The sequence below is a fragment of the Trichoplusia ni genome, chromosome 9, assembly GCF_003590095.1.
Source record: "Trichoplusia ni isolate ovarian cell line Hi5 chromosome 9, tn1, whole genome shotgun sequence".
NCBI classification, from domain to species: Eukaryota; Metazoa; Arthropoda; class Insecta; order Lepidoptera; family Noctuidae; genus Trichoplusia; species Trichoplusia ni.
Window position 1 is genome coordinate 4,147,232 of NC_039486.1, and position 144,179 is coordinate 4,291,410.

The 144,179-nt window shown below is 34.5% G+C and overlaps 7 protein-coding genes across 13 annotated transcripts; 3 read left to right on the forward strand and 4 right to left on the reverse strand.

The window, feature by feature from the left end:
* The first annotated feature begins 11,986 nt into the window (after window positions 1-11,986).
* Window positions 11,987-13,441, forward strand: LOC113497752. Its single transcript, XM_026877451.1, has one exon. The coding sequence runs from the start codon at window positions 12,015-12,017 to the stop codon at window positions 13,125-13,127; it is 1,113 nt and encodes a 370-aa protein (XP_026733252.1). The 5' UTR covers window positions 11,987-12,014; the 3' UTR covers window positions 13,128-13,441.
* Window positions 13,442-18,629: 5,188 nt separating this feature from the next.
* LOC113497267 (muscle-specific protein 20-like) lies at window positions 18,630-44,396 on the forward strand. Its single transcript, XM_026876740.1, has 4 exons — window positions 18,630-18,772; window positions 42,707-42,915; window positions 43,332-43,452; window positions 43,813-44,396. The coding sequence occupies exons 1-4, from the start codon at window positions 18,749-18,751 to the stop codon at window positions 44,002-44,004; spliced, it is 546 nt and encodes a 181-aa protein (XP_026732541.1). The 5' UTR covers window positions 18,630-18,748; the 3' UTR covers window positions 44,005-44,396.
* Window positions 19,407-25,542, reverse strand: LOC113497264 (circadian clock-controlled protein-like). 2 transcript variants are annotated; one of them, XM_026876736.1, is made up of 6 exons: window positions 24,756-25,542; window positions 22,284-22,376; window positions 20,859-21,006; window positions 20,505-20,638; window positions 20,267-20,416; window positions 19,407-19,733 (listed from the first exon to the last, which is right to left on the reverse strand). In XM_026876736.1, the coding sequence occupies exons 1-6, from the start codon at window positions 24,838-24,840 to the stop codon at window positions 19,540-19,542; spliced, it is 804 nt and encodes a 267-aa protein (XP_026732537.1). In that variant the 5' UTR covers window positions 24,841-25,542; the 3' UTR covers window positions 19,407-19,539. The 2 variants fall into 2 exon arrangements, with proteins under 2 accessions (XP_026732537.1, XP_026732538.1); XM_026876737.1 differs by lacking the exons at window positions 22,284-22,376; window positions 24,756-25,542 and adding an exon at window positions 21,189-21,453.
* Window positions 32,742-41,986, reverse strand: LOC113497266 (myophilin). Of its 2 annotated transcripts, none has more exons than XM_026876738.1 (4): window positions 41,775-41,986; window positions 33,415-33,614; window positions 33,123-33,243; window positions 32,742-33,039 (listed from the first exon to the last, which is right to left on the reverse strand). In XM_026876738.1, exons 1-4 carry the CDS (start codon window positions 41,946-41,948, stop codon window positions 32,857-32,859), a joined length of 678 nt encoding a protein of 225 aa, XP_026732539.1. In that variant the 5' UTR covers window positions 41,949-41,986; the 3' UTR covers window positions 32,742-32,856. The 2 variants fall into 2 exon arrangements, with proteins under 2 accessions (XP_026732539.1, XP_026732540.1); XM_026876739.1 differs by lacking the exon at window positions 41,775-41,986 and adding an exon at window positions 34,313-34,417.
* A 2,820-nt stretch (window positions 44,397-47,216) lies between the features above and the next one.
* On the forward strand, window positions 47,217-72,101 carry LOC113497144 (mitogen-activated protein kinase kinase kinase 15). Of its 5 annotated transcripts, none has more exons than XM_026876538.1 (25): window positions 47,217-47,407; window positions 47,490-47,695; window positions 48,881-49,075; window positions 52,345-52,514; window positions 52,993-53,271; window positions 53,975-54,145; window positions 54,967-55,079; window positions 56,214-56,415; window positions 56,967-57,087; window positions 57,608-57,777; window positions 58,231-58,411; window positions 59,009-59,209; window positions 59,604-59,754; window positions 60,137-60,351; window positions 60,855-60,950; window positions 61,028-61,167; window positions 62,123-62,272; window positions 63,382-63,477; window positions 64,973-65,066; window positions 65,784-65,969; window positions 66,390-66,654; window positions 67,408-67,549; window positions 67,976-68,092; window positions 68,966-69,196; window positions 69,715-72,101. In XM_026876538.1, the coding sequence occupies exons 1-25, from the start codon at window positions 47,359-47,361 to the stop codon at window positions 69,983-69,985; spliced, it is 4,212 nt and encodes a 1,403-aa protein (XP_026732339.1). In that variant the 5' UTR covers window positions 47,217-47,358; the 3' UTR covers window positions 69,986-72,101. The 5 variants fall into 5 exon arrangements, with proteins under 5 accessions (XP_026732339.1, XP_026732340.1, XP_026732343.1 ...); XM_026876539.1 differs by having other exon boundaries at window positions 56,979-57,087; XM_026876542.1 differs by lacking the exon at window positions 65,784-65,969.
* Window positions 72,102-85,558: 13,457 nt separating this feature from the next.
* Window positions 85,559-91,067, reverse strand: LOC113497483. Its single transcript, XM_026877047.1, has one exon. The coding sequence runs from the start codon at window positions 90,266-90,268 to the stop codon at window positions 89,075-89,077; it is 1,194 nt and encodes a 397-aa protein (XP_026732848.1). The 5' UTR covers window positions 90,269-91,067; the 3' UTR covers window positions 85,559-89,074.
* A 3,725-nt stretch (window positions 91,068-94,792) lies between these two features.
* LOC113497484 (zinc finger CCHC domain-containing protein 24-like) lies at window positions 94,793-97,731 on the reverse strand. Its single transcript, XM_026877048.1, has 3 exons — window positions 97,623-97,731; window positions 96,126-96,266; window positions 94,793-95,504 (listed from the first exon to the last, which is right to left on the reverse strand). The coding sequence occupies exons 1-3, from the start codon at window positions 97,626-97,628 to the stop codon at window positions 95,388-95,390; spliced, it is 264 nt and encodes an 87-aa protein (XP_026732849.1). The 5' UTR covers window positions 97,629-97,731; the 3' UTR covers window positions 94,793-95,387.
* Window positions 97,732-144,179: the final 46,448 nt, after the last annotated feature.

The window sequence follows — 144,179 nt, forward strand, 5'->3', positions numbered from 1 at the left end:
TTGTCAAAGTGAATATGATAAACAGTAACAGTGCAATGGCCACTTCCTTCAATATACCGCTTGAGCACTTTTTGTCCCGAACTATAAAAAATAAAGCCGTAATATCGTTAAATGTTCCTTTGGGGAGTGACTGGACAATCGGAGAACATTCGGACCTCGTTAGGGCTGCCTAACAACTTTTAATCCCGGATAAGCATGGTAAAAAGTGGAGAGGTAAAATATTTTCGACCTTATTAACAGAAACATTTTTTTCTAAATCTTGTTCTGAAGCTTTGATTATGCTTTGCTTTACAATGAAATCCAAAATATTGTCAATAATACCGTCTTATTTTTTATGGTTGGGACACATGTAAATACAAAACAACTTATTATGACCGCTTAATTTTCAAATCAATTGTCTCAATTTTCAAACGTTCATATAAAATACAAGTAAAACCAATAAGAAGAAAAAATATAATTAAAAAAGAAGAATATTTCGATGCTTTTTTATTTCGGTTCAGCCCTATAAAATTGAAAGGGCAACTGCGGACAATTTATATAGCAATAATCCGCACGGACATTACGGCGGCGAGCGAAGTCGCGTCGAATGCCGATATTATCGGAGGTAAAAAGCGTTTCCACTGTTACTAGTTTGAGGACAAAAAATGAGCAGTCATTTATAGCAGTCGGCACTTTGCTGGTCAGGGCCACCCCAAACCTATCCATTACTCGGCATCGCTTCAGGCTTATGGCGTTTATTATGTTTCCTTGTTTAGCACTGATGAGTTTCTATCAAGTTTTTCGTTTAAAACCGTTTTTGTTATCCAATTAGAATTATGAAGCTGAATAATTATTTAGTCAAGGTGTAGACGAAGTGAAATATAACTTAGGTTAACTTAACAAGTAACCTCCTTAGGTCCAGTTTCACCATACTCTGTTAAATATTTAACGGTCTGTTAAGACAGATAACGGACTGTTAAAGTTATCGAGTGTCCCACCACGACTAAACGTCTGTTAACTTCGCTTAACAAGGCATTAAATCTAATCACCGGTCAAGACGTCTGTTAGACACTAACAGATTGTCAAAGTCACGTCAAAATGGACGCTGCATATAATTTTATTTTTGCAAATAACATTTTAGAAAATTTAGATTGGATCCAAAGATCCAAAGTTGGGCCAAGTAACATTTCCACTTGTCCTTGAAGTGGTCCTGGTGGTGGAATGTCAGGCTTGCCTCCTCCTGCAAAGAAACACAATACTTAGCACGACTTCTCGGAATAAATCTATACACTTTTCTTTTTAAAAACGACTATTGCTCTAAGGAATTTAATCCCTGTGTCGTTGGGTTTCACAAACATACAATTCACATGCAAAAAGACACCCAGACTCAGAACAAGCATTTGTGAATCACTCAAAATAATGCTTGTACTACGCGGGAATCGAACCCACGACACGCGGCGCACAGTGGGTTTGGCGTGATGACCTTAACCACTCGGCTATACCGTACAAGCATTGGATGTGCCTAGCTGTAGCATATTGTGTTCTTCTTGTTTTCAGGCCTAGCTAGTTCATGTTTTAAAACAAATAGCTGTGTCACCTACCAGTTAAAAAAATATTTTTTTTGGCAGCGGCTTTGTCTTTCCGTGTGGTGCGTTTGATGTTGTCCCAGCAGGTTTTTAATTGCTCAACGTGACGCACGTGAAAAGAACTTAAACAATTAAATTCTTCTGCCAGTTTCTTCCACCCTTCATTTTTCGTTGCACTGGTCACGGCATCCGTTTTTTTATTTTCCACGATATCCTTATGCCGTGAAATTAATTCTATCAGGAGTTCTTTTTCGTGTGTGGTAAAATTCGGTCCACGTGTCTTCTTCGACATTTTTTTATTTCAAAAAATCGCGAAAAAATTACACCGCAACAAACCGAACACAACTAATCAAAACGTAAACAACACCTAGATACCTTGACATTTCATTTCAAACGACGTATTATACGACTATGTAAAATGTCGTCCAATTCCATATAAATACACGTCGGAAGCGAGCACTTCAATCTGGTTGCTTAAAATAAGAGCGAATGACTTGCCCGTCATTCAGTTAAATGGCAGATTTACTAATGCCTTGTTAAATTTTTGCCGTGGGACACATGACGACATAACAGACCGTTAACTATTAACAATCCATTAGTAAATGACCGATTATGATTTAACAAACAGAGTATGGTGAAACTGGACCTTAACCTCTTTAATCGCGTTGTACTTTTTGCTTACTTAAATTGTACAAGATAGCCATATAACGAGACAAACATATAGTAATTTTATGTCACAATAGTCTACCTAGAATTAATTTTTTTAATTTTGTAAACAGTGCTGGATGTTGTTCGACAGGTACTTCGTTAGCCACCCGTAAAAGCTAGTGTAAACTCGAAAAGAGACAAAAGACGACATCAAACGTCAGCATACAATGTTATTTATTCGACAGGTTTTATTAGTCGCGTGCGTCAACACTGAACGGTTGCATTGTGATGTAATTGAAAAATCGCTACTACGAACTACGAACGTTCGGGGGATACATTATTCAGATGACAATCACGTGAAATTCCGAAAAACGAATCGCAAAACGGTCGCCTGTTGTTTCACGACGATGCGACGTTAAAAAATTCAAGGAGTTAATCGCTACGGCGGCCAAACAAACGCGAATTCGATGAATTGATAAGGTAAATCGACAAATAGTTCGCAATTTGTCTCGTTGAGAACTCGTTAAGTTGCTTTCGATCCAATTAAATGGTGATTATTCATGTCGAGAGATTGTTTAAACTTTTTTACTTGTAATTGGTTATCAATTTAAACCTTTTAGTGGTTAAAAGTTTGTATTTACTGATGTCTAACGCAATTAGATCTATAGTATGTCGTGTGTTACCATGCCATGAATATTTATTTTTGTTGTTTTTGTGACTAGGATAGACTAGTATTATGACAACTTAACACTGTAAAACTTTGAGCTAAAAGTCCTAAATAGAAACTCAAAAAAAACTCCTTTTTGCAGAGTTATGTGCAGTCTTTAAGAAAAATTCAATGTACAATTAAATTCAACTTCATCCTCGAAATTTTATACCTTAAAAATTCTGGTTATTTTTCTCAACAGCATATGCGGGCTGAAGCAGTGCACCGCTGCTTCCCCGAGTGGGGGAGAAATGGCTGACTCATCAAAACAATAAACAAAGTATCGGGGCCCTATTTTATTATATTATTATGCACGCCGCCCTATGATTTAACGCTGCATAGATCGCCGCGACGACAGCTAAGCAGACAGTTATTTTGTTTACATGAATTACGAGGAATCGAAAATATACATGTTGAAGAACATGTTATAACACTAACTTTTTAATTTGAAGTAATTATGTATGAGCAGCTAGTGCCAATTACATTTTCAAGGCTCAAATGGTTTTAATCATTTTATTATATACCTACTTAACTTGTTTACAAGAAAAAAATATGAATATTTAAAGTGGCTACCGGTCTCCACTTGTGTGACTTAGGTGGGAATAATTGCAATTTCAGTTTAATATTCCACAATAGAATATTCTACATATTTCAGTTTCAGTATATTTATAAGTTGAACAAAAAAGGCTTCTTTTGACCACGATAAATGATATTCACGCAGGTGGAGCAGCGGGTAAAAGCTTGTATGATTTAACTCTACGAATGGACGTTGAACTTTAATTTTCTTTACCGACGGACCCGTTGACGGCCAAAATCCTCGGGCAGAGTTCCCAATGCTTTCAGTCGTAGTCGACTGACTAGTCGAGCTAAATGTACTGTAGAAAAATTTAACATCCAACTCGAAGTAGTCAGAAGCTGTTTTCTTCTTCACATATTATTATTATAAAAGCCAAACCCACTGTCCGCGACGTGACTTGTCCCTGGTTCTTCTCTGGTATCGTAGGACAGTGGTTTGTGCGATCCATGATTGCTTGTTCTGAGTCTGGGTGTCTTTGAACATGTGTCTTGAATGATTGTGACACTCTTCGCGATATAAGGATTAAATTCCTTAGAGCGGAGTCTTAAAAAAGTATCGCTTACTTTTGTTGCATACTTTGAATTCTACTTGGTTAGGCTGTTCTAAATATTCTCATCATAATCATCATCATCTCAGCCATAGGACATCCACAGCTGGTCTAGCAGTGATCACCATAAAGATCAGTTATAAATGGCTCTCCTCCGACGCATAATTAAGGACTTTATAAGAACTTCTAGATACGCTGTATTTGTTCTATTTTATAGGCAATGTTACTTAACTTAATGTTACGATCAATATAATACAATATAATATAATAGGTATATCCTGGGACAACTCACACACGGTTATCTGATCCAAAGCTAAGCAGAGCTTGTGTTATGGTAACCAGACAACTGATAAACTTACTTATATATTTTTAAATACATACATATTATAGATAAATTACACCCAGACACCAGAACAAATGTTCTGGTCTTGTGAACAATAATTTTAAACATTCTATTCAGTAATCAATCGAACCAACATTTACTAAATGCCCGTAGAATGTAATCCTCCTAAAACAGTAACAGAATAGAAAAACATGTTTTTCAACTAAAGCTTTAAGCTAGGTGATTGTGCAATCATTAATCAGCCAATAATATGCACTCCCTTAGAAAAACATTACCGGCGAACGTGAGAATATGATGGATATGACATTACAGCGTATTCATTACTACTTTCAATGAAATGTAGATTCTTTAAAAAAGAAATGTGAAACTCTGCTCTTCTTAATGGCTAATCTTCAAAAATATTTTGCTTTTATTTTAAAGTCACAATCATCGGCCTAGCCTTTTCCCAACTATGTCGGGATCGGCTACCAGTCCAACCGGTTTCAGCTAAGTACCAGTGTTTTACAAGGAGCGACTGACTATCTGACCTCCTCAACCCAGTTACCTGGGCAACACGACATCCCTTGGTTAGACTGGCTGTCAGACTTTCAAGCTTCTGACTACCTGTAACCACTGTCAAAGATGTAGGAATAACAGCCGGGACCCTCAATTTAACGTGCCTTCCGAAACACGACCAACCGCGACCAACCACGTCAAGCATAGCTTAACCCGTGATCGAATCACTTATGCGGTTATAGCTTAGCCACGAGCTCCTCATTCCTAATCCTCATTTTAAAGTCACAACTAAGATAATAATTTATAGTAATTTGCAGTACTTCGAATGTTATTACTATTTATCCAGACAAAACGCAATACAAGCTTCTACGCTCTGCTCTGCACTTTTTTAAGCGTGGAACGCTTAATAGTATGTCCACTGTCAAAGGCCTTAGTCTTGCCTAGTCATAGGTCATAGGTGCAAATCCCGACACGCAAACCAATGTGTTTAAAAATCCATTTGCAATGGAACGAGAACACCTGAGCATATTTCAAGTGTGCATTTAAAAGAACGTCAGACAAGCAAGATACAACAAGCTTCAAAAACTCTTTTACCACGTTCTATATCAAAAAAACGAAAAGAAGGAGTTCGGTAAAAGTTCTCAATTCAAAATATTATTTTTTTCTACAAATGCAATTATCTATCTATCTATACTTAACCTTCAACTCAGGCAGTCCACACTAACCCAACGCCTAATTTTTCTTGACATAATGATGATAAAAATATGATGTTGAGCCACCCTCGGGATATCCGGTGGATATTGTGTTATCCGGCGTCACAATAAGAAGCTCGTGATAAATTTGTACCGGGAAATGCTACTTGATTGATAATGCCTTCATATCTGTGAGAGAAACAGGGAAGCTGTAAACAGTTTTGTATGGTTTGTGGTGAAGTGTGGGTTTTTGGTAATGTTTTATTAGCGTAAAATAAGGAAGAGACGGGTACGGTGCAGACGATGTAGGCGATGGTGGAACGTACTGGACGGTCTTCTTGGGAATTGACAGGAGAAAGCGAAAGATCAGAACTACGGGAAAAAGAAGAGGTAAGTTGTAGGTCGATTCAGGCAAAAAACAATAAATTAATTTGTAAGAAATAAAATAATGAAAATAAAAAAAGCATACCTTTATTTTATAAAATACCTCCTAACTACTCCTAAGACCTACTTATAAGGTAAAAATAAAACATTTAAGATGCACGTTTGCATCCTTGTCTGCAGTGACCATAAGGTGGATCAATTTCTTAAACTAACTGATCTGATCTGTTCTTGCACAACTCACTCAGTTGCAGAACTCTGCAGTGCTCGCAAATCATGTACATATTCGTAATTTTTTCCATATTCCGAAAGGTACATTAATTTCTTGGCCTGCCTGTCATTTATACATCTTAAACGGTCATAATATAACAACTTGTCATGCTAGGATTGCAGTCTCATTCGCCCAACTGGCTTTATTAGAATATTAATAATTAGAGGAAGTCTGAGAGGCAGGTGATCTCATGACATACTAACACTTTACTGCATCTGAATATAATGGTGACCGACCACAACTTTGTTGGGTAAATGCTTGACAGATGGGGATTAATTGATGATTTTGTCGGTTAAAATACTATTTGAATCGGTTCGAAAATTTTTGAACCCTTTTTATCAGCTGACAAACCAAATCGTAGCTTGACTAGCAAATATTTGCATTTCAATCTGTACCGTATGCGAACACTGTTATATTTCAACTACAAATAAAATTGTTTATTATTTACTTCTTAGTTTTTGATCATAATTAAGGGGCGAGTAATAAGAATATTTTACAAGGTATATGCTGAGGTTTATCATCCAGTAATTCCTTCATAATTTAAAAGTTGTAAAGTCCCCGGTTGTTTAAAATCAACTTGGCATATCAGCGGTACATTTATACAACCAAAGAATCACTTAATATTTCATAAAGTATTCATTATTTTCATTATGGTCCACCTTTTACAGTATCAGCTCTCACAACGATATTCAAACCATTTTAACATAATACATAATTCTTACTTAGGCATGAAATCAATAGTCTAGAAAGTTCGTGCGATCGATCCGAATCACCAGTTTATAACGCGATCAAATTCAGATGTACCGTTTTTTAATACAATTCCTTTAAACATTCGTATCCGTATATTAGCAGGATTATAAAGGACTTTGTCTCAGCTGAAAAGAGTAAGCGTTTCAGGCTGTTCGAAGGCGGTAGGCGTGGCGTTATAAACCACGCCTATTATGTGGGCGTGCCAAATAGGACATTTAAATTCGTTATCTATACGTATTGTGAGAAAGGTCTAGCTATAGAATAGTCTAATGTACGAGGATTTGATAAAGCAGGTTATTTGAAACGGACGCCGCAAAAAATATGACATGGTTTTAGAAAATCATACCAACAGATAACTCCAGGAAAAAAACTATTATTATAACTATTTCTTTAGTAAGCTTATTATTAATATTAACATTAAGCTTACTAAAGAAACAAAATGTACATATTTATTAAAAGTTGCTACATGCTTCTTTGCTAAGAAGCTGCAAATATTATGCCATCATTTTATTTATATTTTGCTGAATGCAATAGTATATACTAGTATAAAGTTTCAATCAAACGGTGTTCATAGTCTTCTGAAAATAAGTAAAAAAACACAATAAAAAATATTTTAATTTAAAAATGAAACACTTACCGTCGGCACCGCGAATTTGAGAATCAATAATTCCTATTTCATGAAGAAACTAAGTAGGTCCAAACAATTAGTGATGAGTATAAGAGATAAATTAACACTACATCGTCTATTGTAAAATACAAATTTATAAAAAAATTAAAAGAAACATGCTACGGCTACGCCACGACAATGGCTACGTTGTAGATCCCATTGGCTACGTAAAGGCGGAGCTTCCAACGACGTCACACGACATTTTCCGATCGGTACGACGACACACAAGTAAAGTTCGTAGCACCAAAAACCAGTAACAATGATCTTTACTATTCCTTACTTCTTCACCGCTACTGTAGGAGATGTAGAGCTTTGCGGGACGCGGGGTAGGTCAGCGTAGAGTGGTTGGTCTTGGGAAATCATAGGGGGTTGAGAAAAGGGATTCGCCAGGATACCAGTTACGTAACGTCACTTGAGCGACGGCAGCGCTCGAGGGTGCACGTCCCTACGGCTGTTGTGTCCGGTAAACATAAACAACAACAACGTGTTTATTGACGTAAACAACTGAAAACTTTCGCGAAGGACTTTGTTGCTGTGTTATTTCGAAGGTGAGTTGATTTTTTATTATCGTTTATTAATAAATATGTGTTCTTGTTGTTATTTTTTATATGGTTTGATGGAAGTTTTATGCGACGATTGCTTTTCTAAAAACAGTAACTTAGTTAAACAGACTCATACTTCAAACGAGCTTACGTCTTGGTTAAATCATAAACGTTCCGTTAATTCCGACGGGATTTAGTATTCTGGGTCGGGACTACTTAATCATTTATTTGGTATTATTATAATCATTTATAAAATTAATATTTAAGAGAGACATTTTTTTTCCAATCTACACACAAAAAGGCGTTGTAAGTATGAGAATAATAAAAATATTATTGCCATTGGACGTAGTCATTATTAAAGGATGAAATTAGACGAGTAATTCAGTTTTCAACTCTTATTGCTAAAATTAAATACGTCCAATTCAAATATATGCGATATTCAGAATTCCTAATATGGTCATCATCGTATTATTTAATGTGTTCTTTGTAGCATTCGAATAAATACCGTCACGTATGGTTTTAGCAAGTCGCTCTATACAGTATGTATTTAGAAACCTGTACAATGAATTAAGTGGTTGTAGTAAAAAGGAAAAGCAAATCAAGTAATTTTTTTGAAAAAAAAATCTCATTTTTTCTATGCACTAAAAATAAATTTCCCAAAATGCAGTGTAACATTTATCGATAATGCTGTGCTAAAGAAATATATTCAGACGTTGTAATGAAGACCTAGATTTTTTTCTAATATTTTAAGCGTGTCTTCCAAGTCACTTCTATGTCCTTCAAGGATCCTACAGAGTTTAACATACATACTGTATAATATTTCAGACATTTTCATAAAAGTAAACAAACAATAATTATGTACAACCGAACTCTATTTCCGTGATCTTTAGTCTCACTGTGTGCAGTACCCTTGCTCTATCCCATCGCTGTATACCCCATGAGTTCTAACAGGCACCCTTCCTTCATTGCCCCTTATACTTGACACATTTACTCTGTAAAACGTTTACCATTTTAAATTTGGTTACTTTTTAGGGGCGCTAAGACGTATTTAAATATCACTGCTTTTTAATATCTTGGGTTTTTTTTTATTATTAGGTTTTGGAGTATGTCATAAATAGGAGTTTAATTACAAATCTATTTGCTCTGCTCTTTGGTGCTTCTGTGACGCGAATTTTAAATTCACAAAATAATTTTACTATGCCCAGATATTTTTGAAAATTCAGCTCCACATTCTACGAACTCGCTCTATATTTTATATTCGATTCAAACCAACCACCACTTATTATATTTATTTAGTACATGTTGTTCTTTTTATAATAAAACTTTTGTCCTTGTCCTTTATTACTTAAAAACGGTTAACTCACGCATATTACGGATTCTTTAATCATAACCTGACACGTCGTGAGATTAGCGAGTTGACCCTTAAGTCCTTACGAAGTTCTAACATGGCTACAACAGTCAAATATTTATTTCGTTTCTTTTCATTAAGAACAACTAACAACATTTTCACCTAAAAATTGACCACATTAACAAATATGACAAGAAATACTTCGCAATACTAATCCAACAACATCTGAATATTAAATTGTCTGCTTGAGGGTAACATGGCTACGTATTGTGTTAATAATTCAAAGATTTAACAATTGAATCCGCCGCGATACCTGTTATTAAATATGTAAATTAGTTATTTATTCAAGTCGAAGGGGAGCTCTTTATACTAAGTTTTGGTGTAATTTGCAACCTGACTGTCACACCAATGTTGGTTTGAAATTATTTGGAATTTTCGGACTGATTTCTTATTCGTGAAATGCGTTGGTAATTAGACTTTACGTGTCATAAAGTTCTTTACATTAGGTTAATTACAATTAGAAGCGAATTGGTGGTAAATTAATTTGATTAAGTTACTCTTTTAATTTTGATTGTATTTTTGTTGTATTGCACTTTTTTGTGGCGGATTTGTCTATTTAATATCGGTTTCCTTATGCGTATTTAGGACCGACCTTATGCGTATTTCGGAAAGAAGTGAACTAAAGATGATGGCTTCATTTTAATTTTATTGCTATGTTGGTAGATGATGTCTTGATTTTATCCTGTTACAGTAATAGGTATAACAACGTATTAATACGTATGAATCTTCTTCTTCGATAGGATAATAAAAATATAAAAGTATCGAATCGAAAGTATTGGAAGTAATTGAATACTTTGCTATACCCTAGTAAAACGCCTTTCCTAATTTGTAAATTTTTTGGGGTTCGGCACATTAAGGGTAAACCGAAACCCTATTATGAACTCCACTGTCCGTTCGCCTGTTGCCAATCTGTATTCCATGAACAGTATTAGATTAAGAGATCACTTTTTGACAGTTTCACATGGAAAAAGAAACATTAAGGTTATAAAATACCTATATTTCATGTATGACCATTTTTATTTGTAGGTAGCTTCCGTGTCGTGACTCCCATTTGCACTAGACCGGTGTGATATTTATTTCAACAAAAGCAAATAAGACAGTTCATAATCATAATTTTATATTAACAATAAATACAAATTTATAAACTTTTAGGCAAATCATTATCCAAAGTAAACACTGCCGACCGAAAACCTAACAAAATCTTCAATTACATTCACAAAGAAAACCAAAACAGCATAACTGATCAAAATTATTAATTGAAGAATATAAAACAATACCGCAATACTGGTCTGATCCCTTGAGAATCGTTTAATTTAGATTATTTATTACAAAGCGAGCGGGCACTGGCGGCGACGCTAGCTAATTTACAAAATAAATATTAGCTCAATCAAACCGAGTCTTATGTTGTTTTCACTAATTGTTATTTCGTCTTGAGAAGAAATATATTTTTGGGGACAATATTATGATTTTGGGAGAAAGAGAAGCAAAAAGTTGAAGTCACGTTGCGAAATTATTTAGATCTATCGCTCGTAGACGAAACCAACCATACAAAAACATAACCAACTAGTTCTACATGTCAATTTTGTAATCTATTCAACGTTTATAAATCTTAACGTGGCTATAGTCAGGTAGGTAGGACTTGCGATGACAACTGACAACGGCTGCTTACGTTTTGATTTAGCTGTAAACTTCTGGAAGTTAACTGACCACATAGACCGTCATAAAAAATGTTCTTCATTTCTTTATATTTCATAACTTTATTACAAACATAGGACACATGTTGTAGCTACCGTGTAGAGCTATATTGAGATACAGCCCTTGCATTCAAAACCTCAGCAGTCGTCACAAACTTTATTATATAGAGGCATTCGCCTCATACTCATTTTTAGCCCAAGCAATGAGGCGCATAACAACTGTTATTCCACAAGTAACGCAAGCAAGTAGCAACAAACGGACAAGACACGACTCCATCTCCGTAGCATTGTTTTCAATAAATTAAACGTAGGACAAGAGGCCGGGACACTGCACAAACAGCCCGGAGCCTCCGTCAACACAATTATTATACTCGGACAGCCACCCTCGTGTCGATAAACACCCTCTAAATAAATTAACTGGACTCTATCCAAAACATTTGTACGATGCCTCGGGAACAAAAAACGTGTAATTAATTTAAGTCTTAACATCGAGGTCGATAGTCTGTTGATTGTTTTGTTAATTTAAAACGTTTTGTCAAGTATTATTGACACTGAAATTCCGAATTTAGATTATTATTATTCTTTTATTTACTTCAATTATATTGAATTTATTAGTAAAAATTCATAATTTGTATTGAAATAATATTTTTGCTGTTACACTAATTATTTAAATATTAAATCATCAACATTTTCTATAAAAATATTTTTGATTTGTTTCAGTTTACACTATGGCTACTCGACCAGCGGCCACTGTAACTCGTACGAAGAAACAGAACCACGCCAACATTCCATGCCCCATAGAAAACTGCGCTCGCTTCACATACGGCAAGCTTCCCGACCATCTTACTAAAATCCATGGTCTTACCGGAGCGGAGAGAGACGCGCTCAACGAACAACAACGGAAACGCTTCTTCAACGGCGAACTGTGCCAGGTACGGTACCTCAAAGAATCCGCCATCCGAGACCTCTGGGGAACCGACTATGAAGACCCACGTATCCGAGCGAAAATTCACCAAAGCTACGGTCTAGTCAAAATTCGAATAATACCCCTAGCTGCAACACAACGCGCTCGTCCGCTCACCGAACAAGATGCAAATGTACTGACTGCTTACAATGCCAGGACGGCACCAAGACCAGCACGAGTACAGAAAACTCGTACCCGACCTCGGCCCTACCCAGCACCTCAGGCAAGTCCAGTGGAATGCCGGGCTTCAAGCGAGTCCAGTGAAGAGGAAAATACTCGCAACCCTCTACCACCGTCACCCCCTCCATCTTCGCCGTCCCTCCCACCTTCGCCAGCTCCATACGAACTGCAGCCAGTAGAAACTCGATTACGCGACATATTCGATTCAAAAATCGATGCTGGATACAAAGCTGTCATCGATGACATGAAGAAATCGATGACTATGGGAAGGACGCTGGGAGCGAGGAAGCGTAAAGTGTACCGAACATACCGCCGCTATGCAAAGAGATTGATCGCATTCCTGCATCGACAACATTCGCCATTAGCCTACGACGTCGACGTGCTTCTATGCAGTGATAGTCAAGTCTGCGCCTTTTTGGAAAGAATCAGTGCTGAACATAAAACAAAAACCTTAAGGAACTACATCGTGGCTGCGATCAAGTTGCTGGATTCGCGACTTTTCGCCATCGAAAGAGACCCATCATGCAAAGAGAAGGTGGCTTCGATGACTCGTGTTTACGATGTATTGCACGGTCGTCTGACTGAATGTGATAGACTGTTGGCACAAAAAGACTCAGAAAGCGAAAAGAAGTCACTGCCTTCCTTTGATAATGTCATGGAGGAGAGTTTCAATGATTCTTATGACGAGCTTGAATAAGATACTGACCGAACTTAGCTTTTTGACTTCACCTTTATTTTATCCCTGCTTCGGAAGTAGTCTGCTAATGAGAATTTAGAACTAGAATTAATGATATGATGTAAATACGTAAACCCATGCAATTAGGAACATGTAATTATTATTTTTCCGTAGTTTTATAATGTATCACGTTTAATTTATGTGAAGAAAAAACGTCTGTAAATATGTCCAATCTACGTGTCTAAAGCAATAAGCTGAATCATGAATGTTAGTAGATAAATTTGCCCTCTTATTAAAAATGTAGGTATGTGACACAATTTACGGTAAATGAGATCTTTTGTCTCTGTCGTTCCCATTGCGTTAATATAAAGAATGTAAAGGACAAAAATCTGCTTATCTTAAACATTGCCTATATTTTTTTATAAGTGTCGGGGTATGTCTGTGTTAAAACGCTGAAAGTTATACTTTCGTTAGTGTGCAATAATATGCCAAATGTAGAATTAAATTATATTTTAAGCATTTATTTTTAAGACACTGTAAACTTTCATGTAATGGATGGATCTCATTAAATTATTTGTCAAGTAAATGTCTAACATACGTACGTTTATTTATTGTGTAAATATTTTTTCTGCTAGTTAAATATTCCCAAAGAATTTGTTGTTTTATTTGTATTCCTTACATTCCTCAGAAACCATCTGATAAGCAACGGAAATTAGTAATCATAACAATTACCGCGTATTTTTTTATCTCTACGAGTATATTGCTGATTCAATTTAATACATTAAAAAATTTGTTTGCAGTAAATAAAAATAGAACGTGTGTGTAAAGGCGTTTTCTAAACGAACCTTGCTTTAGATCAGTATGAGGACAACTCGCTTAATTTAATATTGACACGACGAGCTATTCTCGTTGCACTGACCCAATATTATTGGGAACAGAGCGAAATAACCATTATTATGACTAAATAATTAGGCAGTTAACATGAATAAGATAAATAGACTCTTTAAGAAAATATTTAGATTCGTTAGCAACACGTCAGCAACATACCTACTTAGAAATGGAACAAAATTTGTAAGAAGAAACGATCAAAACGTCGCTAAAGGCGCTAGCGTCTTCGTAATATCATTTACCACACCGCCATCTCTTGTTGAATAATAAAATTACCAAAACAGTCTACCGTAACATTTTACGCTATCTCCCACCAGAGAGCGCTGACCGCCACCAACAAGCTACGCGATACTCCTACTACTTGATGTGGCCCTAGTACATGGCGATCGTAACTGCCTGCTCCAGATTCTCCACCTACGTTCCAAACGTTCCACATTCTTGGCGCCCCACCCGTCTTGTCATACTTGATAGCTGACCTCTTTAATAGCCAAGGACTATCCAACTAGTAATTCAGAACGCTATTTTATTTTACTTGAATAGTTATTTTGTTTCTATTAAGCCTGCACTTTGTGGTAAAGTTAAATTTTCCGTAGAATGGTTCGCATTCCATTTTCGAACAACTCGGTTATCTGTACCGCGCAATACGTCATTTGTATCTATAGAATATCGGCTTGTTCTTGACAATTTATTTTCGTTATTTTTTAGCAGCAAAATATTACTATTTGCGACGATTTTTTATTCTACTTATTTAATATCCTTTTTTATTGCTAGGTATATAATGAAACATAAACATACTTCATTGCTTTTACATGCGAGATACCTGCCATGCCAGTGACATTGTCTTGAACTTCTAAAAATATGTACCTGCTACCTACTAATAATTTTATCGTCTTTGAAATAGAAACGAATGGATTAACAAAAATTGTTTTAACTCTGTTAACATTTTTTTAAATTTCGTTGGCAAACACATTTCCACCTCTGCCAAGTCGGTGATACATAATAACTTTTACAAAATTATTCACTGGCTCAGAATAGAATATTTTACGTCCATACAACCTACACACCGACAAACCTACAACATATTATGTAAAATAGAATTTTCTAGAAAACTTATTTGATTTTAAATAATTTTTGCCTTGATTCGCTTCAATTTAATTTCAAATACAGTTATAAAATTGAAACAAATTCCGGACGTCTACTGGACACATTTGGAAACAATAAATACCTAAAATAAAACAGAATCGTTAAATACACAAACAGAAAGTCAAAATTTAAATCAAATTTATATTAATTGAGGTAAGTTCTTGTATTTTATAGACAAAGGCTGTGATGACCTAAAACCATAAAAAAATCTGTTGATGGACGGGCGACGCCGGCGGACGGCGTGTGTATGTCGAAATTATTTTCAGCCGCTTACTCACTGGCTATTCCTGTGCCATATACTACCTTGAACCGCTACGAAGTGCGACCTATTTCGGTTTACTGACTAAACGAACGTTCTCGTTCAGAATATTTGAATGTTTTCGATAATAACCGCCAAAGGATGTTAAAGCAAACACGTCAATCTTTCATCTCAATGCTAGAAATATCTGAATTGAAACACGTGCATCGTCGTAAAACACGATATTGTTTTGTTTTTCGTAGAGTAATAAATCTTAAATGCATCAGCGATGATGCAAGAGTTAAAAAAATAGGGTGACCTTATTATTCGCCGGATATCATGTACATATTTTCATTTATATTAATCTTAACATTTTAAATTGAATTAATCAAATTAGTTCACTGATTTTATTGCCATAAATCCTTCTTCAAGTTTCTTTAAGTTTTTCATGATAAAAAAATATATTTTTATTTCATATTTATTTCAATTCGAAATGTATTAGTCAAACCTCGCGTGCTAACCACCGAATGACAACAGCGCCGCTAAATGAATGATTACATTACAAAATTGCAATGCAGTGGTAAACAATGCCGCACGAACCGGATGACGTCACGCGCATTCGGTGCAAAGTGCATGTATGCAGCAGCTTAACCTTCTTGCGTTCATGTTGCCCTGGTGTCCGTTCCTTTTGTGAGCGACACCAAAGGGGCCCTATCCCCTTCGAGCACCCTTCTCTGGGTCAATGCGTGTGTTCATCTCTCGGTCATTCACCGGACCGACCTTCATCTCGTTTTGTGTTTATGCGTATAGATGTCATTCGACTCACGCGCAGTGCACGCATGTTTGTAGTGTATGGTCCTTTAATGTATGAATATTTTGCTCTCCAGCGCTACTTTCACAGGATCTTCGCTATTTAAATTTTAATATTTAGTTGTGAATAGAGATTTTGTTTTGTAATACAGGGTGTGTTGACTTTTCATAAGGATACTACACATATTTTTGATCTCAAGGTTTAATGACCCTTTTCCGAAATTTACATAATATACACTTTTTCATTTCTTTTTCATCTTTTTTCACGGATTATTTTTAACTGTCATAGTTCTCTGCTAAATGCTTTGGGTCTAAGCATCCTTTATTTACTGCTAAGACTAACTCCACTTTTTAAGAGTGATGAAGTATTTTTATTTGCAAAGTAACTTCTTCAATTTCTTATTCAAAATCTAGAGAGCGATACAAGAAATTTAAGATGATAAAACAACATTAACACAAAGCGTTCTTCTTTCTATGGTCATTATTCGGATTATGTTGCAAGAAGCTGCAACAAAATATCTTACCAGGAACTCATTGTACAAGGAATTCAGAACAAAGAAGTAGTTCGATGCATAAAACCGCATTAAACGTTCGTACAACTGCATCGATGACTGATATAACGAGTCTGCACACTGGCGCAGTTAAAATGATTACACATTACTCACACATTGCCAGTTCGACGCGCTACCTGACAGGGTCAGGATTATGAAGTTTTTGTCAGGTAACCGTTGCTAAGGTTACTAAGGAGGTTTTTTTACAGAATATTATTATTAATTTGTTTTTCTTTTTTTTTATAAATCCTTTTGTGTAAATGTAGAAAATGTTTCTAAATCATGGCTCAACATTAACTTTTTGCTCTGAGTTTTCGAGATATTCAGTACGTTAATCTTATAAAGAGTATTATGTATAAGTATCAAGTTTTTTCCTATTAATTCTTGCAACTTTTTTGTAGTTGGCTTATGATATATGTTTTTGCATCAAAGTTTTTTATTCCAATAAGTGAGAAGGAGAGAAATGGGCGTAACGCACTCTATCTTTTCCTTTATAATGTGGAATACAAACAATTTGTACGGTACCTTGTTTTTTTAAACTTTTCTTCCTTGGACACTGTGTCTTTGTCTTGGCTATGAAGGGAGTTGCATTAGACTGACAATTAGTTATTGAAGGGATTCCAAAACTGTAATTTGACGAAATTTTTCAGCTTTTCCGTAAATATTCTAAGTATAGTAAATAACAGGCGATTCTGTTGTCTAATAAATAAATAAAAAATACCAGCAGCAGCTGAGCCTCTTTCCATATGTTTTGGTATTCATCACCACGCTAGCTCTCTTCGGGTTGACGATTACGAATTCCAATATTTGGAATCCATTTTTTCCTGACGATGTTTTCCTTCACCATTCGTCAGTCTTATGTGAAAATAATTACGAAAGTACATTATATAACTTTGAAAAGTCTCATTGTTATGCTTACACTGCCTAGGTTGGGATACAACCTGCACCTCGTCCATCCATCATAGAACCGCAAAGTACACTACAAAAATCTACGTTATTTAACAGCAAGTCAATATTTTCTTGCTCCCGTACTCAGGTGCTAAACATTCGAGAACAACTTCTATTAATAAACCGCTGAACACATTCTGAACAAACTCTTGTATCTGGAACAGTGTCACTGCGTGCGAATGTTGCATGACTCTTTTAAACCTTCAGTTGTGAAATGACCTAGATATATTTAACGAAATGAGGTAGGAGATCAAGTGACGAAGTGACAAGTATACTTCTCTTAGAAAAACTCTTATTTTAGACTTGGATGGATAAAATACTTTTTAAATCTTCACAATTAATTGGAGAGGTAGGAGAACGAGTAAAACAAAAAGTTGGTAATTTTGTGTTCAGGAAGGACCTCAGGGACAAGATGGCTAACCAAGTCAATGTATTGTCAAATGCTATTCGTGAGTACTGGACTAAGAATCACAAAACGCTCTTGACAAGAGGTTTTAAAGGAGATAGATCTTTTTTTAGGGCATGTTAGTAATCCACCATTAAAACCGTCTTTACATTTTTTTTTAGTCTGCTTCACTGTTGGTTCTCGTTCGTTTATTAATAGTTTAAGTTTTCTGTAATTGCAATCCATAAAAGTCCAGTAAACCCATAAATTGGTTCAAGCTTAGATTGTTTGTTTAAAAGATCAAACACGTGCGTAATAAACAGACTTTCTGGTCTAGATAGAAATAAAACGGAGCTATTAATACTGCTGGAAACTATGGACATTGAAGTAAATACTTAGGTATTGTATTTATTTATTCCGTAAAAATTCCACAATAATTGGTACTGGCCACGTAAGGGATATTTCTGTCGATCGCTCCCTCGCTCTGCGTCGTGTTCCCTCGCACTGGTATTTACATCGATACAGCTTTGCCGACGTATAAAACTCGTTATATGAGCGAGTAAAGCTTATTTTGTTCTCAACTTTGGTGAGAGAGCCATCTAGTGACCAGCGACAAAAACTGTTGCGAGTGTGACATTTGTGTATTTTGTGCAATTTGAAATTATCCTTGTGTTCCAAAATGCCTGGACGTCCTCTTTGGCAGGTAAAGAATTTAATTTACTTGATTTTTTATTAAAAGTACATTTTTTTAGCAAATATAAATTTATCATGATGGAATTATAAGTTTTTGATTTAAATCATTCGTAATAATTATTTAGACTTACAGTCATAGGGGTGGTAGTTACATATTTTTTGTAACGAAATATTTGGTTTTTCTTCTCCATACTGTTGATGTACGAAACATCTTAATTTAGAAACACAACATATCTGTCAAAACGGTTAATGAATAGGTCTAATGAAGACTCAGTGGGCTGATGTTTTAATTAACAAAAGCCAATCGCCCGAGCCACAATCACTTTTCAGGAGATTGAGAAGCAACAATGACTAATATAACCTTAGCCTACACCTGAAAATAACAGGTGTGTAAACAACGTGTGGTTTCGTGAAACTCCACGTTTTGGCACGGTGTCAAGTTTCATTCTAATCATTCATTTACAAAACTTTCATTTTAGGATTAAGAAATTAAAACACAACTTCACAATTTTCAATATTTACACAACCATCCGTAGGGTTTTCTTTAATACTTTCGTTATTAACATTTAATTAATTTTATACAATAATAATTCGTTTTTTACTCTTAAATAATAATATCATAGGGAGAATTGGTCCTCATATTATTATTTACTCAAATTTTCTAATTATACACAAAATTTTATACAAAACATTAGAAAGTATCTTAAAATATATTACAGTACTTAATCTTAATTTACCTAAAGCATATTAAATAGTTATTTATTAATTTATTTAAAACTACACTTTCTTTTCTGCTTTTTTACTTGGCACGTAATCTTTTATGTCACCAATCATAAAATCTCCAGGTAAATTGTTGAACAGCCTTTGCATGAAACCGAGTAAAATATCTTCTATTGTTTTTGATAAAATAGGTCGCAGAGATTCTGAAACTGGCCGCCAGTTTGCATTTAAGTAGGCATTCGTACTTTCCTCTGAAAAAATGTAATATTAAAAAGTTTTAAAACAAATTCTACTTGTTTGTTAGTAGAGCTCTAACAGACGGACGAACACCGCCATCTATTGATGAAGTAAGTAACGAAACATCTTCAAACATTATTGCAAAAACATTGCGAAATCGTGAAACAGTTGATTAAGCAAGTGGTTTAAAACGATAAAAACTATTCTGTTAAGATTACATTTAAGATATAAAATTTGATCACCCAAAGAATTGCTGGGCAATATTTTAATTTACTGTAAAGTGTTGTTATAGTTCGGGATGTAAACTCAGAGAGGAGTAAATTAAATTTGCGAATAAAATTGGCAACAGAGAGCGAGCGGTTGTCAAACGTCTAGCGACGCCTCAACAACGTCTCAACGTTGCAATTTGTAACACGTTAGTACCAGGGCACCATAACGGCTTGGAGTTTCGATAAGAGAACTTGCACAACAGCGCCTACTACTAGAGCGTAGCTAGAACTACAATTTTGTAGTTCTTCTATTACACACTAGATGGCGCGATACGTACCTAGCGACTCAATGCCGTCGAATAAATTATTCATGCGTAATTTCAATCCTCCTATTGCATATTTAACATGAGCTCCAGTTACATTGAAAAATACATAATCATCTTTAGTATAGACTTTCACGTCACTTACAATGTCGATCGTCATGTTGGCTGAAAAGAAACAAAAAATAAAAATAATACATTATTTTCATGAACAGACTATTTGGAACTTTTTTCTTAATTTTCCTTAAAAACTTACTCGGTTCGAACCAGCAAATACCACGACCAACCAATGGTATTAACAAAATTTTTCCTTTTAAGTCGTAGGTCCCTTCTATTCTTATTTTCGGGACCCGGACTTTAGTTCGGAAGTCGTAAGTTTTGCTGTCTACTCTGAAAAACAAAATTAAGATTATAATAATTATTAGTCAGAGCAAAATTGATTGTAATAAATGAATTTTCTAGTCAAAGAAATAACAATCTTTCATCCAAACTCCGCTGATCGACCGTCTGTAGAAAAAAAATCTACTCTGACTACAATTTGCTCAACTTAGTCGATCAAGCAGTCGTCTGCGGTACCAGGGCTACATAAATTGTAGGCGGCAATACTTACTGGCTCGATAACACTTCGGTCTTGCCGAAACCTGTAACCGTGACGTCATCTAGCGCAGCATTTACGTTGACTGGTCCTTCACCTTGTAAAATCCTTATTTTAGGGATTTTTAGAGGATCTAATGGCTGCATTCCTATATCTCGAAGACCTAGAAATAAAAACATTCTTATCAGTGTTGAAATAACTGAAATATGGTTCTGTTTGAAGAATGTCGATCGTGATTATAAGTGCAATCAATTTTTGTGTGGGTGGAGGACATTATGTTGCATAAAGATTGTCTTACAAATGGTTGTATAGGTAAGATAGTCATATAAAAAGCATATTTGATACCTCGACGCGTCACACGAGTAAGGTGAAGAAATAGCGCTTTCGCTTTCCGCAAGTTATGTACAAATGTTTCGTAATTGAGGCTATGTGACTAGCCCAGTGGCTTGTGAATCTACCAACCGACTATAATTCTACTAAAATACATGGAAAATTTATTTCCCTATGCAATACATGTTGAAATAAAAAGAAAAACAGTTACGTGGTGTGTTTACGAACTGACTAAAGGTTATTTTTAAAAGAACACAAACTTTGCATAAAAATTATTTGAATTAAAACGTAATTTATCGTCATTAATTAATTAACCACAGCCTTTTGTTAAAACGAACAATTAGTTCAGTTTAAGAAACGGTTAGTTTACACAGAGTAAAACGTTAACAAACGCGTGGGGGAACAAAGTACTAGGCTAGCAGAGCCGGCAGGCGGCAATATTACCGTGCAACCGCGCGAAACACGAACAGCTGTGATGAGTTGTGCAACAAACCAGGCACTCAGAAACCGTGCCAGCTACTTCGACGTAGTCTGTTTGACCGGTAGCCATTCGGTACCAGAGTTCGTAAAATATAGCGTTATATTGAGACCAATTGTATTGCGTTTTGTTGGTATTTGTTTCAATTTATTGCGATTGACGTTTTGTTTGTGTTTTGATTGTGAAAGACAATTAGGTAATTTTGAGATTTTTCGTTTGTTAGAGGGAGCAATTTTCCAAAGATAGACTAGTCTTATTCACATATTCAGTGAAAAAAAAATCCATTTCATTACTACGATTAGAGGATTGTTCATTATCTCGATATACTGTTTTTATTAAAATAAAGTTTCACTAAAGAGCAGAATGTTATTAGTGGTTGTCATTTATTTAAACAACTAAAATTAAATCAAATAAACTTTTGTCATATTTGAAAATTGAACCTTTTAAGCTCATACGACACTCGCAATATAGAGCAGAAAAATCCTTTCTTTAATGCTCTACACACTGGCAGTTTACAAACTCTTCCCGATACAGATTGGGATATTACTATTTTAAATCATAAGCTATATGCGTATTTAAAATATATTTGCTTTATTTCTACTTTAATAAATGTAATATTAATTGTAATATACCTGGACCGAGCGCATTGAAGAGCTGTTGCACCGCCTCCCGCGAACAGTCTTCAAATTCTGGATCGCGTTTGTAACATGTTTTCACGAAACTGGCTGGAAATAGAAAGAACAATTATCATTAACACATCATGTATTATAAATATGAGAATTAGAATTGGATGATCGTTAACGATCGTTAAAAGCTACGTTGTGAGACTCTACAAAGTAAATCAGAGAATATCAAAGGGATGTTGATATCATTCGTATTAAAAAAGGTTGAAACTACTTCGTGTACTACATAAAAATAGATCATTGATATTAAAAAATATTTTTATTTTTCATTAACTAGTTTAAAAGTCACCTAAGAAAGTAAGTTTAAGTAGCTACAAAAAATACGAGCACAAATTAAGTAAACTTCTTGTTTATGTTTTTTTCTTTTGCTGAAGCTCTTCCTATCATTGTCTAAAGTCTTAAAGCAACTACCTCGAAATACATACATAACGTGGCGTAAATCAAAATAAAATAACCTAAAAAAGTAGAGTTCCATATCACCACAACACTCACATCAGTATGTCATAAATACCTCACCAACTCAAAGATAACAACCACCTATACCTACACTTAAGTATACCTATGTTGAAACCATGGTGTACTCGCACTAGGCTTCCCAAACAACTCTTACTTTCAGCAAACCTTGACATAGACATCAATGAGAAACTAGTTCACACTATTGTGAAGTCAAACGCACTTTTACCGTGTCATCTTGCATTCTGTAATCTACCAACCAGTCAGATCACGTGACCTTTGTCTAAAACAAATAAACGAAATACGTTGAGTAAGAAGTAAAGTTCAAATTTGTATATTTTTCTGACTGACTGGATGCTAAATGAGGAGGGGAACTAAAAGAGGTTTTATTTTGGTTGGTAATGTCGGTGTTTAGACGACTAAATATCGGTTTAACTATTCAGGGACAAGTTTAATACTATCAAATTCCTTTTCCTGTCTTGTCTTATCTTTTGTTCCCAGTAACTAGGGTGACAATGTTATTTTTTTATTTTACGCGTTTCCATAAATGAGTCGATGAGAGACTCGGCACTGTCAAAAAAAACCGTCGTTTAAATTTTTTGGCCCGGCTATTACAGAACACTTTACCTCTCCTATTAATTTTTAAATAGTTCTAAACGACAAATATAATCAAACTGACAACCGCTCTACGTATAATATTCGTGTATTACACTGTGAAGAGTTAGAACCAGAACCTAACCATCATCATCCACTACAGACTTTGTCATTCAGCTGCTGGAATAGAGACTTTAATCCTTCCTCTATACGTATCATTTTTGCCCTTCAGTCCAATACCAAATACATACCCGTCTCTACATACTTAGAAAATAAAGTAGAGATTAATACATAATAACAATGCCAAGACATAAACTCTTAATATATTCCTACGTTCGGGACAAATTCATTTCGAGCTTTTCTGTCAAGAACTTGTCATAAGGGTTGGAGTACTGCCATATAATGGCAATGTTTCTACCACGCCCCCTCACTTATAATGCTGCTTATAGAAATGACCAACACTACTGCCTACCCATTTTAAGACTACCGGTGTGATTATGGAAAGTTATGTAAAGAGACTCTACATTACCTTAGCTGAGGTTTTGAACGAACTATTACAGAAGGGTTAAAAGGAACTAAAGAGGAACAAATTTGCACAAAAATAACTAATACACCAAGTTTTTGTAGATACATAATCTGTAAAAAATTAAGAGTCTAGCAATCACGGTTCATGAGATACAGTCTGGTAGCAGACGGACAGACAGCCTTAGTAAAAACAGTTCCGTTGGACCCTTTATTCACGGAATTCTTATAACAGATTATTTACGATACACTATTACGTGCTACGCCTAGTAATATTGCCCCTAGAAACATTATATTAAACTATAAGATCATTTAAAAGCATTCAAACCAAATAATTCGGACCCAAATACATTGATTATAATTATTCTACATTTGCGTGTCGTTCATAATTAGCACAATTTTTTAAACCGACATGTTCTGAATACTCTAACGTGGTAGCAATTGTATTTGTTAAAAACTCGTTTGTCTACAAGCAATATTTTATTGATATGTAGCAATACATCTTACCAACTGTACACGGTTTGTAAACAAAACGCGAACACTTTTACTTGCGTCATATATCACAAATAAAAAAGTGCTACTATTTACAAAGAACCGTAATTATGTCAGAATTGTATTACAAAATGATCTTTGAACGTGCACATAACACTATCGATTACTATCCCAGAGATCGAATCTATTCGGTATCTTAGAAAATGCCGCAACTCGCAGTGATATAACGGCAATAATCGATTTATGCAATACAACATTATGAAACGAAGAACCGGCACGGGACAAATAAGAATCAGAAATATTTATTTTTTCACTAAGTAGGTCATCTAATAAACTGGCACAATATACAAAATCACTTACGTTTCGTTTTAAAATATTCTCCGGTCGTACAATGGAGCACTAGAGTCACTATAAATAATTTAAACTGCATGTTTCGGTTTTGCATGTATTAGATTGAAAAGCTAGTCCTGTACGCCTCGAGCAGGCTGCCCGAGGAGGTGGTGTGATACTAAGGCCCCGCTCTGCGGGTCTCCACATGCCTCAGAGTGCCGTGAGGAGGGGAGCTCTACGCAATTGTTAACTATGTAAATAAAGCTTAAACTTATCGTTGCTCAAGTTATTATTGCTAATAACGAATATCAATTTATTTGACGGATTGCATTTTTCTTTCAATTTGGAACTCCTTAGGTCGGAAAGTGATAAATAGTGTGGCAACACTGAGGTTAAATAAAAAATGCAGGCTGGAATAAGTATTCAATGAATAAGTTTGTTTTCTGAATTTAAATAACGAACACAAGTACGTCCGAACTCTATTACATCTTTAAATTGAAGTAGACATTTTACGTAACATTTAAAAAACAAACGAAATGAGTAAAAAGTTCCGTTGCTCCATTTTTAGGGGGCATATTGCCAAAGTGTTGTAGTAATCAAGGAAATCAAGACGATTTCCTCAAAGACATGCGCATAACTAGTTCAGGTTAAATAGACTAGTTGTCTAGCAATTAAGACCTTACGTGCAGTAAGTATTACATTCGTTCCGTAACATCGATTCCTTCTTCTTCGATGCGTCGAGTGTTTGGTAATACATGCACACTGACTTATTGTTATTATGTTGGTCAAGATGATTAATATTGCGGATTAAAGGTGTATCTTTAAATCGTTCGACTGGAATTTGGTTTGTATTTAATGCCATGAAGTAAAGTCTTGATATTTAATTTAAAATGCGCTCTATATTAACTTCAGTTTCGTCCGCGTTTAAGCTAGTTAGGTTGTGTTGATCTTGGTACCAGCTATCTTTATACCAAATTCAATCCCTATCGGTATAGCCATTTGAGTGTAAAGAAGTAACAAAGATACATAAACGCAGACATCACAATCTTTCGCTTTTAAAATATTTGCTTAATGTGATAATAGAAACCGCAAAACAAAACACAGCAGTAAATTAAATTATATCCATTTTACTTTTAATTTCGACGAAGACTGAATGTTTTTTTTCGATCCACACATATAAATTATGAAGCACTTTACAAAATGAGCGGCCAGTTGCATAGAAAAAATTAGAACATCTATTTTTGAATCCCAAGTGGAATGAATGCGTGCGTTCTTTCATAGATGAAGAATCGAAAAGATTGCAAAGATTTCGTCTGGGATTTTGTCATAGACTGACGAAGCTGCATGATTTTTGCATAATATTGCTACATACGTAAGTATGTAGATATATTTAAAAGCTCTAACACATCCTCCTGATGCGTACGTCGGTACTTCATTTTTAATATTAAGGCATAATTTATAACATGTTACTATAGAGTATTAATGAATTAAGCTCAGGCTTGAAATGATTGTCATTATGTTTACAGGCAGAGGGATAGTTATTATGTCATTTTATCGATAAATTATTAAAATAATAGAAGCCATAAAACCTGAAAAACGTATCGAAAAATTTTGTAAATAGTTCTGATCGTCTCTTCTTTTGACCAATTGGCAATCAAATAGTTATAATAAGGTTATAGAATGTTAATTAGTATAACTGTTAATGATCCAAACTATCGGTGTAAATGATCCGTTTTATATAGCCAAGCATTGGGCATTCTGCCGAATGATAGACAGCTGTCCCTGTGTTGATATAATACCAAAGTTGATGTTATGTTTGCCCTATTTTGTTGTCCTTCTGCACATCAGATGAGCTAATGAAACAATTCCAAAAAGTCAACCTCTTTTTGGGTTGAACCTTACCATGACTCTTAAATGAGCTTGAAAGACTTCAAATAGTAAAAAGTTAATTAGAATTTAGATAAGACAATTAAACAATATGCACATAATAATAAATATTAGATTCAGTATGATTTTATTCTGCACATAATAGTAGACACAAAGTACAATGTTTTATCTCTTTGAAATCTAAACTCAATAAAGCCACCGATATATTTGTTAACGTCTCTCACATGTTTATTTGAATATAAACTGCACGCATCATTATAATCTCTAAATCAAGCACAGGGTAAGCGGTAAAACGATACAATACAACCTTAAAACTTATGATCAGCACTTATTAGACCATAAACCTTACTATAACGCACAGTAACAAATATTAGTTCAAAGTCAACAAGTTTTCCTGCACGTGATTAGATTAAGGTTTTTCAAGCAGTTTGTGTCTGGGAAACTTTGTAGCAAAACAGTAATTTTATGATGTAAGTTGTTTCTTGTAGACATTGCGTTGATGCGACACCGCTAATGATATTATATCATAGGTAGACGATGACATAAATCAACATTTACACATGTATGTGGCTTTGGGAAGGGGTTTTACTTGAACAGTTTTTTTAGGAGGGTAATTTACTGACTTCGCTGTTTTTACTGGTGCATTTTGTTAGTCTACGCTTTAGTGATATTGGTCTCTTTTGGTAAAAAGAACTTTCATGGTATAACATTATAAAAAACAATTAATTATATTATATGATATTAAAAAAGGGATCATTAGATTTTTATGAACACTCTGTAGCCACTTTTTGAACTCTACCTTAGCCAAAATGACACATTCGATAGTAGTATGTGCTAGTATATTGGACTGCCAATATTCCTTTGTTTTTTTAAGAACATTTATTTCGCGTTTTACTGTTATGACGTCACTCGGCACTCTCCTTCTCCCTAGTCATATTCATATTTTAAAAAGTGACTAACAACAATTCTGCTTAGTACAGACAGGTCATCGTGTTAACACTGTTTATTTATCATCACGATACATTTCAACATAGCATACTCCGAACGTGTATATCACTCTTCGCTCTTTTACTCGATCTGCATTCTAAAATCAAAGAGTGAATATATTTTCTGTGATTTCTTAACATTTTTATAATAAGTTAAATCCTAGTCGTTGAACGACTTTGACCTGAGGCGTGCAATCGGTGCAGTTTAGTCAACAGGTATAGATGTATATTATGTTACGGGTTGACTGCGAATGTTAACTTGTAAATAAATTTACCATTCTTTTTCTAGAAGTTTCTGTGATACAGCAAACTTTCACTCTGCTAGCAACTCTTTCAAAATTTCGTATTTGTTCTGAGATTTTAGTCAGGATGGACGAAGGATAATAATGTTACATAGGTTCAAATTGAATTGAAAATTGAATTCACATTAGAACAAGCCTTCGTCGATCATAATTCTAAGTTCTCTTTTGCGACAAACTAGTCTAAGGCTGATTTAGACGTATAGAACGTATAAATATTTAACCTATCCTAAAACTCTCCTACCTGTACCTTAAAAAAAAGTCAATTAAGTACTGCCTCGACAAAGTGTATCATTTACTCACCAGACATTTTAAACTAACACCACCGTTCAAACCTGAACAGCAACATACACAGAACATGTTTCACGAGCACTAGACGTAGTGAGGTAGTTGTGAAATAATAAGTACTACCATAATACCGTATGCGGTAGGTAGCCAACGAGAAGATGGAAACACGTACAACTGAGTTTAATGGTTAAGTTTTAGAATAACCTAGTCGTTTCACGCTCAATATCAGGTTACACACAACTAAGGTTGATGCTAGTTTAAAGAAGTTTTCGTGTATTTATATTAAATTTCCTCATGTAAGAGTTAGACGTATGTCTTAACAATCAGTCTCTGTTGGATTTTGCCTATAGGGACATTGAAGAAAAAAAAGAGCAGATTTTATCTGTCAATAAGTATATTATTGGGAGAACCTCATTCGTTTGGAAGTCGTTTGAACAAAAATCGGTTTGCTTGCCCTGAAATTGAGTTTGAATTTGAATAATACTCCTACTAAATGAGATAGGTAGTGCTCCACATTTCATAGCGGACGTCTCGTTTCCACAAAGCGACAGTCTTGCTTTAGAATCCGAATGCTTTTTTGAACCGAGTGGTAGAGAGTACCACGCCAACTCAGTGTACGCGACGTGTCGCAGACGATACCCGTGTAATAGTACAAAAATTGGTGTGATCCGCAATTTATTTTTCTAAGTCTCGGAATAGCAGCGGGGGCAGTTGATCTCAAGGACTAAATCAGTTACTTCATGATTTCTGTTTTTTGTTTTAAACTCCGAAACTGAGATCATAAATAAGTATAAGCTTAGCCTTTAGAAATACTTTATTGCGTTAGTTGCCCTTTGCCCAGCGGTTATATAACTATGAACTACGGACCTGTTGCAACTTGTCGCCAGTCTAGTGTTTTATAGGACTGATCTTAGGATAACCAAGACGTACGAAGTACCTAAGACCTAAGTAGATATATACATGTAATAATCATTAAATAGATTGGGTAGCACTAATGCCGCATATGTCCATGACAACTATCAAACATAAAAAGGTAATAAGAACCTACATAAAAAAATGGGCTTACTTACCATAGCAATTTGTCATTAAATTATAGAAGTATCATTTTTTAATAATTCTTCCTTAATTCTAGAAAATCGTTTGCTCTCTGTTCATGACCAGTACTGAAAGTAGTCGGGGATATATTTAAACATGATGTATAAAGATTATAGACACGAATTACTGCCCTATTAATAGGACAGTTCAGTAATGTAGGAAACATTAGCAGACATAATAATAATAATAATAATAATATCATGGGACAACTCACACACGGTTATCTGATCCCAAGCTAAGCAGAGCTTGTGTTATGGTAACCAGACAACTGATAAACTTACTTATATATTTCTAAATACATACATATTATAGATAAATTACACCCAGACACCAGAACAAATGATCATGCTCATCACACAACATTTGTCCTGGGCGGGAATCGAACCCACGACCTCCGGTATAGCAGTCAGGGTCACTAACCACTAGACCAACAGGCCCGTCAAACTTTTAATAAGAGGCGCTAAGGGATACTTCACATTACATTCGTATTATATGACGTGAATATATGGAAACAAGACGACCAACACATAAATAACAACATATAAATAAACTTCAGTTAAGCAGCTTCAGTAAGAAGTCTGGCCATACCAAATTATTATACAATGTCAAACGAAGTCTCAACAAAGAGAAAAATCGAAAAAAAAATACAATATGAACAGTACCTATACAATCCATAAGATTGTATAGGTACTGTTCTCAAATATAAAATTAAATAAATAAGAATACATTTTCGAACCTTCACTATTAATAAAACGTCCGTCCAGTGTATAAACCTCCTTAATGTATCAACGTAAAGCTTTTTATATCCTATTCCAAACATGCAGGGAGTTGAATCTTTGCCAAATGACTATAAACATTGTACGTGGCAATTATCACTCTTTAACAAGAAACTTGGCATATTATATTTAGGTTACGTCCACCCTTGACCTTGGAGTAATTACTTCGCTATTACATGTAATTAGTTCACGAATATAATGGTTGTGTCAAGGCGTGATGTGTCGCTAGGATAAATTCGAATCCTCGTATCTTGGCGGTTGATCAAGATAAACAATTTTCATAGTAACGCTTTGCCCACGCTGCGATGATGGAACTGCTCATTCTGGAACATGACCTAGCTGATGTAATAATTTATTTATTCTTTACGTATACAAAAGCTCGAAATCTGAATTGTTATGTTAAACAAATAACAAGACATGATCGTTTTGTCTACAGTAAAGATTTTCGAGCGCCGTAGCAAATACTAGGCTCACAGCTGCAACAAGAGTCACAATGAATTACATTTTGATAGTAAGAGACGTCAATATCGCATCGCATCCGATTGCTTTGGAACATTGTTTTCTAATCGTATGTTTATAGCAGTAATCTTTTCGAAACATTTGCGTCATATCTCGAATAGCGAAATTATTGGGTCACACGAGCTTTCGCAATAATCAGCAACGCTTCTTGATCTCGACTGCGACTTCCCAATCGATACTTGTTCAAACAAAACAAATCATGGCATCACTTTTTCGTTTCGGTTTATCAATATGGGGTACTTAACCTACTGCCCCTGAGATTGCAAATCGGAACTTAAGACTGTAGAGTGTAGAGCTATTTCTAAATACTGGCTTTTGAAGTATTGAAGATGAGCATGACTTATTACAGTTTGCATAAATTTAAGAATGAATAGGTTGAACGACCTCCTTGTGCTAAAATAATATAAACTAAATGGCACAACGCTTTCATGTCATCGTAAATTATATTGCGTAGAGTGACATTGTGTTTGTAATGTCCTATAGGATGGAGTATTTCTGTTTTCGTTTTTATATCATCTGGGAAAGTTTTCGTTATTTATGTTTTGTAGACGAGTTGAAGGTTGAGAAAGAACATTTGAAGCTTTTTTAATGTTAGGTTAATGTACTCTATCTATCTTAAATCAGTACCTTTTTATAAAAACTAAAATATTGCGAATGTTGATTTGAAATAGTAAAATCATTCAAAGCACATTGATCCCTTATCATAAATTTTCCTAAATTACGTAATGACAATACCGTAAAATAAATTATAATATGTTATTTGAGGTTTTCAGGGAAGACTGTCATCAATTATTATACAATGTGGGTAAATGCATAAAGTATGTCTGGCATAAATCTTGACAGGACAAGATCTGAGTGAATAAATGAGATGTCCAGATGTGGGACACATTTGAGTTCTATATTTAAATTTTATAATTATGTTGCAAATAAATTCTTAAATAGAGATGTTCGATAGCTTATGTTCTAAGATTCCGATCTCATGGCCTATTACTGAATCCCTGCACAACAAAGGCTAACTAATGCTGACGAAGCAATAGATCCATGATCCATCATAGGATTTTTAGTCATTTATTTTCAGATGATTTAATCCTCATCTCGTCCCAACGTAGTCTGAATAACAATTTATATTAATGAAAAATCTACTGAAAGTTCTCTAAAGTCAGTTTTTCAAATCGTGCTTAAGTATTTTTCTCAATAAACCAATAAATTTAAGACAAAATTTATTTTTTTCACACATTTTTCATTTTTTTCCTGTACAGTTTTCAATTAACCAAACGAAATCATACATCTATAAATACCAAATCTAAAAATATAATCCATAAATTATTTCTAACCGTCAACTTTCCAGTCTTATCGTTAAAAGCTTCCAGACTCTTGATAAGGGTTACGAAAGTAATATAGTTGTGGTATAATTGTATTAAAACAACACTAATAAATCAAGCACAAGCTGTCAACTGGGATACTTGGCACATGTGCAGTTTCGTTGATGGATCACATGCGGTAACACACGGCATGAATTTTATCGTAAACGCTGGGTTTGTAATTAAGTAGAGTTGTGGCATCGTTATAAGACTGACCTTTTGGGATTTATGCTAAGGTTGTAACATTGTCATAGAGGATACAATTATGATTATTATTATTGTATTTTCTTGACATAATTGCATGTTGGTTAGATTACAATGTGCATTGGCTTATTAACATATCATTTTAAGACATTTTAGAAAAATATTATTATTCGTCTCGTAGCTTTATTTATATTCCTTGTGAGTGTGAGTTCTTTATTATTCTCTTCACGGTTTGTATATATTATTATATAAATTTAACAGATTAAAAATTCAGTTATTCGATTCTATTTTTTTTTTTTTTTTTTTTTATTCAATTTACATTGAAGAGTTTCACTACACACATACAATGTTTGCAGTAAATTACTTATTGTACTTTAGAAAGTAATGAAAGAAAATTAATACTTAAAAACGATATTTATTAGATAAAGTTAAATATTTACAAATAAATTGATAGAAAATACTTAACAAAAATAGCGTTGTTAGGAGTAATTATGTTATAATAGGTACCTACAAAATAAGTATAATTAAAACTATCACACAATCTTTGACGTTGTTAAGCAATGCAGACATTTACTTAGAAGAATAAAAAAAAACATTTGAATTTCGACCTTCATTTGACACATAAAAAAAATACTGTTTGACTCCGAACTTTCGGTATTGGTCTCAATTGCAAGCGTAGGAAGGTGGCGCTTAGTCCTGCAATGTTTTTTGTTCTTTTACATATGGCGGGTGTTGCCAAAGCCGCCATGGCCTGACTGTGAAGCGCCCTTGTTGAAGCCCATTTGCAGGTTCAGTTCACTCTCGTGGGCACGAAGCTGCTCCTCGGTGAATGTTCGTTCGTTCTTCTCCGCCATTTTGGGTCCTAGCTGGGGACCGGTCCATTCTGGATGCTTTTGAGTCTGTAGAACAAAATACCGTATGAATATGCTATCGAAATTCAGATGACTTTGTTTTACTAGTAATATTTGGAGAGGCTACTTACAATTCTGCCGAGCGCGTATAAGCAGAGTGTGACTTGGGGAATGTTACGCCTCTCAAACAGATCGGCAGTCTGGAAAATTTCTTCTTCTGGCACGCCGTACTTCTTAATAGCGGCTTGGAACCTGAAATCAATTAAAATTGATTTAAAACCACTCAAAACGACTCGAAATAATTTTTGTAGAGAGCTTAGAATGTTTGTCAACTGTCATATCTTGGCAATAGTTTGTGTTCATATTTTTGGTTAGACAACTATCTAAATATATAAAATAAACTATACAAATAGGTTTGAGTACCTTTGAATGTTCTCCATAAGCTGGAAGTTGGTTCCTCTCTCCTGGATTTTCTTGACTGATCCAGGAGCCAGTTTGTTGATGAGCTTGCAGAGGACGACACCATCTTTAAGATAGTCTTCGTAGGGGGCACTGGTGACGGGTTCGCCGAGGACAGCGCCGATCCAGTTCAGGACCTCCTGCTCTTGTTCCTTGTTCCTAGGCTGAAGAAACAATAGAAAATTATCATTTACTCAATATATCCGGTCTTGGTGATAACATTTTTCCACATAGCAACTATTCTTGTCAGATTTGTAGCAACATCATAAAGTAGAGCTGTTTAGAAAAATTGTATTCATGTTTCGAACGTTGGTCGTAAAACACTCGTTCCAGTGCCAAGTCGCTTGGTGGCGTGCGGACGGATTCCAGCATCACCTCCAAAAATAGGTTGGTTTACGAAACAGACCGCTGTTATCCCATAGTGATGGGCTTCTGGAAAGCTTTTTAGAGTGTACATCAAGGGGCGATATGACAGCCGCAGCTGCGCGCGCGCCCGTCATTAATCTAAAGTATTCTCGAACCCATTCTTCGAACCATTGACGTCATCAAACACTCGACGTAGTTTATTATTATATACTTTTGTTCAACTAATTTTTGGAGTTCACTTTGTTTGTTTTGTGAAGTATATTATGCCTTTGATTTCGGTGTAGAGTATTGAATCATGGTATAGTTTGTTATTATGTATAGAATGTAGATAAAAGGGGCTTTTTAAAATAATCAGTATTTAAGATTGTGTTAATGCGAAAGGATAACAATTCAGTGTAAGGAAAGTGATATAGATTAAGGTTTGTTATTAAAGAAGTCTACAAAAAGTTAATGAGATTCTAATTAATGTGTAAAGTATTTGTCAAGTGATACGTACAGCCATGTTACAATTTCACAAAACTTTTGACACTTGACTGTGAGCGAGCTTTCGCCTCGAACTCGTCTGTTAGACTGTAAGGAGTGCAGTCCGCCCGCCCAAGCCGCCTCACCGCGGGGGCGGGCGGGACGTCCATCTCCTGAACCACGTACCTACGTAACGTATATACGTAAATATATCGTCACTGTTATTTACATCGAGAGACATCGGTTCTGAAGCGTTAAGCCCTTTCATTCATGAGGTCTACCCACGATCTTTCGAGATATTGTTTCGGCAGTCAATTGTTATTGTAAGCCGGCCTCTGGTTTGTTATAAACAGTTGCTATGAATGAGTTCTTATTGAGTTCATTTTATTTTTTTTATTTAGCTTTGTATTTTTTGTGAATGAGTGATAGTTATATTCAATTCAGGTCTTGACATCAATAAACCTAACATTATTCTTTACTGTATCTACGGTTTAAATAAATTGTAATGGGGAGAATTTTTGTGCTGTACAGTAAAGTGTATCATACCAAAGTTATGAAAATATTTAACATTATGAAACTGTAGACAATCATTAGTTCTATTTGTAACCAAGAGTCAAAAAGCATTTGGTATCATACAAATGCTTGTCCTACGCTTGGGTCGAACCCCGCACAATAGGTTTGGCAGTCAAAATTATTATAATTATTATTTATCAAATACGCAAATAAAAACTTAGATAGAGTCTGGTTGTAATGAATATGAATTCGCATGTTGTTTACAGAGACGGGAAGCGTAAAGACGCAACTTTTGTTTAACTAATAGGTATTTTATATTTTTCATACATGTATAGGATGTGATCCATTAATTCTAAAGTTTAGACAACCGGACGTTGGAAAATACTTTTAGAATCTGAGCGAATGACGTTATACTTATAAAACATTATATAACAAAAAAAAACTTGTTAAGTGCGAGTCAGACTCGCAACATTGAGGGTTCCGCATGGACCCAGGTTCAAATTTGTTTTTCTATAGACAAAAATAAATCCAAATTGGCCACCCGTCATATTTATAACCGTCACAACCGTTACAACCACGATATTTATTTTTAGAGATGGAATAAAAATACATCATCTGTGAAAAATTCAACTGTTTACCAATTCCGGTTTATGAGATACATCCTGGTGACAGGCGGAAAGAGAAGAATGCCTCAAAAATAAAGTTAAGGAACAAAATAAACATTTTTTCAACATACAGAGTCAGAAATATTTAATAAATTGAGTTGTTAACCCGCGCAACAATAAACTATAAGGAATATTGCCAAGACAGTACCTACGTTTTATAGCCCGAAAATATATTTTCATGATTTTAATGACTTGTTTAGTGAATAATTTATATTCAAGTATTTAATTGATTACAGTGCAATCACACGACGATAATAAAATAACAATAACAATGTTGATCTTATCGCTTTTAGCGATATTTTTCAGACAACGCTGTCTCTATATCGCCGTTGACTGTTGGTCATAATACATTTTATCATGTAAGATAATTGTAAATAAATAAACAACAATAAAAATGATTAAATCAAAGTCATTGATTGGGGAAATATTCTTATCTTATTTAATCTTGTGAATGAACTGGCGACTGAATGGGGAAATGAACTATGTATGTATAACTATTTTTAGGGGCAGATTCGCCCGAGACCAATTCAACAGCGGGCGACTTGGATTGAACAGAATTGGTTAAAATGAATGAAATACAAACTATTATTTTCCTGTCTCCATTCTATTCAGCATTGAGAAGTTCTATTATTAAAGATCTATTTCATTGTAAACAAGGAAAAAAATATTTTGTGAGCATGACAAACAACGTTTCTTAGAGATATACTTATTATTAGAAAATACTGAAGGAAGCTTTGTGTAGCTAGTTTGATGCAGTGAAGACTATTTTACGACTTGATATATTTGATTAGGTGCGACCACGATTTGAACTCTGAAACTCTTTTAATATTAGATGAATTAAAAAAAAACACTTACTACATCAAATTTACGCATACATTTCGATTTTTTATCACCATTTAAATTGTTTAATCTATTTTTAATAATCTATGTGGCCAAGATAGACATTTTTCAATTTACTGGTTTGAAAATGTAACATTCTATAAGCGATAAGGCAAAAGAAGCGTCGGTCGTCCGGGAGAAAGATGGGGCGACGATATAGTTAAGGTCTCGGGTCGAATCTGGATGAGGCTGGCACAGGACCGTAGAAATTCAAGGCCTATGCGCAGCAGTGGGAGGAGAAAAGCTGTGGATAATGATGACCATGACAAACGATAAGAAACTTTCTTATTATTAATTGAAATAATAAAAAAATATAAAATATACTTCTTGAATCTAGGAGCAGTGTTCATTTTGTTGAAACTTGAGAAAACCAAAGGGAGCAGAATTTCGATGGAAATTTCTACTTCTTTATTTTTCATACAAACAATTTTCTTTTACTTCATCATATAAAATACTTGCATGTTTACATTCTTTACAATGTTTACAGCGAGTTTGACGAGTAGTGCCGTGTGATACAGAATAAATAAAGAGCTTAGCTTCAAAACAGCTGTGGTACACATAATGCGTTTAATACTGATCGTAAAATTAGATCACTTTCATGCGACTGACGTATGGGATTTAATTTAGTTTATGACGTCATTCTGACAACGTAAACATTAAGAATTATGTTTAGAATATTTATGAAGTGCTAGATTAAAAGTAGATAGATTTAGCACTACAGTTTAGCGAACTATGATGTAATTTATCGTTTAAATATCATATCTGCATTATTTTGTTGACTTTTCTATAGGGGGTTGAACTCAAATGGAAAAACGGAATCCTATGCCTGAGGCTCCACTGTCTGTCCAACACCAGACTGTATCTCAAAAACCCTGATAGCTAGATAGTTGACATGTTCACAGGCGATGTATTTTAGTTGGCGCTATAGCTATAAATATAATAAAATTAAACAACTAAATTCAGTGAATGAATTTTTTTTTTGGAAATTTTCATTCCTAAGCCGCTTTGTACGGAAACTTGAAGTGTGATAGTCCAACTCGCTCTTGACCGGTTTTTATTACGATAGTTAAGATGCAACTACCTTTGTACAGTGTATCTCGGTTTCAATTCTCAAATCCGTTTGTATTTTTGGCGTAGAGATACAGAATATTTTTAGACTAAAGTTTGATACGGGTAGTTGGAAGGAAAACATATTTCAACTAAATTAGACAAGATCTGGAAAAGGGCCAAACCAAAAGTGCCCTATATTGACAACCACGTTGAAAAGCCAATGAAATGAAAGCTAATTCGTATTCAATATGTTTTTACCGTTAAATAAGATTTGAACAATTTAAAGGTAGCCAGAATTCGTAAAAAAAGAGAGGTCTGAATGAGAAAAACATCTGAAACTGTATAACTCTACTTTTCACTTTCTTTGAACAAAAAAGCCTTCCAAATATTGAGTATGGATGTGGATGTAAGGGAAGAGGACGACTAAAGAAACGATGGATGGATTGAGTAACGATATGGTACAAAAACAGCTCAACAGCATTGTTTTAAAGCCAAACATCTAATTAACTGACAAAAACAGATTAATGTGACACTATACAAGCATAATGAATATGGTTTTAATATTTACGTCTTCCTACGAAAGATGCTTTATATTTTCTAATTATATTCAGACCTGGCTTCTTGCCAGGGTAAGGCGTTGGCACGTGTGGGGAAGCCCTGCTCTATCTGATTGAACTCCTAGAAGTATTTTGATAAACGCTGAACCTTAAAACTGAATCTTGGTTTGGGGAATGTTGGGAGTCCAAGACATAAATTATGTTGTCATTTCATGTCAGGTCATCACGTCAAATCCACTGTGAGTGACGTTTGGTAGTTTTGATCCAGCTTAACACAAGCAGGTGATTCACTATTGCTTGGTCGGAGTCTTTGTGTGTATGGCATACATGAATGCCTCGGAGACTAAAGTTCATAGAGTTTTATTATTATTTTAAACAAGAAAAGAAGAGACATTATCTACCCTTCGTTGACGCCTTATCCAAGTCTTAAACAATTTCGCTCAAGAGAGGACCGAAATTTGTCGGCTTCTAAAACCTTGTTACTACAGACGATCTAATAATGATAGTTTTAAATAGGCTAGTTCCCTCGAAAAATGGAATATGATGGCAGTTCCTCCTAGCAGTATGTTATGAAATTGTGCCGATCCAATATATTGAAATTGTTAGTAGAAATCTCTAGACCTGTTATAACCTAAACTTATTTATTTTTGATTATTATCATGAAAATATACTTCGCGAGTTATTTATTTAGTCTCGGGATACAGAATATTTTTTTGGGGCGTGATCATGGATGGGTTGCTATTTTTGACTTTGATTTTCTTAATGTGCCAGATATTTTAGATAAAAATATTATATTATTTTAATAGAATCAGTTTATTCTATATTTAAATCCTGATGCTACTAACAGCGTCCTATTTATTATTCAAGCATTAAATCGAAACTATTTTCAGACTTTGACCTATTTGGTGATAATGGGTAAATAACAATAAATATGAGTAAATAATAATAAATGTTTTACGATCGATTTTAAGCCAATCCTAAGGGTTAAAAATGTGTAGATAAAAGAGATCGTTTTAATTTACCATGTTAAGTGCATTATAATTACATCGTGAAACATTAATTAAAAAACTAACATTATAATAATTGTGTTAGTATAATGCATAGTAATATTGTCACTTTAAAATAATCCAATTACTAAAACCTAATTGCAGTCACTGGCCTTAACCAACTTGCGAATCATGGTATTAACCAGTAAGTCATGTTAATGATATCAATTAACGATTATAAAAAAGTTTGTAACATCCCTACTAATATTATAAATGCGAAAGTATCTCTGTCTGTCTGTCTGTCTGTCTGTCTGTTACGCTTTCACGTCTAAACCCCTAAACTGATTTTAATGAAATTTGGTACAGGGATATAGTAGACCTTGAGAAAGAACATAGGATAGTTTTTATCCCGGACTTTTGAAGAGTTATCTTGGAAACGCGATATAACCGACCTCGACGCGGGCGAAGACGCGGGCGAAAAGCTAGTATGTTATAAGTAAAATATGCAACTGCACAAGTCAACCCACCAAAGGTTGAGAAACACATAATATGGTCGGTCCGTGGATGGGTGACCATGTATGTCAAAATCAGTTCCTCCATGGTTCCCTGCTATTATTGACGCATCTTTGAATTAGTTACGAGTAGTCAGAAAGTAGTCATCTTCCCCTCGGACCCGTCAGCGGCCAAGTCACAACCTTAAGTATAATAAAAAAGAATTCTCAGAAAGGAACTTTAGACTTGACACGAACCTTTGTCTTACTATCAGTACTTTTCAGAAATAAACAAGCAGCTCCATCGAGACTTGGCTAGTCTTTCACAGAATGTTTTTGGTGGGAATATATTTTCTTTTGAAGTAAAAATTAAATTAGATAATTTATCGATTAAAACAAATTAAAAAAGACCTTCAATCTGATTATGTAGTTACGGTCTAGATCTAGACGCCTTTAATTAGATATCCTATAAGCATAAAGTAATTTAGGTACGCCTAGTTCAATGAAAACTGGTTTCAGTAACTTATTGGTTATGTATATACAACTCATACGTAAGCAAAATCGAAAGGACTAGGTACAGTAGCTACAAATGCTTTTAATAAAGATAATATAAATACTATTCTTATTAATAATTACAAACAGACAACGGCTTATTTCTTCAGGAAACGTTCACATATTTGTTTAACAATACTATCGCCATCGTGTATCATAGAAAAATACTGTCAAGAGGCTTCAATAAGTCTTATTTCAACACGTTGTAGCGTACAAGTTTCGTATTTCAAAGCATAGTGTGGAGTTCGATAGTTCAAAAGGAACACAACAGATGGCGCTGTTACTTAAGGTAGAGTCGGCTCTATTACAGGTAAACTTATTAAATGATTGTGCTAAGACTTTAAGTACTTAAGTATTATAGCATTAGAGTTTCGTTTTCTACGATAAAAAGTTATTGAGTATCTTTAATTTCAGATCCATGTCTTAACCTGTTAGCGAAAATGCAGGCTTTAAGAATAGGTTTTTTTGTCATGTATGGCTAAAATAAAAGCCAAGGAAGTTGAATTTATATTATATAAGAGGTGGGCCAATCACCAAAACATAGATGCTCGAGACATTTGTCATCATTATGTCTAAAATGAGTTAAACCTTGAGGAATTAAAGGCATTCCGATAAAAATACAGCTTATAGGTCGGACACAATAGCCCAAGATATTTGCACTCCGACATCCCTTGTATTCAAATGGTCAAAAATGGCTATCTGTTTGTCTACATGTTTATTATTATGGCTAACATGGGCCATTGTATTCAAGACATTTAACCGGCCTATATACTTATGTAAATTGACAATACAAGACGCTATTGTCAAAGGTGTTTGGACTGCTAATATTTGTTTCTAGACGACGAACTTAACTCTAACATATTTCTGTTTCCCTGGTATTTTTGTTTTAAGAGCGCTTGAAGGACAAAGTTCAAGGTAGGTAAAAAATAGGATTGTAACTGGGAAAGTAATAACGAAAAAACCTTTATTTAAATTTCATTTACCTTGGTCAAAGATCTCAGTGTTTTAAAATGAAAAATTCTTCAAGCATCATTGCCAATGCAATCGCCATTCAATTTATTGCGAACTATTAAAATAATGAGATATAAAATTCTAATGCTGAATTATTTATTAAAGACCATGAAGGTGCCTTTGACTTGTTTATGTATAAATCTTAATTTATGTGAGCAGTTGGGTAGCATAAATTATTTAACGCATTTATTTTACACGAGTAAAACATTGGGGTAAACAAAAAGAAAGAGTGAACTTATACTAAGTTGTTCTAATATGTTTGTAATTACCTTTTTACCAGTCACCATGGCTACAATTTGGCTATTTACAATTGACGATGAATGTATTGAAATGTATTAAATTTGACTTTATTCGTATATCTCTAAGCATTTTCGCAACACAATAATTGGAAGTTCAGTACGGGGCGGAACACCCACCGTCAATACAATGAAATACCACAGACCATACCCAAGAAATTATTTGTGACCCAACCAATTAGGTATTTTTTAACTTATTTGTACTCGCACTTGATCGGTTTTTAATAATTATGTGTGAAATTGAATAACTATCTACTAGGTATAAAGGTTTGCCAAGATATAATCAGTACAGTGACATTCAATATAGAAAAAAAACTTTGTATGATACGGACCTTGACAGTGACCCAATGTGTTCGAAGAATTATTTTTTTAGCGTTTTAGAATGATATTGTCGCCCAAAGACAAAATTCTGCAATTAATAAAGAAAATAAAACATGAAGTACATCAGTGGATTCCTTTGAAAAGAAAATGATTTAAAAAATAATCATAAACTCACCGTAAACAAATATTCCTTGCGTCGTCCATTAAGAAAATATGCTGTTACATTTTTGATTGCAATAAATAATTTTATTTTTAAAACGTCATCGATAATTGCTTTGGTATATAAAAGAATAAAAAAAGTACTATGAAAGGATGGGATTGAACCGATGAATAAAATAAAATGGAACATAAAACTAATAGCAACATCATTGTGATAGCACAAAACTCACTAAAAACAAAAAAATCAGTAATGACAGACGCAATTAAAAAATGGCTGTCTATAAGCACATGAAAACTTCGAAAAATTAAAAATAAAATAATTTAATTTAAAAAAGAACAAAGAAATACTAAGGTCTGTATCGGTCGCGACGTTATCACTCACTGCGGCAGTAAACTCTGATTCTGAATTTAAATATTTAATAAACAATGCGTATTGTTTATGTTTAGTCCTTGGTAGAACCGATACCATTGAACTTAGCTTAAGTACTAATTGTTGACTATCTTTGAGTCTAGACTTAACAGCTCATATCTATGACTACATACGTGTGTACAGCGTAATTCATGAATGGCGTCTTCATTCGGACCATAGTGTCTGTCTAAGTGTATTTATTATTGATTTTCGCATTTATTGACAAGTTAAATGCAGTTTTAATTTCAAAAGTCTAAAAATATATGTTTCTTTAAAGTATTTAGACGTGAACGTGGTATCTATCACTACAGTTAAAAGCCTTTATAATTAAACGCCTATCACACATACGTGGACCTTATTAGAACTACATAAAGTCCCACTAACTCGCTTTATTTTATCTTTATCGGAAAGAAAAACGATTTTAAAAATCACAAAGTAATGTGTCGCATCTCTTAGCGCCCACCTTCAAGGTACTAACACTTACTTCAAAATTATCATCGTTCTACAAAATCTAATCTTTATCCATATATTTTTTCCAGTGCGCTGGCAAGCGTGAACCAGAAAAGGAGATAGAAGCCCAGCAATGGATTGAGGCGGTGATCGGAGAGCGGTTCCCGAACATGCCTTACGAGCAGGCGCTCCGCGACGGCATCATACTATGCAAGCTGATGAACCGGCTGCAGCCCGGCATCATCTCCAAGGTCAACGTCTCCGGCGGGGATTACAAATACATGGACAATATTAACCAGTAAGTTTTTGACCACTTCAAAAATTAAATGACTCCAAAGAAGGTTATTTTGATAGTTCAGGTCAAAATTGTCAGTATTATCAAGTGACCATTTTCCTGTTTAAACCGGGGGAAATGCTTCCCTGGGGAAAACGAAGGGTTAAGGAATCTTACTGGCTAAACCCCAACGGAATGCGTCTCCGTTCCCTATAGTAGGGAACCAAGCGATTGCGTTTTTGCAAGACTTAACCCAAACATAATTTGTGTGCTGAGGGACTAAAAGATACATAAAATTTCAAATCAATTCAATTAGTTCTAGGTTCACACGAATGTTATAGAAAGATAACTTAAAACGTCTCCAGAAGAAATCGATTGTCACGATTCAGACTGACATGATTAAGAACAAAATTATACTGAACTGATAATTATCTTTGCAGGTTCCAAAAAGCATGTGTGAAGTACGGAGTTCCTGATGTGGATCTCTTCCAGACAACGGATCTTTGGGACCAGAAGAACATTGCTCTCGTCACACAGACCATCTTTGCTCTCGGCAGAACAGTACGTACACTTGTAATATCTAGGGAGGCGCAAAAAATATAGGGGTTACGCGTGAGATTCAATGCAGACCTTTACTTACCTAATAATGTAAAATGTGGAACGATTATTATAACGTGGAAAAAAAATCCACCCATCATGATTTATGAAGGTTATATTTTAATTTTCCTTGCAGATTTTGCATAGTAGGTACTGCAGAATGCAAGCATGTCTTTCGCTCATAATATGATACGATGTTTCACTCATATATCGCCACAAAATTGAAATTCTTTGCTTTCTATGTTTTCACTTGTTCTGTGTGTTCTGTTTTCTTTCACATCATCTCTCTGATAAATAAAATAAAACTTATATTTACTTTCCCAGGCATACAAGCACCCAGAATGGCGCGGTCCCTTCCTCGGCCCCAGGCCCGCTGAAGAAAACCGTCGTGAATTCAGCGAAGATGTTCTCCGCGCTGGACAAACTGTGATTGGTCTCCAAGCTGGTACCAACAAACTAGCAAGCCAGTCAGGTCAAAACTTTGGCGCTTCACGCAAAATCATTCTTGGAAAGTAAACAGCTATGGTGTACTAAGCTATAGTGCTCCTGAGAGCCTACCATATCTTAAAGTGGAAGCGGGACATCACTATACAAGTCATAGAGCGTCTCCCTTCCACAAGATTTGGTGATAGGCGTCTTGAGGTACGTGAACTGCAGGATGGGGGAGGAAGACAAAAGACAATCTATGACGTCATTATTAGTTTTGTCAATTCACTGGTTAACTCCCTGGTCTCAACATTCATGTACCTCAGGCAGAAAGCACTATGAAAACAAGAGAGATTATTTCAGTGCCAATAAAATGTTGCTGAAAACCTGCACCATTACTTGTAAGGTCATAAAATGTTATTGTTTAGTTATTAAGTCCATGTGTGGTCAAAATTTTAATTATACTCCTACGTATTACAGGTTACCACGCATTATTTTTTTATGGAAAAACACATCTGAAATAACAAGTAACTGCAGAGTTTTTATTAAAATGCGTAATACGCATAGTTAATTTATGTAAAATCAGTATTTTTTTAGAAGTTGTCGAAGATATTATTATATAGGTACTTTTAAATACCGTTATTTATTTATTTACTTGAATTACATACCAAACCAAAGATTTTTGTTATCTTATTACGTGTGTTACCTCCATTGTAATCATACCTAATTTATTTTGATAGCCAGCTGTGATTTCTTTTCGAGTTAGATGGCGGATTAAAATGTAATGTTAATTTAATTTAATAAATATATTCTACTACTATATTTATATTTATTTTACATACCCACTACCCAGCACCGAAAAAATAGTGATGAGTTATTTTTTTTTGTATGTTTTAACCCCTGACGCAAAAAGAATTGTTGAATTGTGTATTAGGCCCGTCTGTCTGTATATCTGGTCCATGACAGCTCCCGAATGGATTGTGCAAGAGTTCTTAAACATGTTTGATAATACAAGACCGTGGTCTTTGATTTTTTTATAGATAAATATTTAAATTAAATAAAACACAAATTTCCCTACATAGGTAGATATCCTGTACCAAGGCCTGTCTACAATAAACTGTAGATATGTATAGAATAGGCATAGTATTTCTAACTTAGTAATTGCGTTGTATCGCGGTCTGTCTTAAATAATTCATTAGCAGAAGGTATGTAGTTAGTTAATTATAAATTTAATCACATTGGTCATGTCAGACTGTCTGCTGTCCATACGTAATAGGTAGGTACGATTAATGAATGTGGAGGCACCGAAACTAGACACAAACCCGATTGAAACCTTTGAAAATCAGTTTTTATTAAAGACCGTTTCCCGAATTTCATCCTTGTATCCATATCCATGTACACAAAATCACATAGGCTTAGAACAAATATTTGTAGATCACAAAAATACTTGTTCTTCGCGGGGATCGAACCGGCGCACAGCGACTCGTGGCGCAGGCGTTTGGCGTGGCCACCTATGCCACACTGTTCCCTTTTTCATTGCATTATGTACTTTGATATCGTGGGGTAGCATTTAAGTAGTATCGGTGAGCAGGTAAGTATATTTTACCACAAAATAAACGATGGTCCATGATACATTATCTGAACATCAGCTGAAGGATTCAGAAGATAGGTGGGGTGAAATAAAAATACCTGAAAGCAATACGATTATTTTGAGCCGTCATGTAAACCTAGCTTGAAATAATCAATGAATCCATCAATCTATTAGTCGCATCGTGATGGTTTATAGCCTAAAGCCTTCCTCGATGAAAGGTCTATTCAATACAATTTTTTTCAATTTGGACCAGTATTTCCTGAGATTAGCGTGTTCAAACAAACAAACAAATAAACAAACTCTTCAGCTTTATATATTAGTATAGATTGGTATAGATAAGTAAGTAGTAAGTCCTCTTAAGCTTAATGATGATAAGCAGTAAAAAAAATTTTAAGCCCTTCAGACACGTAAGTAAATAAAAAAAGACACATTTTTCCTTTCAACTGGAGGAGAGGAAGAAAAGGGTCTTGTGACATCACCAATAAGTTAGATTCTCTATAGGTAATTTGATCAATTTAAGTATCAGATAAAAAAGTAAAAAAAATAATACGAAGAATACCATCTACACTGTATGTCGTACATAAATCCCTATTAACAAATATTGTTGAAATTTATTCAAATTGAAAATATTTAAAAGTGTCAGAAAAGATACCTGTGGGTAAACCTATACAATATTTTGGCGTGACCGTATACAGAAACCAATGACCTTAGGTGTTAGCCGTTTCCGTTTTGGTAAGTTTATAAACTTCCTCAATCCTTGCAGACCCATATTCTGTACAAAGGACAAAAAGTTAAGAAATGCTCTGGTGTATATTAAAACTGAATCCCATGTAAAACAATTTAATGTCACTGAAAGTTATGTTCTACATCGTTAGGCACCTTATCATAAGCATGTAAAAAAATCAAAACAGATATTATTAGAATCGGCTCAGATACCAGGCACAGGTAAATTGATTTCATTCTGCCAGTGCCAGATAACAATAAAGTCTAAGGATAATGTACCACTTCCCACGACGGTTCATAAACATTTCGACATTTATAAATATTTTTAGCTGCGACATCTAGTGGTTTATATACAAACGAAACAAACGTGACATTTTCAACGTTGCAAATATTTGCAGAAAGATGGCGTGGAGTCGTCAACTCAAGGCCACCAATAGTGATGTTAACATCTAACATAAAATAATCACCAACACAAATAAATGTTGATCGTCAATTGTTCTTCTCTTGTCACGAAATCAAAAACTGATAAACTAGCAATGTTACCTATTTACAAAATTAAGAAGGACGAGATTAGATCATTTTTAATTTTCATTCGTGTCCTGGGACCATTCACTTACATTTCGGTCATATGCACAAAGCCAGCCAGAATCAAGACAAACATTCGTTCATCACACAATGCTTGTCCTACTGTCGACAAACACAAAAGTAAAGCTAATGTTTTTTTCGGTAAGACTTACTTTCCGGTATGCTTGTTTCGTCAGTCTTTGTTAGTTTAATTTAATTCGAAAAACACTAGTGAAGGTGACCCTTTGTCGTTAAATATGTCCATGCTTAGAGTTGGCTTCCTTTAATTGTTTATTATAGCTACAAAGGTGTGTTAATCTTGACAAAGACAAAATACAAAACAAAGGGAAAAAAATAAAAAAAATGTGTTTAAGTTTAAGAGGCCCATGTCCAACATATCACAGATTAAAAAAGTAAATATGTTGGTAAATGTGTATGTGTCGCATCACTAACGTTAAATAACACAAGCCCGCAAATACTTGTTGTGGAATTTATTTTTTATGCTGCGTAAATTGAATGTGAAATGTGTGTATAAACTATCCAAATGTTAATAAACACGTGAGAAAATGATAACATTTGGCGGTGGGAACAGTTCCACGACGTTAGAAGATACAGGTGCGATGCTGTGATTCTGTGAACTTTGTTTTTCCGCTTTCGTCTTGAGCTCAGTTTTTGTATCGAAATGTTATTTTTGTAGGGGAAGTGAGGAGTATCTGCGAGAGTGTGTGCAGTGATGGGTCCAGTGCGACTGTCCAGCCGGGGGGCTCCAACCAGAGGCCCCGGATGGACATAGCATGTGTACTCGATATAACCCAAACATCAAATCTAGCTCACAGAAAAAGAGCTTTGGAAGAAGTACGACTGGCATCTGAATTGGTCAATGCCAATTTACATCACATACATGTAAGTTACCTTTAAAAACTACCATAAACAACTTATTTTCTAAAAAATATGTCCTTGTTTACCTTAAGACAGAACATGTCCTTCAAACGGCACTTTCTTGTTGCCTAAGTTACTATTACAAAAATAAGAATGTTACTCATGGAAATTTTTATTCCCTTGAATTAAGTCCACTTCGAATTATAACAATTAATTTAGGTATTGAAGGTTGTAATGCATTGTTCTGTTAATCTGTTGATATGAGCTAAATTACTTGCACTATTATGAAATAAAAAGAATCGAAATTTTGATTTTTTAGAATGTTAGCAATTTGAAAGATTATATCTTATCTCTGGAATTTTTTAAAAGATAAAACATTATCTGTTTACACCATTTGTTTATAGGTAATTAAGTTTAAAATAATTAAAAACAATGGGCTTATTGAGTCTACCAGGTAAAATTAATCTCTCATTACTAAATTTAACTTTTTATAATTACTGTAACAATAAGGGTCTATATCATTTTCTAATTGGAATTATACTAATTACCCATTGCCATGACGACCTTGTGTATTAACCTTGGGAATATATGTATTTATGGTAGTCATGTACCTTGAATGAATTTTGTTCTTTCTGCATACTTTAATACTATAGTCGAAATTATCAACTAAAAGGCAAAAATTGATTAAAAGCTGCAAATTTTTAGAACTATTGAATGTGGTGCAAAAAACCCAAGTTCTCGAGACACAACAAAGTAGTTATATTCATGTAAAATAAAAACAGGCATTTGAACTTGTATCTAGAGTTTTTCCTTTGTATTGGTGGCATAGTTTTTTAATCCAAGCTGAATAAAAACTATTGCTTATGACATTATGACCTCTAAAAACCTATCTGACCTATAATACTTCTAAGAAATCTGTAGTACATATTAATATTGGTCCATGATTTTTTTCTGAAAACAGATTTTCTATAAATATACAGTAATACTTAGTAATAAAGGTATTTGCAAATAAATACAAATATTCAAAGGAAAAACAATAATTAAAATCATGTATCAAAATTGTTACTATCGGCTATACACCAGGCGATACCTATTATCGAAGTTTCATGTCCTATCTGCTTTCATACATTTTTCCATACATGTATTTAGGTGTAACACCTATTCTATTTCATTTTATACCAAAACTAAACTGTCCAATACCTTTTCCAGTTTGAAAAGTTAGACTTCGGTGAGACAAATGTGCTGGACACATTTTACAATGCTGACGTTGCTCTGGTGGACCTCAGTTTGCAGCTGCAACAGAGTTCGCTGCTGTACCACTTGGGGGTTCGGGAGAGCTTTGATATGAAGGAAAATGTTCTGCTATACAATGACGTTGATGCTGATTCTACGCTGAGACTTAAGGTATGAAATAATACTAACTAATATATAAAATTCTTGTGCGATGGTGTACATAATTGAACTTCTCCAAAACGGTTTGACGGTCTGTGAATGGGGCGTCTATTTTTCATAGGACATTCTTTTTTCTACAACTCATCATTATGGCAAAAATATATGTTTGCTGAGCCAGCTAGTAATATAATTTGTACAGTTTCAAATCTTTCTTTAAAATATTTGATGTGCTTTTATTAGTAAAAAAGACTGCTTTAGCCATATCTCAAGGTCTATCTTCATGCTACCATATCAGATAATTTGGGATGACAAGTTTTTAATTGCTCTGGTTAGTAACAAATTTTTAGGCTAAATTATTTTCATTATGATGATGGAAATAAAATTTTGACAGCCAAATAATTAGGTATGTTAATTGAACGGATGAAAGAAAATTTCATCTGTCTAGTCAGGTCATTAATTAACAACAATTTGTCTAGCTCACATTAATGATATTAGTTGCATATTTAAAAATGTTTGGCTTTAAAAAATAATACTTAACATTTAATTTTGCAGGAATCAAAATTAAATAAATTTTAATTGAATTTTAGGTATCTTGAGTATTAATACAAACTGATTTTGTTTTATTTTTTACATTTAACGTGAAATTTCTAATTTGTTTCATAAAAGTTTGATCAAGTTTGGCTTAGTAGTTTTTTTTCCGAAGTTAATTGTATGTTTTCGTTGTTAAAACAATACTATTATTCTGAATTCTTGATATGCATACGTAACATGTATTGTTATAAAACACACACAATAATTGACCCCCCTGAAAGTCTAGACTCAAATTAGTAAGAGGTCAATATTGTGATATCCAATATCATTGTTTTGACATCCAAATCAGACGGATTTGACTCTTCAATTTTGTCATGCGCTCATTTCTAAGAAATCAAACTTCAATATAATAACAATATATTTCTGAGAATATTTTTGTAGACATACTTTCTGATGAATTGCAAAAACTGCTAAGAGATTTGTGATAAGATTTGCAAGAAAAGAAATGAACATTCAAGAATTTAGTTTCCCTTAAATTAAACCGCGATAAAATCCGTAAAAAGTTTTACTTCAATGTCTAACATTCGCGTAAACCTAAGAAACCACGATATTGTACCACATAATTTATACATACATACAAATAATAATGTTTGTTAATACTAACACCCACTTATCTTAATTTCGACGTCATATCTTATTTGTCTCCGTTATCCCGTTCAAGACATTAAAGATGCAATCGTGTTAATACATACAAACAAAAGTTTATTCTCCCGTAATTACTAACAAGTGGTTCACGACTTCATGACTCATATTATCACCATACAGTTTGAAAACAGTACATGGAAGTAACTATCTGTGGTTTTCGGGCAGAGGAAAATTTATCTTAGTCTTTTGTTTACCGGTTTAAAATAAGAATGATGTGTTCTAAATATTCGTTAAAAAGATGCCATTAGACAGGTTAAAAAATATATTAGTAACTTAGAATGACAGTCAATTGGTTTCCGATCTGCTTTTCAATAAAATACTTTACCAATCAGAAAATAAGAATCATTTTCCCGTTATGGTTAGCTCATAGAGAAACACTATCTAGCCAGGAATTGGCTGCAATTTTTCTATTATTCAAATATCAAGGCGCTGTCAACTATGTCTTGTATATGCACTACTATAGCCATTATTCTCAATTTGACAAATTGTCCTGTTCATCTTCAATCATAGTAGAATGACAATTCAAACATCTCTATGCCTAATTCAATTTAGGAGGCGAGTTTTTCTCTGTATGCAGATTCAAATTTTGTTCATGTAATATTTTAATATTTGCAATTTGCTGAACTAAGTTTATTTCACATAGGTATATTAACAATAGTTCGTATGCAAACAATACTTTTATTTAATGTCTTCAGGGAAAATCTATTGTTGTAAATTTTATAAAACAATAATTTTCAACAATGTGTTCACATGATAGTCGTATGCCTCATACAAGGCTTTCAAAGTTTTTATACAATAGAATTCCAATGGTTTATTTTTTATATTTCCTTGAAATATTAAATCATCAGCCTAGCCCAACTATGTTCGCGTCGGCTTCCAGTCTAATCGATTGAATCTAGCTACCAACGTTTTACAGAATCCTACTGCCTATCTGACCTCCTCAATCCATCTACCTGGGCAACACGATACCCTTGACTTAGCTATTAAGATCTGACTATACCTACTAGACTGCTACCTGCTACCTGACTAGACCTATCTGACTATTATGATAATTAAATATATCATTCCATCCCGAAATAATAAAAATGTACATTATGTTGTAAGCTTTTTTAAAACACATATAAAATTGTAATAAAACTTCAGTATACTTTTAGCGATGCCCTTAAGGTGAAACAAAAACACAATAACAGCTATATCCTTGCCAGACACAGCTAGTGTATTATTAATACATTTGTCTATACTAGAATCAACATTCAAATACGTATAGATATGCATCGTCGCGTCTAAGATTTTGCGTAGGAGGCAAAATTCCATACACAAGATAACGCGAACACAACACCATTTATTTATATTTATCTATTGTTTATAATAGATTATGATTGATGTTTGTAACATGATAATGATAAATATACTATATTTTGGTTGCAATTAAGGGTTTTCTTATCTTATAGTAAAAGATGAATTATAAAAATTTATTTTATTATCATGTAGCATCAATTTTTATCAGCTTAAATGTTTAGTAAAAGTGTAAATGTAAACTTGAAGATTAAGCCCTTACTGGACTTTACAAGAACTGGAGTTTTTTGCTCATATAGTTCGTTAAAATAAACATGAATGTAGCAAAGACATTCCTATAAAATTGTTAGAAATTATCCATTCATATCCTCATAAATACCACTGTATAAATGTATTAAAATATTGGTTAATCCGATAATAACAGGCATGCGCGATCTTATCTGTAAATGTAATTATAATCTCAAAAGAATTCATTGATATGATATAAAAACATTTCCTGAAACAAATCTTGTTGAACAACTGTTGATACCAGTTAACTTTTGATTTCAAACACCTATAATTATAAAAAAGTACTAAAAATCAATGCACATAAAAAGCAACCATCGTAATGCAAAATGTATAATAAAACTCGTTTTCAAACCTTCGGGCAATTCTAAACTTGGACTACAGAATAATAAAAGCATACAATTAATTTATTGAATGAATGACTCATGTACTTGAATGAAACACTTGGTTTTTCCTTCTACCAGTTATCACTACCCAACTTCCTGTTCGTTTCGTACAAGCTGACTGATGTCGGTACTTGTGTGACGACGAATCCTGCAGCGACCAAGTTCAAGGGCGACGATTCTGCGGACCCTAAACTCCATTTGACCTTGAGACTCAAGAATATATTGCAAGATGTTGAAGTACAAACGAAGTGAGTATGGAATGTGTAGGATAGTTTAATATTTTCTAAAAAAATGCTGTTTTTATGAATTTAATGTAGCTTATTTGAGATTTATCCCAGACATAATAGAAAAGCCTCACAAAAATAATGTAATACATAATACAATTGTACCCATTGTACCCTAACATTGTATGTATTAAGAATCACTGCTGTAATTCCATGGTGTACAATAAAGAATATTCTAATCTAATCTAATCTAATAATAATATTTTAGTACAAAATAATATGAATGGATAAAATGCCATTATTGATTGGCGTGAATCCCAATCTAGAAATAACAGGCTCTAAACTTAAAGCTGTTAATTAACAAGCCAAAAATGTATTCCTTACACATAAAACTTCGAGAAAATCTATTACATTATGCAACTTTTACAACCTTTAGTATAACAAAAGTAAGATAAACATAAAATTCAAAGTTCGTCAATTTACATTTTTACATTAATTTCAGAGCCCATCTCCAAGAGAAATTCCTATCGGACCTCCGTAAAGCCAGAGAGACATACTCTGGGCAGGAGCTTGCCAACATGCTACACGCAATGCGACGGCGTCTCGACGACCCAGCTGTTCTCTCCGGAGACACGATCCTCAACATGCTAATATCCTACCGTGAAATACAAGACTATGACGCTATAGTGCAGGTCGTTGATGATCTGAAGACCATTATGAATAGGAAGAACTATGTCAATATGCCTATCATTAGGTTTTTGTATGCGTTTGCTATGAATAGGTAAGTTGAATTTCTGGACTCAAAAATGTGTTTACTTGCGCGACTGTACGCCATTTCTGAACTAAACTTATACATTTATAAGAACTTTTGCTTGACATGGAACGAAACAAATTTCTCAAAGGAACCGATAAAGAAAAAAAAATGTTTGTAATCTAGTCAAAGGAACGTAGTACCTTTTTGTTTTACTAACTAGGATATAATGTTAATACATGTACAAGGCCGGCATGTATTCATTGATTTAAAGTTTTTAGTCTGACCATACAAAGGATTTTAAAACTTGATACCAATTAACGTTTTATGAATCTAATAATAGTAATTTCCTTTTAAATTGGAGACAGCAGCCAGCATCTTAATTACGCGAAGAAACATCTGCCAGTGTTGGTCTTTTTTGTTTTTGGAAGGTGTTTTAATTGGACTAAAAATATATCTTGTTCGGATTCATTTTAGCTATCTGTACTTTAAGTAACCCTTAATTGTGGTGTATTTACAACGTGTTTCGATGAATTACAGTCTGTATTTTAAACAACTCCTTTGTGTATGCTTTCGTTTTCCCATAAATTCAATAAGCTCGTGACATTTTTGTACATGGCTTATCGAGAAACGGCTTTTATTAGAAAGTTTCTGAGTGTGTGGAGGTCGCAAGCAAGAATCATTTAATAATGCGAGCAATTTTAAATAAATTAATAAATTTCTGTGTTTTAAGGCGGAATAAAGAAGGTGACAGAGAGAATGCTCTCAAAGTATGCGTCAAGGCGTTGGAGAAGAAAGAGAATCGATTCCCTGATATGCTGTGCCTATGCGGGCGTATATACAAGGACAAGTTCGTTGAATCTCAACACTCGGACAAGGAAAGCTTGGACAATGCTATTCATTGGTAAGAGGCTAACAAGTAAATAAAAATAATTCTTTATTTCTGTAGATATAGGTATAGTAAATGTAGGTACATAGAGTTGAACGGTATAAATTAGCGCCATATAAAAATGTTTAAAATAGGGTACGTTTAGGGATCATGTACCTCCGTCTGTTTCAAGCCGTGTCTTATTAATGATGCTGATTTTACACAGTTGAAATGTTCATTATCAGCCCATATTTGTCCACCGCTGGACATAGGCCTCCCCAAACGGTGTGAATTGAAATGTTCACAGATGATGCGATTCTATTGCTATGACAAAAAATACCAAAAAGTTAAACAAAATTAATATTCAAGTGGTTCCAACATATCAAATATATATGATTTTTACCGTATATTTGGATAATGGTGCAGAACCCTTCTTTCGAGAGTCTGGCTCCACCGTTTTTTAGAGATGTCGTGTCTCATGGTCATATTGATATTTGATAACTACCCAATTGATTTTAAATGGAGTACTGGTCATATGAGTCATGGCGAACCAACTCACATGATGACCTTTTCTAACATATCTTAAATTATATTGAAACCTAGTGCATAAAAAAATTAAGAGTAGTCATTAGCATGGAGACATCACAAATAATATTGACAGAACTGGGTATTAATGCTTGCAAGTTCTGCACTTTAAATAAAATCCCATTTAATACTTAGTCTGAATAACAATTTTCGTTTGTGTACTAGGCGTTACTTGCTTAAAAAGAAATCCAATTTCAAAAATTGTTTTGTCGAAAACTTGATTATGCATTTTTATATACTTTTAATTTAGATTATTTTATCAAATATTTCAGGTACAGACAGGGTTTTGAAGTGCAACCAAACGAATACGCGGGAATTAATTTAGCAACACTTTTAGTAATAGCTGGTAATGACTTTAAGAATTCTCAAGAATTACAACATATTGGTAAGTTGTTCGTTTTAGCATTATCATTGATTTGTAGTTTATTAAGCACACCTGTCGAACTAGTTTTAAGCAAATAGAGGCAATCAAAATATTTTATTTTTCCTTATGCTTTGACATTCAAAATGTCATTAGTCACCACAAAAAAAATATTTATTCATTAAATCATTGATTTAAAAATACCCTACCTACATGACTTAATGGTCTGTTTTCTGTTACAAACACCATTGTTAAAATAATTAGGTACTAAAACTCAGCTTACCCACAATCTGTTATAAACCACATTCCTCTTAATGTGGTCAATAAACTACAGTTTAAAATATAAAACATTTAAAATACCTAGTTTTACAACCCATTACATCGAATCAACTATTAACTTTATATTGTTTTTATTTGTTTCTGGCTTTGGGCCAGGCCGACTGATGTCTAATGAATTAATAATTTTATGTACTCATATATCATGAATATTTTGACATAATAAATCGTAGATAATCGACGCTGTATCTAAGCTTTCGTGTTTGGCTCTGCGACAAGTTTCAAACAATAGAAACACATACGTAATAATATGGCTGCGTTTTGTCTGCACTACTATAATAAAGCTAAACATTCCTTTCGATTGAACCTAAAATTAGAAGTCGGTTTTCCTCTTACATGTTTGTTTTCAACCCTATTTTTATACGTATATTTTTTCAAAGTATTTCTGGCAGCCCCAGGAGATAGCGAAACCAATATGACTTTTGTACGAAATTGTCCACTGTTAGCAATAAATAGGGAAGATAAATGGTACATAAACCTTCGTCTTGCAATGGGTGACTTATCTATGTATATACATATAAAGGTGAAGAGTTTGTTTGAACGCGCTAATATCAGGAACTACTGGTTCAAATTGAAAAAATATTTCTGTTTTGAATAGACTTTTCATCGAGGAAGGTTTTAGGCTATATACCACCACGCTGAAACTAATAGGAGCGAAGATACAATGGAAAATATTCATCTTCGAGGAATTCCATTAAAAAATCCTAACTTATATCTTCTATTAATCTTCTCGATCTTATAATAATGCATATCGAACTGTTTCAACATGATACCTTGACTATATAACCTTTTTATTGAATCCTCCAACATTTTTTTTTCCAGGTATGGTATTAAATCATTTAATAGGTAAGAAAGGCAGTCTATCCTCACTCAAAGACTACTGGGACGTAGCCACCTTCTTCGAGATATCAGTACTGGCCCAAGACTACGTGAAAGCGATACAGGCAGCAGAATGTATGTTCAAACTCAAACCACCGAATTGGTACCTGAAATCCACTATTGGAAATATTGAATTAATTGATAGGTGAGATAAGTTCTATGTTTTAACAATATCATCAATATGGTTAATATTAAATTTATAAATACGTGGCGCTTAACCGTCGCATTAGGTGATGCCTTCCTGTAATGATAGTTTTAAGTTGATAAATAAATAAATCATTGACTGGCAGATCACAGTAATAAATGAATGCCTATGAAATATTTTTGTCATGGTATTGAGACAGTTGTTTTAGATAGTTCACTTTTTTCATTGTCGTTCTTGGCCGCGACTAAAAATCTTTAAAAAGAGTAATCTTAAAAGTAGTTATGTGTGTGTTACCAACATTTGTTTCTTTATTAGTTTGTTTTATAAGCCAAAAAACTTGCTGACTATAGATATTGTCTTGATGACGTCATTAAGTCGACCTTTGTGTAAATAAACTTTTTGTAAGTTAAACAGCACCTTTTGTAAGTTAAATGATGCTTAATGTTGAACAATATTCACAGTTTTTACTTTATACCAGTAAAATAACAACAGTGTATAATTATTTTAATCCCAATCATTGAAATCAAAAGGACAAAATTATAAATGAGAAGATTGTTTTCCAGGTTTAGGAAGAGTGAGGAGACATCACCAGAACAACAAGTTTTTTCTTTCTGGATGGAGTACTTCGTAGAGGCAACTAAGAGCGAGTGTGAAAATATTATTAGATTTCCTGTAAGTTTACCATGTACTATATTTTCAGTATGTTAACGTCAGTTGTTAGCGTCAGATATTTGATTTTTATTGTTATCAAAGTTGTATTGGATGCTGTATAGCTTCAAGTTCTGTTTCTTGTTTGCTTTTTTTAAAGTAATAAGTAAGACTACACGGATACCTGAGTGGTATACGTCCAACTAAGGACCCGTGGGGGTTTTCTCAAACATTCAAGTTACATGCAAAAAGACACCCAACCCCATGTCAAGTATTCGTGGATCACACAAACGCTTGTCTTACGTAAGGATCGAACTCACGACACATCGTGCCCAGTGGGTTGTGACCTCCTCGGCTTGCAGTCTTTATTTTGAACTTCGCTTGCTTTGGAAAAGATACTGAGAACCTACCTACTAGCTAAAACTATTGATTGATTTTCATTTCTTAGTCCGTATTCTAACTTATAATGTTGCACTTCTAATCTCAATTACAAACCAAGAGAGTACTAAATCTAAATAATACTAAACTACAAATTATCTTCCAGGTGTTAATCTTAGAAACAACAAAGGTATATATGCCGTCGTACGTGAACGTCAATATGGGTGCTGAACAGAAGTCCGTGGAGATTCTCAACTTATGTCTCGACTCTATGCGCGGCGAGTGCCGGCAGGTGCATCGATGGCTGTTCACTTCTGATATGATTAGGAGTTATAGGTAAGAAATAAAGAATAGATATGGTCATTTTTGTAAAGTAAACAAAATGTTAAACCTTTTTTCTGGCAAAACATTCAGACAACGCCATGCTCTAGTCTGAGCACTTATGTAGCTTTGATAGTTACAATATGTATTTTGCTGCTTCTTTCTGGCCACAATGCTTTGTGGTCGTATAATATAATAGTCACCATAATATAAAATTCGTGTAATTTTGCTATAGTTTATGATTTTGCATCATCATCTCTGTGCAAACAACAGCAATAACTATAATTTTGTTAAATTTACCTTTCTTAGGACTTCAACATACCAAGGGTTAATGTTACTATCTTAGCATTCGCGCGTTGGTTACCAACATTCTTAAATTTAAACAAGACTAAATCTTCCTGGAATACTATACTGAGTACCCCATACATATACTGACTACTAATCTACACTCTGTCTTTTCTTCCACAGTCTATACAAACGTGACGAGCGCTGTCTATTCTTATACGTGAGCGAGAATTCCGATGACTTCCAAATCTTCCTACCATCGCAAGCTTGCCGCCAGAGACTACACGACCTGCTTGGTGAATTAACAGCTGATCACGAGAAAGTTACTGACTTAGATACCAGTGTTATGCAGGATCAGGTTAAGGTATGATGATGTTTTATATTATAATGAATTTGTCTCATTTGTGAATACACGGTGTAAATCAATAGGTCATCATAGGCATTATTGTTGGTATATGTGGTGAGCATGATGTGTTTTTCCGTGTCTGGGTGCTATATGTATGCTTTGAGAAGTCTACAGGGTCACAGGTTAAGTCGACCTGGAACCATAAAGGATTCGTAGAAACCACTATAAATTATAAACTCATTTGATTTTGAAACACCACACATACACCTCACAATATAATGGGGAGATTAAATTTTTTATGCAGGTTTTGATGTGACGTGCTTTCTTAATTATATAATTATATCGTGAGGAAACTGGGATTCAAAATATTGTAATCTGTAATCGCCAACCCAGTTAGCTATCGCCCGATATACTGGAAGAGGCCTGTGTTTAGTAGGGTGACGAATATAGGCTAATATCTGGTTTGTTCTAAAATGAAACTTATTAGCGAAGTTGTTTTCGTTTAAATTGTATTAATCCTTTTCGAAATAACGAACGTTAAGAAATTGTTTAACGTACATTAGAAAAGTCGGGGCTGGTCAGTATTATACAGAATGATATGTGTGTATGTCGCAGTTCGAGTACGAGCTGGACGACAACAACAAGCGCGTGGTGCTGGGCAAGGGCACGTACGGCGTGGTGTTCGCGGCGCGCGACCTCAGCACGCAGGTGCGCATCGCCGTCAAGGAGATCCCCGAGCGCAACCTCGGCGACGTGCAGCCGCTGCACGAGGAGATCCTGCTGCACTCGCAGCTCCGGCATCGGAACATCGTGCAGGTACACGCATACACGGATTATTCTATACAGCTGTATTAGGCAGAATTGCGAGAAATATTCAATCCGTATTTTTTTTAATCACATGTTTAAAAAGTAAGTTTGGTTGGTAGGGGCTAAAAACATCACTTGCTACTTAAAAACGTACTGTAAAGTGACTCGTTTATTAGTCCAATAAAGCAGAAAAAAACCTGCACTCAAGCTGGTTTCACAGATATGTTTAAATATGCAAATAAAATCACATTTCAGGAAACAATTTATTGTAACTTCACGATTGTGCAATATCCGACAAAATATTAAACAAAAAGAGCATTATGCTTTCATAATGCGATTTGGAATAAAGTTAGTCATAAATAAAAAAATTAAAAAAATCTGCTAACTCCCTGTCTTATTTCAGTACTTAGGTTCGATATCAGAGGACAACTACTTCAAGATCTTCATGGAGCAAGTACCTGGAGGATCTCTTTCCGCACTGTTGAGGTCCAAGTGGGGACCGCTAAAGGAAAACGAGGCTACCATCGCGTATTATACAAAGCAGATCTTGGAAGGTACATTTTGTGGATATGTTTTGTTTGTTCGTATAATAAGATAAATAAAAACTCCGGTCTGTATCGTGTAGACCGTTAAACCGTTTTAAAAAAATCCCCAAGTGGCAATAGGGTGAGTAAAATAGTGATGGCATTGCAGCGATTGCGGAAACTAAGTCGGCGGCAAAATGCCGAACGTTGCGGATCCACATTAATCTAATATATAAAATTCTCGTGTCACGGTCTAAAAGAACTTTTGAAATAGGGGTATGAAAAATTATTGGGTTTAGATTTGGACAACATCTATTTCATACCCCAATTTTTTATCCCCATTTGTATGGTATAAAAATCAAACTCCACCTTTCACAAATTCCCAAATAATTTATAACCCCTGTTGTTCCAGGTCTAAAATACCTGCACGACCAAAAGATCGTGCACCGCGATATAAAAGGCGACAACGTGCTAGTGAACACGTACAGCGGCGTCGTGAAGATCTCTGACTTCGGCACGTCCAAGCGCCTGGCCGGGCTCTGCCCCTCCACTGAGACCTTCGCGGGCACGCTGCAGTACATGGCGCCGGAGGTCATCGACAAGGGCCAGCGGGGATACGGGGCGCCCGTATGTTACATACACTTGTTATTAAATATGTACTCAGACTTCTACCGAAACGTTCGCGTCTAGTGTGGATAAGCTCTGCGTAGTCGGGATACACATGAGTCTCGTCTAGTATTTGTACATTGTAGTGTTTCTGTGTAGCGGGAATACTAGAAAGTCTAGTTTGTGTAGAGGAGATGGGGGAACGGTATCATCCCACCGTGTTTCAAACCAGTGTTTCAAGCGTTGTCAAATTGTGATATTGCTATAAGTCCGTTTGGGATGAAACCCGAGTATGATACCCAACGGACTCGCAGCGTTTTCCCCTTTCTTGTGGCTTTTATGAGACTCATCAATATAATTGGATGGTTACATGATGAACCCTGCCTCTTCGGCAGTCAGTGCAATCGAAACTCCTCAGCTGTTGACATTACTTTTTTCCTCTCAAAACTTTGATTTGATTTCATCATCATTGTTTTCATATAACATTGACGATTGTTAACGTGTTTATTCGTTTAATATTTCAGGCCGACATCTGGTCGCTGGGATGCACAGTGGTAGAAATGGCAACAGGAAACCCACCATTTATAGAATTAGGATCACCTCAGGCAGCTCTTTTTAAGGTAAATATTGAGGAGGTATTAACCTCAATTTTTTTTCCAACTGTACTATATAATATGTATTTGTATTTTGTGTGTAGGTAGGATACTACAAGATGCATCCAGAGATCCCGAGCGAGCTCTCGACTAAGGCAAAGAGTTTCATACTGCGGTGTTTCATCCCCGAACCGGAACAGCGAGCCACCGCCGCTGAACTATTGGAGGATCCCTTCCTTTGCGAGTAAATACTTATTTTGAATTCATATGTGAAGTTAGGAAGAGAGAAAGTGTGAGGAAATCTTTTTATGAGAGTGTGCATTACTTAATAAAGCAAGAGCATAAGAAAAGCAACAAAATGAGCGACTTGTTCGACTTTTACTGTAGACTTAGAATCTATAAATAGCCTAATAGTGAACTGTCTGAATCCCGACAGAATACAGCAAGATTCAGACTAACTACTTAAAAAAAAAGTGTTGTGTATAGGAATATAACAAAAATACGTATGGTTTCTATAATGTATGTTCTATTTAGCTTTAAATAATAAAAAGGTGTAGTTAGTATAACTATATTATTTACTTATTGCAAGCGTGAAGCGATTCGTGCGCTCCGCTCAATCGTCGCCGTGCAAGTGAGTAGGAGAGTTCTAGGCATTATTGTTAAGCCTCGTTTAGACGATGCGAGAATTATGGTACCAGTTGCAATACACTGCCGAGCCGTATAGCTCTAATGTCACAAGTTATAGTTTACAGTCGGCAATGTATAGCTACTCGCTAGATATTACTCGCTCCGTCTAAATGAGCCTTTTACTACCCTCTTTTTATTATGTTGGAACCCGCTACAGTATTTACTCCTTTCCTTTTGTAATGAAAGTATGATACTATTGTTTAGTTATAGCTAGTTTTTGTTCGTACGTGACGTTTATTCTCTGAGTTTTTATTTGCAAATTCGTAGTTTTCTATGTTGATAACCAATGAGATATAGCCGATATTTTATATTGCAACCCATTTTATTATATCCTTAGTTAGCAATTCTGTTCGATTTAACATTTTTACCTTTAATCTCCGCTTTCAGCAACCGTATTAAGTAATTACCGTAGAATAATTAATTAGTCCAGATTTAACTCTGTACTTTTACCATATACCAAACTATCCACTCACAACTCACACCTGAATACATTTTTTGTACTGTATTAACAGAAAAAAGAAGCCTTCAAGTCGATTAGGCAGTAACATGGACTTTAGCAGGAGTATATCAGTTCCAGCTGACAAAGCTCGCCCAGTGACGGCGCAGAAGAAAATCTCCGAGCCTTGTATAGCCAACAATCTACCTAGTTCTCCGGAAATCGAGTGAGTTAAGAATATATACAACAAGCATATGTAAAAGTTGCTTTAGAGTTTGCAACGCATGGTAAATAAATGCTCTAGATTGTTGAAACATAATATAATCTTTTATAATGTTTGTTGCTGTTGAACTGGTAAAAGAGTTTTTATTTTGGACTTTTTAATGTAGATCTTTCAAGTTGTTCTTATTATTTGCCTATCACAATTATTGTGTGTATGTACTAGTACTGAGCCCATTTTGCAAATTGAGGAAACTCTTATACTCTAAATCAATATTCTTCTTACATTTTGATTAGACCTTCAATTCGAACCCAAAAATGTTTGTGTCTAAAAAACACCTTTTAAGTACATAATGTTCATTTATAACATAAATGTTCTCGTTAAATCATGTCAGTCAGCTGCAACAAACATTTTAAACGCATGCCCTTAATTCCAAATAAAAAAATGTTTGAGACCAGTTTTCTTCCTACATGTTTTACGTTGTGTGATGTTTACATGTCATACATAATCTGGTGAGAGGGAGCTTATGTATTGGGCAAGGATACATGCTAATTTAACAATTATGTTAAATGTTGTATTGAGTTTTACATGAATTGAATTGGCATACATAATCTCACACTCGTACATTATCGTTGCATCAAGTTAACTGTCGTGATATGGAGTTTAATTTGTTAACAAGTTTTCTAAAAGCTAAGGAGATGGAATCCTTTTCAGATTTTGCGTCATTCTTGAAAATAAGTTTTTAATATTCATTCCTTTGTAAGGATTTATATACATGAGAATATAAGTAGAAAAAGTTCTAGTGAGTATTACGAAATTTTAGATTAAGATTCCCTATTTCATGAATACTCAGCACAGTCAGTAGTATATAAAAAAAAATCCAAATCTACAATAGCTTTCCTCCAAAAAACGCCAACAAAACTCCATACCACGACAAAAAATCCAACAAAAAGAAATACAAGTGTTCTAGTAATAATATCACAATTACAAGCACACTGTTAAAAAAAAACTAGGTAATAATAATAACATGTAGACCACACGACCGTGTTAACACATGTTCTTAACACGATGTCGACTGCTTGGCACATAAGCGTGTATTTTTTCCCGCCGTCAAGGGTGAAAACGATCCGGTCTAATCCTACAATCACTAGGACGGCTTCGTCGATGCTCTCACCGATACTGATATATCCACCGGACTTGTCCAGTAGCAGGTAACAGTCACATTTTTATAATGGCACCTTTTAACTGAAGTTTATTCCAAATTAAAAAAAAAAAAACAATCAATCTTTATTATCAGGAAGCTTAGTACTGGTTGAGTAAAAATTAGTTTAGTTTTCACCTTTGCAAAGAAGCAAAGTTGGCTCCAAATTCAAATTAAATTAAAAATAAATAAGTTTAATCTTGTAGTTTCAGTATAGTTCTTATATTTGATGTTCTTTTTTGTTAGTATCAGGCAGCTTAGTACTGGCTGGTTTAAAGAGTAGTTTAGATTTCGTCTTTGTGAAAAACAAAGTTGTTTCCCAAATTCAAATAAATTAAAAAGAAATCGGTTTTGTAGCAATAGATATTTGAATGTGCACGACCTAAGTATAGTTCTTTATTGCACACTAGTATAAATAGCATGAGACAAAGACATCTTATATAGTCTTCTTAATGTTTTACAAAGGGCACGTAAATAATTACTAATGAAAAACTAGAAATGTTGTGAAATTAGTAAATATTAATTAAATATGAGATGTTTGTCATAGTTTACCTGTTCTTTGTAACACAAGTAACGATCACCACAACTAGAAACTGAATTAGTCTTCAAAAATTGCATTAAATTTTCGAAATCGAAATCACTAAATGCATTATAAATTTATAAGTAGTGAGCACGAAGCTTGTTTGGTTATGAATTAGTTATTCTACGTTTAGTATTCATTTTTAAGTTAGTTAAGATGTTCACAATCGATTTGTAAACGCTGAAGAAGACAACTATTTGTTTTCTTACAAATTATTAATTTATTTATTTATCAATATTCTTTTAAAAACAGTCAGTCAGCAAATATCTTTTTAACTAGAAAATAATTGTAATATAATAGAGAGTTCTCTTAAATGAAAACCTGTTAGTTTACATAAAATAAACATGTTTTGGATCCCAAACTTTTAGATTATGTATTCACATGCATATGTTTGCGTTATTATTTTGCCTTCATGCCTTTTTGCTCATCTCAAAGTCTTATGTTTCAGCGTTTATCAATCAGACCATTCAATCAATAAATCCGTGGTTTTTGAAATCAATCTTAACAATCAGTCATTCGTGTAAATGCTCAATCATTCAGTACTAACGCTTATTCAGTGAGATAATGTCTTTTACTTACATTTTTATGTACAGAACGGCCGGCGTAACTTGACACGTTTTAATTGAGCTACAAGATAGTCTGAATGAGGTATATGTAGGTCAGTTAAAAAAGTGGGTAGCAATCCAATGACAAAAAACAATGACTTAAAATTTTCGGGAGTGATCTTTCCTTGACTGATTCATTAACTATATGTTCACGTATAGTTAATGAATCTAATATATCTTGTGAACGTTCTCGTATGTACAAAAAAAGTCCGAAAGAGACGGCGATATCTTGTATCTCTCTTAAGACTTGCCTAGTGAAACCGGCTGCATTGATCTGGTGATGTATTTCAAGTATACGATTTATAATGGTTATATTTTAGTACTTTACCTAATACGCCGTCGACGGATGAAATGGAAGGCAGTGATACCCTCCTCAATCGAAGAAGTTCATCGGGAGGCTTGCTGTCGCCAGAAGTAAGTATATTTTGTGCATTTATATAAACATTAAAACTATTTTAAACGTTTTATTGTATCAGTTTAGAGATTTTTGCTGTTGACGAAGAGAGAATCCTCATAGTCGAAAATAAATGATAAGTGATTAGACAAAAAATATTTTATTGGAATGTTTGCGATTCCACTCTGCATTTGTTTTAATGTCCAAAAGATAAATATCCCCTGCAAAAATCTCTCATAAAATACGTTTAAAATAGTTTATCAAAAATCACACTGTAATATAGTTACCAAATATTTTCAAGTGCCAGTCCCTAAGTTTGATTCCTCGTTTTAGATCACACTGTACACTATCTTTTGAATTGCTTGACGTATTTAGTTATGACCGGACGTATATGAAATTTAAAAATGGTGACAGAATAATAAAATTGTACCTTGTCTTTATCTCACGTTTCAAAGCTATATGGAAAAAGAGAGATTTGAAAAAAAAAAATTTATTCTTCTTCCTTAAGGTGATCTGTAAGTTCGAGAAGTCAGATTGGAACTCTCAATTTAAAATTAATGAAACCTGTTTACTACACACTGTGTACAGTAATGTACCTTTGTTTTCTCTATATGTGTCTTATCTCAGCTAAAGTAAGCTATAAATTTCAGACTTTTACATAACGTCAAACAATTCAACATTATTGTTATAGTTTAACATGTAACTGTCTCATTAGTAAGTGTCTCATTCCATGTTAGGTGGACATGCCAAACGTACCGCGTTGTTCGATAGACGGTCCGGAACATGACGGCTTTTACTTACTCAAGAAGGACTCACAGAGACGGCTAACACTATCCCGTGTGTTAGAGCAGGACAGCGAGATGATCTGTTCTAAGTGGATGCTGAGTGTTCATCAAGACTTCGGAACTACTGTACTCACTATGGTAAGATAAAACTTCCTGGAAATTAAGAAATGAATCAATTTATCGATATAAATCTTGTAGTAATCGTAGAACAAAATTTAAAGGGGAAAACTATGGACTTAAATGAGTTTTTTTTCTTTATTTCATAGATAAAAAATTATTTAGTTAACCTTCTTTGATTATGTACTGGCTTCCCTTCAAGCTTCAGAAAGTTGGACCCTTTTTAATATTTGATAAGGAACCTGGTTATGACCAGTATCGTATAAAAAATCTAGTTCAAAAAACAAATAAACCTAACTTATACGAACTTCAAAACTTGCATGCTTTAGTGATCATATAGCTGAACCATATTTGTAACTTGTCCTGTCACTAACTTTTTCATTACTCATACTTAACTAAAAATACACACCCTGTATACCCATCAACCCATTTTTGTTCCAGAACCATCTAGAAACTCTCCGTTGTGCTTTAAAGGACTACATAATGGATCAAGACAAGAGCGTTATAGAGCAAGCTATAACTAGTCTGAAGGAAGAATTGGACTTTGATTCGAATGCCATAAATGAGTTACATTCAGCCATATACATGTTCCAAGAGGCTGTGAACGCGGTACTTAGGATGCACAGCATAAAACCTCATTGGATGTTCGCTTTGGATAATTTAGTGAGGAATGCTGTTCAGGCTGCTATCACTGTTCTATCTCCAGGTAATTTCAGTTTAATAATACAGATATTTGTGTACGATTTCGTCTAAGGTTTTAATATACGGCAATCGATCTTATTGCTTCGATATAAAGAAGCTGTTTGTAATAAAGTACGTTTTAATTCTATGACGTGTGATAAATAAGCAACGAAACTTGAATAAAATAAGGATCCATTTTAAGTTAAAACTTTACAAGTAAACTATGGGTCGAAAATAACCGCCTTATTTCATTATTTTATATCCTACTTTTGTGGACATATTGTATCATGATTATGTTAATTTAACCACTCCCTTAAACGACTGCTAAAACACAGTGGTTTCGGCAGTCATATCCGGCAGTGAGCTTACTAAACTGCTTTGACGACCTCCGTGGTCGAGTGGCGTACGCACCGGTTTCAAGGTGTCGCTAGCTCTGAGGTCCCGGGTTCGATCCCCGGTCGGGTCAATGTAAAAATTAACGTTTCTACATTGTCTCGGGTCTGCGTGTTTGTGGTACCTTCGTTGTATCTGAATTCCATAACACAAGTGCTTCAGCAACTTACTTTGGGTTCAGAACAATGTATGTGATGTTGTCCGCATTTATTTATTTATTATTTTATTTATTTAAAAACATACAAATTGTTCCAAATATTCCACTTCTTATGCCTCTTCCTACTCTTCCTCCACGTATGGAATCAATCCCTCTCGTGATCTACAACTGCCCAGTCACTAAATGACAAATCTTCAAACTCTGCTAATACCAAATCCTCACTTCCAGAGCTGGGTGCCAACCTAGCGGGTCAGGACGGACGCAGAGGCGGCGCAGCCCCCGCGGCCGACATCACGCCCTCCGCGCTCTCCTCAGCCAACTCCGCCAGAGAAACACACGCCTTGCACGCATTGAGACATGAAAATCAAAAGTAAGTACTGAATATCATGTAAATTGGTCTAGTTTCAGATAGAATGGATCATGTCGTTAAGGTTGAGCGATAAAATTGACTTTCAATAAGTGCTTCTTTGTAGTCTAGGTTGAATAATCTAATGTAAATCGGTCAGTATATCGGTCACCGGTGACCGATTTTAAATTTTCTTTCGTTAGCGGGACGTTTTACTTGATTATGTATTGACGAAAATGTCTTTAGGTTTTTATATCACATCGATCGGTCACTGGTGACCGACGACGTAAAAATCAGTTACATACCTTTTTGTCATGTAATTTAATTATATTTATTTCCTTTACCCACAGCAAACAGTTGTTTTTAAAGTATAACCTCTACTATAATCGGTGGATAACCAACTTAAATTAATCTTTCTTATATTAAATCTTAAATTATACTTTCTTCCAGATTACATCAGGAGTTGTTAGAGAGCTATCAACAGTACCAGAGTCTACTGCGGCAGATGTTGGAGGAACAGAAGACTCATACAATGATCCTTAGAGAACTAGTCGATAAGAAGTCTCGGTAAGTTTTTGTTTGCTGAAAGACTTATTTATTTAAGAGAAATTATTTCTGCCCATTAAGACGAGTACTTTTGATACGATACCTATCATGCCATCAAAATGATAGAATTAATCAATGAATACGTAATTCTTTAAAATCTTTTTAATCTTTAAATCTTTTACTCTACATGTTACTATTTATTAGAGCTGGTTTGCTTTTTCCCCTAATTCCTTCAATATAAAACAAATTAACCCTTATACCTTATATCCTTGACTACGTTTTTAGTCGTCTTACAAAAGCAGCCCAGTTCATGTATCCGACGTAAAACACCCCTAGGCGCGATTATTATTTTTTTATCATCAATTAAGACAATAAGTACGAAGAAAAATTAAACAAGAGAAATCTGAAAATACTCTTAAAAATGATAAAAACGCCGCCGCCCGCGCCCCTCACCATTGTTACAAGGCTCGGACCGCGCTCGCAACAGAGCTGTGTTTCTAAAAAACTACGAATTGCATCATAATATTGAATAAAAATTGCATTTTAAATTTATTCAAATCTCATAAATACCTATTTTTTTATCATGAACGTGTTCTAGTCATTGGATACATGAACTGGGCTGCTTTTGTAAGACGACTAAAAAATCACGGTGTATAAATAAAATTCCAGTGTCACGATGTTAGTTACCGTACTCCTCCATCATCATTTTATATGCATATTCAGTAGGTCTGAGAATCGGCTACTATCTATTTTTCATAACTCCAAGCGATAAGGGTTGTCCACCCTTAATATTTTGTCTCCATTGTGATCTACGACGATTAGGCGGTACGTAGATCGCCGGGACAGCTAGTTTTTATATAGAACATAAAAACTAAATATTTGTTTTCATTTCAGTACCAGCACTCCAGAAGTGGTAGTAAGCGAGTGTCCGGCAAGTAGCTCAGCCGAGACCAGTGACGTCATTGATAGTGAAACAGATCTAGAAGAGGCATCGAAGCTTCGAGAATGGGTAACGGCCCGAGGTTTACCGATACATGTTGGCACTGTACTGTTAGAGCAACGCTACGCGCTGGCAGATCTACTGCAACACGCGCAGAGGGAGGACATATCTAGGCTTAATCTTAAGTAAGTACTGAACTATTACTCTCAACAATGATAACAGCTTATAGGATACACACAATAGTTCGAAACAGAATAAAGTTTTATTTTATAATAGGTCATGTAAGAAGGTACGTATTATAACTAGATGGGGCTACTAGTAGCACTTTTATTATTTAGTTACAAACTATAGTTATATTAAAATAAGAACGGCCTACAAATAGCTGGTGGTAGGAGCAAGCCTATCGAAAAGTGAATGAATACTCGTTAAGTGAAATATTCTTATAGGTTACCATGTCAATTTGGTGCATGTTACTAAAGCAAAGAATAAGACTGAATAATTATATAAATAAAGGATTTGTGTTAAGATACCATAGATATTAAACTAAAAAACTTGAAATATCGACCCATTATTAAGTAAAGTTTATTATTCATGAAAGTCACTTATTTTTCTGATAAACATCTATTAAAACTGATGACAACAAAAATACCCCTTCCTCCTTATTAATACATCAACTTAACTTGCATTTCAATTTCCTCCACAGAGGAGGCATCGAACTCCGACTATGGCGAGCGATACAAGAACACCGCCTTCACAACAGTCCCAACCACTTACGTCGAACAAGTAGTACAGAAACAGACATGGACACAAACTCCATCGTCGTAGTAGAGTGCCAGCGATGTAAAACAACCAGAAGAACATTATCCAACAACTCTTCGTGCTCTAACAACCCAACTATAGTCATCAGAGATCAGCAAGTGAACGGAGATGAGAGCGTAGCTGAGTACTTGGAGAACGGCGTCGTCAACCTTTGACTACTGCGCGGATGGTGCACTCTGCAGTAGAGGTCTATCAAACGACCAGTGACAGTCGGTAACATGTTCAAACTATTTCAACACCGATATTAGACTTAAATTCGTTGTAATAAAGCTGCAAATGATTTGCGGTTGATTGAATTTTAAGTAGTTAAACCGCGATTAGACTCAACGCTGTCTTAATAAGCTAATATTTTTTGTAGCTACATTTAATGATGTTTAATATTTTGGTAAGCTTTGGTCAAGTTGTGTGCATTGTTTGAGTGTCTGAGCGTCTACCAATACGACTTTAACTAGTATTATAGTTGTGGAAACGTGACAGCGCAAGAAACGGCGTAGAGCGCCATCTCTGTCCCACACACTCAATATTACTTGAAGACGTGATGGTAAGCCGTAATCGGACTTCTAATACGTATTTTAATAACACAGTAACGCACTTGGTTAGTAATGTAATTCGTAATAATTAGTAGTGTTACTTACGCTTAGCTAAAATGAAAGTATTTTTTGAACATAGTTGCTCAATACTGTATTAACAGACTTGGCTTAAACTGGTCGTTCTTGGTTGTGTCGTTAAAGTGATAAGCAATTTTTCGAGACAATATTGTTTATATTTTGATAGATTGAAAAAGAATATGGTGATACCGCAAAACGAACCTATTTTAGTGATTTGGATGTAACAATTAAACAATAACGAACTTTATGCCCATATACTTTGAAGCCATTTCAGAAAGTCCGGTGAAGCTGTTAAACCCTGTACTCAGATTGATAGCATAGGTCTGATAAAAACTATCAAAATACAATTGTACTTATGGTTATTGACCAGTGTTTCGAGCAAAAACAAACAATTCAGCTAAAATTGCTACACAATTATCGACCGTATTAATTAAGGGAATACCAGAATTATGTGCATACATAAAATCGTTTTGTGGTAAAACCAATTTTTGGTATTTAGTGTTCATTTGAATGAAGGGAATGAGTGAATGAATACGTCACAAATATATCTGACGGTCATAAAACACACGTGTGCTATAGATATAACAAAATTTAATACACAAATAGGAATTCAAAATTCCATAAGATAGTTTGTTGAAATTGCTATTGCTGTTAATATAATAACGAAAACCGCTTGAGGCCTTGAGTGTATCATCCGAATAATTATGTAAATATAGATATATTTATTAATGTTACTAGTCTTTTGTAAATATATATTTTTTGTTATTAAGCATAATATTAGGCAGAAACGCAGATTTTTTTTTAAAAGATTGTTGCACAAAGATCAGAATGGTGCTACAGTGTTGTGATGGTAAAATAAGTGCCTTGTTAATGCTTGGTTTGTGTTGCCACAAATAAAAATTAAACACATTTGTCATATTTTTTGAATGTTGACTGATTCGAACGAAAGTTAAACTAAAAATGTAGCGCCTTTTGCGTTGGTTATTTTCAATCACAAATAAAACGTAATATTTATTCTCATCCATTAAGTATATACCACTTTAAAACAAAATCTGTCAATTACAGTAAACGCGAATCCAAACAACGTAACACTTTACAAATCACATAAAAGCAATGTTATTTTTACAATAATAATTAGAACGTAAACAAAATATTAATTAATTTAAGTATCTCACGTATAACAGTCACATTCGATCATGCATTAACTATTTATAAATGCCCCACAAAATCTTATATACACAATAATTAAGAAGCTATATTCTTTTGAGTGCCATTACATACATATTTAATAGCGTACTATATTTTCATAAGATAATATTTACTGTTATTAACTAAAGATTTTATTAAAACGTAAATATATTTCGTGATCTGATCGTGAAAGGCTTAATCAATAATTAATTAATAATATAGCTAGTATTACTAAGATATTGAATCGATTATCTAACCTAAAAACAAACTTAGTGTTTTTAGATATTCAACCAAATATTTGCCTGTATGTTGTGTACGTAACAAATGATACAGCGTGTATAACGACTGCCTTACGACGTCACACCACCATATTGTTAAAAATGGGGTATTTGACTAAAAAAAACTAAGAAGTCCGTCAGATAGGTTTCCATCGGTTTTATCACATCAATGAAAAGCTATGAAGATAAAAAAGCACTTAAAATGATGAAATGTATGGTAGTGGTGGCTAGTGGCATCACTTGCTAGTTAAAAGCGTAATGGTTAGTGACGTCACAAGAGATGTTATTTCAATATATCTAATTCATTTTATGTTTACAAGATAAAATGAAAAATACATGTCCAATATTTTTAGGAAATCTGTCTGACGGACTAAACAATTTTTTTTTTCAAATAGCCTATTGCCTACCACCTTACAGTTGTGGAAAGATATGCCGCTCTACGCCGAGTAGTGCTTTCTCTCTTCCACACCTGCAATTCTTAATTTAAGAAGTGGTATCAGGCCCTAACTCCTAAGGTAAGCTAACAATACTCAGTAATACTGTTGTGAAGTACAAATACAAAACCTTATATAAATACATGTAGATAGAATATTTATGTTTATAATACACGCTGAAAATGTTTAAGTAACCCGAGTAACTTGGATTTGTTCTTGTAATCGAATACTCAGACTCAACTTTAAGTTGGTGTTAAGTCTCAGTATTTGTCACTTTAAGGTGAAAAATAGCATCAAAAAATCTGATGTTACATTAATGGTCGTATTTGAAATGTCTTTTTTGTGTAAGGAAATTAACTGCTATTAATCCAGTATTATGTTATTTAAAAAAAAGCTTTTCAAATTAGTCCCTAAATTTCTATTTATTTTTGAGAAACATGTTAATACTGTCCTTTTGTTTTTTTTCTTCGGCAGCACCAATGCCTTCAATTATGAAAATTATGACTACGTATTTAATTTATGTAACTTCTTGTGTTAAAACATTTTTAAGGTTGATTTTGAGTATTCGAAGTTAGTTATGTAACCACGTAGATATAAGTGTTACTATATACGTCTCGCGTTAATATGAGCTAAATAGTAGAAAATAAACTACTAAAATTATAGCTTTAATGTAAAATCATTAATATTAGGTGTATTATTGTTTTGTTTGAAACTTTCAGATTATTTTTTTAAGAAGTTTTAATTGAAATTTGAAATTGGACGTATTTGCTTAATATGCCAAGAGTTTTTGCTTTGAGACCTATTTGGAACAAATAGGCATCGTATTTTTTCTTATATCTTCCTTTCTTCATAATGTTGTTTGCAATAGAGAAATATACTCGTCTGATTCATGTTTATATGAGATAGCCTAATTTGTTCAAATTAATATTTAATGTAAACGTTTAAGTTAATTAGTTAACGAATGATTTTACACTTCGGTAACTGATTTTTTTTTCTCAACTAATCGCAGCGTAACAGAGCATTATAATTATTATTATGGCTTAACAAATGATACATTATGATAATAAATGTTTCGACAAAATTGTAACACATGAATACGAATATGGTCTATATTTGTATTCATTCTTTGTTCATTTGAATTCTTTCTCGTATTTTTGTGAACTTTACAATAAACAGTAGTGTGCTTTATAGCTTAAACAGTTTTTGTTTACATGATTTTTAAATCATTTGATAAGACCTTAAGTGATTGTAAACGCTTATTTTTGAAACTCGACTCAAAAATCATAACTTTTATATGATCACAATACTTCCGCGTGATTCTTTGCTATTGTTAATTAAGTGTGTTTTTAGAACAAATCCTTTCTACCTTCATTTTATAACTACGTACCTTCTGTTAGGTAGAAAATGTCCGTATAATTTAATATGATTTTGAGTAGCTAATTAATAAATGATTAATTATGAAATGTGTTTTCCTTTATAACTGCCGTTAATATTTTTCTGCGATTAAAGGTTGTGAGAAAAGGTTTTCTTTCTTCCAAAATACCCAGTTTCTGGTGAGTGAAAAATGTTGACCTACGAAATGTAAGTAGGATTAAATATCTGCATTTATATATGTGGAAATACTTGGATTTTTTACGGATTTAGTTACAATTGACTGGTCAAGGTTTCGGCTCTCGGCTTTACTTTCGTAGGAAAATTTACGGAAAGCCGTATATTCTCAAATTCAAGGCAAGGCAATAACATGCAATCCACTTCCTTGGTGTTTGCCACCTTGCGGCTCTCTTCGCCAGGGAGACAACTTATCCTCTGTAAGAAAATCAAATATAAAAGTGTTTTTCTTAATTCAGCAACTATTTTTGAATCATTGATGTTTACTAGCAGTAACCGCGACTTCATCCGTGTGACATGTCAAAAAAATACCATAGTTTTTTCTGTTTAATCTGCTAATCCTCTCTGAATCCGGAATAAATAGAGACAATATTTAAAAAAAAACACTTCAATTTTATATATCTACATACATAATACATACTAGCTGACCCAGAAAACGTTGTTTTGCCTAATAAATTATTTCTAGTTGGATGCATTTTTAATGCCACATTATAAAAAATAAAAACAAAAAGTTTCGTCCATGAAATAAAATATATTTTTTAGTTTGAGCAACCCTTATCACTTAGGGGTATGAAAAATAGATGTTAGCCGATTCTCAGACCGACTGAATACGCATATAAAATTTGGTTAAAATCGGTAAAGCCGTTTCGGAGGACTCTTACGGTTACTAACATCGGGAATTTCATATATTACTAGCTGTTGCCCGCGACTTCGTCCCCGTGGGTAGAAGAAGATATAAGTTATGATTTATACCTGCCCTGTTTTTTTCACATTTTCCATTGTATCTTTGCTCCTATTAGTCGCAGCGTGATGGTTTATAGCCTAAAGCCTTCCTCGATTAATGGTCTATTCAACACAAAAAGAATTTTTCAATTAGGACCAGTAGTTAGAGATTAGCGCGTTCAAACAAACAAACAATCAAACAAACTCTTCAGCTTTATATATTAGTATAGATATAGATAAGATATAGGTAATATCTTATAGTATCCAATTTTATAGTATCCAAACAAGACGCGTTTCTATTTCTATTAAGTAAATAAAAATTAAAGGTCGTTGTTTTCCCAACAACAAACGATTGTGACGTAGCTTAGGCTGTTCACCCCGACGTCTGCTACCCCCTAATAATAAATGTCCTTGACCGACAGAGGAGACACAAGGCCCTCTACATTCTTATCATGTTTGTATCTTTAGGTCGCCATAAGCATCCTTATTTTATTTACTGTAAAAATGGTCTGTTATGTTGGGTGTTGGTCTCTTACTGAGTGAATGAAAATCTTTCTTCACAAAGAAAATGTTGTACCAACGCGACGCAAGTACTTTCGAATCTATCTTTAACCTTCCTATCGTCATAGGAAAGTTGCTTACTTTTCAAGACATCTAATAGACAGTCTTTAGAAGTCGGGGAAAATTATCGCTAAAACCGTCGTAGCGGGAATTTATAAGTGTAAAAATTAAAGTCTACTGTAAACGAATTCTCTCCTATTCAGCAGACCACTCTTTAGGGTGGGAATATTGGTTTGGTATTGGTACTGTTCTAAGTTTGTCCTTTTTTAATATTTGATCAGAAACATGAATGTCAGAAAAGAAATACAACTTATCTCAACTTAACCAAATACCGAACGCAAAAAGCACATCCTCAAAATTCAATTAAGGTATTAATTAAAATACTATCACTCCAAATTATAATACACATTGACTGTTACTTAAATCGATTTATAATTAAATGTAAAATAGGGTTCTATACGCATGCCTCTTCCCGAGGGAAGCATAAGACGTTGCAAAGACATTAATTCACCCAATGTTTGCGGCTAACGTCTGTTCAAATTTACATAGGTATACAAAGTAGGTACCTACTACCTACCTATAGCTACTACCTCTAATGGCATCTATATAGTTGGTAGTTAACATTGTGACGAGACGCGTCACTATTAAATCTGAGACTAATGTTTACTGACAAAGCCATTTGGCTGCCGGTTGATTTTGTGTAACGTTATTAACTTATTAAGCTCGTAGACGGCGGGAGTGTAACTATTTGGTTTACATTGTTGAATATACATTGTTGTTTACGTTGAATGAAAGTTCCAAGCTTTGAAGTAAAGTTCGATTTTTTATTAAAGATTTCTTTTAGTCGGTGCCAGTCCCCCTTTATAAACTACACGGTACTTAAATCTTAGCCACAATCAACTACTAATTGAAGCTAGTACTCCATTCCATATCTATAATAGTTAAGGCTTCGCTTCGGAGAATAATGGTGGAATTACCAAAGATACAACATCTAGAGGCAGTAGGCGAATTCCTAAAACTACTTTTCATTGATTCCTTAATCAATTAGGTCCTGGATTCATTTCAGGAAATAAATGATGATAGAGTAGCATCCGAGTGTCGGTCAAGCATAGTTCTGCTTCGCACTACTGTACGAATTAGCGCTCGTGTGGGGTTCAAAATTACCAACTCAATATCAATAAGATTGAAACACAAACAGGACAGTTGAACGAGATGATTTCTCATAAGGAACAAAGTATTTTAAACAATGTTATCAATTGTAAAGTTGGGCTTAATTAATCTATTTGTAATTCACTTGAAGCTAATAAAATTAAAACGTTGGTACCTACTGTTAGAAACAGTCTCGGAGATTTCTTTGAGATTTTTACAACGTTTTTATTGGTCGAAGTTCCGTTGAGACGGGGTGGATGTCTACTCAATTACCGAAGCGTCTTAATTATATTAGATATGCTTGAGACTTTGGATTTGAATTTCAATTCGCCCTACACCTTGTTTGAATAAAGTACCTACCTAACCTTACTGTGAATTCTGTGAATTTTATTTGAATCACCCGAAGGCGTTTTGATGTAAATTATTGTTAATCTTACGAGATCTCGTTATCACATTATAAGATTTTGCTTGATAACAACATATGTTAGGGGGTATTTCTAATTTGCATGAACATAAATACCTACATTAAATGCAGGTACACTAGGTATAATGACGATGATGGCATAAGAGTTATATTCCAATTGAATAAAAGTCTTATGTCATCATTTTCATTTTGCCTTTAAGTGCTGATTTCAAATGTAAGTGCATACTTAGGTCTATACTGATAAAGTCGCTTATGAAGTAAGAAAATACTCATTTATATATTGTTCTTCAGAATCCAATTTTGCCGGCATTTATTTATTTGAGTACACTCCAATCTCATTACCTAAGTAGGTACTCAATTACGCACACACTTAATATTGTTTCCACTACAGCTAATTTATGTATTTGTCGATAATATACAATCTACTAAATAGTTATTTGTTAACATAACATTATGGTGACAAAGGATCGCCTGTTCGAATTATCGCTATTGTGTGCTTATCGCTACGGCAACACTATGACTTACGTTTTAAACAATGCTATTGTGTGATGTGTTAGCATATTTATAATGTATTGGTTTTTGCCGGCCTACTGTGTACTAAATGCTGGGCAAAGGCCTACCCCAAAATTTGTCCACGATTCTCTATCCTTTTTTTAGGCGGGAGAATCCTCATGTACACCACCTTTTCGGGGGAGGAAGTGGGTATTGTCATAACTTTCGAACTCTTACTACCTAAACCTGAACTATCGGTTAATGGAGGACGAATGCATCCTTTCGTGTTTTGGTACTAGGACCACATCCACTGCACGAAATGTGGTCCCCCATCGGGCTCCTATTAATAGACGGCGAATGCCCTCGGGTTTATTGCCCAGGACCTTAGTTATGGCGGTTTTCCGCTAGTTAATGCGGTATGTGTTCACGTCATCATCCCGTCTTCGCTTTTAAGGCTGATTACTCCAGCGTCGTGCATCCACTGAATCTCATTATTTGGTGAGCTGTCTGATGATCTGCCCTATTTGGATCTATGCGTAGTTAAGGGGGGGGGGGATTAGGCTACGTTTTATCCCGGCATTCTTACGGAATCGGGAACCAGCGTGCGCTGTAAACTGAAGTTCACGCGGACGGAGTCGCAAGCAACAGCTAGTGTGTACAAGATAAATAAATTATGGGAAAGTATTATACTTATTTTCTCGCATTGTTGCAATAAACGTTAAGGTGTTATAATAAACCCTCTTAAGTTATCTACTTATATTTTTTTTAATATAATGTAGGTACCCTACCTATACCTTATGAAATATACAATGTTTACTTTAGAATTCGTATGTTATGCATAGAAACCGTTTACACAGCGCCGCAGTCGGCTGGCAATGAACCAAAACGCTGTTACTTGCATAATGTGGATTTATATCAGCCGGTAGAGATCGCTAAAGCGGCACCACGCCGTCTCAGACCATACTCATTTGCAACAACTGATGTTATAAGTTCTTATACACAAGTTAATCTTAGATAAATTACTGCAAACCTGCCTTAGTCTTGGTTAAGATATTACCAGCCAAATAAAATCGAAGTTAGGCTTGTAGTTTTAAGAAATAAATAACCAAAGAGCTAAATAATGCATTTGTCTCCGCCGCAGTCAAAATCCAATCGCAATTAATAATTCATGCAAAAACGAAAATTCCAGATTTCTTTTTCTTTTGTTAAAAATAAAAACAAATGAATGTCGGAGTCGATCCTATGCATAGTATCGATAGCAGCTTTTTATAAATTCATTTAAACGTCTTTGGCGACACGTGCGCTGCACTGAACACTTTACTCTATACCCAAGAGAGGCGAGAATCGAAATCCATAGATCGCAACGACAGACGTTTCTACCACGTGTTGAAAGGTCTTAGATAATATAATATAAAAGCTTTCAAGAGAATAGCGCTTCACGGCGTGTCTGAAGTATCAATTCAGCTTGTAAGACTACCTCTAGCATGTTCCAGACCTCTGATGGCTGTATTGGAAAATTGCAACGGCACGATCGCACCGAGCGAAATCTCAAAGGAGTTGATTTTTATTAAAACTTTATAAAAGAGATACTTGATCATGCACGTACCGCTTCCATTACACATTATGTTATCACTGTTAATAACAATACTGTTTGTGAGAAAACTTAAATTGAGAATCTTCAACAACTTTCAGCTGTGAAGCGAAAAGGGCGGTATCGTTAAACACAAAAGATGTTTTCCGAACCGGTGGCTCGGTCCGGGGAATCGAAAGAATGCGTACCGACTGCCTTGTGATATTTTATCACGGATAGAAAGGAACTTAGAGATTCCACTGTTTGTTTGAACAAACGAGCTACAAATACGTTACGGAAATGCAAACTCGGTTTTATTATACCTACGTAAACAATTCAAAGGGATACCGAGCTTTGTAGGTAAAGACGCAATAGTTACATTCACTAAATAAATCCGTGAATCCTTGGATTCATTCGTGCCTTGAAATGCTCAAAGGGATGTCTGTAGGTAAATGCCGTGCTACGTAATGCGTTCAAGCTTTGTATTTGCCCGGCTGCACTTTTTCTAAAGTGGTCTATAAACAATATTTGTTCTGTATGTTATGTGCATACGGTAGGGAAGCCGGCGGGTGTATTTGCATATTGGCATCGCAAGCTGTCTTAATTTTGGCGTAATGTGTGGCGGTGCCGGGGGTCGAGATTGCGCCGCGTTGGGGTGTGTCGCCCACATGTTGCTGTTACAATGCAATTTATTGTTTCAATCTGTGTACACGTTGAAATTAGAATGACATGAATATTAGATGCGTACAAATGTAACCATATTTTAGATGGAAAATGGAAATTATTTGCCACGAGAAATTAATACAAACGCAATTCAAACTAGGAGCGTCTGCTATATGGTGGAACTTTAGCAATCAGTGTAGCAATTTAGTCTTTGCGAGTTGGGTCGGCTTCTATGTCCCTTTATGAATGATGGAATAAAATTGACAATAGCCGCGATGGACTGGTCCTAGTACCGATCTAGCTGACACAATAGGCGCACTGAGAGCAATGTCCGATTTCACCCTTTGTATCCAACGTCACTCGTACTAATAGAGTTAGATTTTTCTCTTTGCGTTCCTATAAAACACTGAAAGCGTTTTATGATGAAAATTCTATTTAAAGGAGCGGGATTGTTCGCATAAGTGTCCTCGAGAGGCCAAAACACGGGCGACTTAGATGCAATAAAAATACCGACGGAGGGTCAATCAGGTTAAGTGTTTTGTCCGGCGGCTTGCGTCTACCGAAATAATATATTTTATAAGAGATTTGTATTTTTGGATGGAGAAATAGTTGGGATGTGTGCGTGGAGAATTCGAGAGCTGGTATTCGACATGCGTCAAACATCCATACAATAAAACTCACATTCTTCAAGCAAAAAAAGAAACTATTTACTAAGAAGTATTTTTCGATTATAGAGCATTGTTTTATGAGAAAGTTTCCTTGTAAAAAACCTCTGAAACCCAAGTGTTTTAACAAATCCATTTGGTAGACGAAACCGTTATAGTACCACATCTGCGATACAGTTTAATCTTATAGAGTAGGAGACATTTAAAGGAGGCTAACTTTCTTTATCCTCAGAAAATGTCATTTTAGATTCTCTCTCGATGACAATCAGCTTTCACCCGTTTTTTGTTATTTGAATATGTGTTTTCTGATCTTTCCTCCGTGTTTTAGATCTGGCTTGATATTTTTGTAGACTAACTTCTAAGCTATGCAACAGGTAGGGAGAGGGTTCCTTGATGTGTTCTCCGACTTATAACTGAAAAACTTTGGATATGTTATTTCGAGAACCTAGTTGTAAGTTGGATTCAACGAATATGCTGATTTTTTGTTTTTGCAAATCGACATGAAGACAGAATTTCCTTAATTCATTAATCCGAAAGTTCAACCATTGAGTTTTTTATGAATGAATCGAAAAATTATTTTGAAACATCGTTATGGGAAATTGCTTGGAGTGGGCGTTACTGTGTTTTTTCCGTAGATCCTTATTTGTCGTTAAGCCTCACTCAAATCGGTTCATTCGTTTTAACGATTCTGCGCCCCAGACAGTCAGACAGACGCACAGCCAAAGGGAAATTCTGGCAGTCAACCTTATAACACACCTCCTTTTGAGTCAAAAAGCTAAGTAGTGTCTGGTTCTATATTTAGTCTTTCTTTGTCAATGGTATTTAAGTGGCAAGCTCTTTAATTAGCACAAAGTTGTCTACAATAGTCTGGAAGTTTTCATAATTTATGAAATGCCAATTTTTCCTCTTTGTAAAGCACGTCGCGTCGTAATAACGAGGAATTAAATTGAAGAGTCTTCGCTGTAAATTTTAATGGGCGTGTCTTTAAGGAAACATACAACAATGTAGCTTGGTATTCGTGATAATAGGATTATACAGGAGTTCAGACTGCTGTGAAAATGTTATTTATTTGAAATGAGACAAAAGACGTTGGTATACCGTTTAAGAAAATTTACTTGATTGGAATTGATGATTACGACTTTGTTCTAAGATGTGTTTTTAAATATCATTCGATCAAGGGGAAAAGCAAAATAAAAAGCACTAAATTATACAATCCGATAATACTTTCTTTTGCTTTAAAGCTTTGTTACGAAAAGGTCATTCGGTACCTTACGTAAGTTACTCTCCAATGGAACTAATATCGTAATTTATTGTAACAGCAACAGTAGGAAAACTCGTAAACCGTTGCATCATTTAATAATACTTAAATTAAGCTCACGAAAGTTCCTACTACTAGAAAATAATCATACATAGTTATACAAATTACTTAAACCTTTACAGTATCTGTACATATAAGCAAACATGAAAGTATCCGTGTACAGTGTACACATACTTGTCTGTAGACTGTCTAAATCTCAAGTCTTCGGGGGTAGGTCTTACCCCTAATTATTTGTCGGCGTCTTACATGGATCGTCCTAAGTGCCTTTCACTACAGACTACGTCTTGAGAGAATCAAATGTTTTATTTATAAAACCCGGATACACTTGAGTTCTAAGCACGCTGTAGACTTGTCGCAATTACCTAGACTTTAGAATTTCCTTTTGGTTCGTACTGTGTGAATGCAGTACGATAAAATTAAGGGAATTCTCGTCTGGTGTTGAGTGTTAAGGGTAAGATGAAATCCATACTAACTAAACGTATTTTTTTTTTTTTAGAAAACGACTCCCGAGCTGTATATAACTTGCACAAGACACATCATCTATCTGTCTGTCTGTACTGTAAGTTTGCCTTCCATCATCGCCCCTATAATTGGAAACTCAGTACGGGGCGGTACTCAGTACTCACACACTGTCAATACAATAAATTTCCAGTCTTATAAAATTTAATATTATAACAGTATCACTACAAAAAGTCGCACTGTTTAACGACGGGAAGTCGCAAGTATGACGCTGCAAGTTATTATTACAAAGAGGGGGGGGGGGTGGGAGGAGAGCGCTAATTGGAAATACATGAGAATTTGCATTTTACTTTGTCTACTTGTCTACCAAACTCCCCACGGAGTATCACGTTAAGAATCCCTTTGTCGAAGTAAAGTGCACCGTGCGCTGTCTTTCAAACATCTATTAATACTAGAGCTTATATTTCATGAGTCTAGGATTTCTAGATGAAGTATGGAAAGATGTGTTCATTATTGATTGATTGTTACGTTACATCGTCTCGGTGTTATGGAGTGGATGATAATAATATTTAAGATATGTTTATTTAAAGTATTTGATGATTTTCTTTAGAGTAGTTCTTTTGCTGATCAATCCCTGCGTATGACAAGCGTTTGTGAGTTACAAATGTCTGTCCTGTGTCTGAGTGTCTTTGTGTATGCGAAAAAATCTGATGCGTTTTATTTTAATTGATCATTCAAATATCACGTTATAAAAAGGAGAGTTCCTGCCTCTCTCACATGCATGCTTTTCGGCATGTTTCCTCTAAACTATAATAATAATAAACGTTTATTTTCTCACTACAATATAAACACATTATATATGTACATTTTAGAGATTTTTTAAACGTAAGTATAAGTAAGTAAATCGTTGAAACTGCACTATATGTCTTAAATAATAAATAACGAAACAAACAAAATAGCTTAAAATTTCACAACTTCGCAACCATAAAACCAACAATACTCAAATCAAATCAAATAAAATCAAAGTAAATTCATTTCCACGTATTAAAGCTTTCAATAATGTTTGTTCGTTCGTTTATGCTCGTAACCCGCTCCCCAGAGAGTCTGGCAATCAGTACGAACACTCTCGCAGCTCGTTCGGAACCCATTAAGGATAAATTAAACCAGATCAGAAGCGCGTATGCAAATCCAAGCTGCACCTGCTAGGGAACTGTGCTCTTCAAGTGACAATGTCATTGGGAAAAGTTAAATTGAAATTGCAACGAATTGCCTGTTAATTTGGTGTTTCTTTGATACATTTTGAGGCGAATTTGGTAAGTGCAGGAATGTTTGGAGATATGCTCTTAGTCGTGTTGCTACGAATTAAAAATTGCGGATCCTCCGCAAGCTTTGTTTTGAAGTTCAGATTTTATAGTTGATATTGTCCCACTACTTAGCAAAAAAGACAATTCTTAAAATTTTCCTAAAAACTTAACAGCGGACTCTTTCTTTTTCCTTCAATCAAGGTGAATATAATTTGTTGTACACTCTAACTCTACCAAGCGGTTTGGTAAACCAATTGCACGGACCTGGGTTCAGGGTTTGAGTGCCGTTGTATATGAGACTTGAATATTTCTGAAGCCCTCGCGTCACAAGGATTCAAATCCACAAAGAGGGCGTCGTTACAAGAAAATCAACCTTTTATTTTTTAAAGTTAGTTTTGGGAACGTCACGTTTTTCCCAAGGTTTTCCCTCTGCAGTTGACATGCTACAGACGTGTTCCTTTAATCGTGTCATACAACTTTCACTCCTTCCATTCTCATTAGCTTTTCATAAATCCTCGTCAGTTCTGAGTGCTCTTGACCGAGCCAAAGTTTTGTTTGAAATATTAATAACTGTCACTTTCTCCACTTGAATCCTCTAACGGGTTTGTCCAAAATTGTATAATATTGTTGTAACTTCGCTGTATCAAATTAATATAACGTAATTTACCGGCCAGTAATTATTTTACTGCTCTTTTCCTAAAAACGACCATTATTCGCACCATTTATAAACTAAACATTTTTAAAAATCGTGAGTCAGACACCCAACATGTTTCCGTAACAATTTGTTATAGAAAAGAAAATGGTCACCCATCAAATCGACTCTACCAACAGTTAGTTAAATATTATTGTTGTTTTAGCAGCAACAGAAATACATCATCTGTGAAAATTTCATTACCATCACGTGGTAAAGATACGCCTGGTGACATATGGACGGACAGTTGGCGAAACCTTAGAATAGGATTATTTTTTTTACACGTTGGATACAGAACCCCAAAAACCATTTTTCATTACACACCTTTAAGATACGATTACCTACACAGAAATCATATTAAAATACTCACAATGCAACTTCTATATATCGTGAATGTCATCAATTTATCAACCTTTCGAATCAAATTTTCAATATGCACATGTTTGCTTTTCAAGCAGCTAGATATTTGAGGTCATTTATCTTACAGCAGAAACACAATACCTACTATTTATTACATACGTTAAAATAGATTAACACGTAAATAAGGGATAAGCTAATCTTTTGAAAAACCCGTTTAACCAATTAAGGTGTCTAGTAGAATTATTGAGATAACAGGTCAAATCATGTGACTTTAAATGTCATTATTTAGTGGTGATTGTTACTCGTTCAGCATTAATATTTTTCTATTAAAAACATATAAATAGTTACATATTATATAAATTACATATAAAAAGTTACGCTTGAACAGCTAGATTTAGCACTCATTCTACGCTTGTTGCTTGGTATTGCTTGTATTTCAAGCAAAAAGCAATATAACAAGAGTATGCCTCTATACCGAATAACAAAAATTTGAATTCCATTTACCAAAAAAGGATGTACTTAAGTCACTGATGAAAGCACATAGTGCTCTTTTCGCCACTACAGCAAAGCTACAGGCAAAGCTTCATTCTCTAATAAAGCGAAGGCAAAATACGAACATACTTACCTACTAAACTTAGCGCGAAATTTCATTTCGGATAAGGGTCGAGATTAATGGTGACCGTCATTTCACCCTTTAAAAAATAGCCTCGCAGTGCCGTACGAAATCATTGTGTCGTTAGTTCGAACACCATCACTCATGCGTATGCTAAACCGTTTTGAATCGAGATTCATATAGACATGTTGCTGAATTTCGATAAAGGATGACGTAGTGACGTTGTGACGCAGTGACGCTAATGTTTTATATAATAACTTTTGTGATTGATATATTTAGGGAGGAAAGGATTTATTATGCTCTGATATCTTTATAAGCAGTGCGCAGTTTGTTTTTTTGTTAATGTTGAATTATTAGTCTTTAGGATGACGCAGATAGTTTGCAAATACTTAAATAAAATTAGCAGCTAATCAATCAAAAGCTCAAGATAGGTTACAATAAGTGATTGAGAAATAAATAAGCTCTTATCACATAATGTTGCTGTAACAGAAACATACAACCGACTTCGAATAAAAATATACCGACAAACCCGTAGGAATTAAAAAAAACTTATTAAATGAAAAATAATCAACAAAATCGGTTAATCCAGTCCCAAGTTATGAGGTAACAAACAAAATAGACACAGGAATTGATAACCTTTTTGAAGTCGTTTAAAAATATAGAAAACCTCAGTACTAACTGATCTTTCGATATTATTACTTCATGTAAAAATAAGCATCATAATTTTACACAGTCTGAACCATTAAAATAAAAACCATTTGTAAAAGCTTCATTCAAGCTTCCAAAAACGAATACCTCGAAAATTAAAAAGAAAAATTGCTATAATTAAGCAAGGTATGGTACGCTTCACCTGAACTCTCCAGAAAGGTAGAAATAAGAAGGAAAGGTTCAAAGATATTAATATCAATCGTCCGAACAAAACGCCGGCAATTAATACTAAAACTCCAATTAGTCTTGTGGCATTCATCTGACTGTAGAAGTGAAGTCAATGGCGTATTACGTAAATTGCAATTCGTTGCTCTTGTATAAGAAGTTGCAATACACAACTAAGTCGCAAATAAAATCTCTCACATGAACAAAGGTTATTTTGCGCTTAGAATAGTTTGATAATACAATCTGTGAAAAATACTAATTATTTCTGTAATTGTGCCAAAATCATCGTCATCGACATTGCTATCGTACGTCGTTAAAAAATGGTGATTAAAAATTATGTTTGAAAACAAAGACAAAAATCGAAGACATCTCAAAATTAATGCACAAAAAACGACAAATTAATTGGTAAAAATTGAGCGATCCATTTTGCATCGTAACGATAGCTATCAGTTGCGGTCGCCGCGTACTTAATAAGTGAATGGGGTAATCTATCAAGTCACCGCTTGCCCCGGCCAGACTCCGGAGACCACCCGCTATTCATAATGCATGGCTCTTCACACGATACCCACCGCAACTATATTAAATTCACTCTAAACGCCAAAACGCTACACCTAGAGTCAGACAAACATTTCACGATTGCTAAGTTACATTATATGGCTATTATGTACGGAGAAGGTGAATGTGTAATGAGTTTTCAATTATGTTTCTTGTGGACTTTATTGATTTTTTATTCGATGAGCATTTCTTTGTGATTCTTTTTTTTAATTGTATAAATATATTTCATTGTATTTATTGTTCGGTAAGACAGTTATTTTGTAAGTCGTTAAATGTTTCGTATGAAATCTAAATACGGGTAAAACACTTTCTGTTCAGATTTGAATACACTACTTATTTAAAAATTAATTATAGGTAAACATTCGACTGCACTGAATGGCACTGCACTATGCTTAATTAAATTCGATCGACACGCAGAACAAGCATTTTTGCGACTCAAAAATACTTGTTCTGAATCTTGTACCAAACTCTCTCACAACGACTTAATTCTTTAGTGCATGAATCGTGTTTTCCTAATTTAAAATTAAATACAATCACAATATCTAAATTCGTTGACTAAATTGATTACATTACATACGCCTAAAACAACAAGCTCAAATCCATATCCTTTCCTATATACCAATATAACTTCAACACAAAAACAGAGGGAGGAACAATAGCTAATATAATTAGTATCTAAACATTTAATAGCATTACAGAATTAGGCACGCGTGAATGGTTCACAATTTGGGCAGTGGCGCGGCCGCATTGCGCTCTCGAGATACGATTTACGTAGCTTATAATAAAACAATATTAATTATTATTATATCAATCGACGCTCCATTGCGTCCTTTGTCGGGAAAGCGCTCAGTGTTTAATAACAGAGGAATGCGTGCATTAAACCTCCGGCATCCCCGCACTTTTGTTTAAATAATAAATTGGATTTCTATAAACGATGCAGACAAGAATTCGAAGCGAAGAATCGCTTGCGATTATTAAATATTTTTATATGAGCGTGTTCGTTAATATCCAGTTATGAAGCTTGTTTTGTTCACTTTTATTCTTTGGTTAACTGTATTCGGTTTTCGTAAGCTCATTTTCATTTAATTTTTGATTACTTGTCTACAAAATTTTCAGATAAAAAGCTTTTTGTTTTTTACAAATTTCGTTAGCTTCGCATAATAGGTTAAGACCGGCAAATGAAATTGCTATAAAAAATCAATTTGTTTCCCCTTCAATAGTAAGCGCGGGCGGGCCCGAATCAGTTTGTTAATGAATTCAAATTTATTCGTTGATCGGGCGCGTCTCGGTGCTAACGTATTTAAAAAGTGATTAGACGTTAAATTGACACAATATGAACTTTTTGTGTCAGCGACGGCGCGTAATCAGAATCGAGATTATTCAATTTCCAAACATTCAGTGCGACTGCAAATTGATTAAACTCCATGATTCTATTTACATTTTAATATCGAATATTTATTTCTTCTAAAATTAACTGCTTTACTAGAAAGTAACCTGCCAGTGGCGTAAAGACATGGAGTTGCGTTATTTACAATGAGAATTGAGATTAAATTTACATTGTTGCTTTTACGGTGCGGGCTGAGCACGTCTGTTATGGTAAGGTATTCATGAAAGCAAATGTTTAGTCCCGGGGGCGAGCTACGTAACACGGAGCACTTGGCGGAATCATTCGTGTGCGCTCTAACTTATGATAATTATATTTGGAATAATCCGCCCAAAGCAATGGGTGCAGGAAGCCAACTTGGCTTATTCATGAACACATATTCTTGATCGTAATACCCACAGCTTTGGCTTAGTAAAAACGACTAGTTAAAATATGATCTTAGCAATTTGCATCCAAGATTTTTAAGAAAGGGTCGACGTTCTCGTACTTAAAATAAAAACTTTTTGGTGCTGTTGCGGCATAAAAATAAATTTAATGTTAACGAAATGTAACCGTCAATAAAATATTATAAAAATTGCACATAAAACTCTTCGAGTTGTTTTTCATAAAACTAAACTAATCTTTACTCTAAATCTACGAACATACTAATAATCATCATGCTTAAAACCTGAAAAACATAATAAAAACATAACTCTTCGAGTTTTGTCTCGTAAAACTAAATTAATCTTGACTTCTTAACCTGCACATACTCATAATCATGCTTAAAACCTTAAAAGACGTAATAAATACCTTAAAAGTAATAAAAAAACTCTTCGACTTGTGTTACATAACCTAAATTAATCTTGACTTCTAAAACACCGAACATACTAATATGAAGCTTAAAAACATAAAACCCATAAGGGGCAAACAAAACTTTTACGCTACTTTATTTAATAGATATAATTATCCCTAAGTATTAGGTAAGCTATCATTTAAAAGGTGCCAGCCCTAAATAAAAGGTAGTGGACTACTAAAATCGCAATAGAATCGGAAATCAACAAGACTTGCTTATCAATAGTAGTCTTCTTCATCGACTATTAAAAAAACAAACGTGTTTGTAGTTTAACTCCTTCAAAACAGCTTGACCGATTCTCATGACATATTGAGTTTGAGAATCAATCCGACAACGTCATGTTTCATCCCTCTAGAGTACTCTAGACTAATCCTAACGTTTTTTTTATTCATACATAATGTTTGTTCTTCACCAGATATCACCTAAAAATGTATATGGCAAACAAACGTTTGCTGGGTCAGGTAATTAAAAAATAATATAATTCTTTGTTGACTACTTCCTAGTCTTGGTATTCTTACGCTTCGGTGGCTCAAAACTTTTGTAGAGAGACTTGCATAAAGTACGGTACTCCTTCAATAGACGTTCCGCATCGCTTGCTTTTCTCATCACACGTATGTCTTCACTGAATATTTGACGCTGTGCCTCTTTGACCACTTCTAAATTCAAATCATCCATTTTAGTACAAAGATCGTAATACCACCCCTCTAAGTCCTGAGTCAGTGATTCCATGGTGTCTTTGGGGTCCACCATGACACCAATAACGCGAGTATGGACGTACTGCAAACAATTAAACAACTTTTTTGTTTCGTAAGACGCAACAAGTCGCTGGAATTGGTTTTCTACCAGCTTTTCAAAAGTAGACTTGCAGTCTTCTTTCCGTTCTTCTGAAAATTTAATTTTGTCTGTCAGCATCTCGATAATTCCTTGTATATCAGCACACTCAGCATTAATGTATTCAGTATACTGTTTTTTATATTTATTTACTCTTGCAAAGTATGTTGAAAAATAAGTTTCAATCTCCATATAGTTTAAACACTGGCTGCTTATTTCTTCTAGTATGGTGGATAGTTCACTTGGTTTTTTAAAGTATAGTTCGGGTGGCAGAGTTGCCAGAGCGAGGGCACTCTTTTTGTAATCTGAAACAGATTCTACTTGTTCGACTTCTAAAGACAAATAAAATTTGGAACACAATTCATTGCCTTGTTTACAGATATCTTCATATTGCTCTCGCCACCAGTCAGGGGAAACGGTATTTAGAAATCTCTTATACCGCATGAGGTTTTCATATGTTGCGACAGTACTAGAAACCCCGTTCTTCAGTTTGTGAAATTCGAAACTGATGGCTTCCAGCTGCTCTGTCATGGCTTCTAGTTCTTGATACTTCTGTTCAGCTAAATGTTGCATATATTTTGCCTCCTTGTAGCTTTCTGCAGCAAAAGTGACAAAATTTGCTTCAGCGTCTTGGAAGGCAGCTTCTATTGCTTCATATTGCTCTTGTTCTAATATCATTCTTGCATCTATTTGAATAAGTTCATCTTTCAAATAAGCGCAGTCGGCGCGGAACATCAAGATCTTTCGAAGGTGTTTCATAAAAACTTTTATGTCATAGTGTGATCTTATAGGTCTGCCTTCTACTATTTTAAAAAATTCGGGATCAACGTCACACACTGTAAAGGGTTCATCCATAATAAATGGAGTTTTTTTCTGCTTCCTCGGTGGTAGACATTTTGTGGTAACTCTTAAGCGCTCTGGCACTGCATACGGGTTGCGATAGGGATCATCTTTTAATTCTTTGTCTCGAGTCTTGAACGACTTTTTTTTTGTGTAATCATATTTTATATTTAATGTTTTTGTTTCTTTTACCTCGTTGCAAGGTTTGTCGTCAGCTAGTTTTAACTGTTTATTATTGACTGCTCGTCTTTTGAGGATTTCTTTTGGTGTGGGTGCCTTATACCTGAAATAGTAAATGATATGTCATTCAAACACATCATCATATAATATTAAAAGATTTATAGTGACCCTGGACCGTTTGTCATACTTCATGTGATAGAATTGTATAGTAGCAGTTTGAACTCACAAGAAAAAGGAGCGAGCAAGAGCTCATTTTGAATAAATAATTTTATAAGACAAATAATATTGAGTCAATAAATAAAAAATGTGATGATCTTCCAGAATATCCTTCCAAACAACGGACAACAGACGTGACGATGCAGATCGATATTTGATGGAAACAATGATGTTATAGACGCATTTCATGAGTTAAAAATTGTGTACCTATTTAATTTAGTATACAGTGTGTACCAACATCGTGGTCATTTGACCAAAACAATGAGAAATTTGAAAGATCCAAAGAAGATTTTTTGTAAATCCGCGCATAAGTTGGTATAAAGTAAATCAATACTTACTTTTTCATTCTTACAAATATCTTAAAATTGTAACTATTTTAAATGTATAATTGCTTAAATCAATGTTTCATCTTGCTATGTCATAATGACTGACTTTAAAAGTCTGTACCTAAACAAATAAAAAACTGAAGTGGGAAGTATTTTATTATTCTTAAAAATGATAACAGGAATAAATTGAGTAGGTTCATGAAATAAGGTTTAAATGAGTAAAATTTTAATTATATTCTTTCCTTTTTTTAAATACTTATTGCGATCCAGAAAAACGAGGACAAAAGCTAAAAAAATAATATCTATTTCATCTTCTTTCTACCATGCTTCAAGAGCTTCTTACCAATTTTCTTGTTATCTTATGGTTTATGCATAACTCCTTGGTCTGGGATCAGACTTTGAACCTTGAAAATTTTAAGTGTGCTGGTTTCCTAACGATATGTTCCTCGCCTTGTTACAAGTTTAAAACTGGGAATACACACACGAATTTTGAAGAAAACTAGTGTGTACCGGGATTCGAAACTATGTCTTCTGACTTGGCAGTCTAACGGTGATAATACTATGCTATCACTGCCACTAAAGCTACTAAAATCATCCCTAGATTCTTACCCACAAAATTGAGTTAAAATTTGATCAAGTTGATTTTTTGCCAAGAGGTAAATTCAAGGGGGTCATGTCCTAAATCATGACCGGTTCGAAGTTATAAGACGGTCAATTAATATAAGGGGTTGTAGTGACCACGACCCTTTCGTCTCGGTGCCTCTTACCAGAGGAAGTGTTGCTGCTGACACCTGGGACTGTGGCCCAAAATATAGACGTTAGAGAGAAAAACTAATGGAAGTCGAAAGAAGTCTTTTTTTTACTTTGTTTTACTAAATATTACGAATAAATCGTTGTGTTGAGGGTTCAATATTCATTCACGAGCACAAAAACACCCAGACTCAGGACAAGCTATCGATTATGCTCGTCTTTCATGGGGATTGAGACACTTTGCGCGCAGGCTTGGCGTGCTGACCTCAACCACTCGGCTAAAAGTGCTCATTATTTTTTCGGATATATTTCTTCTTATCAGCATACAGGCATTAACTGAAGGATATAATACGATTTCAATTTAACTGGACTGCTTTCAATTTGCGGCGCGTTTCGTCCAGGTCGGTTTTGCCGTCCCGGACAAAACTTATATAGTTTTGATTTATTCTTTTTTTTATTATGCACGAATGTTTGTCCCGAGTCTGGGTATCTTTGTGCGTGTGACATGGATGTTTGTTTAACCTCCGGAATAAAAGGGATTCATTTTTCAAGAAAACCAAATTAAATATTTTTTAATTGAGACTGGTTACGCAATATCAAAATACGTTTCCAAAATGATCTATTTACATAAAGAAATTCTAAACGAACTGCAACCCCTTCCGTTTTATAACTTGGACCACAATCTCATTGCGTCTGGACAAAACCCTTTAGAATGTTAGAACTACACCCATGGGGAATAAAGTGACCCTTATCACTAATTTAATTAATGGACAATCGACTAAATTTAATTAAGTAGCTATAACCACGCATCCCTAACTGCTGGTCATAGCTTCAAACTTTGTAAAACTATAATAGCTGACCGTAAGTATAAATTATGTATGTATTATCCGTTATGTCTTTAATTTGAAGTACGAACTACGCATGATCTTCAGCTGTTTTTAGGCGTTTCTAATGCTAACTTCTCCAAACCCGTAAAGTAATGTTCATATCTATCTACTACTACTGAAAAAAATGTGTTGAATAGACCATTCATCGAGGAAGGCTTTAGGCTATAAACCATCACGCTGCGACTAATAGAAGCGAAGATACAATGGAAAATGTGAAAAAAACAGGGTAGGTATAAATCATAACTTATATCTTCTACCCACGGGGACGAAGTCGCGGGCAACAGCTAGTTAAATGATAAAACGGTTTACTTAAGCGTATTAATCGGGACAGCTTGAGATATCGACTAGTTTCGCACCAAACCGGAGCAGTTGATGATAATCTGACAAGGCTCCCGAAGCCTTGTCAGATTATCATCAACTCGTCGTAAGTCTTACATACCGTATACTTTTAATGCCGTCATACATTAAAATTTAAACTTTAACTGTCAAAATAAAACACTCTATTTACCTAAGTTAATATAAAAATAACGTTCACTTTCTAGAAAACCGTTAACTCGACTTACTTTAATGTCGGGAGGAAGTTGCGATAAATGTAAAGTAAAATTTATAATACAACCGGAGCACTTTCTAGCGGTTATTATGGCTGAAAAGTTTCCAGCTAACTATAAGTTACGCGTCTGCGGGTTAACTTCGTAATAGTCCCCTATAGCATTACTGCTGCGCCTTAAAAAAACTACAAGTGCGATATGGAACCGCGAGATTGAGGGTTCCGTAAAATATATGATACCGTCAAATATATGATAACTCCTATTGTTACCAAATTTCGATTTAGATTTTTACTAAAAACACATCATCTAATAAAATCGCTTTGTTTTGGAAAATACTGTTATTTTTTTGTTTCTATGAAGGAAAATAGATATTGTTTCAACTATGAATTTCTAAATATTTGAATTTGAAAATCAGAAACATTAACGCCTGTAGGAGTCACGTGTATTTATATACTCTGTCTTATATGACTTTAGTATTCCCACTTTTAAGGAAAGAAAAAGCCATTAAAAATTGTTTTAAAAAATTCGGCTAAATGAACCTTGTCGATTCATTACCAAAAAAAAAACCTTAGCTTTAAATGTGAACAAGGAAAGGTACATAATAATGTGCTGACGAAAGCCTCGTCAGTTGTACAAATTTAATCAGCCCTCGCCGATTATGTAAATGATCGCAAATGAACGGATTTACCCTCATTCAAATTAGGCTTAGTGCCTACGCCATCTTGAATACTGCCTAATTAGATAAACTGCGTGTCGCTTCTAATGTTTATTATTAAAACCTTTTTAGAGATCCGATCGTAAAGGGTAAAAATGGAAATTTATTATTACTCGGTCGGTGGTGCATCCGTGGAAAGGAAAATCCGTTGAAATTGAGGAAATATAAAACAGAGATGACTTTTCGGTCGCGACTATAAGAAATAAGGTGAAGCTCGCGAAGGTCAGTTATTCGATGGATACGGTACAGAAACCGAAATATCATTTTTGTCTGATTGTAAGTTTCTTGCGGCTATTTTTTTTTTAATTTTGTCTGCCTGTTTGTTTTCTCCTTCTAATCTCTAAAATGGCTAGACTGATGTTAAGGGGACTTTATTAACACATGCAGAGGTTGCTAGTGTAATAAGGAGTAACCCAAACTTCTTTTATATTAGCATCATAAAGTATTTTTGTTAAATTTCTCGCGGACGAAGGTGGGTACAGCTAGTCAACCAACCAAGAGAAAGAAGGAAATGGTAGTCAATGTAATTAGTTATTCAAGCCCCACATCACTGGATAGCGGTCAGTCGACTTGACTTTGGATCCCTTTGTAACATCCGAAGACGATCCAAGACGACCCTTAAGAATAATTGCAATCCTTACGGACCTCTGTGTCTGTGGTCACGAGACAATTCGTATTAATTAGTTAGCTCCCTTTACCTTTGTTAACAATCGTATATTCCACTGATTGTGAATAAACTAAGTTTTCTTTGTGACTTTGAAATGAAAAGACTTCGAAATATATTTCATAAAAAAAAATAAGGTGAGTCGTTGTTTTTAAGTGCATCAGCAGTTAAATTAACAAGTACAATAATTAGAACTCAAAAAACCAATGATAGGTGAAGAAAATGATAGAATTAAATAATAAATTATAAATGATTCAATTGATTTAAAGTAGTTTATTTAGGTACAAATAGTAAATACAAGAATTTCTCCATACAGTACATAGTGAATCCTTTCTTTTTAACAATAAATCGTTTTTTAAATCTTTTGTACTTAAACCTTGACTAGTATATAATAATTTGTTATTATAATAAAAAAATATAATAAGGTCAGCTGATCCCTCACCGACTAAGCAGTAATAGGGACACTGGGTTTATGCTTCACCAGGCTGCAAAGTCAACAATAGGAACGCTGGCAAATGTATCCATCTCCAAATCATATTATGTAGCTGCTGACCATCGAAATTAATGCACCGTTTAAGATGAGTGCAGATTTGTCTGCACGGATAGCCGGGTATTTGAGGTACCCACTCCAAACCCACATAGCACGATATATCGCGGGTTCGATCCCCGCGTTTGAAAAGCATTTGTGTGATCTAGGAATACTAGTTTTACAGATATTTTGTGTGGAAAGAAAAACAATCAGCGAGCTTATTATTATAATAACAGAAATTAATTAAAAATACGAATTCGCTTAAGATTAAGCAGCACAAGTAATTTAGAAACACAGAAATCAGAGTACATTAATACTATTAATTGTAAAATTGTTTACAAGGCCTACCCAAGGCTTTGCACTTCTGACACAATTCTGTTGGATGTCTTTTGTTCGGGTCACTCTTGTCAAGGCCATCGGGTTTCAATAATGGACGCTGAAACAGAAAATGACACTCTTAATTTTGGTTATAATATAAACAGTTCGTTCGAAACCCCAGACCTACGTCAGCTCTTGATTTATCTCTATGGCAAAAACAATTCTGACGAAATAATAACGTGATTGTAGAATATGTAGCCGCCTGCCACCTCGCTACCTCTGACCATCAATTGCTTTAATAATTCGCGCTGCCTATCTGGGCAAGAGAAAACAAAACTCATTTTAAAAGAACTCCTTAAGACCTATAAGTTAACTTAATCATATTAACTTGCGCGAAAGTGATCGAAATTTGAAACTGAATAATAGCAGGATAGTTCCAGCTGTTGATCAGAAAATTTAAAAAATCTGAAAACCCACGTATTTAAATGTGTTGCATTATTATCGGGTTTGAAGCTACCCTGAAAATTTCAGCCTACCAGCTCAGTGCCTCAAAATTGAGTTGCAAAAATCCGACGAATGAGGAACGACAAACAAATAAGAAAGTGAGTATAAAAAACGTGGTAAAAATACTACAGAAAGAAGACCAAGTTATCAGACTATACATACATTCCTGGGGATATTGGCAGCTTTAGATAGACAGTTTGTATACTTAACAGTACATTTTAAAGAGAAAGCGTACCTGCTTATGAGGCATAACCATAATCTTGCAGGAGGTGCATTCTTGACCGTAGTTGGCCCAGGAGTTGGCACTCATCCACGATCGATTGCACTGGCTGCATCTGTACTCGCCGAAGCAACGCCCTTTGCCTTGGTAAGGAGTCTGGAAATTAAAGGTATTTCTTTACAGTCACGAGATCACTTCATGTGTGTTCATGGTCCTTTTTAAAGGCATGCAGGGGGACACAGGTCCAACATGTAGAGGCCTTGTTGAGGACTTTAATCTAAAATGTAATGGGGTATCTACCAGGGCCCATCTACCCCTACCTTTATTAAATCACCCACATCTAGCCTTATTAAAAACAGACATGGACGGCCCAAGGAAGCTACAAAACTATTGAAAATTGTATTGTGTATAACTAATAAGGGCTATTGGTATTAATAATGTTAAATGGAATTAAATGTATGGAATCCTTCACAAGCTATGGAAAACTATAGCACGTGCCTTTCAACACATAAAAATGGAATTAAATTGGCAGGCGGACTCGCCGAATCAAAAATGGGCCCCCATCATACCGCCATATTATTAAGATTCGTTTAGATTTAGAATTTTTGACAGAGATTAGAATTTGATATTTATTTCGTCAGTTACATAAACAAAATGTTGTCATATGTGGGTGATTATTTGAACATAAGCATAGAGTGTGACTCTCCCCAAATAACTACTTAGTTTGATATAATAAAACCTACATCCAGCACATAATCACACTGCTATAAATAAATAAGTTATGTTCATAAACATTTCTCAAATCTCATCACCATTCGTGTCCCAATCTCCAAATGTTTGCAGTTCATTGTAAAAAGACCCTGAAGAACGTATTTTTACGGTACGCTTATTAAAAACCTAAACCTCTATGGGATAAATATATCTTTCTCAAAACTTATAAATATAAAATAAAAGATTTTGAGACATTTACAATATTAATAAAAAGCAATAGAGTTTACGCCTTGGTGTACGGTGTTCAATACCGTATGTGAGTGCATTCTAGTCGCTTTCTCAGCGCTTTAATCCAAAAACCGTTAACTTTACAGAAAAACTGTAAAGGATAATTTTGTAGACAATTTTATGAGGAACAATTTTTGTAAACACCTCTTTGACCTCCGAGCAAATTATTTGGATAAAACTGATTTTCGTGACCTATTGACCTTTGTAATATTATTAACCGGCACGATATCAATGTCGATTTTTCACAACTTCATAATAAAACCGTAATAAAAGTGTATAATACAAAAATTCAGCTCACTAAGAGTTATTCCGCAGATTGGCGTTTAAAATGTTAAAAAAAAAATGATCTAAAAATGACTATTAAACGAAGATGAATTCCCGAAGTTTTGAGTGCAACACGATACTTTTTTTTACAATTTGGTAGATATATACCGGAAACATCAACAACCCAACATAAAATAAAAATATTTTTTTTAAGTAAAATACTTATATATATTTAGTTAGTATACTCACCGACATTGCGACAAACACAATCCAAAAAAAAAATCACAGTGTTCTTTTATGACAAAAATGTGTTAACACACAAGTTTAACACTGACCGAAATGTGCAAAGTGCTGTATTAGATTCAGCCACGGACCTTTATAAACTTTAAAACTACATAGTGACGTGCCGAAGTGCAACGTGCTCAGTAGTTGTTACAATACTCGAGTAACAGATAACGATAATCTAGTATTACGAATATCGGTTAAACACTTATTGCTTTCGCAACACTTATTATTTAATTAGAGGAGTGGTTTAAATCTACTTTTATTATTTTAACACAATTCTATATACTTTAAATATTTAACATTATTCTTCTAATATTAGTTTATGTTAATCCTATGGACTTGGCTCCTGTAGTCATTAAGAGTGGAGCCAAAATAATATTTATTGAAGAGCCTACAAATTCTGGGGACTGTGCACTGTGGTGTTAAAGCCTAAGAGTGTTTTCCGATGGGGGTAAATAACTAAATACGTATTGTCAATAGAGTCTGATGCAACAAAGTTGCAGTTTTGTTTGCAAGTAATTACAGAATTAATCAATAATAAATAATTCTGCTGGCTGATTTTTTGTATAAAGTATTTGTGAATCAATACTATGAATAAAAATAACAGTTGATATTTATTAATCGAGACTAGTTTCCGTCACTAGCGATCACAATTTACGGGGAAGAACCGAATTGTTTATTCCAATGAGTGCATTTATCAATGTGTAGGTATATTTTCATGCGGTCATGACGAATAAAATTGAAGGTTAAATTAATTGTGGTTAAAAAATAAGTAGATTTATATTTTTAATAATATAGTCCGGTTAAAGATTTTAAAAATTACCTAATTATTTTCATATGTCGAGCGCCTGCTTAAAAACGTGATAATGTTTAAATTAGTGTTTAGTTGCTGCGTCTTACTTTTAAATGTATGTAATTTCACGAGTGTTTTTGTTCATCATTATCCTAAGCTTTTTCCAACTATGTTGGGTTCGGCTTCCAATCTAACCGGATGCAGCTAAGTACCTATCTGACCTTTGAAATCTTAACCTCTTTAGCTCTACAACACGATACAATTTAGATGCTGAATGCCTGTATCGACTGTTAAGGACGTGTAAATAACAGCCGGGAGTCGGGACCCACACTTTAAAGTTCCTTCCGAAACACGGAGGAACTCGTTATGACATAGATGATCACTCATCCACGGACCGACCGTATCAAGTGTGATTGATCAACTTGTGCAGTTCTAGTTTCATCACGAGCTCTTCTTAGTATGACTACGAAACTTCTGTGGTACGATTTCGCTTAGAGTTGTAGCAAATAATACCTATACTTACGTCAGCATTAGAAGAATGATCTATCCGCCAGCGTCACCGCCATCTGTTGACAATCTGACGTCAATAAAAGCGTACAACTGCATCCAAACATAACCAAGTCTATACTATACTAGTTGTATCTAATCCTCATCATGTTACACTTTTATTGCTGAAGCCTTTAATGTGTACACGAACGGTGCCAATTGTACTAAAAGTAAAATGGTAAGCCTTTGACGTGGCAGATCGCCAGCTCGCTAACTGTGTGGCCAGGGGGCCTACCATAGCACTGAGGTCTGGGGCCCATTATTGTTGACGCCTGTTATTGTCTGATGGGTTACCGTGGCCCCGGTACACGAAGGGAAAATTAAGGAATATGGTTTGAGTAATGTGTAAATGACCCCTTCCGCTCAATCCAAATCGAAAGATGTCATATATCATTATCATTTGGTAATTTCCCAACCGATAAAAGGAGGCCTAATATCAGCTCTCTAAGTAAGTCCGTAGCTGCGTAGTAGCTGTAGAAGTGAGAAGACCCATAACACAAAAAAAAAACAAAAGGTATACAAATGAGTCACACGTATTACAGCCCTCAGTACACCTAATCACAACTTGAATAATTACCCCTCAAAAGAATCGCAAACGTTAAGCAAAGGAACTAATTACTGTGACGGTTGACGGTCTCACAAAAAGACGTCTCCAAGGGATGCTCGGGTTGCCATCAAGGATTCAAGAGGTTGCAGGTCCCTCCTCTAATTACCATCGCGCTTGTTTACTCACTTAAGAAGAAATTACGTGAAGATCCTTTACAGTTGCCTTTGGTTTTTCTTCACCTTTTCTATTGTGCCCGTGACTATACTATAATCAGAGTTTTTTAGATTTATATGAATCAGCCGTTTCTGAGATTAGCGAGCATAAATGCAAATACAAATAATACTTTGGTTTCGATATCTTTTAATAAATAGATTTCATTTTTTCTTCGATTTTATTCGTGTTTTAATTTCGTATTTCTGTGGTTAATGCCAATCATCTACCCGTGACTGTAGTGGAATCGTGACCAAAGCTTTCGTATTGTCGGAAACTAAAAATTATTTTCTTCATTAAAACGGATTACAACGTTACATTACATTTCAAGAAACCTACTTGAGGAAACACTTAATTTTATACAGAGTTACAAACGAATATAAACGATACGAATAAAAATATCTCTTGTTAAATTCGAACCTAAGATAAATACATATTAAAATATATATTCTCTACACTCGAATACCACACATTCCAAGTTATACAACATACATACGCAGATACATATTAATGCATATTTGAACGCGTCGTGGGTTCAAGAAATGATATATGAACATTGAACGTATATTATATTGATAAATATATGCAAAACACACCCAAACGTTCGTTCAAGCGTATAGCCATCCAATTCCATCAGAAAGGACCGAAACCATTCGCTTTTAAATATTCTATGTGCGGTCAACAGTAAAATCCACAAAGAAAATGTATTACATATCCTTTATTGCGATTCTCCCTCTTTTTCAGTGACCAAAGTTGGGCAACACAAGTTTATGACGCCTTTATCAATAAAACGAGCAATGCGCGCTTCGTAAATATTACAAGATTGCCTGCTGTAAAACTGTCTCGTTATGTGATCATGCAATTTATGGGTAGTTTTTTATTTTCATAATAATTTAATTTATTATAATAAAATCGTTTGTGGTCTTAGCAAATTGTATGTAGTTACTCTTTTACGCAAATGACACAGTACGGAATTTTACGAAATTTGGTAAACATGTAGTTTATAACCTAAATTAACACATAGGATAGTTTTTATAGCAAATGGAGCCGCTGGAAATAACTAGTACCTTCAACTTCAAGTATTGAATCTGTTAACTCTTTATATATTTCGTTCTAGTATAGACACGTGTGCGTGTCAATAAATTTCCTAAACGGCTGGTCATATTTCAATCGTTTTTCGTATGCATTCGGGTGACACAACGAAGTTCCCAGCAGTACTAGTACATTATAAAATATGATTATTTCTAGATAGGTAAATTCAACTTTTATATCGATACCACTTAGCTGAGCAAAACGTAAACAACATTTCCTTATCACACAGATTATAATTAACAATTTAAGATATTTATACAGTAATCTTATATAAATACTCAATTAGTCACGCTAACGGTGTTAATTAGACGGGACTTTAAAAGGCTAAGTAGGGGTTTAAGTGTCCTCTCAATCAAAACCCGTGTTCCTTAAGAAACAACCCTTTTTAGATGTCATCGGGTTCTTTTCGTGTCAATCGCACCCTTGTAAGGGGATCCGGATCCCTAATTGAAATAAATATTTGGTCGTCGAATGTTTTGTGAAGTTACGTCTCTCAATTAGAAAGGAAATCCTTTTCTTTATGTACTTTAGTAATTATTTGTCTTATTATTAATTAGGAGGATTTTTGTTTGGTTTGTCGTCAATGTTTTTATGTATTTCTTGTTATGTAATAATTTTCTGTTGGTTAGTGATGTACCTGTTCATAAGCTCCTTTATTTTATTAATCATTTTATTTACGGGCAACTCACTAACAACTTAACTAATTATGGTATTTGTACCTTTTATTAACAAAACTACTTAGTGGTACTGACTAACTAAGAGTTCCGGATCAATTTGTATAAAAACGGCAAAAAATCATATTCTTTGCATTGGGCATTTTTTATATTATGTATATTATGTAATGCTTCAACAGAAATAAAACATCTTTTACAAAAACCGTCTCACTATCACAAATCCAAAGATCAAATTACTTTCTTATAACATTAAATAAAACAATTCAATAAACAGATATAGCCAATAGATACTTAACCACTTTAATCAACGCCAATACACGAGAAATTTTCTATTTAGCTTCATCGAAAGCAGCGATGGCAATCGCACACCGCTAATGGGATGGTTCTCCTACAATTGAAACTGCTCTGTGGAAAATCGAGTAATAAGTATGCATCACGTAGTCGGTAGCTGTGGCTGATGGTTTCAGAGATGTCTAGCCCGTAGACTCAATACCATTAGTACAGCGCTTACGTTGTATTCTAAGGCTCCTATCACAAACATTTAACTGTTATTTTTTTAAATTAGCGCCTGATCGTTTTCTATTTTTAAGGTAATAACTGCTCCTGCTCCATTTGACCCAAAGCATATAATGCGTTACGGTATTAAGTCCGTCTTATGTATCAAAATTATACGTAAAATTTTAAACAAATAAATTTTTAATTAGTTTTCAATAACGCCTGACAATTTTTACTGAGCAACACGCTATCGTATGCTAAATTAGAAACAGGTTGAATGTTCAAAGCAAATTACGTTACGCATTTTTCCATAATTATCAGTGCTTTTTAGGAATTTCAACTTAATTATTTATTCGAGTATACCTACTGTGATTATAAATAATAACTATCTTCACCAGTATTTACGTAAATACGTATGTAAGAAATGATTAATTAGCCTCTCAAACATATCTTTTACTTTCCACTATCGTTTCACTGTACACACACCTTAAAGAGTTCTGTTTTCAACACACCATCTACACGTCTGGTCATACCAATATAAGTAAATAGATATTGAATGGCACTAGTAAGGATTCTGTATAACATAATAAAGTTTTAAAAATGTCGCTTTGTAGGAGTTCCAATGATACCGAAACATAGCTTCGTTTCGATTTGTAGTTTGTTTTATCGTCCGGAAATAATCACTTTTAGGTGTATTGCTATTTATTTCTTACCTTGGGATTTGGTATTTTCGAACCGGTTCTACATCTTCCAATTTTCATCTCCGACTAGCGAGGGATAGCTATAAAAAGAGAATTAGAACATTATTGACTGGCATGTTGGTCTCGTGGTTGGGGTGCGATACCGAAGGTCGTGGGTTTGATTCCCGGCCAGGACAAATGTTTGTGTGATGAGCGAACTCATTTGTTCTTTGTCCGGGTGTAATTTATGTATAGGTGTAAATTTTACACCGCAAGAGCGAGTAGCGCCGAGAAGTTTCTATTTTATGCAAAAAAAAGTGCAACACAAACATATTATTTATCATCTTTCGTTTAGAAGTTATTTCTTTTATTTTTATATTTACACTTAATTATTTTAAAAAGTTGTTCGAAAAATACGGTGGAAAATAGACCGCAACAATGCACATTCGAAATTTAATTTCACTCAAGAACCATTAAGGCATGTTCACATTTCGCAGACAAAGAAAAATGAATGAGACGACACAGGGAGCTCGGTTCAGATGGTTGGCAGTGTTGGCACAAGTGCTGTGAATGGCCACTATGCTGTGTTTACGGTTATTTGAGTGGGCGCGGTAACGTCCTAATTTATAACGTTAATACGGAGCGTGATAGCGACATCGCCATGCGGTGTTGCACTTATGATGGCCACGTGACTATAGTGTAATGTACATAATGTGTGTGGGCCCTTATGATTTAGAACGTCTGACTCTGCGATTTCTTTTTTTGATTTTCGTTTGTTTTTGGTTACAGGGAAATGTACGTTGAACAGTATAAGTTTTTATCAAACCAATACGGATGAGTTTAAAGCAAACTTTTTTGCTTTTTAATAATGGTTAAAATAAAAGTCGGTCTATAAACAAAAATAAAACAGTACGTTTTCTTAAGACAAATACAAGAAGTTTGTCTGCGAAAGACCACAATTAAGTACCTCGGTACTTATATCCTTTACACATTTTTCTTTAAGACTGTGTTTATTCCTTTGAACAAAACGCAGACAGTGTTTTTTGTCTTCAAAGACTTTTCACAAACAAGAAAATTTATAAAGCAAAGGGATTGGGGTTGCTTTTAATAAATAAACATATCTTGGTTGCATTACAATAAAAAAGAACCTTTGACTGTTTTAAAACTTAGAGCATAAAATGTTCTTAAATTATGTATTTAACCTTAAGCTACTAATTTACTGCCAAAAACAGGAAACGTTTAAAAAAACTCTCAGTCAAATTGTAGACAAAGAAAATCGCAACAAAAAGGACCAAAAGAACTTCAGACTAAATTTCCGTACCGAAGGACCAATAATATCAATCGCAAAAAAAGCGACCAGACAAATCAGTATTAAAATGAATGAGTTGTGGGACCGTCAAATTAAAATTTGTTGCAATCAGGACCCGCTGGAGATCGGTGCAGAATTGTTCCCGGCTTAGAGTAAAAACGTAGTGTGCAAGCAAGATAGCACGCTCTTGGCGTATAGCGCCATCTCTCTTTAATAACTACAAAATGCTATCTTGAAAGCTGGTAGTAGGAAGTCAGTTGTCCGATTGTCTGTGGTAATAGTAACGAACCAAGTACACACCGTGCATAACGATTGGTTTCAGTACTTTCAGGGCTAGCACTACACTAGGGAAAACTTCTGATAAGATTTTTTTCAAGTATGCTGCTGAAGCTGGTGTTTCATCAGTTTATATTACAGTAAAGTGATTTAGTAACAGATTGTTTAATATGGTTTGATTTATTAGTTCATTAATGTACTGGAAGAATATAGACAATAACGTAGTATTGATTGCTGCGGTTATCAAGAGTATATTTTAAAAAGAAATATTCCTTGGGTACATGCCATGGTGTGCAAAATTAATTACCCAATATTCGACATTTTATTTCGCTCCACATATAGAGGTCTTAAACATACTGTTACTATCTAGAATAAGTTTAATTGTAAAATTGTTAGTTAATAAGATTAATTCATTACGCCCACAGACAAACTGTGCAAACAGTTTTGTGGGGTTTATACAAAGCAAATAACTATAATGTAAACAGTTTAATAAATAAAAAAACTAAGTAGCAATTATTCAATCTAATATAGTCTAATAATTTTATACGGATGACTGGAATAAAAAAGCCTTTGCAAAAAAACTCAGCTTTCATTTCAATTGTAAATCCCATAGAGAGAGAAAACTAGACCAAAAATTGTGCAGAATAATTTAAGCGTAGTTTTTAGTGGTGATTCACGTGCGTTAGTCATCGCGTGCTACATACCGAGGTCGCGCGCTGCGATCCGCATTGACTCATCAATGTACTGTAAAAATAAACATTTCGTTCGTTACGTTCTCCCATATCGCAAGTTAACAATTGAGTGTATTCATTTTATTATGTAATATTTATTTGTGTTCTTATTTTTAGATTTCTTTGTTTTGTTTTAGTGCTACGGTTTTTAGGATAAATAAAAGACGCGTGATTTTAGTTCGAGGATACTTTCCGGTTTATTGTATCTATCAATATAATGCTATCAATTTTGATCTGAAGTGGACTTAAAATGGCCTTAGCCAGCAGTGTGAGTGGACTGAGAAAAGTTTTTAGACTTAGACTTTTTCTCAATAATAATCCTTTCTAATTATGTTTAAAACATGCAACAGTTTTGCATCAACTCTGAATTGTTTGTGTCTGTTCTGACTGATATAGATGCCTCACTATATGCACATTGGGCTTGCAAATATGTGTACACTTTTGACCGGGACTCAGCCTATAAAGAATTATCCCGTGACTGAAAAATAGATAAAAATCCTAACGTATTAATAATACATACGCACATTATTCTAATACACGAATATACTTACAAATGCACGTATATACCAATAAAACAAAACACAAACAGCCCGCCAACCCTACACAGGTAGAAACAAACGGACGGATGCCAAGAATAACTTAAACAATGCATCTGAAATCTTGTCTAACTGCCTGACATACCGAGTGTGCACCGTTCAATTCTCGAGTCGCGAGACTCGACGTCTGCGGGTACCTCGCACCGGTCTTGACGTCATCCGAAAATACCTGAACAAATATCTACCTATTTGATATATTTTCACATGTTAGGACCCGATTCGGAAGAGGTTTGATTGATTTTAGAATGTTCGTTATAAGTCCTGAAACGTAAATTAAATTTGGTTTGGCTAAATGTCTGATAACTATCAGAAAATTCTAGGCAAAAGACAAAGATTAGTTTTATATTATGATGATATGATGTCAACTGGACGAAAGACAAGGATTGATTGAGATAATGTCGACCAAGTGGTTCAGTAAAACTTTGGCAACGCGTTTATTTTGACCCAGGTCAATATAATTCAGGCTTCTTAACAAATCTGTTGAAGATAGAGGAATTGGCAAAAAATATTGGTCAGCACATTTATGACCTTACCAAACGTAGCGTGTTCTCGAATTTTACTTTCATTTACGTTTTTCTTTGTTAAATCAATTCTAGCAGCACACTAGCTCTAAAAAGCATATGTCTAACAATTATCTACAGTTCATGACATATGGCCATGGTTATAAACAAAATGACAGCGGACCCAGTACGGATCCCTAGCCGACAGAAATTTATCAAATCAATATCTACTAAATAAAAGAAAATAAATCTTAAAACATATGACTCCAAACCGTTCATATAACCTAGCTCAGTTATATTCCTTAAAACTCCAGCACGAACTGAATGTCTTAAAAAAAACAAGCCAAGCAAAAACAGTCTTCAAATTAAAAATACAAGTTACATACTTTCATCTTCTCAAACATATTTTTAACAACTCCCTATCTCGAGGAAAAATATACGGACATCGAAATAATGTCCGCTACACGAAGTACTTGTATCATTTTCCTATCTACGTATGTATAATATTAGTTATATTAGTTACCAGTACATGTCTGGGTCTTATCTCAAATGTCTGATGTTTACGTTTTGCTGTTGCATTTCTCTTGATTTTCGTACGTTGAAATACTGTGATGTGAATTTAATTTCGGGAATGTGTATGTTTGTTATTTCTGTATTTAGTTGGCTTGTTTTGTTGTTGTTTGTGTATTATTAATATTAATATAAATATAATTAAACTAATATAAAAATGTGTGCATAAGTTACTGGTTTCGATGATTCCGTCTCGATTTTCGTACACAGAATTAAAACTATCGAAGAACAAACCTTTTGTCAAGATAGGTACTTTCTGTTCCTATTACTTTCTTTCGGAAAATCGGTCTGCATTTCCCGACACCAAAAAATAACAGTGTCAGTATAACGCCCCATTTTTTTTTCTTTCTGCATATAAAAATCCTTCACGAAAATCTTTAATCACACTTCTTAACATAATGTCAAAAAGTTCGTTCATGTCAAGAGCTCTTAAATATAAAGTGACGGCCAAAAGCGTAACACACTCTATAAATAAAGCGTACACTCCACCACGCAGCAACACCACTTACATAAACACAGCCTTATTTCAAAGCGGTAAAGTTCATTTTCATCTCACCGTTGTTCCTTTAGCTAAGATTTTTCCGGCTCTCTGTAATGTAGAGTTTCTTAAATACTGTGACATTTAGAGGTCTTGTCACGTGACTCAAAGAGGAATTAATCTTTGGAATCGTTCTTCATTAACACAAGCACGGACTTGGTGATCCGTATGGCTCGAGAGTTTTCTTTATGTAAATATTAAGAAGTGCAAGTAAGTGGGTGAAGTTTTAAGAGATCCGTAATGACACGTCGTGGTTGTCAAAATAACTTATTTTGTTCACCTTCTAAATTGTGAACGAATGTAATGAATTTTGTGTGATTGTAATGAAACGTTGGAATATATTAATTCGCCATCACTTAATTAAAAAAAACTGATTCATAAATTGTTAAATCTTCCAAGGTCAATATCTAATCACAAACATTCGCATTAATCAAGCAATTTACATATAAAACACAACACATTCAGCAACATAGTTCAACAATCATACACCATCACCTGTCAAGCGGCATCTGTCAATGATACTGTGTACCTGTCAAATTTACATGATCCTGAGAGAAAAGCCCTTACCGTACGTTTCCCCGGGATATAACGAGGCCAATCCCCATAAAGTCTAGTGTAACACGAACCACTCCATCAGGCGGTTGCGAGTGCATAATTTTGTGGTGCCACAGATTAGCAAGCAAATGGAGTGATATCGTGACTAATATTTCGTGGTTGCAGACAATATCAGACACTGATTGGCCGTTGCTGGAACGCTCCTAAAAGTTTTATTTCGTAATTCATGAAATCTAATATCTTAGTTAAGCTTGAATACTAGTAAGAATGCAGTTTTATTATAATACTTTTTAAATGTACAGTTGGAACGACGGCTTTCGCGCCATTTAAGCCAACAAAAAAATATGAACACAGAATGTACTAAAACTTGTTGCTATAACTACTTAATGGTGATTTCACAAATAATTTTACCTATTTTTATGTTGCTTATAAATAGGTAAGATTATTAGTGGAATAAATATAGTATAATAAACTATAGTTTGTCAATAAGCTGAGAAAAATGCTTGTAAACACTCCATTTACTTACCACTCTGTGCCTAAAACAGAAGGCAACCATAACGACTGCCATTAGCCACTCGTTAACAAGATCCTAGCTAAAAGAAAAATATTTAAGTAAAAGAAAGACATTTAAAAGTAAAACTTTCTGGCTATGATGAATGCTCTCCGTTTGTTTGCAAAGATATAAAATTATTAAGATCTAGAGCTTTTGAGGATGTTTTTGTACCTTCTTTTTATCTTAATGTTGCTTTGCCGAGAAGGGAAATATTTGCTTTATTCTTAAATTAGAGCTGCATCCTTTGTTGTAGATTTTTAAGAGTTAATGTTCAACTTGCTATTGTAGAAATATTTTTCTTGGTTTAAGATCAGTAAATTGAGTAAATTATAAAGATTATATATTTATTTCGTGAAAAACAAAATAGTTTATCAACTTTTCTAATATGGGAAGCCTTAAACGTTTCCACGTATTTCACTGAATTAAATAGGTATAATTATATCCACATCGATAAAATTAGTAATTTATTACATTTATACGTGTCGTCAGTTGAGTTTTTAATGTATAGTCTGCTGGAAATAAAAATATAATATTTCTAGTCTTCGTAAACCTAGCATTTAGTAAAAAACCACAAACGTGTTTAAAATTATTCTGAATACTTTACAGTTACCGCTAATAGCATGGTGTTGGCGTTGTAATAACAATTAGGTTGCATTTCTAACGGGCAACAAACATGAACTTTCACACGAGACAAAATTACTAGTAAACGTTCTAATAATTTCGAAAATAACATAAACTATAATTTAGTTTAGGGTTACCACTGAGTCAATGGTTAGTTCACAAACCTGATGTCAATTTGTCTTAACAGTTATACCAGAATATACTAACATAATATTAAAAAATATTTAAGGGGTCATAACATTTAATTGTGTTCAAAAACATTTTATTCAGTAAGTCACTTAGTAGTTATTAAATAGATACCTATAGCATTTTCTTATCGCTGACTTTTAAGAGTGCGGTAGTTTAAAAAAGAAACGTAATTTTTTGTTGAACAAAAATTATATTTTCGTGTACTAAAAAGTATTCAGGGTAGCCCTATAAAAAGTCTAGAAGCTTATAAAGGTGAATGATGTTCTTAAATTAAATCATGTTGAGTAATACGTTTTCTACGAATGTCTAGCCACGAATCAGTGCTGAAATGAAATTATTTTGCTATACTTTTTGTATTTTTCATACAATTACTTGCCACTAACACGAACACCGTAAGTAGAACTTAACACAAAGTACTCATAAAAAAGAAGTATCATTTTAGCAAGTCTACGTTTCATGGATGAATTGTAAGAATTAAAATTGTACGAGGTTTTGCGGCTTTATTTCTAAGTATTTTTACTTCATTTCTTACATTAAAATAATCTGGAACATTCAAGGAAAAAGATTGACATAGTCCGTAATCAAATGTTTTGTTATGATATTCCTGGCAGTGGTACAGTAGTTATATTATGAAAAGATTGGTCGGTAAAATATTTTATGTTTTCTTAAGTTCCCTGTAACAAACCCAAAAGAAATTCGGAATCGCCAAACGTTCAGTGGGCAATCGTGGAAACCGATTCTATTTTCAAGTAGTGCAGGCTAGTATTAAAAAGGTTTTAATGGTTTTTTTGCTGTTACAAAGTCTAAAGTAAAAGCTATTTCCATATAGAGCTAACGGCCATCGATCGTTTGTCCCAGACTGAGCACGCCTTATTTATTCATAAACTTTGAAAAGTCCACTTCCAGAGCAATATCAACATCGTATATATCACTAGGTTTGCAAGATCTTTTATAAAAGTAATGGTGGAATGGTTCTTGGATCAGAAAAGGGTAACTCAAAAATGAGCAAATGTTAATGGTCGTTACTTCGCGTAACTAAAAAGAGGTCGCGAAGAATTTATAGATAGTTTTATAACTGTTTAAGCAAACTGCGGTCAACGCGGGTATAGGGTTTTTTTATTACTAAAATTTCACAGAATAATATTCCCGTACAAAATGTCACCAGCGAATCAAAATTGAGTTTTTATGGGACGGTCACTATTTATTTGAAGCCTGTGTGAGATTTAACTGGTCTAGTTCTTTTACCTCCAGAAATCTTCCACCATTTCTGGCCACGTGAGCCCTAGACAACTGACTAGATCATCACACCACTGATGATCTCGGCGACGATATTCTTTCTCTGGCGTCCAGTGGGTGACAATCTTGGTCTTGATATAACTCTCCCTTTTTTACCATTTACAGAAATAGTATTTAAAACGGGCTACGCCAAAATTATATGGGTGAATAAAACAACGTTTTAAATAAGACGATCCGATCAATATTTTATTTAGTCTATAGTATATAAAAACGTACTATTGCTCTCAGGTAACATCGACAATACGAAGTACATAGGTACATAAAGCTTGTTACACAACATATGTTGTACAAAGTAAGCTCTGCTACTGACATTGTATCACCTCGGTAAGTCGGTACCCTTTGCAACAAAGCTTGTCACTTTACGGTGCACTACTTTGTTACTATCTTGACCAGAATTGTCTGGAGTTGTTTATATTTAAATGTTTGTTTACTTTAGTTAATAGTAAAAAAATCATGTTATTTGCGACGTTATGACGTAGAAATATTGAAGGAGACCGGAAGGCTTTTGCAGCCTTTTTTCTTTTGGGCAACTTAATTTTTTAACTGTTTACCATTGAACTGAGGTCGAACGTCTCCCGCATTCAGGCGAAGCGGCTATGCATAGAAATACATCATTCAACCTCAGTCATTCATTCTGCGTGGGATAGAAACATTACAGAAATGTTTAAACACCTTCTCTTTATTTTTTTGTAAGGTGGAGGAATCCCCATGGTCACTGTTTCCTCGGGGGAGGAAATGGGTCGTGTCAGACTCCTACTGACTAAACCTGAACCGCCGTGCTTTGTCCGCGTTTTAATGGCGGTGTATGGCAATGCGTCAATCCTTCAAACACCATTTAAATGCATCCTAACAGAGAGTCTACAACCTCGTCTTCTGACAGCGTGACAGCGCAAAACATGGCGCAAAGCGGCATCTCTTTTCCACACCCATAATGTTAATTTAAGACCTGGCAGTATCCTGTAGACATTGACTTTAAGCGTTTTCACCTTATACTAGTCTTAATATTCAAAGGTTCTCGATTTTTTTTTTCTCTATGCATTTATATTTTTTTTCTTTTTTAAATCTACTTCCACAGTAAGGAATTTGTTCCTTACCGGGCGGGGGTTACACAAACATACAAATCACATGAACAAAGACACCGAGACTCAGAACAAACATTTGTGGATCACACAAATGCTTATTCTACGCGAGGATCAAACGTGCACAGTCTGATTTTCGTTGTGACCTCAACTACTCTACTGTCAAATTCTATCAATCTCAAACATACATACCCAATATGAGGACCTCACTAACCAAAGCATACATTAGAATTTACTGAACAAGCAGTTAATTAACAGTTGATATTTAATCTTCTACCATTCACCATTACTATTAGTTTTTAAGCCTCGAAATTGAAATCGAATTCTATTAGAATTCAATCCCTTTATAATTGGGTTTGTGAAATTGAAATTACACAAACGTAAGCTCGTTCGGTCTCGAGGGCACAAAATTATATGTTGACCTCAGCCATTGTTGATGGTCACCTTTGATTCAATTGAGTATGGTTGACAGAGCATGAATTTATATAATATGTAAGTTGAGTAGGTATTTGAATTTTGATAATTTCATTCATGTTGAATATTTGGTGGTTGAATTTGGAGAAGTCTGTAAAACTTGAATTAGATAGTACTCAATGGCGTGTAATTGGGGAGGCCTATGTCCAGCAGTGGACGAATATGGTATGGGCTGATGATGATGATAATGAATGATTGAACGGTGTTGAAATCAGTTTTTAAACTAATCGTCTTATGCCATAATAATATGGTGCTAATTTTCTCTTACTTAAAATTAAAACTTCAACCCAAAAGTGGATTCTAAACAAATAGGTTTAAATAACAAAATCATCAACAGAATAATTATCTACCTTTTTAAATTTAAAGTCGACGTTTACAGTTCCCGCCATCTCCAGACTTATTCCAACATAACATAAAAAGCCCAACAAAACAGATGTACTCAAACATCTGAAGTCGACAATAAAACCTATTCTACGACACGGCTTCTACGCGAAAACATCTTTTAAAGTAGTTTTCCTAAGAATTCCATATTCAACATTTGAGTGTACCTATTTAGAGCGGCATAATGGGGTTCGACCTGCAGACGACTCGATAGTACCTGGAGGTGTACTACCAACTCCCAAAGTAATATTTACAGAAGTGTGCGAGAAAGACGGCGCTCTACACCGTGTAGTCTGTTGTCTCATTTCCACAAGTGCAATAAAATTACTTTGTAAGTAGGTGGTAGGCTCTGACAGTAAGTCAGCCACTTTTGCTCCCAGGGTAATGGCCCCAGTCCACGACACCTTGCCCCAAACTGACTCGCCCGTTAAATGTCAACTCTTAGGTTTTGTGTCTGATTTAAAGTTCCTGTTAATGGCGTCCGATGTGTTCTGTGTTTGAATTGGTGAGAGCTATTGGACGTCTTTTTTTTGTGTCAATTGTTGGTAGTTTTACGATGTTTTTTTTATGGTCACTGTTTGTCTGTATCGATAGTTTTTCTAACTTAAAATTAGAAGGCATATTTGTTTAGGTTTTTGATCTTCGGAAAAGTTAATTTTTCGGAGAAACCGCCTTAAAAATTGTAGATGAAAAATTGAGTTACAAAATTACCTAATCGCATATAACCGAGTAACAAAAATGTTTATCATACTGAAATGGGCAGTACACCGCAAAAAAGCTCTCCTAACTTTATCCTGCCATAAAAATCTCATATAACTTTCACGATGCGAAAGTCACAATGAAAAAAAATGTTCCATGTGTCGTGATATTACCCGGCGGACGGAGCTTAGCGATAATCCAAATTAAACTTGAAAACGTTATTAGTTCGGCTTTACCGTAAAAAAAAAACAACCATCAAAGGCCGCAGTCGAAACAGCGCGACCCGCCGACGGTTCTAAAAATGTTACTCGCCAAAAAAACGTGATCCCGTACGGAAATTAGCCACACGAAATATTCACCGTGAGCAGACTGAAAAAACTGGTTCAGTGCGAGTCGGCTTTGCGATCACGGATTCCGTACAAAGTAGGCTTCAGAAAATCTTACGTGCCAAAAATATGGTCTCCCCACAAATTTAGGAGCGTTTCATCCGTTGCTAAACATCGATTTTTCTTTTCATCAATGAAAATGTTACCTGTCTCGCTATGATGGTTAAGATACAGACGGAGAGACAGACAGCGGTGTCGCAGTAATAGGGTTCCGTTGAAACCCTTTTGATGCGGAACTCCAAAAAAGGGCGAAAGTGGAAAGTGTCACGAATAGCATTTGGCATTCAGCCACCGCCGGTATTGATGTGGCAGACTGGAGCTACTTATTTATTCATAAACGTTCAAAAACTTGTCAGTGCCAGCGCACCTACACTACAAACTTGCATATTAGTACGTTTTCTGTTTATTTTATTCTCTCAACATATTTCGGGGTTGCCAGACGTGGCTTTTTTGCGACTACAATCGGGAAAACGAAACCGGCAGATGGCGGGTTCGTTCTGTTTTTGTTGGGGACGTCTAGCTGTAGCTACACTTCGATAAACAACGAATTTTGTTAATGGTACTCCTTTCAGTTTGAGCGAACGAATATGAGAAAAATGTGTGTTTTATTTTGGTAAACTGTTTGATATTGAAGCTTGAGTTTAATAGGCTTTTAGAGGCCACATATGGCAAAATTAGATTCTGTAGTTTTTTGGATAATATTTTGGACTTTTTTAACAAAATGGGTATTGCTCATTCAGGTATTATCTACCAGTTATTGATCTTCAATGGACAGGATAAAATAATAGTGTTTTACCAAGATATGCCTTGGTAAAATGTTAGTTCCTTTTTTAAGTTTCAGATCAAAGCAGGTCCGTTTAAAAATTCTACTTACATTTTCCGAATCGAAAGGCTAACAACAGACAAGCTTAAACAAAAACAAACAAAACTGACAAGAAACTCAACAGTAAATAAATAAAACTTCAAAACAAATCCAAAGTTTATTTCTATCAAAGAAAAATATTTACATCTAACAAAGTACACTCCATTTTGTATTTCTGAAGACACTCACTATAATATTCTTTTACGAAGTCGTACCGATAGCTCAATGGAGTGTAAAAGAAAATCCTAAACAACTGTATTTCATTCTTTCGAAGAAAAATAACAAAATTGAAAACACTTTGTGGTTGAAACAACAGTTTTAGCGCTAAAAAAACTCGTAGTCGATTCTTCAGTATTAGACGTAATCCGTCTGTTTTAGTTCTAGTTCTTTTTCGCAGTAATTGATCATTAATGCTAGGAGATACTTGAGTACTTCGAATTGTTAATGCTTTTTAAAAGTCTGGGGAATTCTATTTTTAGTTTTCTATCGATTGAACACGACTTTTAATTGGTTTAAAAAAGATGATCAAATAAAATTGTTTATTTTTCAGACATCAAACATCTTATGTAAAAACCTTCTTTTTAAAGAAACATATGTTTGAGTTAGAAGGCTCTTCAATAAAGCAGAAAATGTAAAATGATTTAAATTTATTTGTGTTTAGTACATTTTTGATACACCTACTTCTATTTTTTCTACGATAATATGTCGCACGAGCAAAAATAAAGAAAATACTAATAAAATATCAACGCTTTCCTTTTGACTTGGAGTTTAAATTTAAATCAAATATAAGAGGTTATTTAAATATATATCAAAATAACCTCTTTTACTAATAACTCAAAACACATAAAATTATTACATAACTAATATTTACAGCATACCTCAATAGCGAAAATATGTGTTATATCATTTGGCTGCATGTGACGGGAGGGTTTAAGTTCGTTTCCCGCTTGCATTGATTGGTCCGAACTAAGCTGAGTTTTATCGTCGACTAATCGAATGATCCAGGGTTGTCGCTGTGGGATAGTGCATTTCCGTTTGGCCATCGCTCCGCAAATATGATTTGTTAGGGGTGAAATGTCTGTAGTTAACTGAAGGAGTCTGGTAAAGTGCCTGGGATAAATGCTGAAGGTTAATAATTAAGATTTAAATAAAAATTGTATAATGACTCGTTAATTTAACTTTATGATCGATTTTTGTCTTTTTGTTATAGCTTTTGTAGAAGCAGAAATAGTGAATTGGCAATTTGAAGCTGGCTAATTTCAAGCTGATGTAATGATGATGACGATTGGTCATTGTCCTACATATGAAAAAAAAAAACAAAAGAAAAACCTCAGAAAAAATATCGTAAAGAAGAAACATCGCACACAACTCCACAAGTAGATCTTTAACACTCTCCCAATCATAGGTAACCAAGGTAACCCAAACTCTCTACAAATCCATTCACGTCCGTCCAATTACAGGCTTACAAGCTGAAGAAGCAATACTTAGGTTAGCATTTGCCAGGTTTATATAGAATTATATAGAATTAATGACCCCTTCGTGACCGACCTCAGTATGAAGTCGGGGGAAAGTTTTATGGGTTCGCAGTGGAGTATCCCCGTCATATAGCCGACTAATCTGTTCGTGCTTTTACTTTGATATGATTTGCAGAACGGGTACTACGTGATTATAGAAAGATGGATTGAAAGTAATGCATTAGTTTTATGGATGATTTTTTTTTGAGTTATTGATTTTTTTATGGACTTTTTTATTGATAATGTGATTGGTAAAAGTTATACCCCGTCGACCTAATGAGCGCGATTTGTTTCGAGTTCAATTTCCGCCTAGGACTAGCATTGGTGTGATGGATGCTTGTTATGATACTGGGTGTCTTTATGCCTGTAAATTGAATGTTTATGAAACCTCTCGTGACCCAAGGATTGAGGATTTATATTCTTGAATGTGGGAAACTGAAAAAAATAATTTCAAAGGCAGTTCAAAAATATCGTGCTCATCACACTAATATTTGTCGTTAATCGAACCCACGACCTCGAGTTAAGCAGTCAAGGGCCCGAGCTACTAGACCAACAGGCCAATCAAGATACTAAGTAGCTCTTAAATGCACACCTCTTGTCCTTACCAAAAGTCAAACCTATAAAAATATCGGCCAAACACCTCTACGGTCACTAAAATAAAACTAAAGCTTTACTACAAGATTTACAACCGCAATAAAATAAATTAAACGCATCTAATAACATATAAATGGATGCTCAAAACGTGTGACGCCACAGAAAAATCGTAAACGAATCAACAGTTCTCAGACTTTCGTATCTAAAATGGAAATTGATTGTAAAACTTGAGGGGCGGCTGAATAAAAAACGTGTATATAAAGTTTTAAACGTCATCAACAACTCATCAAAATCTAATAACACGGGCTTAGTGTGTTCGGGAGATAGTCGGTCCTTACTCGTCATCTCGTCTAGACAATGCTTGGATTCGTGACTTTTTCGCAATTCACAATACTGCGACAATTGTACCTGAGCGCCTTGGGGCTAAAAAAGCCACTTAGAACGAGTCTGATAAAAATAATTCTGGAATTTTTGTCGAGTGTTATTTTAACATGTAATTCTGCATGTGGTAGGTATGTATATGATCAGTCGATGTGCGTGTGGCACATAATATTTTTTTCTACATTTTTATACTAACTTAGTGTACTAATTTGTGTTCTCACGTGTATTTATTGGGATTTCCCGACTAGTTTCGGTCCTAATTAGAGTCTTTAAACAAGAGCTGACGAGGCGGGGTTGGTAATCTAACTGACTCCGGTGGTTGTGTCTGATTTTTTTTCGGGAAATCTCGGGAAATATTTTTTCTGTGCTCCACTGCATGAAAAATACTAAAAAGCGACTAAATATTTTCAGTGCTTAACTTTCTCGTAATAGCCGACCACATTTCGTCAGAATTACTATCAACTACCCTAAATAATAGTAAAAGATCTTTAAATTCAAGAACAAAACTATTTTGAACCGAATTATGCAAAGTGACGTCAGCTTTTCAACTTACACGACTCTTTATAACTTAAGTAGTACCTGCAGATATCACAAGTCATAATGTTAATATTTTCTTCAACATCCCAGACGTTCTTTTTCATTATATTACAGCGTTGAAATTAGAGTTTCACAGTTGTACATGAAATGAATTCTTGAGATGAGAAAAAATAATATGTCGGATCGAGTGTCGCTTTTTACCCGCTCAAGAAGCCTGAAAGCGTAAGGTTCTATTTTTATTTTTTTGCGATCTCGAAAAGGAATAGACGTTCATATTTATTTCAGAAAACCTGTAATATATTACTCGTATAATTCAAAGTTCGCTGTACAGTTATTGACAGGTATGTGTCTGGTCTGTGTGACTTTAAAAGGTTTTGTTGAAGTAAATGTGAGAAGAAATTTTAAATAAAAACTAAAAACTGATCGTATGCGAGTCGTACTCGGAATCAAATCGGGTTCAATTAGATCGTTTCGACAAGATAACCTTTGCTGTTACAGCACCGTTTAATAAATGTAAAATTGCACCAAATAAATGTGATGCATAAGATATCAATTTATTAGCAGCTCGGCATATAGCTTAGGTTTAGTTTTCCTATTGGCACATTTGAAGCCCTGCAAAAAGAAGGGTGTTAGTATAAGTTAGTCGTGTTTGTCTGTCTGTAGCATCATAGCTCCTGAACGATGAGCGATGTTAATTTGGTTTGTATTATTAATGAATTATTTGCGAGTTTTCTTGTACATATTTGATCGAAATCGTTCAAGCCATTTAAAACTTGTGTTGGATGAAAGCTTAGACGGTAGATGGTAATGACATTTTTAAAAATATATCTTGTGTGTACAGAACCCTGAGAATATCTCAATTTTATTAATAGAGTGAAACTAGAATGAGCGTTATTGCTCGGTATGTCTGTCAAGTCAACCTACGCGGTTGCTTTAACCAAAGGAAACACGCTATTTATCCTATTTTATGTGAACACTGCGGTTTTATTATCCTTAAATGTTACTAAGTGTACAATAATGTACACTATATTTCATGTGACACCTCCGTTATTCTACTTTTCTATATTGAACTTTATTTACCATTATAAAGTCTAGAAATTTACTGATTTACTTTTAAGCAAGAACTATTTTCGTTTAGGAGGATTAGGACCTATATCTTATTGTCTACTGGCCAATTCATAAATATGCTGATATACTAAAGTAATTATAAATTCCTTACTAGATATAACCTATTTTGGTACACCACCGAAAAAAAAAGTAGGTAAACTTATTTGTTTAATTTTTTGAACTCCTGTGTCATTCTACCAATTCAATTAAGTATAAAGACGATCACAATCTAAACTCATCAAACCTTTAACTTCACAAAATACACCACTAAAATAGACACAGGTAAACATAGACACGAGAACACAACACTGTCACTTCAATAGTTGTATACAGGGTGTAAGGAACACCGTACCACCAAAGTCGCATAATGACTTTAAAATAACGTGTTAATTAATATTAAAGAAGTCGCTACCGTCGGAGATTAATATTTATAGATTTAGTCATTTATGAGCACGCAATGAATTGGTTACCGCGCGATCCTTACGCTCAGCGTACGTACTTACACGAACTGTAATGTGGTAGGAGGACGACACTCGGCGACACGATCGAAACATTCGAAACGCGCGCGCATTTTATAAAAATGTTGTGATGTAACGAAAAACAATCACAAAAAAATACCAATCAATTTACACTATTCTGACTTCAATCTGTGTCTTGTGTATTATTAAATCAAACCTACTCTTACCTTAATCTCGCTCACTTCTAACCAGATAAGGTTCGAAAATTTCGAAATGTCCGCCATCTACGTGCACACAAATTTTGGCGCGGCGAAAAATCCCGTGGCAATCCGGGGCATCCCGGGGCTGAACCCGGGGCAAAAAGTACTGCGTCCAGTAAATGTTCATCGCGAGACTTGCATTGCCACGTGCTTCGCCATAACACATTAGCATGTTGCCATTCTCCCGGGCGGTAAAATAACCTATCGAGCTACTAGGATCGTAATTTAAATAATACACACACAACACACGCACTTATATCACTTAACACAATAAAATTGTCTGCCTACACGATAATTAGTCCGCGAATTACCCGATTGCACATGCACATTCGATTAGCGTAAGGAACAAACTGAGTAAAAATAGGTACTATTTTGAAAAAAGCCGAACTTTCGGTTTTACCTTTGAGTAGTGTTGGACCTAGGTACCTATGATTCTTTATCGATAAATTACATGAGGTCGAAGTGAATATCGTAAAATTATTCTTGACAATAAAGTACTTAACTTAAACCTTTAAAATTGATTAATCACAAAATGTACTTTTGTGTAAGAACATAATTGTTTTATGTGACTGGAATAATTATTCAGCAGTTCGTAGGAAAAAAAATGATAAAAATTTTTAGGCAGGAATTTCATTAGTAGATGATGGATATTAGTAACAAAACAGACTTTAATTTTAGAAAAAATAAATTATTGTTTATAACAACATGTTTTAGAACTACAGAATTCTAAACAAAAACAAACTGTTAATAATAAAAGGTTTTAATAAATTTCGTGATAAGTTGATAAACGCTGAGAAGGTGATTTTCTATTTTATAACATGGAACCCGTGTAACAAAAATCGATGTACTATTTTATCCAGTGTCACAGGTACGTCACTCGCCGATACCGCTGTAGGTGTCGGCGACGCGCTGGCGGTGTCGACAAAGGCGGCTAGCGGTGCCTACAAAGCGCGCGGCTTTTTTTAAAGGAATAGTAGGCAGGATTACGAATAATGCGTGCGAGTGCGCGCGCAATAGTTGCGCTATCTCTTACGCTTGTCGCTCATGAGTATTGGTTTGGTTTTGACGTCACTTTCGGTTAGATTTGCAAGAGAGCGATGACCGACGAGTACCTTTACGAATCAGCTGATCGGGAGCAGTTTTTAGTGTTTCATTTACATTGCCTTTTTTTGTGAAAACGGCTTAATAATGATTTTGTTTATGAAAATATTATTGAAATACGTAGGAAAAATGATTTTAAGACACATAAAATTATAAAAACGCGAAAAAAACTGCAATTTTCATGAAAAGACCGATGAAAAATTCCAACGCAGTGGGGTCTGGAATCATGTCTAGAACTCAGGTCCCACGGAAAAGTCACGGTGTTCCTTACACCCTGTATACAAATATCTATTCACAACTTTTATAAATTGAAATACTGTAACCAACCACCAAGCGCTATTAAAGAGTCAGTTGAGTCTGGCTTCCCTTTTATCACGTCACTCAATAATATTTTAAAAGCTCTGGGAATATCTATATTTTATGAATAGATATAAATTTGAAGTTGGTTGCATGTTCGCGGCGACAGCTACTCACCGAGCCAATGCTCGACCGCTACCGCTCAATTTCCGTGTGGCAAACGAAATATTAGCGGTTATTATGATATCCGAATTTAAATTTTGGAGTTTTTTTAACAAATTTTATCTAGAAGTGTATGTTGGTGGAGAGTTCTATGAAACCTAAAACCTTTCAAAATATGCATAAAATAAAAACATCCTTTCAGATAGTTTGTCGCCTCTTAGAACAAAAACGGCGAATTGAATTTAGAATACCTTTTTTTAAGATTTATTCCATGTTTAATTCAAATTCACAGATTTATCCTTGATTTTTAAACGATTAGAATTTTTTGAAGACGCAAAGAAAATATGGAGTGTTGTAGCACCCAAATGCAACTTACTCTTATCCTGTCCCAATTGTGCCCAAATGAAGCTGTATTTTAATATTTAAAAAATAGTTTTATAGCCGTTCTTTAACGTATACCAACGAAAAACATTGTTACCTATTAGACCATGGATTCAATGATTTCTGATTCTTTGTCGCGTGCCCCAGTATGCAGTCTTAATCGACTCGGTTCCTTAAGCTAATTGGCTGAGTTTATACCAAAGCGTTCGTGTCATAAAGCGATAAAGTTTTCAGTCATTAATCACGATTAAAAGTTACCTAGAATTAGCTACTATCTCCCTGCGTTATGGTGTTACTGATATTATTCAGTGTAAAAGTGGTAAACGTTGAATTATTTAAATTAGAAAAACAATTTAAACTGCGACTACAAATGCAAGGGTTTTTAGAAATTCGTACCAAAAGGGTGAAACGGAACCCTGATTTAAGGGCTCTGCTGTCTGTGTGTCCATCTATCACCTGACTGTCTATCATGAACCGTGATAGATAGACTAAAGGAAGAGACCGCGGTTAGGCCATGGACGATTGTTACGGCCACACATTTCGTTGGTAGGTGACAAATATATTTGAGATCAGTTGTTTGACTTCTTTATTTTCAGACTATTTGTACGGAACCCTCATCGTCGCGAGCCCGACTCGCACTAGACCAGTTTTTTTCTTTTTACAATCTAAGAAGGGTGAGTTCCATAGTTTTATACCGTGGTTTCATATACATAATGTATATCTCTGCCTATTTTAATTGTGCTCCTTCTCCTAACTGTTTTTGATATTTTTTTAATATTTCTTTATATTAAGAACGTAAAATGAAAGTAATTATTCTAAATAAGGAGAAAACAAATAAATAACAATGAAAGCGTCAATTTTTTTTTTAAAAAGAAGCACAAAATTCAAATAATTCTATAACGGTCAAAATATATCGAGTGACTTGGTAATAGGGGCCGCAGGACGGCGCCGATACGTACGATACGCTCGGCGTACGACGGAACCGCCACGGAAACAATGACAGCTGATACATGAATGTTAGAACATTTCACAGCCAAATGTTTCTATCTAGTACTTTATAAACCTAGTATGTGGTGTACCTAGTATCATAACTATTATTCGATAGCTACGGAAGAATGGAACAAATGTGTTTCTTATAAGGTCATACCTGTTATTATACTCGTAGTAATACATATTAGTAGGTACAGAATAGTCATAGAAATACCGTACTTGTCTACGTTCTAGGTACATCCCTATTATGCCATCTATTATTACATATAATAAAATTGTAGAAAAGTGAAAACTGTACATTGAATATTTTTAAAAAAGAATAATTGGAGGGTGGTCTACGAAAGATTCCGATGCCGAAAATATGATTTTTAGAATTTTTGTCTGTTTGTCTGTTTGTCTGTATGTATGTCCGGAAAGATCTCGGAAAGTACTGGATAGATTTGTTTCAAATTTTCAGAGAATATCAGCAAGAGGTCCGGTCAACATACTTTTTACTTATTATCTCGCTTTTTGTTACAGAGGGTGAGCAGGAGCCTTTTATATCTATAAACAAATATCAAATTATCTCATAAACTACTGAATATATTTCGTTCAAATTTTGCATGAACCTTATCGTACACATGATACAACAAATATACAAAAACCATAACGCTACTATGCAGGAGGCATGAGCAGTGAAATTTTAAATTTTTGGACTCGCCCGTAACATCGTGTAATAGATTTATGAGGTGTATTTTCACCCCATTGAGTAGTAGGCAGCACGGTTGTCAATTTACACAAAAAAAACATCACGCTATTTATCTTAAGACTTTTGGCAGAACAATAATAGGATTTTTCGAAAATAAATCATTTTCACAAAATTAGTCATTTTATTCTCTTTCAAATCTGATATAGTCCTACCGCGACTATTTCACAAGTAAAATGAAAGATACATAAACCAATACGTTTTTTTATGCAATTGTTACCGTAATCGGTACATTCTTGAAAGAAAGGAACTTAAATTCTTTTTATTTTTATTGATGTACTAAAATTACTCAAGTTCAAATGTGGAATGCCGTAATATGATTTTGTATTTATTTACGACTGGAGTACCTATGTTTACGGTTTTAGATATTTATTTTCTCAAAAGATTTACACAATCACTTACAGAGAAAATACAATTTTATAATTTATAAATACATGAGGCCGATTTGCGTAGTGTATTGGTACAATTGGTAAAAATAAAAACAAAGAAGGTAGGGTAATTTGTAGAAATGAGTGCGCGACATCTTATGCGCTTTGCTAATGCGGGTAGAAGTGCATTTGCTGACGAGTATAAACATAGATAGATACAGTACATGTTTTTTAAGGCCCATGACACATTGGACATTACATGGCTCTTAAAAATAATTTACAATGTTGTTATTGTTATGATAATAAAATAAAATTTGTCTTTTATTAGTAAATTTATATGGTTGTAGTAATTATTATAACTAGTTAGTTGCATTTATATTATTTTGATTAGTTGAAGTTGTTTACGTATTTATATTAGGTGTATGATTTTATGTGAAAGTTATGTTAGGTAAGAAGGAGTGTGGTTTGTATATGCTGTAAGTAAGTAATATTTAAATACACAGTTTTGTGTGTAGGAACCACACTCTGTTGGTTTTATATTATAGGTAGGTATACTATAATGCTACTTAACAATGTAGTGTATTATACTCGTATATGCTGTATGTAGAAACTCCTGTGAGAGTAGTACATATTTTGAATTGTGTGTGTTCTGGTGTAATTTTTTTTTTTATTTTTTTTTTTTTTTTTTTATCTAATGATTAATGCAACTTTACATAAATTTAATTTTTATTAATGAAATAATCCTTTAAAATGTGGCTTTTTAATAATTTTTTAAATTTGAATAGGGATTTTGCTTACCTATGTTTACCTATGTATACCTATGTTTTTAGCTCGGCAATGTTGGCGATGCTACTTCAAGATCAAAACATTTAGTGACACTCAACCCAAAGTTGCATGTAGTTCACATTGATCTCATCTATAATTTATGCATAACAAAAAATACTGAACAACACAGTTAATTATTACCTTGGTACATCTGTAACAACTAGCAACAATTGTTTTTCTTAAATTTGCAACATTACATAGGCCAAAAGTATTTCGGATGAAAAAGCCCAGAAAACTTGCATAAAAACTGCATAATAGGTATGCAATGTGAAAGATCTATAAGTCCAAAGCTATCAATGACTAGACATAGTCTACTGATACCTGGGATTTTTCAATATTTTAACGATTTGATCGGTCTACATCCGCCATTATAGAGACCGCACACGTGGTCCTTCCAAAAATTCCTTTAACAATTTATTGTATTCTCTACTTATTTAAAATTTTCTTCTTTCTTCTCTAGCCTGGTAGAAACAGGGGAAGGAACGAGACTGAATGAGTTTCTGAGATCCCTAAGACGACGAGGATTAGGACCATATTTTTGGAAATTTCCCCAATAAGGCTGATAATAGCGTGTAGCTATCAGCACTTACATCCGTCATACAATGGAACTCATGCACATGAAGTCACTTTTATGTTCATATTTTGCTTTGTCGTAACATCACAAATTACACATATCCTATACTTTAGATTTTTGTCATTGTCAATTTTAAAAATAGGGGTGTCTGATATTTTTTTTAGTATCCCGTTATATATTTATCAGCAATTTAAAGGCAAATCATGATCAAAACACCAGGGGGCCAAGATAACACGTTTACCAACTTTTTTATTTTGGAAATATTCCAAATGTTTGTGAGGAAGATCAGTTTTAATATTAAGAGGACAATCAAACATCACACAAATCAACGGGTGTCACTAACCGTTTATCTGGGTGCAATTTTGCAAAATCTTGTATCTTATGACACTATGTAAAATCCACAGTTACCGAGCCCGATTCTCACTTCACCAGCTCCGTCCACAAAAATAATTTGACATCTTCTTTATATCGTCAGAAAACATCGTGTGTGAAAATAAAATGAAATAAAAAGAAAATAACAACTGTCTGGTTATCACTGTTCCTGAGAAACAGCCAGGTGACAGACAGACAAACGGACACTGGGGCCTCAGTAATATGGTTCTGGTTTACCTCTTTGGTTACAGTACAATAATAATTATATGATACCTCATAATCACAGTCATAATCCGTCTAGCAATTTCAGGTGAAGGCCGGCCCAAGAACAGACGTGCTCGAAAATCATAACCCACCCAATTAGTAAATGGAAAATTTCGAAAGCAAAACATTTTTAGCAGAAGTGCTAAGACTGAGTTATACCTTCTGTTATTTTTTCCTACTTGCACCCCCCCTCCCCCATTTTTAAACGGCTTGATTTGTCGAACATGTCTAAACGAACACTCGCACATAATTCACGTTTCAGTTAAAATAGTTCAATTCGTTCGTAAACTATGATGTCACAGACAGACAGGCAGGCAGATATGTCAAAGTTATAAACCCCTCTTTTTGGGATTAAATAAGAAAAAGTCATTAAAACAGCTGTGAAATATTTGACACCAGGATAATATCGTAAACGATGAAATGTGTTTGATTCAAACATTTGATAGTTTTTGGGCCGCTCAAGATTCATTATAATATAGAAAAAAAAGCAAGCTTAAAATATAAAAAAGTGTTTCATTTTTTATATTGCATTACATTTTTGCGATGATCGTTATTATTAAACTTCATAGTTTTTCACATCTTGAGAATCACGCAGACAAAGTCGCGGGCAACAGCTAGTACTTAATAGAATTCGTTTACTAATCATTGTTCATTACAAAGTACTTATTATACATTTTTACCAAAATATTTTTATACCACTATTTAATGGGTAAGTGACGTAAGTGTGTAGACATTCTTTGTAGGGAAACTCAACACGCTTATTTAAACAATAGGTCGATTTAACTTTCACCAAAAACCCTAAACTATCATAGCTTAGTTACACAATTTAAAAACAAATAACGATCGCGATAAAAACCATAAAAGTATTCATCACCATGTCTATTGTTCCAAAAATGATACACGAATGTTACGCGTACAAACGTAACATAACTATACGGTAGCTCTATTAAGTATCTCGCCAATATAAAACAATAGCAACTAACAGCGAAAATTGTACAATTATTGTCAAGTTTCTAACTTCTCCACTTTAACAATAATTGTCCAACTGGCAGCACAGGTATGAGCATGGAAACCGTTTTATAATTTTACATGACAGCAATAATTGTATTGCAATAAAATTTTGCTATCGCGTTGCTTCCTCCCGATACGATACACCTCCGGTCTGGCAGTATCATTGCGTTACGTAGGTATAATCTGGCGCCATATATCGCATATTGTGTTTGCTCTGGTCGGCAGCCCATTGTCCGGCACCGACTATCTGCTAATATCACTTAAGCGGTACCCAACGTACATACGTATACTGCGACATTGTCTGACAAAATCCCTTTATGAAAACGTCTGGCGAACATATTTTTATGGAGACAATAGTGAATTGTAACTGTCATACTGATTGTGTCGTTTTAAAATTGTTTTTTTGTGTGTGTTTGTGTTTATACGTGTGTGTACGCATAGTAAAATATAAGATTATTACAGTTTTTTTTTAAGTAGGCACAGTCAATCAGTATGAATGATTATTTTTTAAACTTATTTAACTTTTTCTTTTTTGATCAACGTACTAGTTGACACAAACGCAATAGAGCTGTCATTCAATAGCTTTTCATTTTCTTTCACCACCAGCTTAAGAACAGCTCCATGTCATAATTATATCGCATCATCAGGCATATGCATGCAAAATTTCTACTCCATTGAATACCGAAAAGTTTAGACAAAAAATAATGGACACGGTGTTTTTTTAAACCACTCCCTCATTAAGATACTTAATTCTCATGTCGCGGGGTTACACAAACATTGAAGCTACATGCACAAGACACCCAGACATACATAGGACAAGCCTATGTGGATCACACAAAATGCTGGTCTTATGCGATAGGCTTGCCTTATATCACACGGCTAGACATGCAGTCAAAACCTATATTACAAACATTGACAGTTATGACACTTTGTAAAACTGATTTTTTTATCTACTTATGTTGCTGACCGTTCTATTATTGTCCATCCGCGCTACTAATGTGTATTTTGCTTGCTATTTAAAGATATAATTAAGTCTAAGTCAATAGGGTTTTCATATAAAACCAGATTGAAAAACAAAAATTAATACCACTATTATTTGGTAAGCTTAATTGAAAAGCTAATGTGTTTAATAATGATTTTGGATTAAAGGGGATTGACTAGCTTTGGCTAATAATCTTGGGCTATTAAGAACGAGCAAGCAATGAATGTCTGTATTATTAAATAACATCGTGCACAAATTGATCGATCACAGGTTAAGCTACACTTGAAATGGTCGGTCCTTGGATGGGTGACGATGTGCATCACAATAAGTTTCTCTGTGTTTCGGAAGGCACGTTAAAATTGTGGGTCCAGGCGGTTATTTACATATCTTTAGATAGTCATTACGGGTTGACAGTAGCTAGAAAACCTGATAACCAGTCTTATTACTTTCATTCTCGGTATCGTGTCCCCAAAGTAACTGGGCTGAGGAGATCAGATAGGCAGTCATTTCTTGTATAATACTGGTACCTAACTGCATCTGGTTAGACTGGAAGCCGACCCCAACATAGTTGGGAAAAGGCTAGGATGATGTTAAAACTAACAGAAAATACTATTAACAAGAGGCCTACGAAGATCTCTTAAAATAACCAATAACGTTTGAGTTGTGGGAAAGAGATGCCACTCTACACAGCATAATGCTCTGTCCCGCTTTCACAACGGCAAAAGAAAGCATTAATTCCTGTTTAACATTTAGCTCATATTAAAACATATGACAATTGATGGATATAATGAACATGTGCAGAGCGTGTTAATGCATTCACTGGTTATGATGTTCATAATATCATTAGTCTGTAGTAATGAAAGTCTATCAGCGTTTGGAATTATGATTAAGTTCCTTAATAAAGTATATTTTGTCTATACGAACATATTATATTGGATACTAGCTGTGCAACAAAACGTCGTCTGGTGGTGCTGAAGGGTGAGCTTGCTTGCATTTTTTGGTATCCTTAGCTGACCCAGAGAGCTCTGGTTTGCATTGATGTAGAAAAAAATACTTAGAAGGTGAAAAATAAATGTTATCCGATCCTCAGCTACCATATGCACACATTATTTCATGACAATCGGTCAAGCTGTGGAGGAATTTAAATACAAGACCGCGACACGTCAATTTTAAAAATTAACAATAAATCGATCAAGCGCCCACTGAGGTAAGCGTGCAAAAATTCAATAAAAAAAAATGCTTCGTTAATGCTCGTAGACAACCCGGGAAGCATTTTAAAATCATATACTGAATTTTTTTTAAGCTTTTGTTATCTATATGTGTAGGTTGGTAAACGCAACATTCATTTAAAACTTACTGAATATTCTGAGTGAAGAAAGGTAAGTCGACTGCATATTTCACAAATAAATATTAACACTGATTGATGGAAAGAGGTCGAATACCTACCACTCTTCTCAAAAAAAAACTATTAAAACTGGAAGAGGGACAGCGCAATACACTTCGTAGAGCGGCATCTCTTTCGCACCTTTAAGTCTTATTGTATGTTGGTAGGAGGTCAACATTACTTGGCACAATGTTGATTGACCCGCCATTTACCGCTGCGTCACTGCAATATTTATATGTTTACATTCCATGTCAGTTGCAAACAAAAGAATAACCAACGTTTGGTAACTTTTAGGGTTGGTATACAAAATCGATTTTTACATAAATGGAATATTATTTTCGATTTTAAATCGATTTATAAACTATAAATCGATTTAAAATCGAAAATCGATAAGTTCTTGCCTGTTATAGGATTGAATGATAATTTACGATTTTTTGTACTATCTACAATAATGCATCGGTATCCATTAAAATGTAACCGATCATCTGTGAGTAATATTGAGCGTTTTTATTTGAAAAAATCGATCCAGAAGCGAAATATTCAATTCTAAAAGATAAACTTAAGTTAGTCTTACATTGAAATACTTATTTTATCCAAAACTCAAGCAATAAAAAAAAAATATTTCAAACAATTTCAAAACTTCATCCCTATAAATTTGTATCTACTAAACACAGTTTTCCACCCACAATAGATGACTAAAAACGTAGCAACGTCTTACAGTAATAGTTATTTCCCATAACCGCATAACATAAGCGATCATTTCGGATGCTAAGTAGGTAATTTGAGTAAATAACTTATTGTGAAGGGCGAAGTTTTTATACGAGCGAGTGTGTACTGGGCTTATCATGTGCGGGTACCGTACCACTGAACCGTGAAGATATGCATTGTTTATGTTGAAAATACAGCGAAATAACGCTTTATTTGCATTTAATTTTTAATGGAAAAACAGCGTTTGTTTTTTTAGTTATTCACTTTTTAAGTTTTGTAAAAACGGTTTCTTTTTAGTTACTGTTTAACAGACTACAGAAAGGAGGATTTTCAATTCGTATTTTTATGTTTATTATGTCCGAGCTTCCGGCTGGTTGAGCCGATTTTGTATAGCTGACTGGTCTCATAAAAATTTCTTTGATTTCTTAGAGTTTTTTGTTTGAAACGTCAGAAGTACGTTGAGATAATTATTTGTTGGTTAAATGGATGTAATTGTGTTATTTAAAACAAAGATCGTTGCCTTTTGCCAAGATATAGATTCATATATCTTTTAACTAGACGTAAATTACTTTTAACGATACATAACATTTAACCTTATGTAAATTATTTATAACTCAGACTTTGTCGATTATAGATTACTAAAACTATACGAGCTTCTAAAATAAAATTTCAAAAAGCACAACCCTAAAATCTTTGCAGGAGCCAAAATACGAACCCTTTATTAAAGTCTAAAAAATAATTAGCAACACATCGAGTTGCCGGACAGCTGACAGTTGCACCTGCGGGTGTGCGCAGCAGCCGGGCTGCGGCGGCGGGGCGACTGCGTGGCGGGTGCGTGGCGGGTGCGTGGCGGCAGCGGCGCGCCCCGGAACACAGCAGGGCGCCCGTGACAAAGGCGTTTGTTTATGAAAAATGCTTAGATAATATAAGTATCTAGTAATCTAATAGTTAGTGGCCCTGACTGCTATATCGGAGGTCGTTTGTTCGAATCCCACCCAGGACAATTTTTTATGAGCTGAGCACGGTCATTGTTCTGTCTTTGGGTGTAATTTATCTATTATATGTCTGTATTTAGAAATATTTGAGTATGTTTATCAGTTGTCTAGTACTCATAATACAAGCTTTGTTAAGTTTGAAACTAGATGGCGTTGTGTGAAATTTGTGGAATACTATACTATTATTACTTACTCGTACTATTTTTATTAAAAAAACTGAGATTCGGACGAAATATTTTCGTGAATGCCGGTCACGTTTCCATCTGAGTTAAAAATACTCAAAGAATTATTATACTTGCAGGTACATTATTTACCCTAGTTATATTGAATTCAGGCATTGATATAGTTGTGTTTTGTTTTTGTTCAGAACTATTTTCTAGTTTTGGCAGGTCTTGCATTAGTAATCATCTTCAATATCTAAGTCCTGCAAATATTGAGCAAACTTAGGCTATCGCAATCCTTATTAGTTAGTTTTAGGGTTTCATACCTGAAGAATAAAAACAGAACCCTCCTCTGTCCGTAAGCACATTTTTTTTCTTATTCCTTCAGCCGTTACTGTCCCACTGCAGGGCAGAGGCCTCCCTTAGATTTTTCCACTCTGCTCAATAGTAGTTATAAAAGCCTATGTCTTATTATCAACTACCATTGAATTCGCAGTGCATGTATTGTGTAAAATTAAAAAAGCGTTGGAGGTGAGAAGTTTTTGTAATGATTTTTTTTTCTTTAGCCTATTTTGTGGCGCGTCTGACTTGCACTTGACCGATTTTTTTTTGTAGATGAATATACGTATGATAACCTTGTATTCACTTCCTTAAGACACCAAAGCTCACCACATGAAAACTATCAGTTACAAAAGGAGAAAAAACAGTAGTAACAGAATACAATCCATTAACAAGTCATCAAAGAGCAAGATTAGTTTTAAATACAAAAAAAAATACTTAATCAATGCTTGTGGCTAGACCCTTTATTAGTTTCCCGCTTGAAGCACCAGCTTTCAGTTTTCAGCATTAAAAGCGCTGCATACAGCAACGATGCTATTATTTCATGTAATCCCCATTCTGCATAACTTTTGCTTATAAGTAACGCCAAGCGAGGCATGCTAACTAAACAGTTTTCTAAAAACTTCCACCGAACAGCATTAAAACAGAAGTTTCTTCGTAATATGACGTCACGTACAAAATTCATCATATTAAAGCGTACTCGTACGAGTAGATATTATAAAACTGCTGTTACACAGTGATACTGGTTGCAGCAAAATTTGTCGTTCGCTGGAAAGGGATACTAAAATTAGTGTAACATATCAATTAATAGATTTTAGTATACTTTTACTATATTACAACTGCTTTACATTATCTCTTTGCTACTTAGTCTTCAAGCTCTATTAGACTCACCATGGAATGCTGTATGGCTCGTTCTATTTATATAAAACTTATTTGATTGTCAGCAGAAAGCGGTAAAACTGAATGACGGCTAACATAGTTGGAGAAAAGGGCATGTTCCATTGAAAAAAGTTTTTTACAGCTTCAACGCGTCGTCAACGTCAACGCGTTTTTCATTAGTGTATGACAATAATTATCGTTCCGAAATACTTGTGTACAGAGTACGTATAGCAGTGGACATAGAGTATAGAGTGTCAAAGTGTAAACTGAGCATTAGTTAGAAGTTGCTTCGACCTTATCACGACGTTGCATCTATAGGAAATTTCAAAGTTCTTGGGTAAAGTGAGAGCAGTTATGGGAAGTAATTGCAATCATGATTCTGAAGATAACGGATATTGAACAATGTTGTGGTTTTATAACATTGTTACAAAGTGTTTTGTTTACTTATGGGTTGGGTAGAAACTACGTTGAGTTTTAATTTCTCTCAAAAATGTAATAGATTTTTTTTTCCTTTAAATTATATCGGTAAAAGCCGAAATACACAACAAAAGGCAAATCGTAATTATTGTAATAAATTAATTAAAAAAATAAAACGAAAATATGAATCTGAATTACTAAAAACTAATATTAAAAACTCAAAAGCACTATGGCAATCTATCAAAAGAATTGCGCATCTTAATACAACTAAAACTGGAAACTGTGAATTACTCAGCACCAGAAGTTCGCCTATTGAGTCTGTAAACTGGGCTAATGATTTTTTCGCCGGTGTTGGCAAGCGACTAGCAGAAAGCATCTCTAGTGCGTCCCCGCATTTAGCTGGTTGTTTACCATCTATTCCAAAATCCCAACTATCATCTTTTGTACTTCTTGAAACTGACCACAGGGAAGTCGACAGTGTTATTTCAAACTTGAAAAGTGACAGTGCTCCCGGTTGGGATGGAATACAGACTAAATTCATAAAAATTGTTAAACCCCTCGTTGTTCCCGTTATTTGCCATCTTGCCAACCTCTGCTTCAGAAAAGGTATATTTCCGAAAATACTTAAAAAATCTATTATTACACCCGTTTACAAAGGTGGTGATAAAAGAGATATCAATAATTATCGACCTATCTCAGTCTTGTCTGTTATCTCTAAAGTTATTGAAAGGCTAATCAACTTACGCTTAATTACTTATCTCGAAAAATTTAACATTCTATCCAGATCACAGTTCGGATTCAGAAAAGCAAAATCTACAGAAGATGCAATCTCAGGATTATCCTCCTCAGTAACCCAGTATCTAGACCGTAGAGAAAAGTGTCTGACAGTCTTTTTAGACCTAAAAAAAGCCTTCGACACCGTTTCTGTCCCCACTCTTGTAAAAAAGATGGAGAACATAGGCATTAGGGGTACGCCACTAAAACTCTTAACGGATTACCTACAAGACCGTACCCAAAGAGTAAAAATTGATAGTTACACTAGCGTGGACACTAGAATTGAGTACGGCGTTCCCCAGGGAAGCGTCTTAGGCCCCACTCTATTCTTGATATACCTTAACGAATTAACTAATCTTGATATCGAGGGAGGGCAAGTATTCTCATATGCAGATGATACTGCGATCGTATTTAGCGGGACTTCTTGGAACTGCGTTTTTGAAGCTGCTGAGCATGGTCTCCATAAGGTCGCAAACTGGCTCAAGTCTGCCCTCCTTACTCTTAATATCACCAAAACAAATTATATAAGCTTTGCTATAAATAAGAGTACACTACCCCCCCAGAACATGACATTAAGAATTCATACTTGTAACTTTACTAATTCTAATGCTGTACAGTGTGGGTGCAAGGAGATTGAACGTGTAAACTCCACAAAATACCTTGGAGTAGTCCTAGACTACAGACTTTCCTGGCACCCTCAAATTGAAGCCTTAAATGACAGGATCCGTAAATTGATATGGGTCTTTAAAAAGTTAAGATATGTCACATCTCAAGACCTCCTAAAGCGTATTTATATCGCCCTGGCTCAATCAGTTATGAGTTATTGTGTATCTGTTTGGGGTGGTGCCACTAAAATTAAATTCCTTGAAGCAGAAAGAGCCCAGAGATGCTTAATAAAGACAATATTCTTTAAGCCATTTAGATACCCTACTGATGAACTATACATAACTCATAAGATATTGTCAATTAGAAAACTTTATATTATCAATACTGTACTTAAGCTTCATAAAAGCTTACCTTACGTTTACAAAGCTCAAACAGGCAGAAGAAAAACTAAAGTGGCTCCTTCTCCTCCTTGCAGAACTTTCTTTGCCAGGCGTCAATTTCAGGCCCACTCTGCCTATCTTTATAATAAGCTTCACAACAAATATTCAATACATAACCTTAAATTACATGAATGTAAAAAAACAATTGTCCAAGAACTCGAGCCTCTTGGATATTGTGACATAGAGAACTTATTATTTAAATACGAACTCTAGACAATTGTCATGACTTTTAGTGGTACTTCCCGATCCCAAGGTATTATACCGTAGGGCTATAAGTCTCCCAATATTAAACACAACTCACAAGGCTACATCTGACATAACAGCTGTTGTAGCAGGTAGTCACTATAATTTACCCATGTTCTTATATACAAAAATACACACATATATACACACACACGTACACACGCGCACACACACACGTACACACACGCACACACACACGTACACACACGCAGACACACACGCACACACACACACATGCAAAGTCATGCTAGTGTTCTCATTCTAGTTTTTCTGTTAATCTTTCATACTTTTATAATAACCTTAAATAATAAATAAATTAGTTTAGTTAACGTACCACCTTAAATATAGAGATACTAAGGAAGAGCGGAACCATCCAACACAAGCATTACCAATGCTTCCTGGGTAGTTCCAGCCACAGTATAATCATTGTGAAAAGAAAGTTACAGAAATAAACGATTTTTCATTTTCATTTTCAAATCGTAACATTAACATATAATCAGAAACGAACAATAGAAGCTTATCATTGTATTTTTTACGTTACCCTCGATAACAAGGCAAAAGATAAAATAAAATAATTAATAAGGACGAACAAAACATGTATTATCGTAGTATCTTCGAGGGTCTCAAGAAATACGAGATAAAGGTATCAAATTAATTTTTAACAAACTTTTATAGAATCACCCATTTTTCTTTTGTGGTACGTCACAATGGAAAATCGTGAAATTCGAGAGCAGCGGCACAAGCCACGCAGGAGGCACATAATGATTTATTTATGTCAATGGGCGATTCTGAAACACGGTGTTTTCTTTCCCAAATTGGTTATTGTTCGACATAAACTTCTATTATTAAGGTTTGTTAGTAAAATGAGTAGGGAAGGAAAATTTTACGGTCTTAAGCGGATATTTTTACAAGAACAATTTTATTTCAGAACGGTTTCGTTTGTTTGTTTTTTGCGGCAACTAAAGTGAAATGAGTTTTCTTAATACAAAGACGTTCGCCGTCTAGACTTGGCCATGTGTGAAATAACCTGGGAATTGTACAGCCACTAATAAACCTTAAACGTGCACCATAAAACTAATAGTGGACGTCACTTCGTCGTAAACTGTGTTATTAACGAATAACAGCCTGGATGCGCGTTTCCATTTGTTACGTACTTACTCTATAGGTAACTGATGTTATCACTATTGCTAGTAATTACAAGTCAAAGAGTGAACAGAGATATTATAAAACTTTTTGTAAATACTTAAAGGTCATTTAATAACTAACATATTTGTTGTATGTTTGATTTTTACTTTAAATCTGATTCGCTATTTTGTTAGTCACCTTATACAAATTTTAAAGTCACAATTTTGTATTTGACTACTTTCAACATAAGCGTGTTATTTCATCATTGAACGAATGTTTGTTTTTTAATTCTACGAGCTTCCTATGTAGATTTTTCACGTAGTCAGATGGACCCAAACTTCTTAAGAGCGACCAAAGATGAACTGCCAAGACCTTTAATGCATCACTGGCTGTCTAATTTCACGTATTTATGCTTTTACTTTTATTAGAAATAAACATTGTCATCAACTATCAAATGAAATTACTCTATCTACAAATAATCGTGAAAGAAAAAACATACAAAAACGAATTTCAATTACACTGAATTCCGAGAATGTTTCAATACATGTTTTGAACTGTAATTTTTGAAGTCATATTTTTTTAACATGACGCGATAAATACAGTCTTAGAACATTGAATTTTTCGTTGAAAATTATAGATACATGTTTTCTTTTAGCTACGGTGCTACGCAATCGCTACGATCAATACACAAAATTATGCTCACATTACTAGGATAGTAAAATATTTAGATAAGCATGTAAACTTTAAGCTACGACGCAACGCGATTGCTACGATTACAAAACACTCCAAGTTCCTCAACCAAAAATTAATAACAACAACATTAAAATAACCAATTTTTTTTTACATAGTCTCCTTAAAATTTACAAAAAATTCAACAATGATTATTACAATCAAAACTATGACCAAAAACTAAACTATCCAAAGATAATCTCAGCTAAAACAGCACTTAACGTAGTCAATAACACTTGGGGGGCGAGATATTCTACTTATTACTGCAGGGGGAACGATGAACGATAAAACTAAAACCTCTTTGTAACTCGAAACAATCCTAGCAATAAGCTAGCTTTACCTGTGTAATGGTCATCCGAGAGATATTAATGAGTTCGCCGTGACTCGGGATGAAAGGAAAAGTATCAAGTGTTGTTGGTCGCGGTATTATTACTTCTTGACTTAGGGTCTTATAGTATTTTAATATGATGCTTTGTGAGATGATTAAAAATGTCTATTCGCCTTGAAATTTTGTAATGTGACAATGTTCTGTTTCATTATTACTAATTAAAGAAGAGGAGAAAGTAATTTGAATAGGTTGTACATTTTACGTTGAACGATAGCAAAAGATGAGATTTTAATTTTGTGTTCAGGTCTTTCGAGTGAACTTATTTTCTCTAGCCTATACCGTCCCATTGTTGGGAAAAACTTACTCTCCGCATCCTTGCATGAAATCCTATCACCAATCCTATTATTAATGGTAAACATATTTGTGCTGAGTTCATTAATTTCTTCAATCGATTTTTCGAAGTGATTTTTATCAAATACGTACTTACATACTACGGGGTCCATAATTGTTCATTGTACCTAAAATTACCACCCGTAAGTACGTTATAGAAGCAATAAAGTATTGAGTACGTAATATTTATATTTACATAATTATTCTGTTGAATAATTAAGGTTTACTCTGTCTGATATTTATAATTGAAACATGAACCGAAGCTATCAAAACATCTAAAATAACAAATTATAATTGAAAATAATCCATGTTAATATTTGATATTGAAAAATGATTGACATGTTTGTAAAATTGAATTGTACAATTTTTATTTTCGAGTAAATTGTGTTTGATTGTGACCTACAAGGTCTGATGAAGGTAAACTGAAGGGTAAGGTTAAAAACTGAATGTGAAAATATGAACAGTGAAGAGAATAAACCAAATATTGATTTAACACCTTATTCATCACATTATTTCATTAGTCCTCTCTCTCTACACCGTTGACGACTATAATTAACTATGAGTCTAATCCAAAAATTAATAACAAAACTAAAGTTTTTCTTTTGGCTTAGCTTAAATGGTTTAATACAGATTGAAAAGTTATGACAATTGGCATGATTTTTAATGTATGTCATCCTACCCTGCACTTTTTTACCTATGTACAAAATACACTTATTAAATGCAAAATTACATAGTATCAAAAACCTATACAAGTCGTAATACTGCGTAGTATTTTCTTTTAGCAAATTTAAAGATTTTCTGAGTTTTATTTCTATGTATTGTACATGAGCGTTATTTTGAAAAGTTGTTTAAAAACATCGTATTTTCATAAAATATACATCGAAACATAATATCTAAAACACAAACTAAACTTTAATATAACATTATAATCTTGTTTGATTTCTTCGAGAACTATTTATGTTTACTAACTTTGTACTTTAAAGTTTAACTTAAATACTAAGTTTAAGCGCTTCAGAAAAGGTTTATCCATTTTACGTGTAATAAATATACTTATTGAGAAATTTTCAAATTTGGTTTTTTTTTTTGTTTAGGTCTGTTGTACACGAAGCAACGCGTATCTATACTAATATATAAAGCTGAAGAGTTTATTTGTTTGTTTTTTTGTCTGAACGCGCTAATCTCAGGAACAAATCTTTTTGTGTTGAATAGACCATTCATCGAGTAAGGTTTTAGGCTATATACCATCACGCTGCGACTAATAGGAGCCAAGATACAATGGAAAATGTGGAAAAAGCAGGGCAGGTAAAAATCATAACTTATATCTTTCAACCACGCGGACGAAGTCGCGGGCAAGAGCTAGTCTTAAATATCGGACAATATATCTAAGCAAAGACAAAACGCAAATCCAAAGAGGTTTTCAAATGAGTTTTTAATGTTGAAGTCTAAAGTTGTCAGAATTTAGAGACTTGTGTTGCTTATTATACGAAGGCACTATTTCAGTTTTTGTTTTTCGGTTTTTCAGTCAAAATATAAACATGTTCCGAACGAAAACAAGTTGAGTAAAGCCAGTTTTAGTATTTTTTGCGGACTCCTGCATAGGGGACGCTGTTGGTTTAGACACATTTTTTGTTATCCCTGCACGTAGTACAGTGGTGAAAAACATTTTATATATGTCAGCGGAATTTAGACTTAATTGTGATAAATTTAAGGTTCAATATGTAGTGGATGTTTAATTATAGATATACGTAGCCAAAACGTGCGACCGCCCAATTTATTTGTAGGTGCTGTTCATCAGGCGAAAAATCTAGACTTGCGATTGTAATTTCAGGTAATTATATTGTAGGACGTCTCATACCGATGACAACCCTAACAACGAAAAAATAGTTTTATAAGTAATAAATACCTAGTAATAAAGTATTGTATAAAAGCAGCGGCTTTTTAAAACTTTTATTTCGTTTAAAAACATATCATCACAATACAATCACCGCAAAAAATACCCAAGTGCTTAAAGTATATTTAGTGAAGGTCGGTGCCAACAGATGGCGTTACCGTCTAACACTAATGACGTCGCTCCCACTAAATTATTTTTACGACTACCCGCGAGACGATCAAAACTAAGCGCAGATTGTCCGCACTATTTATAATGTTTTTAATATCATCGTAGAGTGCAACAGACATTTTTAGATTTAATTTATTAATATTGCGTGTTCTCAAGTGCTTTAGAGAAATAAATTGGATATCGCTGGACGTTATATGAGAGTTCGTTGAGACTTTTAATGTCTTTATTAAAATAGGTTCAGTTTTTTAATAAAATATCTAGAGTGTATAAGACATTAAATTGTACGCTACAGAATGTATAATTATGTCATGAACGTAAAAAATAATGTTGTATGTTTGTAAGCGTCGGACTTCAACAGAAGTTTGTACATGAATGAATCCATCATAAATGGATCCAGGCGAAAAATCAAGAGAAGGTAATGTTGTTAAAAATGAAGTCTACGAACTAATATTTTTATAGTGCCTCTTTTACTAGTGAATCTTGTCTAATACACACGCCCAATATAAAATGTAACGCGGCCATATCTTTAATGTTCCTGCAAACAGCGCTATATAATTACGACTCTGTTTACAACACTATGTACTTCGGGCGTGATATTAAAATATTTTAATCGTCCTTTTCTCCTAGGTGTAATAAGAGTAAAACCTAAGGCAGGGGTGGTCAATTTGATTGGGCAGAGGCAGGTACTCGTATTTTTGCTTCACTTTGGACAATCGATAATCAAAGCGACGTTGCGGACCCTGATTTCAGAAACATTTATACTTTTTACGAGTTTTATTATTGTCACACAACTCAATAAAATTAAATGTTTATTAAATTTTTTGAGTGACTTGTATCACCGTTACCGCTAATAAAAATATAATCATAATATGTATTTTATCCTTATTCTTTTTTTTTAATAATTACAATAATCGTTTTCTTCGGTTTTTATTCATCGAATGGAACCACAATCGTAATCATCAGGTGTTACTCAAATACTCAGTAAGTTTTAGATTGCGGTCTACGGTTTGGTCACCTCTGACTTAAGGTCTAGTTATTTTCACACAATTCTCTCGTAAACTGTGTTTAAGTATAAAACAGATGTGTAGTACAAATAATACCTATACAACGTAATACGCAGAAAATGTAAGGATAATGCAATTTTTAGTACATACCTTTCTTTTAATATTAAACTCATGAAATAAAATTGTAAAGAATAGATAATTCTAAAAGGGTGTAATTATAACCAATCGGTACTATTACACATTGTGTTTTATTTGAAATTATATTTGTAAAAAAAAATATTACTATTTTCGACCGTAATTCCTTTGATTGACAATTACAGCAATGCAAATATGCCAATAAATAATCTTGTCTCACTCTGATTTAGCAACACTTAGGTGTAAGCCGCGGGCCCTACTCAACGGCCGGCGGATCCCCGCGGCCGGCACGGTGTAGCAATGCTGTGCATTTCCACGTGTCGGTAAAAAATGCGGCTGACGTCACCCGGCGGTTAGGTTTAGTCAGTAAGAGTCTGACAGTACCCGTTCCCTCCCCCGAGGGGGTGGGTGTCCATGAGGATACCACCGCCTCACAAAAAAAAAAGTTGTATCCTTGGTACGCCAAATTCACATGCAAAAGCATATCCAACTGGAAAATATTACCCAGATTATTATAAACGGGATACTATTTTGAAATGATTCTCCACACAATTACATAATTATAAATCAAAATAAACGCCCAAAGCGTTAGCATAACTATTTCGCCGTAGCGCTTACTCGTAGCCTCGTAGCACCGTGATAAACTTTAACGATAATTAGAATTAGAATAGCTATCGCTAACTGACCGATGTTTAGCGTCGCCAACAAAGCGCCTACCGACAACGCTTAAACGAAAAAGATTTTATGTGTGGAAGCAAGACGCTGTTATACGAAGTGTAATGTCCTTTCTCGCTTTGATAAAAGCAGTAGTTTTACTTTAAGAGCTGGTTGTAGGCCCTTAGATTGCATCACGTTTTTGTCGTTACACACTGCGTTATTTCGTGAATGATTGCGTTTTATTTTATCGTTATATAACTAAGATAACGATTCGTTCTTTGGTTTTACGATTATGTTTTGTATGTTCCTTTACAATGATTGTTATTTTTAGTTCTATTTGAGTTTAGTGGTTCCACCATATACGGATAGGTACATAATACTATGCCATCCTCTTAGTATAAGAAAGTTAAAGTATTCGTTGAATTATTTTGTTTGTCTTCGCTAATTTTTCATAAGCATTATATTTGTTATAGATCTGAATAAAAAATTAAGTGGGTCGCTATATTGGCAATACTTGCTGAATGTGTGAAAGAAGCGTGAATAATTTTAAAGCAAGAAATTGTTGTGAGAATTAATTAAAAATGCAAAAAAAAATGGCTTGATGAATCGATTCAAATAAAAGTATTAGATACGTTGTCTTGATTGCCCTAGAACTAAGACTTTCTAATTTCATTTGCCATTCTTTTGCATCTTAAGTCATAACAAATTCCTTTGCCGTTGCTGGATATTTAATTATTTACTACCAATTTAAGACAAAAAATGCCTTTTTACAATTCATAAAGTTTTAATTAAAATCGTTAAGGTCCATGCAACACAACATTCGGTGAAATCAAAAACCGTTGTTTGAATTTAATTTGGTACTCTGGCTTTCTGGCGCTATGAAACTGCAATTAAAGGAATAATATCGTGTTGGAGTCGCCTCAAGCGCCCATAAGACTGCATACAGGAGCTACTACAGTAAGACACGGATGTCTCTGACACAGATCATGTAGCGAATGGAGTGCATTCAAACACAAAAAATGTTTGATAGAATATATATTTTTATATGCAGGTTTTTCAACACAAGCGATAATGATTTATTGGTATTATTTGTTTACCTAAATACACCTACTACAAATGTTAGTTTTCTGTGAAGTACTTTAAGTGAAATTTAGTTATGGGATTTATTCAGGATTCAATATCAACTTTTTTTATCACCCTTCACAGCAAAAGCACTTAGGAAGCGGTGAAGGGTGGGCGAAACTGGGTGCTGTCCAACGTAATCTGACCTTCAAAAAGTGCTACTTAGTAGCCAAATTTTAATAAATCAATAGATTTTACTTAATCTTGATTTTACAAACCTGTTTAATCCGTTGAAGTGTGAAACAAAAACAAAACTAAGAATTCAGTCTTAAAAATTGCTGTATGATTGATATAACTGTAACGAAATTACAATACAACTTAATTGCCGATGTATTTAAATGCGCACATCTCGTACCGTATTAGGAAACACTAAATCACTCCATTCGTTTACTAATCTGTGTTCCTGGAGCAGTTGCAAGATAATCGTTGCAATAACAACATTTCTTGCTATCTAATTACACTGAATCCGAATACCGAGCCACCATACACGGTATTAAAGCTCGTTAAGCAAATAGCATGTTCAGTTTTGGAACTTTGTGCTAAGATGGCGTTTCGAATTATGTAGTCTGCAAAGGGATGCAAGCATTACATGAATTTTGAAATTCGCTTTCCTGTATTATACAGAAAATGTTGATGTTTTCTTTGGAGTTTTTATGAAAATGTTTTGTAGACAGTTTTAATTTCGTAATGGTATGTTGGCATAACGTTTGTTTATAAATATACGACTTCTGCGTGTGTTGCGTTAACATATTTACCAAAATGATCTTTGGAATGTGTATGTGTGTAAATATTTCTTAGAGTTTATTATAAGTCACACGTGTGACTCAAAATTTGTATGACTTTTTGCTAAATTTTTGAAGGGCATTCTTCTATTTCGTTTAACTCTAATTAACTATGAATGAGTTACCTTGAACCCGTCAGTCAATGGGCGTAACAGTCTGCAGTTACCCTATTATTAACTAGAACTCGTTTATGACACAGTAATTATCGGTAACAAAGAACTATACTGTTCGAAAAGATTACTTTTTGAAGGCGGTAAAAAATGTTTTTGGTTTTTTAACTTAATTGTATTGTATTTTTTTATTAATTTGACGATCCTATCGTTGAAGGTCAAAACTTATGTGTACCATCAAAGATATTCTAAGTTTCGAAAAAAATATTGTTTGTCAAGGCAACATCCAAAATAGTCCATTTTAAAAAAATGGTGCCATCAAAAATTTAACATTTATTTTTACCTTTTTTTTAAAGTGCTATTATTGTAAACATAGTTGTTATAGCAGACAATATAAAATTACTAGCGATCAACAACGTAAATACGAAATTCAAAAGGGTTTCAGTTCAAAGGTTAAAGGTGAAATCTCTCCTGAAATCTGAAACTCATCAATTAAGTGGTTCGCCGAGGCTTACGTTGAAGTAACTTTAGTATTAACGGTAAACAAATTTAATCTAATTTGTTTTTATAATGAGCTCTATACGTTTTTTATTATTTTCAACAATTTATGTACACAGCAATAGTTTCACATATTTTATTTATAAATATGTCTGATGTAACTTGTTTTAAGATTTTTTTCCGTCAGTAATAAAAGTATAAAAATGGCTTACGAAAAAAATAAATGAAAAACTATAAAATACTAGCTGTTGCCCGCGACTTCGTCAGCGTGGTTAGAAGAAATTGCGACTATAACTTGAGATTTAAACTATCCTATCTCTCAAGTTGGATCGAACTGCACATGGTGTGCGAATTTTATTATAATCTGTCAACTGGTTTAGGAGTCCATTGAGGACAAACATTGTGACACGAGATTTATATATATTAAGATTTTAACTATCATTTCTGTACTTCTTTTCTATAGTATACGCCACAGTGAAAAAAAAACAAGTTCATACCAAACATACACAAATAAAGAACCATTACACTTCATTTTTGAGCAGTCGAGCAAAGACCTAAACAACACCTGACAACTACAAGCAGAAAATTAAACACGTACAGAACCACAATCATAACAAAAGTTGGCGACAGCCGTGAGCCGTGTCAAAATACATTTACTTAGTTCATAACACAATGAAAAAAGTAAAAAAATCAACATCAACAAGTTTTTATTTCAAATAGGCCTTTTTTTAGATACTTTCTTTTTTCTAGGTGCGCGGTCCCAAAACGTCACCAGTGACGAAGAACCGGCAAGAAATTCCATAAACTATTATAATAATATTCATCAACTTTCACACAACACCATTTAGGCTCAAACTAAGCAAACCTTCTATTAAGAGTACTAGACAACTGATAAGCATACTTTATTATTTCTAAATACATACATCTATACTTATAATAAATCTGTAGAGAGGTCAATTCTGTACATAAAATATATTTAAAAAATAACTATCAAGGGGTGGTTAGGGATCGCTACTGATGCCAAAAATGCAATCAGTAAAATTTTTGTCTGTCTGTCTGTC

What these genes read in the sequence shown, in the direction of transcription:
- LOC113497752 (XM_026877451.1), top strand. Translation starts at nt 12,015, where the DNA reads ATGGCTACTCGACCAGCGGCCACTGTAACTCGTACGAAGAAACAGAAC.
- LOC113497267 (XM_026876740.1), top strand. Translation starts at nt 18,749, where the DNA reads ATGCCTGGACGTCCTCTTTGGCAG. An exon ending in CTGGACGTCCTCTTTGGCAG is followed by an intron (nt 18,773 to 42,706) that starts GTAAAGAATTTA and finishes TATTTTTTCCAG; the next exon opens with TGCGCTGGCAAGCGTGAACC. An exon ending in TCTTTGCTCTCGGCAGAACA is followed by an intron (nt 43,453 to 43,812) that starts GTACGTACACTT and finishes TTACTTTCCCAG; the next exon opens with GCATACAAGCACCCAGAATG.
- LOC113497264 (XM_026876736.1), bottom strand. Translation starts at nt 24,840, where the DNA reads ATGCAAAACCGAAACATGCAGTTTAAATTATTTATAGTGACTCTAGTG. An exon ending in AGAATATTTTAAAACGAAAC is followed by an intron (nt 22,377 to 24,755) that starts GTAAGTGATTTT and finishes TTCTATTTCCAG; the next exon opens with CCAGTTTCGTGAAAACATGT. An exon ending in ACCGAAGTGTTATCGAGCCA is followed by an intron (nt 20,639 to 20,858) that starts GTAAGTATTGCC and finishes TTTGTTTTTCAG; the next exon opens with AGTAGACAGCAAAACTTACG.
- LOC113497266 (XM_026876738.1), bottom strand. Translation starts at nt 41,948, where the DNA reads ATGTTCCATTTTATTTTATTCATCGGTTCAATCCCATCCTTTCATAGT. An exon ending in GCAAGGAATATTTGTTTACG is followed by an intron (nt 33,615 to 41,774) that starts GTGAGTTTATGA and finishes TTGTTTCTTCAG; the next exon opens with CCTAGGAACAAGGAACAAGA. An exon ending in CTTATGGAGAACATTCAAAG is followed by an intron (nt 33,244 to 33,414) that starts GTACTCAAACCT and finishes AATTGATTTCAG; the next exon opens with GTTCCAAGCCGCTATTAAGA.
- LOC113497144 (XM_026876538.1), top strand. Translation starts at nt 47,359, where the DNA reads ATGATAACATTTGGCGGTGGGAACAGTTCCACGACGTTAGAAGATACA. An exon ending in CACGACGTTAGAAGATACAG is followed by an intron (nt 47,408 to 47,489) that starts GTGCGATGCTGT and finishes TTATTTTTGTAG; the next exon opens with GGGAAGTGAGGAGTATCTGC. An exon ending in CCGGACTTGTCCAGTAGCAG is followed by an intron (nt 63,478 to 64,972) that starts GTAACAGTCACA and finishes GTTATATTTTAG; the next exon opens with TACTTTACCTAATACGCCGT.
- LOC113497483 (XM_026877047.1), bottom strand. Translation starts at nt 90,268, where the DNA reads ATGGATGAACCCTTTACAGTGTGTGACGTTGATCCCGAATTTTTTAAA.
- LOC113497484 (XM_026877048.1), bottom strand. An exon ending in TGGTTATGCCTCATAAGCAG is followed by an intron (nt 95,505 to 96,125) that starts GTACGCTTTCTC and finishes TTTCTGTTTCAG; the next exon opens with CGTCCATTATTGAAACCCGA.